Source organism: Mobula birostris, chromosome 5 (assembly GCF_030028105.1).
Source record: "Mobula birostris isolate sMobBir1 chromosome 5, sMobBir1.hap1, whole genome shotgun sequence".
NCBI classification, from domain to species: Eukaryota; Metazoa; Chordata; class Chondrichthyes; order Myliobatiformes; family Myliobatidae; genus Mobula; species Mobula birostris.
Window position 1 is genome coordinate 159,454,840 of NC_092374.1, and position 144,179 is coordinate 159,599,018.

A 144,179-nucleotide genomic window follows, 5' to 3' on the forward strand; every position below is an offset into this window, starting at 1 on the left:
TGTGGATGATATGGAGATAGGTGGAGGAGCATGTATTGTTGAGGAAGCATGCGGAAGGACGTGGATTGAAAGAACGGGCAAAGAAGTGGTAGGTGGAATATAGTGTAGTGAAGTGTACAGTCATGTGCATTGGTAGAAGGAATAACAGCATGGACTATTTTCAAAAATCAAAGGTGCAAATAGACTTGGGAGTCCTTATGCACAGCCTCAGAATAGAGGAATGTCCATTTAGAACAGAAATCAGGAGGAATTTCTTTTGCCAGAGGGTAATGAATCTGTGAAATTCATTGCCACAGATGGCTGTGGAGGACAAGCCATTGGGTATATTTAAAGCGAAAGTTAATAGGTTCTTGATTAGTCAGGGTGTCAAGGATTATGAGGAGAAGACAGGGGAATGGGGTTGAGATGGATAATGTATCAGCCATGATGGGATGGTAGAGCAGACAAGACAGGCTGAATGGGCTAATTCTACTCCTATGTCTTAATTTCTTATGGTCTGCTTTAAATGGCTGTGTTTCTTTAACTTTGTATGTTATCGATTAGAAACAGAAATGAATAAGAGGGAAAAGGCGATTCTTAAATGTTAACAAATGTGACTATTATGTTACCACACATCAGAGCCTTGGACTCGTAACCTGGTGTTTGGTGGAAAACAAACAAAAATTATAGGTCCAGTGATCAGGACAAAAGAATTGGAGAAATAGAAGAATATCTTTTCACTTGCACACACCATAGCTTTCTAGAACTGTGTAGTAAAATTTAACCTTTACCCAATCTAAGTTCAGTCAATCCAAGCCCATCCCTAATCCATCTGAAATATAGATTGAATCCAAACCTAATTTAAACACCACCTGTCCACAGCCGAATCAAACCAATCCAAAACTGCCCGCTTTAAACACAACTCATAATAGCCAATCAAAACCCAATCTAACCACAGCCAATCAAACTCATAACATCATAAGACATAGGAGCAGTATTAGGCCATTTGGCCCATTGGGTTTGCTCTTCCATTCCATCATGGCTGATTTATTAGCCCTCTCAATCCTATTCTCCTGCCTTTTCCCTGTAAACTTTGATTAATCAAGAACCTACCAACCTGCTGTAAATACACTCAATGACTTAGCCTTCACTGCTGTCTGTGACAATGAATTCCACAGATTCACTACCATCTGATTAAATATCTGTTCTAAAAGGAGATATTATTCTATTCTGATGTTGTGTCCTCTGGGCCCACTATTGGAAACACCTTTTCCATGTCCTCTCTATCTAGACCTTTTAAGTTAAATACTTAGCAATTCACTGGAGTAATAATAGATTTGGTAGAGTCAAGTTAAAAGGAAAGAATAGGCTCTGAGCTCCTCTATCCTGCAAAAATCTTCAAATTCTACTTCAAAACCATAGACACGGGAAGGGAAACAATTCTTTATGGCTTCTCCAAATGTGAAGCATCTCAGGATCATTCATAGCTGCATGACCAAACTAGATTTATGACACTTGAACAACCATGTTCATTAAACTTGAATATTTGAGAGGAGTTGTACTTAAATTTTATTAAAATATATTTGGATGAATATTGATTTTGAACAAATCCTTAAACATGGATAATCTATAAATAAACCAAATATTCTTATGAGCTTTGTGATTCAGCCTTCTTGTCCCAAAGTGTAAGCATTCTGCTTCACAAACTGATTCTGAAGTTTTGTCTCAGTACATTTATTTTTGTTTGTAAAGAAAAGCATCCCACTCCTGGCCTGTAGATCTACTGATAGCATGTTAACACAATGTGGCTTCAGCATTTAGATTTACACCAAAACCCCAAAATGTCAAGCTCCTTTTTGCAAACAGAACAAACAGTACCATTTAACAGAATGGGGCAGCAGTGTGAAGAGGAAGGACCAGAAATTAAGCAAGCTGGTTTGCAATCTTAAATCCTCACATATTTGAGTGTAGTTGAGTGAAAATCTAAGTACCTGGAACAAGTCCTTGGACAGCAAGTCAGAGTCATAGAGTAATACAATACAGAAATAGCCCTACAGCCCACAGCATCTGCCCTACTAGTCCCAGTTGCTAGCATTTGGCCAATAACATTCTGTGTCCTATCCACATACCTATCCAGATGCCTCAAATATGGCAATTGTACTTGCTTCAACCACCTTCTTATCAGCTCATTCAATGTACTCTCTACTGTCTGTATAAAGTTATGCACCCTAGTTTCGAACTCTTCAACCTGTAGAAAAGATTCTGACTATCCACCTGATCCATACCCCTCATGATTTTATAAAGTTCTTTGAGGTCACCCTTTATTCTTCTGCACTCCAGGGAATAAAGATCCACCATGGTTCCATCCAAGTTAAATCTCATACAACCATGACCTGATCACAGCTAGTTCAAAACCAGCACAAACCTGATCAAAAAGCGGCCAATCCAAATCTGACCTGACACAACCACAGCTAATCAAACGCTATACAAATCTGACCCAGCCAAACAAAAGCAGTTGACGTAATCAAAAGCCCCACCCACTCTGGACATTCTGTCATCTCCTCCCTCCCATTGGGCAGAGAATACAGAAATTTGAAAACACGTATCACCAGGCTCAAAGGAAGCTTCTATCCCACTGTTATGTCTATTGAATGACCATCTTGTTTGATAAGATTGACTCTTAACCACATAACCTACCTCATCATAGCCTTGCACCTTACTGTCTACCTGTGCCACACTTTCTCTGTAACTGTAACGCTATATTCTGTATTCAGTTATAGCTTTCCCTTCTATTACATCAATGCACTGACGTGATGAAATAATTTGTATGGATGGAATGCAAAAGAGTTTTTTGACCATACCTCAGCACATATGACAATAATAAACAAATTACCAATTAAGTATTTGTGGTCACAATAGCTTCTTGGAGGCTATATAGGAACACTGAATGGAACACAGATTTTGATGTTCTAATTGAAAATCAGAGTTGAAAGTAGATTCAAAGCTGTGGATTTTCAATTACTGTATAATTTTGCTCTAGTAGTGCCCCAGAGGCTTGAAATAATACTGTGAAGTATTCCACATGGAGAATTTAATTACAGGTAATTAAATAAATCAGGATAAAAATGGACTGGCAATGAAACCAACTAATTGTCATTCAAAAAAGGCGGTTCACCAAAATCTTACAGGCAAAGACTTTCTCCATCTGCTCTTTGTGAGACTCCAGACCAACAGCAAGATGGCCTACTCTTAATTGTCTGATACGTCATGGCAAGTGAAGTTAAGCACTGCAACAAAGCTTAAAGCAATGGGGCTGCGGAGGTTCAGAGAGGCATCGTCAAAAGCGAATGTGCTGTTTGCTATTTGATAACCCAAGATCCAGCAGTGATTAAAATACATTAGTAAATTGACAGGTTTGTTACATGTACCAAGAAGCAGTGAAAAACTTTGCTTGCATCCATACAGATCAATTCACTACAACAATGCACTGAGATAGTATGAGGTAAAACAACAACAAAATAAAGTGTTACAGTATCCAAGAAAAGTGTATGCAAATGTTCTGATCTCTGTTTAAAGGAAGGATGTAGGAAGGAGTTGCAAGAACAGTTTAAAAGGATGATTACGTCACTGAGAATTGAAACCCATGAAATATTAAACATTTTTAATCTGAGAAGTTGGAGACTGAAGTGCTTGAGATTATGAAAAGACATGATAGAACTGATAAAGAGAAGATGGACTTACTTGGACTAAAAACATTCTGATGGACCTGTTTGTCCAGTTTCTAAAATGGATTAAAGTGTAAGCATTTTACCACAGTGTGCTTAAAGCACTGCCTATGTAGATTTTCATTCACTTGCAGACAAAAAAAAACAGGAATAAATATAAATGTGGGATCTGTTCTGCTCCTGTGATTCATCACCCATTGTCCCTTGACTGAGAAGTGGAAGGTCAATTTGACCCAGATGGGGAGAATCAATCGAGCAAATACTTTACTGTTGGGAGTGCTCCAGCAAGGCAGAATGTGTCATGGTGAAGAGTTCTCAGGTGGCCTACCAGTGAAGCCTTCCCCTCGGAAGAGCCTGCTGGCATTTAACAGGTCTCAAGACTTCAGGAACTTTATCTACTGATGAAACCAAGACAGCAATTTAAAAATAAACATTCAGAGTCACTCAAAATCTACCAGAATGAATTAATTATTTAGAAAATGATGATTTTTGAACTGTTAATAAAAACACCAAAGCAAAAAGAATGAATTAAATACAAAACAAAGCAAAATGTAAATTATTGCTCAAATTTTCAAATCCGGAATACCTGTTCAAATAAATCCCATACAAGGTCTGGCTAACCAAACATCGAGTGACAGGTCCTTCAACACAAGGCCTTGATCCCCAGCAAGACAGCTTGTTGTTTTTGCATTCCGCATATAGTCCAATGACAATGTAATAGAACTGCCATCATCTGGCATTCAGCCATTTTTTTACACACGCAGCAGGCTCGTGTGAGTCTGAGACACATTCACAAGTGAGTGGCTGACCTCCAATGAGCCTATACATGATTCAAACCAAAATAGCTTCTTACAAATACAGTGAGATCAAGGAAAGTATTTCACCAACCTTGGTAAAAATGCCAAACTCTTAACACAAGTAACCATGATGAATGGATCAGATGCCACTAAGTATTTTCAAGTGAGGTACATGAATCAAGCAACGTGCTGATTGGGTTAATGAAGGATAAAAGGTTTCTTTGGGCCACTACGTTTCCAATTGACCTATTCAGCTATCTAGCTCAGGGGAGGTGAAACTTTTTAAGAGTGTGTCCAAATTGGTGATGATCTTCTAAAAAACTCTCTCACATGCTATGGTAATTTTGAGCAGAAATTATCATTGATTATTGAGTTAAGCCACAATAATTATTAATTTTTTTGAGGAAAAAGATTAGTCCTGGTGCTTATGTGTATTCATTGATTTTCTGTTAATAAAAGTATAACAGAGTCAGATTGAAATAAATGATGCATTGTAGAAAATATTCAGAACTTTTTAAAATTAATCTTTAAATAACTTCATTTCTATATAGCATTGTTATTGAACCTCATTTGGGTGGCGGGGTGAAGATACATTTCTACAAAAGGAGGTGTAAAGTGTTCCTTCCCTTCACTAACCTGCTGGTTACACTTGGGCAGGGTGTAGTATCTGCTCAGCCCCCTGATCAAGGTCATGTGAAACCATGGGAGCAGGTGGTAGTTGGTCATATGAGTAGCTGGTGCATATCACAAGTCATGACTAAGCGACCACTGACATCAGGCAGACAATCTCTGAAGGGTATTGTTAATGGCTGGGCTCACTCCTCTTGTAAAGTCACTGCCCAGAAGACGGCAATGGAAAATCACTAATATGAGATGAGGAACACGAAATGTGAAGGTGTTAAACCACATACAATATTTATGTATCCAGTGTTCACTCAAAAATGACAGAAGAAAATACAGACGCAGAGTGAAGCCTACGCCAACTGGCCCAAAAGTTTACTATCCAAATGTTGATGTATATATCAACTCTGTGAGGATTTCGGATTGGGTCATCCAATGTCATTTTCTTGAAACCGTCTTGTTGGCACCAAGTCAAGTGGGAGGTTTCCTATAAAAACATCTCACTGCTCTCAGGTTGTAAAGAAAAGCACTCACAGCTTCATTTGACAATAAAGATTAACATTATAGTCCTTATTGCACTATACATGTAGCATTGCATTTGCTTTGATTGTTCAAACAAACTATGAAAACCTGTGCATATTAATACCTTGGAGTTGGACAGAGGGGTCAATGATGCACATGAATGACAGCCCAGATCTCATAGAGATCTAATGAATCTCTCAGTACACTATGAGAAACTTAGTGGACTCATGGATGGCACAGCACTTTGGTAGTTGTAGGAAAGTTTGGCATAACACCACCACTCAGAACAAATATGTAATCTCTTACCAAAAGTTAAAGAATTCTTCTTCGATCTTCCATGTAAAGACTAGGAACTGGATCCAAACTTGTCACAGGCACTGTAGTCACAACCTAGGATGTGACATTGGCAACCCAGAACTACCAAGGAACTGTACAACATATGTAATATGTATCATTGGCCCCTTTGAAAAGCAAAGTCCTAGAAGTCTGAAAGAGCAGAAAATGCTGGAAATACTCAGCAAGTTAGGCAGCATCAGCAAGAAGAGAAACATGGTTAATGTTTCAGGTTGTCGATCCTTGAAATATTTTCCAATTTCTTTCCAAAGAGGGAAGTAATGGAAAGACATTCCCTCGGTACACTCCACCAACCCTACCCATCTTTGCCTATCCCTATCACCTTCTGTAAAATTTAAATCAGATTTGTTTTCTTACTTTTCTGTTCTGCTTGGGGATTTTCAACATAAAATGTTAACTGCTCCTCTCTTCACAGATGCTACCTGACCTGCTGAGTATTTCTGGAAGTTTACAAATTGTTGGTAATATTTGAAATATGCATTTCCTTTCCTCGAACATTAGACTGGTTAACTAACCGCACACAGCAAGGATTAGTTGCCCTGAAGAAGAGTCTTGGCCCGAAACTTCGACTGTCAATTCACTTCCATAGATACTGCCTGACTAGTTGAGTCCTCCAGCATTTTGTGTGTGTTGCTGAGAGATAATTGTTGTCCTAAGACAGTCATTTGAATAAGGAAGGTGACACAGTGATGTTTTGAATCAGATATTTGGAAAAATTTAGACAGTCTGGCTATTTTTCCCGGGGTAGAAATGTCAAAGTACTAGAGGACATAATTTAAGATAAGTAGGGGCAAGTTTGAAGATGTGCAGGGTAAATGTGTGGATGTTCAGTGTGGCAGATTTTTTTCACAGAGAACAGGCTGCTGGGGGAGTGGTGGAAACAGACATAATGGTAGCTTTTAGACAGATGCCTAAATATGCAGGAAAGGAGGGGTATGGATATAGAAGAAGGTAATTAGTTAAATTTGGCAGGTTTGTTGCAGACATTGTGAACTAGAGGCTTGTTCCTGCACTGTAATGTTCAATGTTTGTGTGTACAAGTTATTTGACTGAGAAGGAATTGAAGCATAACACTGTCGCTGTTACCTGATAAATTCTACCTTTTATTGGAAAAACCATATTTGAAATGGAATTCATATCTTTGTCCTTGGTGCATTACTGGATATGTACATTAAAAAAAAGGTATAATAAGGATGGTATAATTTCAAGGGGAGCTGATTCATAATTTGGAGGCATTGTGATATTCAATATGTTAAGCACAACTAATCACGCAATAGAGGAACACTTTTAATGTAGAGTATAGAGAGAAAAAGCAGGAAAGGAGTGATGTGGCTTTATAGGTTGATTACATGGAAGTAAAGTAATGATCCTAAACACCCCAAAATCCACAATGGACTACCTCAAGAGGTGTAAACTGAAGGTTTTGCCATGGCCCTCACAGTCCCCCGACCTAAACATCATCAAAAATCTGTGGTTAAGCCTCAAAAGAGCAGTGCATGCAAGACGGCCCAAGAATCTCACAGAACTAGAAGCCTTTTGCAAAGGAGAATGAGCGAAAAGCCCCCAAACAAGAATTGAAAGACTCTTAGCTGCCTACAGAAAGCATTTACAAGCTGTGATACTTGCTAAAGGGGGAGTTACTAACTAAGTACTGACCATGCAGGGTGCCCAAACTTTTTCATGCCTCTGTATATGTCTGGATGGACATATTAGGGATAGTAAACATGGCGTTGTGCATAGTAAGTTACGTCTAAGCAATCTGATGGAGTTTTTTGAGGAAGTTACCAGGAAAGTTGATGAAGTCAAGGTAATGGATGTTGTCTGCATGCGCTTTCACAAGGCCTTTGACAATGTCCTGCATGGGAAGTTGGTCAAAAAAAAAGTCCAGTCACAAGATGAAGTAATAAATTGGATTAGACATTGGCTTTATAGATGAAGCCAGAGGATGGTAATAGATGGTTACTCTCTGTTACTAGTGGTGTGTTGCAGGGATCAGTGCAGGGTCCATTGTTGTATGGCATCTATATCAATGATCTGGATGATAATGTGATAAACTAGATCAGCAAATTTGTAAATGACACCAAGATTGGGCGTGTAGTGGATATGGAGGGAGACTATCAAAGCTTGCAGCGGGATCTGGACCAGATGGAAAAATAGGCTGAAAAATGGCAGGTGGAATTTAATGCAGACAAGTGTGAAGTGTTGCATTTTGTGAGGACCAAGTATGGTAGGTCTGGGAATACAGATCCATAATTCCTTGAAAGCAGTGTCTCAGGTAGCTAGGGTTGTAAAGAAAGCTTTTGGCACCTTGGCCTTAATATACCAATGTTTGGAGTACAGGAGTTGGGATGTTATGTTGAAATTTTGTAACATGGTTGTGATGCCTAACTTGAAGCAGTGTATACAGATTTGGTTACCTGCCTACAGTAAAGATATACAAATGTAAATAAGATTGAAAAAGCGCAAAGAAAATTTACAAAGATATTGCCAGAACTTGAGAACCTGAGTTATACGGAAAGGTTGAATAGGTTAGGACTTTATTTCCTAGAATGTAGAATGTTCAGGAGAGATTTGATAGAGTACACAAAATTATGAAGGGTATAGATAGGGTAAATGCAAGCAGGTTATTCCCACTGAGGTAGGGTGAGATTTCAATTAAAGGTCATGGATTAAGTGTGAAAGGTGAAATGTTAAAGAGGAACATGAGGGAGAACTTCTTCACTCAGAAGGTGGTGAGAGTGTAGAACGAGCTGCCAGCACAAGTGGTGGATGCGAGGTCAATTTCATCATTTAAAGAGACATGAGACCAAGTACATGGGTGAGAGGGATATGGAAGGCTATGGTCCAGGTGCACGTTGATGGCACCAGGCAGATTGACGGTGCAGCACAAAGCAGATGGGCCAAAGGACCTGTCTGTGTGCTGTAGTGTTCTATGACTCTATCTGATCAAAGGAATAACACATAGGGTAAAGGTCAATCAGAATCTTATTTAATTGAAGAAGCATTCTGACTGGGTTCTTCATGGATTGTTAATAGGACTCCAATGCACAAGAACAGAAGAGGCAACAGAAAGTAATGGACACAACTAGTTCCATCAAGGATACAGCTCTCCCCACCATTGAGAACAGATACAGGATTTGATATCTCAAGATATCTTAGGAAGGCAATATTCATCATGAAGAACCTCCGCCAGCTGGATATGTTCCCTTCTCATTGCTGCCGTCAGGCGGGAAGTGTGCGAGCCTGAGAGGCCACACTTCAAGGTCCAACAACAGTTTCTATCCCACAGCCATCAGGTTCTTGAACTGACCTGAAAATCCCTAACTCTACCTCAGCTTGCATTAATGTCATATTGTTTATATGTGCTCGTTCTGTCATGTATGTATAATTTAAGTTAAAATAAGTTTATATAATGTTATAATTTTTGTAATCTACTGTGCTGCTGATGCAAAAAGCTCGCTTTCATGTGATTTATACCCCGGATATATATGCCCATGACAATAAACTTGAAATCTGAACTTGAGCAGCTACCGGATTGCTTCGAGTCAGTGGACTGGTCAATGTTCTCAGTATTATTTATTTACTGTATTTATTTATTTTTATTTTCAGTTTGTCTTTTGCACATTGTTTGCCAGACTTAATGTGTGAATTTTCATTGCTTCTATTGTCCTCTTTTCTACTTTGAATGTCTGCAAGAAAATGAATCTCGAGGCGGTAACATATACGTACTTTGATAATAAATTAATTTTACATTTTGAACTTCTTTAAAACTTGACTTTTACCTCAGAAAGACAAGTATGTTCCTTTGTCATTCACCAGATTGTTCCAGGGCTGTATTCGACCCAGTCTACACCTCGTCTTCATGTCCTACAGGATGCCTGTAATCCCTCCTTGAGATCACACAGCTCCTTGTGTCCTGGAGGCCTTGTGAATGCAGCCATTCCATGAAGGGAGCAGTTCACAAGTGCTGACTCAGCTCCGGGAAGCGCATGCTAAAGCCCCCCACACCCTGAAAAGAAAGTGCTGCAAATACTCAGCAGGTCTGGCAGTATCTGTGCAAAGAGAAACAGTTAGCATTTTAGGACCATTCATCACAGCGGAGAAACAAAGAAGTAAGTTAGTCTGGGTAGCGGAGAAGGAGGGGAAATATGATGGGTGGAACTGAGTAAAACTGACTGATAGGATGAAGTGGTGGAACAATTGAGCTCCTTTACCTGTGCAGTATATGCTTTGTTGATGTACTTCTTCCCCTGTGCCGTCCAATTTCTAAATGGACATTGAACCCATGAACTGCACCTCACTTTTTTATTTCTGTTTTTGCACTACTATTCTTATTTTAACTATTTAATATACATACTGTATACATACTTACCGTAATTCATTTTTTTCTATATTTATCATGTATTCTACTGCTACTGCAGTGCTAACAAATTTCATGACTTATGCCAGTGTTATTAAACCTGATTCTGATGGTTTTCTGACATCTTATGTTGATCAGACACATTTAGAAGTAGTTGAAATACAGTTAAGTTATTTTAATAGATTAGCTTCTAGAAAAATAATTAAAACAAGTATTTATCAAAACACAATAAGCTCATCAATATTTTTATCGTTTTCACGCAGCTCAAATAGGAGCACTTTGCATTCACTGGCTGTGGCTGGTGTGAAACTGAGGGGTCGATGTAAAATGTATCTAGCTGCTCAGTTCAGGAACTTGCAGAAGTGCCCCAGGCATAATGTTGAGACCAAGTGTACAGTGGAAAGTTAGACAACATCCACTGCATTCCACACTTCCTGCCTTACCCAGAACAGAGGTATCGTTCAAGATTGCACTGAATTGTGCACTTGAAATAGATTGCAGTCGTTTGCAAAGCCACTGGCCAGTCACCAGTGCAAACTAATCTAAATCGGGTTATCACTTTCCTGTCTGTGGGTCTTGTTGTGTACCAATTGGTTTTTGTGTCTTGCTTACATTTGAAAAGTGCGACTTTGGCTGTAGGGCTCTTCAAGATAGCAATGCAAAAGGTGCATCATGAACTGATATGGAAACACCAATGCCAAGGAACGGAAAATGCTACAAAAAGTGTTGGATGTTGTTGAGTCTATCATTGGTGAAGCCCTCCCTAAAATTGACCACACTGATGTGGAGCAATGCCACAGCAAAACAGCATCCATCATCAAAGACTTCACCATCTAGGCCACTTCCCATTCTTGCAAATGCCATTTGGCAGGAGGTACAGAAGCCTTAGGTCCAACATAGCCGGGTTCAAGAACAGTTATCACACTACAACCATCAGGCTCCTGAACCAGCATGAATAACTTCAATCACCACTATGTTGAACTGATTTGATGACTGACATTCTCAATTTCAAAAACTCCTAACAACTCATGTTCTCAGTATTATTTATTTTATTTACACATTTGTCATCTTTTGAGCACTAGTTATTTGGCAGTCTTTGTTTCTGTAGAATTTTCCATAAATTCTATTATATTGTTTTTCTATAAATGCCTGCAAGAAAACGAATGTCAACGTTGTATATGGCGTGGTAGCATAGTGGTTAGCACAATGCTATACAGGTGTCCCCCGCTTTTCAAATGTTCACTTTACGATACTCATTGTTATGAAAGACCTACATTAGTACCCTGTTTTCACTTTCAGAAGGTGGTTTCACTGTTACGAAGAAAGGCAAGGCACGATAAAAAATCAGCGCGCGAAAAAATCAGCGCGTGATAAAAGTCAGCGTGTGCCCAGAGCAGCCGCTCTCCCCTGGATTCAGAACGGCATTGCTTAAACACGTGCCTGTGAGCAGCCGTTAGCAAGATGAGTTCTAAGGTATCGGAAAAGCCTAAAAGAGCTTGTAAGGGTGTTATACTTAGCGTAAAACTAGACATAATTAAGCGTTTCGATCGTGGTGAACGAAGCAAGGACAAAGTGAGTTTGGCTTATGGAAGCTGACGAAGACGATGTTGAAGAGGTTTTGGCATCCCATGACCAAGATCTGATAGATGAAGAGCTGATGCAATGGGAAGAGGAAAGGATAACAATCGAAACCGAATGCAGTAGCGAACTGAATGTGAAGCAACTGCGTTAGATTTTCGCTGCAATGATAAAGTACAACTTTAATTTTGAAAGGGTGCGTAGGTTTAGGGGATATTTGCAGGATGGTTTGAGTCCTTACAAACAACTGTATGATAGAAAAATGCACAAGGCTCAGCAGTCAAGCAAGCCTTCCACATCAGCCCCAGCAGACGACGAACCTCGATCTTCGACATCGAGGCGGGCAGTCATAGGAGAAGATGAGCTGCCTGCCCTGATCGATGATAAGATGACACCCCGTGTCCCACCACCCCAACCCCCGGGCCCCGGACAGATACTGTACCGATTCGCGGAGAATGCAACAATAGCTGGGAGGCACACAGCACATCTTTAAGAGAAAAGCCGAAATAGACAAGCTAATAAATTACCTGTCGGCGGCACCTAATTAACTAGCATGTTTATTTCGGCTTTTTTCTTAAAGATGTGCTGTGTGCCTCCCGGCTACCGCTGCGTTCTTTGCGGCAATGTATCAGGTCAGCGGCCTGGAGGGTGGGGGCCACTGCACCACCCAACCTGCGACGACCCAGTCTAACACACCATCATCAGTGTGCTCGGCAAGCTGTCTTCCCGATTCCGGTAAGTGATACTACACTGTACATACATTGTTTCTACTTTATATAGGCTGTGTATTTTTATGTGTTATTTGGTAGATTTGGCAGCCTCATAGCTTAAAGGTTACTGGAGAACGCGTTTATGCCAACAGCGTTTGCGTGAGATTTTCTGCCGAGAGCGCTTGCGTGAGATTTTCGTTACAGAGATCTGTGCAGGCAATCGTTGCAGAGAAGTATTTCTACTTTATATAGGTTGTGTATTTAACATATCATTCCTGCTTTTACTATATGTTACTGTTATTTTAGGTTTTATGTGTTATTTGACATGATTTGGTAGGTTATTTTTGGGTCTGCGAACACTCACAAAATTTTCCCATATAAATAAATGGTAATTGATTCTTCGCTTTACGACATTTCGACTTACGAACCGTTTCATAGGAACGCTCTACCTTCGGATGGCGGGGGAAATCTGTACAGTATAGGTACCCAGGGTTCAGTTCCCAGTGCTGTCTGTAATGATTTTGTATGTTTTCCTCATGACCATGAGGGTTTCCTCCGAGTGCTCCAGTTTCTTCCAACAGTCCAATGACATGTCAGTTGGTAGGTTAATTGGTCATTGTAAACTGTCCACGATTAGGTTAGGGTTAAATCGGGGGATTGCTGGGCTGTGTGGCTTGAAGGTCTGGAAGGAAGGGTCTGGAAGGTCTGGAAGGGCCTACTCTGCACTATATCTCAATAAATATTTTTTTAAACTATATGTATTTTGATAATACATATACTTTGAATTTTGAATAGAAATGCAGCTTTTTGACTTTTTTCCAAGAAACAAACACAAAATATTCCCTATTCAGGAACAAACTAGGCAAATTGTTTCTACTTCATGCTAACAACATGTCAGCCACTCAACCTCAAAGAAGCACTTCCTATTACAATGTATCATTACCTCTCCCACTGCCTCCTCACACAACCTAACAGAAGTGACCAAACAAATGGTCCGTGAGCCAGTGGGGTTGGTCGGTACCATCTGAGGGGAGTAATGCTCATAGTGATTTTTGGCAAGGTATACATCTCTAAAGTTAGAAACTATGTGACAGCATTGCACCAGTGGTAGCTTTATTACTTCAAATAAGTAATCACTTTTTGTATATATTCCACATTAACATCAGTACAGCAGAAAATGTTATCACCCTCCCCCCAAAAAAAAGGTAAAAACCTCATTTGGAGAGATTTCTGGAGTTATATCAATGTCATGATATTTTCCATATTGTTGTATCAAATCAAAACAATCTTAGGCTTTTGTCATAGCATATAGAATTACAGTACAGTAATTCATATGTGGGGTTCCAAACGGCCATAACCTAGGCCCCATTTGGTTGTAACGTGAATATATTTAATCAAAGACTGCTTTCCATACTTTCATAACCTATTAATAATCATAATAATTTTCCAAGTCTTCCACGTCTTCCACATCTTCATCTGAACTTTCCATTCTCTCTAAGGTGGATGCCTGGTTCTCACCATCTACCAGTCTACACATGTCAGTACACCTGAGACCATTTGCAACAAACATACATCTTGGGAGTGAACATTTTTTTGAACAGTTACAGGCCAGTAGATCCAGGACGGCATCGGGTGCTGGCTGGCCTTCCATCCAGTGCACCACCAACTGTTCAGCTTCCTCTTCTCTCTCCATCTTCCATCCTCTGCCAACAGGGCTTGGCACTTGTGGGTCCTTCTCCAAACGTCTTCTCCATATACCAGCCTGGTAGCTGGCTTCCTGTGCATGTTTTGTTGAGCAGTCCTTGCATGGTGGGAGTTGATGACTTTCGATTTCACCATTTTTGGCACAGAAAAGGTGATACCTGAGCTCATTGACCTTGGTGGTCGATGCTTTTGGGGCATATCGGAGACATGTAAATGCCTCCAGTTTGTCCATCAGTTCTGGGGAGAGGTCCCATTCCTGACCCAACTCTAAGAATGTGTCCTGAGTTTCCCTGTTGCTGGTTAGAAGTTTTAGGGCACTTGTCTTCCCTTTGCCTGCAAAAGCGCTTACAGTGTCACATCCTGTATATGCTTGCAACCCGATGAGAGCCTTACAAACCTCTATGCCAACAGCGGCAGCAACCTTCCTGATGTCTACAAGCCTTGTATGGGTTCTAGAACCACACTTCGGAACAATGTAACAAAATGCTGAAGACATGATAAACACATCTGTGTCTTCTGAGCAGATCACTACAGATTGGCATCCCTCTCTTGTGGCATGGGCAGCATGGAGAAATAGGCTGCCATCTGCTTCTTGTTGACACTGAAGAGCTGACACCTCCTCACTGTCTTGAGATGTGATTCTGTAACATTTGTCATTCACAGTTCCAGACAGAATCTTCACCTGTATCTTTGCTCTGTACGCCGCCTTCCTCCATTCATGGACTATGAAGCTAAGGAGACTATTTTTGTTACTGGCTTTGGCTAGGAAGCTCTTCCACCTCCTCACCATCTGTGTGCCTGTGATACCTTGCAACTCATGACCAGTCTCTTCACCCCGTAGAGATCTTTCACTATTCTTGAAAGAGTTCTCCTTGTATGTGTCGAACACAACATCTATTCTGCTACTCTGACTGCCTTCCCTCAGAACCATACCCAGAATTGTTGTGGCAACATCTCTGAAAATAACTTGATCACCTTTCACTCTTTGGACCAAGTTCATTCCATCAACCACTGAGCAGAGTTTCCTGGGAGTTGCTCTTCTATTGCTACATTTTTCTGCAAGGTTGTGGCTAAAGTAGCTTTATTTGTCTTTCTCAGCAATCCTTCTGGTGTGGACAGAGCCCAACTCAATGGTGCAAAGGGATGAGAAAGGATATCCTCCACACGTAGACTGCGCACTTGTGCCATCACCATGATGTGTCCAAACAAAGACCTGTCTGCTTTCAAGATGATCGCCCTCCCATATGATTTCACTTCTCTCTTCTTACATGTATCACTGAACATTTTCAGCTTGTTGGTTTTCATTGGGTCATGGAATTTCTTTGCTGGTGGGTCTTTCTCTAGTCTCTCATCCTTGAGGTTTGCATAGCATTGTTCACCAATCTCACATGCCTTCATCAGGTCGGAGGCAATGTCCTTGGGGGCTGCCTTTGCCATAGAGATGCTAATGAGGTCCTGCTTCTCTGCAAATGGGTGAGGCTAATGGGTGAGCCTCATGTATGAGGCTAACCACTGCTGAAACTGCTTCCTCATCTTTCTGGATTCTTAGAGATTTTTTCACTGAGAGCCAGCCTGACGTAACTAACTTCATTCAAAATTCAGAAGCATTAAAAACAAGGCTCCAGTTCAGAAAGTCTTAAAAAAAACTCTGAAGCCAATCAATGCAATTTTAAAAGAGAACTCACCGCATTAGAAACTAAATAGTAATTGGATTTAGGTGGTAATATAATCCTGGGGTTCAGATGGCAAAATACAAATTGCTTCAATTTGCTTTCATAGAACGTGATGTAATTTGAACCTCCCAATTACTTATGATTCACTTAGCTCTGCTTATTATATCCTACCATCTATTAAGGGAGGAATTTAAGAGACCTATAACTGAGCTGTGCATAAATTGCTCAAGATGCAGAGAGCATTACAAAAATTAAAGCTTGTACACTAATTACACTGCACTTGAAATATGTATTTGAAGTATTTGATTGCATTAACAGATATCTGGTTGGCCTCAATTGAGCATAATAAGTTAAATGATAATAAGATGAACGATAATTAGCTGATTAAAAATTAAACAGTTGGGGTAACTGCTGATTAGACCTGTTAGAATTCAGAGATTAAATCGTAGGTGCTGTGGCCTAATGCAATATTTTTCCCTCCCAATAAACCTAACTGAAAGCTAAAAGTAACCACATCTTTATAATCGAATATGTATCTTGATCTAACAATCACAATTCTGAATATGCAGTTTGCATAAGTCTTTGATTTATAGAACAGAAAACTTGGATATTTTCCACAGCAGTACAAAGATTGTAAGCATCAGACAATTCAAAATCCCATTTGCATTCTAAGACCTTCTTACACATCACGTTATTCATTTCTTCTTGGCCTTAGCAAGTGCAACCGTTCCCAAGAATAGAGTGTTTTAAAGCTTATTCTTTCTCACATGAGAGGGGCTTCGCCTAACAATGAGAAAATAACTTATTTGTATTTATGGATGTAGCCCCACCCCACCCCCCCCCGGCCACCCTCAGGGTCGCTCGGCTCGCTGTCGTCTAGGGAAACAGCCTCGGCCCCAGCAAACTGGATAATTCGTTTGTGTGGACGCTGTGTGATGTACCCCACACCGCCCAAATAACAAACAATACACCAGATACGATTAAATGATTTACAGTTTATAGATATTACTGGAACTATATAATTAAGAGAGAATAAAATATAAAAGGAAAATAAAGGGCGCCACACTTATCAAAGTTCAATCTCTTCTTGCACAAAACCATTGGAGCTCAAGGACCTTCTTCTTCACCCTGCGACACCCTCGGACCACCTCGACCAGCCGCCTGGGACCAACAACGGTGGTCGACCAGACGCTCCACACGAGTCCGTCTCCGTCTCCTCGCCGAATGCCCCGCTCGGGGTCCGACCCCAGTTAGCGGACATCACGGCACATCGTCCATCCTCTGTCTCGCTCTCCCGCCTTCTGCCCCAAAACCCCGCACATACAATATCTTCAAATACACCAAAACCATAACAACTATCCCAATTGGTTAATAGCATCCTCTTATCACCCTCTAAACCAAAACAAGCTGCTAGCGCAAACTTTCTCAACGTTTAACACAACAAAGCCGCATTCCCCACATTAACATAACAAAGACACCATTTTAATTAGCCTCTGCAGTAACATAAAAGTCGAAACCCCCTTACATGGATGAAACATATTATTGAATCAGTTTGGAAAAAAAACCTAGAAAAAATTAATATGGGAAGGGGAAGAGTTTAGTTTGTTCCATAATAGTGGTTAGCACAATGCTTTATACTGCCACTGCCTGTAGGAGCTTATACGTTCTCCCCGTGACTGTGTGGGTTTCCTTGGGTGCTCCAGTTTCCTCCTACAGTCCAAAGACATAACAGTTAATAGGATAATTGGTCATTGTAACTTGTCCTATGATTAGGATAGGATTAAATTGGATGATTGCTGGGTGACACGGCTTGACAGGCCACGTTATATGTTAATAAAATTAATAAATATGTTTTTAAATGTTTCAGATAAATAGCAAATAATTTTCTTGTATTTCTTGTCTGCCAATAGCAATCAAATAAAGTTAAAATTAATTAAAGCAAATAGTAAATTGAAGTCACACACATAATTACCTTCCTATATTTGTTTATTGTTCAATCCAGGGCTACTTCCTTTACCTCGACACTTCTCACATCTTCCTTTTCCTGAGACAGCAGTGCGAGGTGTTTGCAAAGAGAAGGTGTGGAGTATCTCTTTGTAAAAGTACCAAGTCTTTAGACTGATAATTCGAACTAATGCTAGCCATAGCAATTCAATAATAGTTTATGCTGTAACAAACTGACCATACAATTTCTGGGCTACTTACAGCCCACTCAAGTACAAAACTCAGCTTTCTCTTGAAGGTTGGCTCACAAACATCCTCCAGCACATTGCCTACCTGCCCAACAACCACTCACTGCTTTTTCTACTAGAGCTTTTCCTTGTCCCTGCTCCAGGAGTAGCTTTATGATTTTCAGGAGCAGACCCTGAAACCAGGTTCTACATTTGTTGTGGCTTCTCTGGTGCTTCTCACAAGAGTTGGCTTATTCCCACCCATGGGATTCAGTTCCAACTTCTTCAAGAAAACCACAATTATCAGCGAAGATCTCCAGCATCCAGGGCATGCCATCTTCTCACAGCTACAATTCAGCAGGAAGTACAGCAGCCTAAAGTCTCCCACCAACATGCTCAGGAACAGTTATTTCCCTTCAACCATTTGCTTATTGAATCAGCCTGAATAGCTTTAATCACTACCTCAGCAGAGTAACACTCTGACTACCTTTCATTATAATAGATTTTGTTTTTGCACTGACGGTTATTTCTTGTTTAATGTTACATATGTTTCTCTTGTAAATTCTATGTCTCTAATGCCTGTGATACTGTTGCAAGTAAGTTTTTCATTGCACCTGTGCACACATATAATTGTGCATATCACAATAAACATGGCTTTTCAATAAAAATGACTTAACAGCTCTGATGAAATATTACTGTCCAGAAACATCAATTCTACTTCTTTCTCCAGAGATACCATCAGATGTACTGAGCATTTCTGACACTAAGATTTCCTACATCAGTATAGGATGGTGACCAGTATAACATTGGGCCTTTTTAAAATTATTCAGTCTTTTATATACTGTAGACCTGAATAAACAAACAGCCTCTTACTCAATATCTGATCTAGAAAATACATCTCTGGTAGTGCAACGCTCCCTCAGTACTTGTTTAAAGTGTCTAGCTCAGTCTTGGTCATGGAGGCAAATACGATGGAGACATCCAAGAGACTTTTAGATAGGCACATGAATGTACAGAGAACGGAGAGGTGTGAACCTTGTATAGGCAGAAGGCATTAGCTTCGTTAGGGGCTTAACTGCTAGTTTAATTTGTTTGGTGCAACATCATGGGCCAAAGAACCTGCTCCTGTTCTCTGTCCTATGTTCTAAGTCCGAAGATTAAAGGGATCCTAATAGAAGTGATGAGAAAGAGAGCAGGAAGGACAGTGAAGGAGGTCACACATAAAATAGTATCCCCTGTATGAAATATAAAGGCATTTTATGCAGACAAGTGAGATCATTGTGGTGACAACGAAGGAAAAGCAGAATTATACCTGTGCCTTTTGTGAGGGAACCAGTCAATGGAATGAAGAGAGTGGTCTGTTGGTTCTTGCACAGAACTACATGGAACAGAAGTGAATAATATATTTTTTAGGCAAACCTGTGGGGGTCAACGGTGGCTTGCTTCCATTCTAGTTTAGCGGGTAATAAGGATGAAGTAAGACAATAGAGTCTCCTACAGGTGGGGCAAGAATATTTGACAAGGCGGTAGACCGGCTCAGCTGGAAGGCTGAAGAAACGCTATAAGGATCAGACGAAGAATGCTTTAAGGAAGTGCAAGATCAGACCCGAGGACCTGGAGGAGGTTGCAGCTGACCGTACCACTTGGCGACAGCTGTGTAGTCACGGGGTTCATATTCTGGAGATGGAAAGAACAACCAGAAGACAGCAGAAGAGAGCCAGGAGGAATGCAGCCAGGGTTGCCACCACTACTACATATACATGTCCCACCTGCAATACAGCTTGTGGGTCCAGGATAGGACTGTATAGTCATCAAAGATCTCACCGTTGAAGGAGTGGATGTCGTCATCGGATTTCGATGGACAACCGAAGAAGAAGACCGGCTATTTTAGGAAGTGCCTTTCTTTTTGGGTTTCCGCTTGCCCTCAATGTTCTCAGTGCCATCCTAAGTGCTTCTTCTCCATTTTGAGCAGTCATGAGCCAGGAATTTGCATGATACTTTCAAAACATCTGTCAATCAAAGTCTCTATCCATTTTTAATCTCGTGACCTGACAGAGCTCGAATCAGAATGCCTGCTTTGGGAGTCCAGTATAAGCATGCAGATTATAGGACCTGCCCTTTGAAAAAGCTGAATGCAATTGCCTGTTCAGTAGTGGAGAAGCTGGCCTTACAGAGGCTGTTGCCAGTGGATTTGGAGGACCTTGCAGAGATAATACTGGTCTCTCCAGTGCTTTGATTTACCTGCAGTACTTGAATAGAAGCATACAAAAATGCCGAAGATTCCACCTATCCTGTAAACTATGGTATTGGTGGTGGTTTGGAGTCTTGTTTACCAAGCCTTCCCTTCCCCAGGTGGTAAATTAGTTAAATGGTTTATTATTATTACATGTAACGAGATACAATGAAAAGCTTACCTTGCATTCTCTTCGTACTGAATGCTTCGTGGCTTGGTAGGGCCCATGACCAGAAGAAACTGCAGGGAATTGTGGACACAGCTCAGCTCATCAGAGAAGCTAGCCTCCCCTCTGTGGACTCTGTAAAGCAGCCAGCATAATCAGGTTCCCCATCCAGCCCAGTCGTCCCTTCCCCCGTCAGGCAGAAGATACAAAAGCCTGAAAGGATGTACCACAAGGCTCAAAGACAGCTTCTATCCTGCTGTTGTAAGCTGAATGTTTCCCTGGTATGATAAGATCGATTCCTGACCTCACAATCTACCTAGTTGTGACCCTACACCTTACTGTCTACCTGCACTGCATTCTGTTTTATCATAAACTGCAAGACAGCTTTTTCAGTATTCCTTGGTCTATATGATGACAGTAAACCAATAACAAGTCAATTTACAATTCATTATAACAATGTATTGAGGTAGTTGAAGGTACCACTTTGGTAGTAGAAATAAATGTGTGGAATATTTTCTAAACGGGGAGAAAATCCAGGAATCTGAGATGCAGAAGACATGAGAGTCCTTGTGCAGAACACCCTGAAGATAAACTTGCAGGTCGAGTCGGTGGTGAAGAAGGCAAATGCCATGTTAGCATTCATTTCAAGAGGTTGAGAATACAAGAGCAAGGATGTGACGCTGAGGCTTTATAAGGCACTGGTGAGGCCTCATCTTGAGTATTTTGAACAGTTTTGGGCCCATCATCTTAGAAAAGATGTGCTGGCATTGGAGAGGATCCAAGGGAAGTTCACAAGGATAATTCCAGGAATGAAAGGGTTATCATATGAGAAACATTTGATGGCTCTGGGTTTGTGCTCGCTGGATTTCAGAAGGATGAGGGGGGATATCATTGAAACTTTTCGAATGCTTAAAGCCCTAGACAGAGTAGATGTGGAAAGGATGTTTCCCATGGTGGGAGAGTCTAGGACAAGAGGGCACAGCCTCAGGATTGAAGGGCGCCCTTTCAAAACAGAGATGCAGAGAAATTTCCTTAACCAAAGAGTGGTGAATTTGTGGAATCTGCTGCCATATACAGCTGTGGAGGCCAGGTCGTTGGGTCGTTGGCAGAGATTGGTAGGTTCTTGATTGGACATGGCATCAAAGGTTACGGGAAGAAGGCCGGAAACTAGGGTTGAGGAGGAGATAGAAAAAAAGGATCAGCCGTGATTGAATGGCGGAGCAGACTTGATGGTCCAGATGGCCAAATTCTGCTCCTATGTCTTATGATGTTATGGTCTAAAAACAATAACAAAATGCAAAATAAAGTGTTACAATTATAGTAAAAGTGCATTGCAGGTTGATGTTAAGATGCAAGGTCAGGCTCCAAGATCTGGGAAGCCACTTGTGTTTTTCCAAAGTGGTGTAGGGGGTCTTTTGTTATCGGGGGGGGGGGGAATATTGTGCTTACAGAACAGATTGGTGAAGGATCTTTGTTTTAAGGATGTAAAATACTTCTCTTGTATGCTTCTCTGAAAAATTCGACCAGAACTTGGATCCTGCCTTCAAATATACACATTTGCAATGGCCAATGTATCGGAGCTTAAAGACTGAAGTGACCTTGGTTCTGAAGTGGAGGGGCTGTACATTGAGCAGCAGAATAGCTCCACACGAGTGGGAAACTTGTTGAAGGTGAGGTTCTCCATGCAGGCAGTTAATATACTGGCAGAAAGACCGGTACATTAGTTGGATCTAACATGAACTACTCATAAGACCCATTCTTATCATTACTGTTCAGGTCAGTTTTAGGGGTTGTTTAAAGCAGATAATTCATAATGTGGATATAATATTTGTATGTTTATAATATTTACAAACTCCTTCAAAGCTTGCTTTGGTGTCGGCTTAGGCAACTTCCTGCATTTTTTTTCCTGTCTAAGTATCACTACTCTTATGATAAAGACAATCAGTGTCCTTTGTTGTGATCTGTTAGGCCCTAAAGACCTATTAGAAGTGCGGTGATATCATGTGTCACGTGTAAGAATGTGATTGGACAGAGTTTGGAGCATGCACAGAAATGACAGAATGATCTAGAAACTGTATGGTGAAAACGTGGTTGCTGTTTTCTGTTGTAAATAAAAGTTCTAGTTTTAATTCTTCCAGAATATGGTTTGTTCTTAGTAACCCATGGTACGTATAAAGAACACAACACCAGCAACACTGGTTTGGACACTGCGTAAGAGACAGTCACATTTGTACAGCCACTCAATTTCATGGCCGAGCTTCCATCTCAACTCTCCCATTCTGGCCTAATCTGAACTTACTCTAAGTCTACGCAATAGAATCACACATTAAGTTAGCTTATTCAGGGCCCTAAACAGTCCTTTCAGGTGACGCAACACTTCACCTATAAATCTGCTGGGGTCATCTATTGTGACCAGTGCTCCTGATGTAGCCTTCTCTACATTGGTGAGACCCATCATAAATTGGGGAGCTGCTTCATCGAGCACCTCCACACCATCCACCACATGTGGGACTTCCCGAAGGCCAAACATTTTAATTCTGATTCCCATTCCAACACATTGATCCATGGCCTCCTCTTGTGCCTAGATGAGGGCACCCTCAGGGTGGAGGAGCAACACCTTATATTCCGTCTGGGTACCCTCCAACTTAATGGCATGAATATTAGTTTCTCCTTCTGGTAAACAAATTCCCTTCTCCCCTTCTCTATTCCCCACTCTGACCTTTTACTTCTTCTCACCTGCCTATTACTTCCCCCTGGATCCCATCCCTTTACCCTTTCTCTCCTCTGCTATCAGATTCTTTCTTCTCCAGCCCGTGATCTTTCCCACCCACTTGGTTTCACCAATCACCTTCCAACTAGCCTCTTCCCCCACCCAACTTTATTATTCTGACATCTTCCCCCTTCTCAGTCCTGAAGAAAGGTCTCACCCAAAGTATCAACTGTTCAATCTTTTCCATAGACACTGCCTGACCTGCTGAGTTCCTCGACCATTTTGTGTGTGTTGCTTAAGTAAGCACAAAATACACTGGAAGACTTCAAATACTCTCTGCATATTTTTTTGCAATACACTCTTACATTTGTCCTCGGTTATAAAAACAAACACATCTAAGCTGCGCTGCAGGGATTCTGGACCAACTCCAGGATCTTCAAAGTCCTAGTCCTAATGACACATGATTACTGATGCATATTGCCAGTAGCTTTATCTGACTGCTTCCATGACTTGCTGTATTAGTTACAAGAATCAGACTACTACAAATCTAATTTTTTAGCTGGGCTAGGCTATCCAATAGTACCCTGCACTTGTCACCATTATTAGCATCAGTCTAAAATCAACATAAAACTAATCAGTAATTTCACTGTTAATTGTGGAATATTTCTGATGTCTTATTGAGAATATTTCCACTATGTGAGTGCTGAGTGCAGGTCGGTGGGACTAGGATAGGGTAAGAGTTCGGCACGGACCAGAAGGGCCGAGATGGCCTGTTTCCGTGCTGTAATTGTTATATGGTTATATGGGTACTATGTGACTACTTCCCTGTATGCAAGATGTATTGAAACATGTAAGGCAATGCAAATATCCAGAAAAACTTTATAAATAATATTCCATATCCAGCTAGCAATTTGGAGGAATGAAAACTACTTTCAAAAGTTTAAATTCTCTTGATTCATTGCTAGATAGAGATCCTCTAAAGATGGGTGACCTTTACAATAATGGCTTCATCAATGAGCATACATTACAAGCTTCATTTTATTGAATACACTCCTGTGCATTTTTCTTGACCATATTTTGCTTCAAAATTCACAATTCACTTTTGTGGATTTGCTAACCCAAGCATAACCCAATCCTTACAACGTTTTACTTGACCAAACAGATCATGAAACATACGACTTTGAATTCTCTCCAGTTGCTGTCTCTTGTTGCTCTCAAGAGTCTAAATTGTTTGGGTAACTGAATTTCACAGTGCAAGAGAATTAAACAATGTTGCATCAGTCTGGTGCTTCAACTTGAGAGTGTAGAGAGAATGTGAATCCACTTCACTGTGTTTTGAATCAGCCAATCAGGTCCTTTAATTTTCTTTCTTAAAGACAACCTCAGGTGTATTTTTAGAGTGTATTTAAGTGTATTGCATTGATGACATGCTTCCCTCAAATAAAATTCATGATTTCATTAGCATGTTTCTTCATCAGTAGTTGCTCCATCATTGGATTGAAGATATTAGCGGAGACTTTGTAAGTCATTGGTCAGACTGCACTTGGAGTATCATGAGCAGTTTTGGGCCCCTTATCTAAGAAACAATGTACTGGCATTGATTAGAGAGGGTCCAAAGGAGGATCACAAGAATTATCCAGGAAATAAAAGGGTTAATGTATGAGGAGTGTTTGATAGCTTGTTGACAGTATATGCTATAGTTTCGAAGAATGAATGGGGATACCATTCAAACCTATCAAATATTGATAGAGTGGACAAGGAGAGTATGTTTCCTATAGTGGAGAAGTCAAGGCCAAAGGGCATAGCCTCAGAAAAGGAAAGAGACAATTGAGTTTTTAAACAAAGGCAGAAAATGGATGAAATTCACCAGTTCATAAACTATGAATACCAGGTGATAATATAATAATTAAGAAAGCAGAAACATCTGGCTACATCAGAAGGATAGACACGTTCAATTGCACAAAAGATAACTGGTTGATGTATACAGTATGAAGTGAGGGTTACTTTGAAGCAACTGAAATAGCCAATGAGAAATAAGTGCCAGTTTTGCTGAGTGCAATAGATGGAGAAGTATACAGTTTTCTTAGAATTTTAACTACTCCAACCAAACCAGCCACTTAGGAAATGAAACCATTGGTGATTGCAGAATGCTTTAGGTGTCATAAGAGAAATCAAAAGGAAGGGGTGTAAATTTCTGTATATGTGGCTGAACTGAAAGAATTGTCTGAGCATTGTCAGTTCAGTAATGGGCTTGATGCACTGAGAGATCATTTCGTTTTTGGAATTTTACAAGAAAGTTCCTAACTGAAACATAATTCACATTTTAAACAGCAGTTGAAATTGCTGTATCAATGGAAACAGCAGAGACATAACTGAATTGCAGTCAGGAACAATGTGAGTGTGAACAAAACTGCAATGTCTATAAAGAAACATGCCTAGCTGAACAAATTGTGTTATAATTGTGACAAGAGCTCACATACTTCAAGCCAATGCGGGTTTAAAGGTGAACCTTGCAGAAAATGGATACATAAAAAGAGCAGGTTGTGCAGACAAAAATAAATGGAATGCAAAGGGGAAAAAAAGATTAAAAGTCACATTGCAGTTGCAAAAAGCGCTGTTAATCTGCATGCTGTTGATGAAAAAAACTGATAGTGATGAGAGTGACACATGACTGAGTGGCCTTGAGATTTGAAATGTGAAAACTAACAGGAGACAAGCAATATGGCTTACACTAGAATTAATTAAAATAGATTTAGACACTGGCCCAACTGTTTCAGTCATTCTATAGAATGAGTTTGAACAGCACCTCAATGATATGGAACTGAAACCCAGATATCCAACTAAGAACTTATACTGGAGAAAATATCATTTGCCACATTGGGCTTCCATAGGGTATAAAACAGGAGGACCAGCTTTGTAAGGTCATGATTGGCTGAGATCTATCCAATATTTGCATGCCACATCCCTTGAAATACTGTCAACTGAAAGCAAATTAAGAAAGGTACTGCATGATGCCACAGCAGTATTCAAGAATGGTACTGGAAGACTCAAACATATCGAGGATAAAATAGTATTAAATGAAAATGCTACATCCCAGTTATACAAAGCCCTTTCAGTTCCTTCTACCATCCACAATAAAGTAGCCAGTGAGCTAGATTACATGGAGGCTGAAGGAATTCTTTCCAAGATTGAGCGGAGCCCATGAGCAATGTCAGTGGTCCCAAGGCAGTTGGGCCAGTGTCTAAATCTGTGGTGATGCAACAAGTGTGAGTTCTTTAAACCCATCATCACTTACTGTGGTCACACCATTGACACAATTGTGCTGAAAAATGTCAAACAGAGGTGAATGCCCCAAGGCAAAAGATCATGTCACAGTTGTGGACCATTATAGGATTTGTCAACTATTATAACAGGTTCCTGCCAAACCTGACTACTGTGCACCACCTCTTGAACTAATTACTATAGATCAGGAAGAAATGGTAATGGACAAAGCAGTGTGAGGTGGCTTTTGAAAAGGCAAAGGAAGTGGTGATGTCAGACACTGTACTCACACATAAGGATCCACATTGTCCAGGGAAAGTAGTCTGTGATGCCTTGCCTTATGGTATAGGTGCAATCATGTCACATTTTATGAATGATGGAAGTGATCATAGCCTTACGTTCCCATGATGCTGCAGATAAAAATTATGCACAGAATGACAGAGAGGCCTTGAATCTGGCTTGGGGTGTAAAATGTTTCAACCAGTACTTGTATGGAATAGATTTTACCCTTGTTTCTGATCATCAACCACTTGTGTCCATTTTCAATCCACAGAAGGGCTGTCCACTAACAGCAGCAGCACAGATGCAGCAATGGGATCTATTTCTTGGAGGACACAATTACAAAATGAAGCTCAAGAGGCCAACTAATCATAACACGTTTGATGGCTCTGGGTCTGTACTTGCTGAATTTAAAAGGATGAGGGGGGAATCTCACTGAAACCTTTAGAATGTTGAAATGTCTAGACAGAGTAGATGTGGAAAGGATGTTTCCCATGGTGGGAGCGTCTAAGACAAGAGGGAACAGCCTCAGGATAGAGGGCCATCCATTCAAAACAGAGATACAGAGAAACATCTTTAGCCAGAGGGTGGTGAATTTGTGGAATTTGTTGCCACGTGCAGCTATGCATGTCAGGTCGTTGGGTGTATTTAAGGCAGAGATTGACAGGTTCTTGATTGGACTTGGCATCAGATTTACGGGGAGAAGACCGGGAACTGAGGTTGAGGAGGAGAAAAAGAAGGATTCACCATGATTAAATGGCGGAGCAGACTTGATGGGCCAAACAGCTTAAATCTGCTCCTATGTCTTATGGTCTTATGAATTGTTGTTGGATTGTCCCGTTTACCCTTGGAAAAGAAAATACCTGAAAAATGTACGAAAGAGGACACTCTTCTGGACATATTATGGCCATAAGATGTAGAAACAGAATTGGGCCATTTGCTCTTTCGAATCTGATCCGCCATTTCATCATGGCTGATCCACTTTCTCTCTGAGCTCCAATCTCCTGCCTTCTCCACATACACTTTATACTTTATTGTCGCCAAACAATTGGTACTAGAACGTACAATCATCACAGCGATATTTGATTCTGCGCTTCACACTCCCTGGATTACAAATATTAAGTATATTAAAAATAGTTAAAATTAGTAAATATTAAACAATTAAATTATAAATCATAAATAGAAAATAGAAAAATGGAAAGTAAGGTAGTGCAAAAAAACCGAGAGGCAGGTCCGGATATTTGGAGGGTACGACCCAGATCCGGGTCAGGATCCGTTCAGCAGTCTTATCACAATTGGAAAGAAGCTGTTCCCAAATCTGGCCCAAATCCTTTTATGCCCTGACTAATCAAGAATCCATCAAACTCTGCCTTAAATATTCTTAGTGACTTGGCCTATACAGCCACCCGTAGCAATGAATTCCACAGATTCAACACTCTCTGGCTAATGAAGTTGCTCCTTACCTCCATTCTAAAAGGATGTCCCTGTATCCCTGGCCAGACCCCACTTGAAGTACTGTGCTCAGTTCTGGTCACCTCACCACAGGAAGGATATGGAAACTATAGAAAGGGTGCAGAGGCAATTTACAAGGATGTTGCCTAGATTGGGGAGCATGCCTTATGAGAATAGGTTAAGTGAACTCAGCCTTTTCTCCTTGGAGTGGCAGCGGATGAGAGGTGACCTGATAGAGGTGTATAAGATGATGAGAGGCATTAATCGTATGGATAGCCAGAGGCTTTTTTCCAGGACTGAAATGGCTAACACGAGAGGGTACAGTTTTAAGGTGCTTGGAAGTAGATACAGTGGAGATGTCAGGGGTAAGTTTTTTATTTTCTATGCAGAGAGTGGTGAGTGCATGGAATGGGCTGCCAGTGACGATGGTGGAGGCAGATATGATAGGGTCTTTAAGAGACTCCTGGACAGGTACATGGAGTTTAGAAGAATAGAGGACTTTAGGTAACCTTAGGTAATTTTTAAGTAAGTACATGTTCGGCACAGCATTGTGGGCCGAAGGGCTTGTATTGTGCTATAGGTTTTCTATGTTTCAACGTTTCTATTCTGAGGCTGCGTCCTCTGGTCTTAGCCTCCCCTGCTACTGAGAACATCCTCTCCTCATCCACTCTACTCTACCGAAGCTTACAATATTCTCCCTAATGCAAATTGAAAGCTTCGCTGTTACAGCAGAGATCATTGAAAGGGAAAGCAGAGAAGACCCCACACTGTCTCAGGCCTACATGACCACCAAAAATGGCTGGAATTTGCAGCAGAAATTCCGGTTCTTTCATTTTTACTAATGCTAAGATGAATTTACCCTTGACAGAGGTTGCCTTATGTGGGGATTGAGAACAGTTGTACCATGCTGAGAGCTAAAGTGTTGGAGGAGCTACATACGGGGTCATCTAGATATGGTCAAATTAACGGCATTGGTTCAAAGCTTTGTAAGGTGGCCTGGGATCAATTAGCAGCTTGCCATGTCACTGTTAAGATGCCATCATATCCAGAAGATGCCAAGAGGTTCTTGGAGAAGAAAGAAGAAAGGAATCCAGAACTGTCAGAACCACCTCCTGCAGTCCCAGACGCAACTCTTGCGACCCCCATGGAGGAAACCCCAGAACCTAAGATTGTTTCACAGCCACAAGTCTCCCCTGCCAAGCAGAGTGATCCCCCTTGTCAGGAAAGCTGTTATCCCACAAGAGTAAGAAATCCTCCACAGTGATTAAATCTTTAAAGTTTACTGTGCTGTTGATGTCTATATAATAGTTGTATTATATAGTGTTCTGTATATATATTTGGGTAATACTGTAACTACATTATTTGATTAAGCATTCTTTGTTGTTTACATAATTCATTACAGGTTATATGTAAATGTATGTAAATGGCATACATCATTACACTATCATGTTAAATGTGCACGCCTCACTGAAGTAAAAATGAAGCACACACGCTCTTCCCTGACGAGATGTTTTTCTTTCAATTAGTTTTATGTTTTGGAGTTACAAAACATAAAGTAAGGACATCAAGGATTCCAGGAAGAAGGTAGGAGAATGGGGTCAAGAGGGATAATAAATCAGCTATGATGGAATGGCTGAGCAGACTCGATGGGCTGAATGGCCTAATTGGCCTCCTATGTTTTATCGTCTTATGGTCCTCATGCCTATCGGTTAGCAAATACAACTTGAGGCAAAACACGTGAGCCATAAAATCACAGGGATAATATGCATATCCAATCCCTTGATTCATCTAACTTAGCTCATGAAAATTTCTTCCTTCTCAAGTCTTGGTATCTTCAATTCAATTATGGAGCAACTACTCACTTAGAAACAAGCCTTTGAAATCGTTAATTTTATTTGAGAAAAACATGTCATTAATGCAATTAAGGCTGTAAAAGTATACAAGGCTGTCTTTAAGAAGGAAGAATAGAGCATTTCTTAGATGGAGCTGTCTTTGAAGCGTAAATCCTTGAGCGTCATCAGGGTTGTAGAATCATCAGAGCACATGGGAGGTCTCTTTGAATTCTTACTGGAGGCTACAAGGCAATTGCCTAGAAATTAGATTGCACCTATCTTTTTGATGTGCTGAAGTCAATTCAGATCCCACACACCACAGCATGGTACATTTGGCCAAAGACCACCACGAAACCATGTCAGGATAGAGTGTACCTGAGAAATGTGGTGCGGAGGCACAGCAGTTCACGGTGCTGCTTGCAGTGCTGGGAATTTCCATCCCGACTGCTGGTACTGACTGTGTAGAGTATACACATTCTCCCTGTGACTATGTGGCTTTCTCCATGTGCCCTGGTTACCACCCACCAAAACATCAAAATGTCGACTGTACTCTTTTCCATAGATGCTGCCTGGCCTGCTGATTTCCTCCAGCATTTTGTGTGTTGTGAAGTGTCACTCATTGTCCATAACTAGGACAAGCATCAAAGGGAGATAATGGCACAAGGAAATAAGGAGGTGGGATTGGGGCTGCTGAGGTTACTCTACTGGGAGCCAGTACAGACCCAATGGGCTGGAAGTCCTCTCTCTGTGTTGTCATAAGTAACCAAACTCTAAACCAAAACTTTGTGATGGGACGTTCAATAGGACCCCTCCACTTGTGATGTTTCATTGAACAGTATCCAAAGAGGGGTGACACCACTTAAAGGCAGACTCTGCATGGCAACCACACTTAGGTTAGTAGGGAGGTGGCAGGGGATGCAAGGGAGAGGGCAAGAGAGTTCCCACATTCACACTGTGGGACACTGAGATACATATCAGGGGAGAGGTACCGTGTGCCAGCGGGTTGTAGATATTCCCATGTCACAGAGAAGAGCCAGACGGGAGTTGGTAGAGTTTCCTGCAGGGGTGAGGTTCTCCACACAATTGACCAACGATGAAGGAAGCTTTCAGATCCACTAGATCTGTCATGGCGATCGTCACACCAGCCTGTACACCTACCGAGATCCTCCCTCGCAGGAGAAAGTATACAAAAAGCAGTAATCAGAGTTCTTTAACTGAAATGCCAGTCATAAGGAAATAAAAATGTAGCGAGATATTTCAGTAATTCAATCTTAGATTCATTATCAGTGTATTTTAATCAGTATGGTTAGGTTTGCAATGCAGGATATAAGGGAATATTATATCATCTTCCCCGCCTGATTACTGGTGTTGTTAGCAACAACTGGTAATTGGAGAGGGGGTCCTTTCTTTTCACTGGGGACTAAGTGCAAGCAGGCTCATTACAAAAATGTAAACACAAGAGATTTTGCAGATGCTAGAAATCCAAAACAACACATACACGCACACACAAGCCGCTGGAGGAACTCAGCAGGTCAGGTAGCATCTACAGAGAGAAATGGACAGTGACATTTTCAGTTGAGACCCTTCATCTGGACTGAGAGTTAGAGGGGAAATGGCCACTAATGAAAAGCTGAAAGGAAGGCGTGCAGCAAGAGCTGGATAGGTGGATTCAGGTGGGGGGGTGGGAGAGAGACTGGCAGGTGGAGGGGGTGAGAGTGGGAATTGCAACAGAAGCTCGGAGGTGATAGGTGGAAGTGAAAAAGGGCTGATAGAGAAGGAAGGAGAGCATGGGACAGAAGAAGGTGAGGAGAGAAAAACGGAGTAGTGGAGGAGTGAAAACAATGGGAGGAACAATGAGTGGTATGTTGATGGAGAGGTGGAAGCAAGGAAAGAAATAGAGTGAAGGGTGCTGGGCTGCGCATTGGAAGAAGTGGGTTAAATAGGAGGAGAGAGAAAAAGAACAGAGGAGAAGTCGGAAAAATCACTGTCACTGCTGCTGAGTTGTTAACAGGCGCAGTTCCGTAAGTTTGCATTTAGCCTCACCCTGGCAGTGGAGGAAGCTGAGAAAAGAATGTTGGCGTGAGAAGGCCGAGGAGAATTAAAATGGTGCTATATGCAGTGATGTGGAATACACTAGCAGTATGGTGGAAGTTCCAGGTGTCCGAGGGCATAAAGAGGGTGAAGCTACCATAACTAGGGAGAAGTTTCTTGGGAAGCTGAAAGGTCTGAAGGTAGATAAAATACATCGACCAGATGATGTACACCTCGGAGTTCTGAAGGAGATGGTGTAGGCATTGCTAATGATCTTTCAAGAATCAGCAGATTCTGCAATGGTTCCAGAAGACTGGAAAATTGCAAATGTCACACCACTCTTCAAGAAAGGAGAGGGGCAGAAGAAAGGAAGCTATAAGCCAGTTAGTCTGAAGTCTGTGATTGGGAAAATGTTGGAGTTAATTATTAAGGATGAAGTCTCAGGGTACTTGGAGGCACATGATAAAATAGGCCATAGTCAGCATAGTTTCCTCAAGGGAAAATCTTGCCTGACAAATCTGTCGGAATTCTTTGAAGAAGTAACAAGCAGGATAGACGAAGGAGTATCAGTTAATGTTGTGTACCTAGATTTTCCGAAGGCCTTTGACAAGGTGCCACATGTGAAGCTGCTTAACAAGCTAGGAGCCCATGGTATTACAAGAAAGATTCTAGCATGGATAAAGCAGTGGCTGAGTGGAAGGAAGCAAAGAGTGGAAATAAAGGGAACGTTTTCTGACTGGCTGCTGGCGACTAGTGGTGTTCCACAGGGGTCTGTGTAGGGACCGATTCTTTTTACGTTATATGTCAATGATTTGGATGATGGAATTGATGGCTTTGTTGCAAAGTTTATAGATGATATGAAGATAGGTGGAGGGGCAGGTAGTTTTGAGGAACTAGAGAGGCTACAGTACTTAGACAGATTAGGAGAATGGGCAAAGAAATGGCAGGTGGAATACAGCGTCTGGAAGTGAATGGGCATGCACTTTGGTAGAAGAAATGAAAGGGTTAACTATTTTCTAAATGGAGAGAAAATACAAAAAAAAACCTGAGATTTAAAGGAACTTAGGAGTCCTTGTGCAGGACTCCTTAAACATTAATTTGCATGTTGAGTCTATAATGTGGGTGGCAAATACAATGTTAACATTCATTTCAAGACCAATAGAATATAAAAGTAAGGATGTAATTTTGAAACTTTATAACGCACTGGGGAGGCCTCATTTGAAGTATTGAGCAGGTTTGGACCACTTATCTTAGAAAGGATGTGCTGAAGCTGGAGGGGATTCAAAGGTGGTTCACAAAAATTATTCCAGGATTGAATGGCTTGTCATATGAAGAGCATTTGACGGCTCTGGGCCTGAATTCACTAGAATTCAGAAGAATGAGGGGTGACCTCATTGAAACCTATCAAATAGTGAAATGCCTTGATAGCGTAGATATAGAGATGTTTCCTATGGTGGGAGAGTCTAAGACCAGAGGACACAGCCTCAGAATAGAGGGGTGTCCTTTTAGAACAGTGATGAGAAGGAATTTCTTAAGACAGAGAGTGGTGAATATTTGGAATTTTTTGCTACATGCAGCTGTGGAGGTCTGGTCTTTATGTATATTGAAGGCCGAAGTTGATAGATTCTTGACTGGTCAGGACATGAAGGGATATGGAGAAAAAGGCAGGAGACTGGAGCTGAGAGGAAAATTGGATCAGCCATGATGAAATGGCAGAGCAGGTTCAATGGACCAAATGGTCTAATTCTGCTCCTATATCTTATGGTTTTATGCTGGAGAACTCTATTTGTTCTTACATTGACAGATTTTCAGCAGGAACCCTTTATGACCTGGGAGCAGACGGTGAGATTCTAGCATTGCTGGAAAACCCTCTCCTCACAGAAATCCAGGTTGATGGAATAACTTAATTGTCAATATGATGCTAGAGATCTATCCGAAGCTGTGCTGTGCAGGGAGTTATCAGGTCTAGTGAAGATCACTGGGGTCCCTTGGAATCATCCTGTGGCAAGGAAGTCAATGTAACCTCAACCAACCAGAGAGAGAGGAGTCTAGTAAGAGGTCTTTGGGCAAAGGTCCTCCCTTAGGATGTAAGATCTCAATGACTGCAACCTTGGAAACCCTGGAAATACATTATCTGGAGATCTATTTAGGGTGCAATTGATTTCCAGCAGCAGATCATTCACTGGTGGACTTGTCTCTGCCTCATACCCTCAGGCTCCCAACAAACCGTGTGATTAGCAACACGCACCAAAGTTGCTGGTGAACGCAGCAGGCCAGGCAGCATCTCTAGGAAGAGGTACAGTCGACGTTTCGGGCCGAGACCCTTCGTCAGGACACCATGTGATTAATCATGTTTAAAACAATGCGCTCAGTAATGTCGTGCTGCAACACTGAGGAATAAGCTCAGCAGCAAATAAAAGCTGAAGATGATCCTCAATTTAAGTACAAACGTTTGAACCTTGTTGACAATGGACAGTCACTGGTCTGGCTGTCTAGTCAGTTCTCCTCGTGTCAGCGGCGTATTGAAATAAGAAGCAAGAAAAGTGGCATAACCACATTCTACTGAAACAATTGCACACTGTTACTATGCGCACATTCACCCAGTGGCCACTTTATTAGGTTCATCCCATACCCAAGTGCAATACAACTCAGTTGAGCCAAAGTAAAATAATAGATAATTTAGCTCAGTTGTTCAAAGTATAACATTTGCAGTATCTTAAATATATATATATCTTCCACTGTTATTTACATATTCTCAATACCAGTTGTATTGTTCATGGTCTTCTGCTGCTGTATCTCTTCCATTTCACTTTTCAACATGTTGTGCACTCAGAAATTCTCTACTGCGCACACTATTGTAGCCGGGCTGTGCTGCAGAGGCATCAACACTGAACGTTCGAGGCGTGTGGTCCTGGGTTTGAATCCAGCTGGCTCCTTGAACGCTTCCCATCCCTGCTGGGTTAAGCGCCGAGCTAGCAACTTTGCCTCATATAAAAAAAAACAGAAAAAATGTTAAAGAAATCACAAGGTTGCCACCCAATCTGCCGCAAGACATGGAAAGGAATCACACCACTGTTGTAACATGTCGTTACTTGAGCTACTGTCACCTTTCTGTCAGCTTAAACCAGTCTGGCCATTCTCCTTTGACCTCTCTCATTAGACTGTTTACTCACCAACCCTCCAGTGACCTATTCTCCACCCAATCATGTTGTTTTGCAAAAGAGCTTATCAATAATAAAATTATATAAGTAGCAGATACTGTTGGTATCATAGTTGCATATGCAACCATTTGGCTGTATCATCAGGCCAAACAGATGATTATGATACTATTTCCTTGACATATGAACGCAAAAAAAATGCAGATGTGTGAAATAAAGATTGGAAACGTCCAGTAGGATAGTCAGCACCTGTGGAAAGAGAAGAGTTAACTCTTCATATCAAAGAAGCTTGAAGAATTTTCTGTTTCTATTTCCTTTGTTGTTCCTTTTCGCACTTTGTGGCACATCAGGCAACATTTTTGCCATTTCCATAACATTTGACTTTTTTTTTTAATGAGACCAAGTTGCTAGCTTGATGCTCAACCCAACATGGACAGAAAGCGTGTAAGGAGTCAGCCGGATTCGAACCCATGACCATCCATCTCGACGTCCATTGCTGATACTACTACACCACCGGCCAACCTTTCATTTCCTTTAGGATATTTTAAAATGTTCTGGTAGTTTTCAGAATGTCCTTCAGCCAAGTAAGTAGTTAATGAAGAGCAGTCATTGCTGTAAAATGTCAATGAATAGAAAAGAGAATTGTCTGTCTTTTTAAAATCAATTTATTACAGATTTTTTTTAACATGTGCCCCTCTCAAAAGAACAAATCTCATTTTATGTAATGCAGATTGTAAAATGCACTATGCAACTACAAATGAAAGGAAATACAATATAACTCAGTAGAGCCAAAGTAAAATAATACAGCCACTTTTGCTCAGTTGTTTAAAGTATAACCTTTGCAGCGTCTTAAAAAAATTATATACATCTTCCACTGTTATTTACATATTTTCACTGCCAGTTGGTTTTGGCCAGGTCTTCGCAATGGAGAATGTGCTATCATTTATAAGGTTTGTTAAAGAATATTTAGAAAGCCATTTTAAGATTAGAAATAAATAAAACAAGTAATTATCTTAAACAGATTTCTTTTGAGTTACAAAATCACAGCCAGATAGAGGTTATCCTTTGGTTTCAAACATCATCATTAAATTACTTAGCCCTTTATTAACAAAATCCATACCTCCAAAATTCTTGTTTAGCTAAAAAAGTGTTTTTACCACAAATTAAGAAATGCAGCATTATAATTCAACAGTTAAAAAAACATAAACAGTCTTTTCTCCCAAATTATTAAAAAGATCAGAGGTGATCAGATTGGGAAGTCCACACAATGGGAACCACAATTATCTTTGGATGGGACTGCCACCATATGCAAACAAGAGATAATGTTGCTCTGAAGCTTTCGCACACAATACTGATCCAACATCCTGCGTTTAGCTATCATTAAACTGAATTCTCAACTGCCTGATTAGGCTTAAAACATTACTCAGGTTTATCAGGAGAAAAAGAAGTCATGTCAAATTGTTCTTTATTAAAAAACAAACAATATCTTTAATAATACAATAGAAGAATAGTTCCTATTTTTGAGTGCAGAGTGAGATGTTCTACTCAGTGCTAGCGCCAATGTCTGTACAGTATATACACACAAATATAAACACCTTTATTGCAGTAGTTGTTTTAAAGTGGAATGGAGTGCTAAAATAACTATAAACTCATTAGTCAGCCTCTTGACGTTTAATCCAATTCTACAATGCTTTGGTAATTTCCAATCCACAAGAGGTTATTTTTGGCCATATTCATACACCACTTATCACCTTGCTGTGATGTTAAAATTGGCGACTTAACTCTGAGTCAGCAAAGTCATTGCAACCCTAATTGCACTTGGAGCTGAAAAATGAAAGCTCCTGTAATTTAGGCTTTCAAACTCAAGTTGCGGTTTCCTGACCATCAGGAACTTTGGCAAACATGACCTGAAGTCTTTGCTCAAAGTAGTGCCATGTAATACCGTCACAGGACAGAAGAGGAGGAAATTAAGTGAAATCGGCTTGGCAGGGCCAGTCTAGATTAGATCTCCAAAATCCTTAAAAATAATTCATTTTCTGTTCGTAGAAAGCATTATAAAAGCACTCCAAAAATATGCTGGTTCTGCACTGTTGCCTCATTAAGCTCAAGTAATCTGGCCCCACCATAGCAACCACTTGCAGTTGTACAGTTAAATTCAACACCCATATCCTGCTGATATAAACTTCCATAAAGTGATTCAAAAACCTCAAGTATTAGCGAAGCTGAATTCCCTTTCTGCGTTCAGTAGATAATATTAACTATGTTAGTTTACATTGTGCCCTCTTTACTCAATGTTGTTGGTACATTTACTAAACACTGCCAAGACCATACAGTGCTTTGGTCAAAACATTAGAGAAAGTTTTATCCTGTGAACTTGGCAGTTGTAAATAACAGTATTAGCAACTACACTAGGAAATCTGCAGATGCTGGAAATTCAAGCAACACACACAAAAAATACTGTAGAACGCAGCAGGCCAGGCAGCATCTCTAGGAAGAGGTACAGTCGACGTTTCGGGCCAAGACCCTTCGTCAGGACTAACTGAAAGAAGAGATAGTAAGAGATTTGAAAGTGGGGGGGAGGGGGAGATCTGAAATGATAGGAGAAGACAGGAGGGGGAGGGATGGAGCTAAGAGCTGGAAAGTTGATTGGCAAAAGGGAAACAAGGCTGGAGAAGGGAGAGGATCATGGGACAGGAGGACTGGGGAGAAAAAGGGGGAGGGAAGCCCAGAGGATGGGCAAGGAATTATAGTGAGAGGGATAGAGGGAGTAAAAAGAGGGAAAAAAATAATAGTAAATAAATATTATTTACTATCCCTTCTTTCAGTTAGTCCTGATGAAGGGTCTCAGCCCGAAACGTCGACTGTACCTCTTCTTATAGATGCTGCCTGGCCTGCTGCGTTCACCAGTACTTTTTGTGTGTGTTGTTAGCAACTACACTGTAGTGCAAGTGCTTCTATGAAATGGATGAGAGCTTAGTTTAACATAAAGCAAATCGAAAATAATCGTATCAATCAATCTCTATTATAAATTTCATAAAGTTTGCTTATTCAACACAGTTCCCAAGTCCCAGTGAGTATGTACAGAATATACACAGTTCCAGTTTTCAAACCTCAAGTTAAAGTTATGCATTTCATTGAAACCTCCTTTACTCCAGACTGAAACAAAGGAGTCCTGGCAGCAAGGTTTACATAAACAGTAGCCTGGAGTGTTGACAGGACAGCAACATCTTCTTTAGATGAAGGAGGATCAATTCAGTGTGGATCCACGACCTAGATCTGGTGTCTTTTCATGTGCAGGGCTAAGTGGTCAGAACGGGAAAAGCTGCGGCTGCACACTGAGCACTGGAAAGGCTTGGCGCCAGTGTGTTTCCGGAAGTGGCGAGTCAGTTCATCAGAGCGTGCAAATCTCCAGTCACAGCCTTCCCAGGTGCACTGGTATGGTTTCTCACCTGCAGTGGAAAAGACACCAGTGTTAGTTACTTGGCAACAACATCACCAACATTCTGTCTAGCAGTCTCTTTTCATTGCACTTTATTAAAAGCATGTTCAAGGAGATGAAGGATATGAGATGCATTTTAAAATCAAGCATCTAATATTTCTCCCAGGATATCGGGGCAAAGAGGAAAAATGGATCAGTCATGATGAAATGGTGGACCAGACTCATTGGGCCAAACGAGTCCTGCTCCTATATCTTTTATCTTATATAAGAAAATAGCTACAGGGAAGATGAAAAAACTACTGGTCTTGTTGTACTTCAATCACCCAGAAAGATCCTGAGACCTTACTGTAGAATCCATTCATTTTATTAAAAATCTGGGTTTAACGCTTCCATTAATTTTTTTGGAGGATTTAATCATTAGAATCATTACTGTGTTCTGAGAAGCTCTGAATTATAATTAATTTTAACTGAAGTAGAACTTTGGAGATGGAGAGGGGTTGCCATTTCATTACCATTCATTCTTTGTTAGTGCACAACAGAAGAAATCACAGTTGCAGTGTATGCACGCTCTGTCATAGCACTGGAACCTTTCACTATGACCAGCAGACCAAACAAACTCAGGCAACATCAGTGGAGAGAGAAGAAACAAACCAGCATATCCTGTTTCTCTTACTGCTATTGCTACTTGAACTGCTGAATATTTTCAGTATTTTATCTTTTGATCCTACATGGGTAGGTATGTTAGAAACATTAAAAAAACCTACAGCACAATACAAGCCCTTCCACCCACAAACCTGGCCGAACATGTCCTTACTTTAGAAATTACCTATGGTTACCCATTGTCCTCCATTTTTCTAAGCTCCATGTACCTATCCAGGAGTCTCTTAAAAGACCCTATCGTATCCGCCTCCACCACTATTGCTGGCAGCCCATTCCACTCACTAAATAATGCCAACTATTTTTATAAATGAAGTAGACCTGAGTGATTAACAATTTCCATGATAGCTCTATCACACCATGGCCAGGCTGGTCTTTTCACAGAACAATCCCTATTGCATTTAAACTGAGTTAGCATTTTAAATAAACATGTTAGAGGCTCCAGGGCGTTCGGAATTTGGAGCAAAAATAAACTGTTGGCGGAACTCCATGCGTCAAGCAGAGTCTGGAGGGGGCGAGGGATTGCCATGTTTGGGTCAAAACTCGGCACCAGGAAAGGAGAGATCACCGGTACAAAAGGAGTGTGGGAAGGAATGAGTCTGGTTGGTAATACTTATGGCACTCTGAAGGTAAAAGGATTTTTTTTGCATATTGACAATGTAAAGAAATTGCCTGCCTTTTTAATTAAAAGTAGTTTCTCAATTCCATATTTCTTGTAAATACAAAACGATTTTTATAGATCATAACTTTTTTTGCAAACTGGCTTACTGAGGGAATTGCAAAGGTTTACTATAAGCATGAGTTGTCGAGAGGTGGGAAGGAGTGCCTTTCCTGGGGTGAGCCAGCTATTTGAATTTTTCATTCCTTTGCTGACCTGCACAATGAGAACTTTACAGAATCCACCTGTTTGGTGAGATTTTATATCTCTTAGTTAATGGAAATCAAGGAAACTGCAGATGCAGGAAACCTGAAATAATGAAATAAAATGCTGGAAATTCACTAATAAGAAAATCTGCAGATTCTGGAAATCCAAGAAACATACTCAAAATGCTGGAGAAATTCAACAGGCCAGGCAGCATCTTTGGAAAAAAAATACAATTGATGTTTTGGGTTGAAACTTCTACATACTTTTTTCCATAGATGCTGCCTGGCCTGTTGAGTTTCCTGCAGCATTTTGTGTGTGTTGCTAGAAATTCAAACTGGGTCAGGCAGCATCTGTAGAAAGTAAGCTGAGTCAAACTTTCAGGTGGAAGGACTTTTGCCAAAATGCCTTTGGATGTTAATCTTTCCCCATCACATCTAATGTAATCCTTCCATCTCAGTAAGGTATCTTTGGTTACATTCTGAAGAGTCTCTCATCTGAAACAAAGTTTTTCTTTCCTCAGGTGCTGTATAACCTTCTGAAAGTCTTTAGCAAATTTAGCCTTTCTTTCTATAATACTTAATGTCTTCACCTAATCTTCTCCAGCTTTTGGACCTCTCTGAAATATGTGGACATTCAATTCTAGGCATGATTAGTGGCAACATCTTTACTTGGTATGAACCTAACAACTGGTCTATATATCTCTAGCTCTCTTTCCTCCACCCAACTCTTTAATCACACACTCAAATTCCAGTTTGATAATGCTTCTGTAAAGAACCTTATGAGATTTTGTTCATGATGTTATGTCAGTGGAGTTATTATTACAGTTGTTAACTTCACAACCACAAGTTGGTTATAATCACATTCCATTATGACATGACTGGACCTGTGTGCAAAATATGAGCTCATCTTCTTCAGAGCTCAAACCCTGTGTGCTGACAGAAAGCCAGAAACAAGCTCCTCTGATAACTAGATGAAGTGCCACCTACTGTTGCAACTAAATGCCACCAATCCCAAGACAACAGTTATACACCAGGACTGTGATGATAAGAATAGATGTGAGAACTTGGGTGCTGGGAGAAATATGGATTTTCTAATTCATTCAAACATCAAAAGAGGGAAAGAGAAGGAGAGAGCAAGAGGAGTTGAAGAGAAAGAGGGTGTGAAAAAGGGAAGGGGACACAGGAAAGGAGGCTGAGAGAGCAGGAGAGAGAGGAGACAATATCCTCTAATTTGAATGCTTAACCTTTTCTTTTCAACAGATCCTGAGCAATTTGCTAAAATTATGTCACAAACACCAGACAACTGATGAGACTCCAATGGCTAACACAAATGGTGTGTGCAGCGATATATGATACACAGTCTTTGCACTGCTAAGCATTGCTAAGAGGTCAGATGTGCTGGGGCCTGTCCTTCCAGTAGAAGGTTGTACCCAGAATTACAATGAAAGCAACAGACAAGTACTGAGGAAGAAGTCCAGCAACTTCAGGATCAGTGGAATATGGGCCTTAACAAGTTGAGACACCAAAAGCAGTGGGGGGAAATGTGAGCAGAGTAAGTATGATTAAGGGTTGATGTGTTTAAATTCAGAATCAATCATGTTTTTTGATCACTAATATTTCTTGGTTTTTCAGCAGCAATACAGTATAAAATATAAGCATTACAATAAGAATATATAAAAACAGTGCAATAATGCATCAAAAGACATCAAAATTGTGCGGTAACATTCATGGGTTCATGAACCATTTAGAAATCTGATAGTGGAGGGAAAAAAAACTGTCCCTAAAATGTTGACTGTGGCTCTTCAGGCTTCTGTACTTTCTCCCTGATGGTAGTGATGAGAAGAGGGCATGCCCTGGATGGTGAGAATCCTTCATGGAGGATGCTGCCTTCTTTAGGCATCGCCTTTTGAAGATGTCCACAATAGTCCTGCCTCCGTACCAGATGCTGCTGTAACCAGTCAGAATGTTCTCCTTAGTACACTTGTAGAATTTTGCTAGAGTCTTTGGTGACATAACAAATCTCCTCAAACTCCTAATAAAACATAGACCCTGGCATGCCTTCTTCATAATAGTTGGGCAACATCAGTTAGACACACCAACTAACATTCTGATTACAAAATTCATCAAGTATACATCACATGGGCCTGGCTGAGTCCAACTGCAGAATACTGGTGAGGGCAGCTGTTCCACTGCAGGTGGCTATGGTTCAGCAAATATTCATTTAAGCAAATACTTTAATAAGAAGAAAATATTGCTTCCCACTTTTGTCAATCCCTTATGGAAAAGAGGAAACCAAGAATGTAATGCTCTAAATGCTTGCATTGAACCAATGATATGCAATTTCAAAACATTAACAAAAGATTCCCCAACAATTTAAACAAACTACATTTTTATTCTTTGCCTTGTTGCATAACCATTTAAAATATCAACTAGGTTAAGGTACGTGCACAAATGAGGACATGCTGTGGGGTTCTATGTTTTTTCGGGTTTCAACATACTTGTGAATACCAATGGACCGAATGTCAAGGATCTGGATTTTCTTTTCTGAAACAAAATCTGATAGTGTCCAATGCTCTCCCGGTGTTTCCTGTTTCAGCTGTAATATTGGGTACTGCCAGGCAAGCTCTTCAGAGGAAACTTGAAACTGTCATTAACCCACACAAAATGAGTCATATATGTCTATAGTGATTAGGACAGTGCACAACCATACTAATCTGCAGTAAGCAAAAAATAACCCAGGCTAGAGAACTCTGCAATAGAAACAGAAAATGATGGAAACACTAAACAGGACTTTTAAGCATGATCTATCTCAGTTGTCAGAGATTCTCTCATAAACATTCTTTCTAAGGGAACTGATTTCCTCAATCTGGTTCCTCTGGTGACACCTATTGTGGATGAATCTGGTGACAGAGAAACAAAGCTGAAAAATTAATATCCTCATTTGGATTGCTTTTTTTTCCCCCATGTCCCACTGCAAAGCACAGATGGCAGGGGTGGAGATACTCATAAATGATAGGTACCGTCTGACATGAAATAAAAACACCGTAATCTGGAAATAACTAACAGGTCAGACAGCATCAGTGAAAAGATAATCAGAGGTAATATTTCAGGTTGATGACCTGTTGTCTCAGATGCAACTTTTGAGAAGATACGTTAACTTTGTTTCTCTACAGATGCTGCCTGACCTGCTGAGTACTTCCAGCATTTTCTGTTTCAATTTCAGATTTCCAGCATCTGCTGCTTTTTTTTCTCCATTTACAGCAATATTACATAGAAACATAGAAAATAGGTGCAGTAGGCCATTCGGCCCTTCGAGCCTGCACCGCCATTTATTATGATCATGGCTGATCATCCAACTCAGAACTCCGCCCCAGCCTTCCCTCCATACCCCCTGACCCCCGTAGCCACAAAGGCCATATCTAACTCCCTCTTAAATATAGCCAATGAACTGGCCTCAACTGTTTCCTGTGGCAGAGAATTCCACAGATTCACCACTCTCTGTGTGAAGAAGTTTTTCCTAATCTCGGTCCTAAAAGGCTTCCCCTCTATCCTCAAACTGTGGCCCCTCGTTCTGGACTTCCCCAACATCGGGAACAATCTTCCTGCATCTAGCCTGTCCAATCCCTTCAGGATTTTATACGTTTCAATCAGATCCCCCCTCAATCTTCTAAATTCCAATGAGTCCAAGCCCAGTTCATCCAGTCTTTCTTCATATAAAAGTCCTGCCATCCCAGGAATCAATCTGGTGAACCTTCTTTGTACTCCCTCTATGGCAAGGATGTCTTTCCTCAGATTAGGGGACCAAAACTGCACACAATACTCCAGGTGTGGTCTCACCAAGGCCTTGTACGACTGCAGTAGTACCTCCCTGCTCCTGTACTCGAATCCTCTCGCTATAAATGCCAGCATACCATTCGCCTTTTTCACCACCTGCTGTACCTGCATGCCCACTTTCAATGACTGGTGTATAATGACACCCAGGTCTCGTTGCACCTCCCCTTTTCCTAATCGGCCACCATTCAGATAATAATCTGTTTTCCTATTTTTTACATAGCACCAACAATGTGTGGATACCTGAAAGACCAGAATGAGCAAACACTTCTATTTACAGACAAAGCCTTCCCCACCACTGAGTACATTTACATGGAGCACTGCCACAAGAAAGCAATATCCATAATCAAAGATCCCCCACCATCCAGGCTATACCCTCTTCTCGCTACTATTAGGCAGGAGGTACACCACCGAGTGTGGAACAGTCATCACCATAAAACCATCAGGCTCCTGAACCAGTGTGGATAACTTCAATCACAACTACTCTGAAATGATTCTATGACCTGTAGACTCACTTTCAAGGATCCTTTACAACTCATGGTCTCAGTGTTATTTTTTATTTGCACAGTTTGCATTCTTTTGCGCATTAGTTGTTAGTCAGTCTTTGTTTATATAAAAGTTTTTTTTTTGTATATGCTATTCTATTTCTCCTGTAAAATTCCTGCCAGAAAATGAAACTCAAGGTAGTATATGGTAACATTTACTTTGAACTTTGAATGTTGACTTTGTTAACAAGGATGCTAAAAGGGGAATCTATGACAAAGGAGATACTTCACATTGTGCCATATCTAAACGTTCTCCAGCCTCAGTATAACCTGTCCGACCCAAGTGGCAACTGCACAAACAGTTCAAGCTATCAGCTACTCGCAGTGAAAGTTAATCTAAAATACTGCACTTCATTACTGCCAGAACCTTAAGCCAAAGAATGGTTACATCACAAAGGGAATGCAAATACGGGGTGAACCTTGTGAATTGCTCAATGGTGGGATGGAATGGATGCAGTATAATAACAATGGGATCTTTATCATCAAGAGTTAGGGAAGTGTCTGCCTTGTATAAAATTTTGATACATACACATAAATAATAGCACTCATGTAATACCGTTTAAGTATCATGCTTGCTGTTTCATCGTCTGCACTTGTCTCCATCTTCTAAAGATAATTGCAAAGAATTTACAGTTTATTGGCACAACTGGGGTGTGCTGGTATTTCTATGAACAGCAGTAGGACACTTATTGCAAATCTCAGCCATCATTTACAATGAGTTTCACATCATGTAAGTCAGTGTTAATAAATCTGATTCTAATAAGATCAGGATCTAATTGTTACCTGACGCTGGAGAGCAATGAGAGATAGAGAGGACAGAGGAACTGAATGCATATTTTGCACCAGTCTTCACAGTGGAAGAGATCTGCAGTATACCAGACATTCAAGAGTGTCAGGGAAGTGAAGTATGTGCAGTAAAAATTACGACTGAGAAGGTGCTCAGGAAGCTTAATGGTCTGAGGGTGGATAAATCTCCTGGACCTGTTGGAATTCACCCTCAGCTTCTGAAGGAACTAGCTGGAGAGATTGCAGAGGCATTAACAATGATCTTTCAAAAATTGATAGATTCTGGCATTGTACGGAATGACTGGAAAATTGCAAATGTTATTCCTCTATTTAAGAAGAGTGGAAGGCAGTAGAAAGGAAACTATAGACCTGTTAGCCTGACATCAGTGGTTGGCAAGTTGTTGGAATCAATTGTTAGGGATGAGATTATGGAGTACCTGGAGGCACATGACAAGATAGGCCAAAGCCAGCATGGTTTCCTGAAAGGAAAATCCTGCCTGACTAATCTACTGCAATTTTTTGAGGAAATTACAAGCAGGGCAGACAAATGAGATGCAGTAATGTGGTGTACTTGGATCTTCAGAAAGCCTTTGACAAGGTGCCGCACATGCGGCTCTTTAGCAAGGCAAGAGCCCATGGAATTACAGGGGAGTTACTAGCATGGGTGGAGCATTGGCTGATCGGCAAAAAAACAGAGAGTGGGAATAAAGGGATCCTATTCTGGCTGGCTGCCAGTTACCAGTGGAGTTCCACAGGGGTCAGTGTTGGGACCGCTGCTTTTTATGATGTATGTCAATGACTTGAACTATGGGATTAATGGATTTGTTGCTAACTTTGCCGATGAGTGGAGTGGACAGTGTTGAGAAAACAGAGAGCCTGCAGGGAGACTTAGATAGTTTAGGGGAATGGGCAGAGAAGTGGCAAATGAAATACAATGTTGGAAAGTGTATGGTCATGCACTTTGGTGGAAGAAATAAATGGGCAGACTATTATTTAGATGAGGAGAGAATTCAAAATGCAGAGGTACAAAGGGACTTGGGAGTCCTTTTGCAGGATACCCTGAAGTTTAACCTGCAGGCTGAATCAGTGGTGAAGAAGGTGAATGCAATATTGGCATTCATTTCTAGAGGTATAGAATATAAGAGCAGGGATGTGATGTTGAAGCTCTATAAGACACTTGTGAGACCACACTTGGAGTATTGCGTGCAGTTTTGGGCTTTTTATTTTAGAAAAGATATACTGACATTGGAGAGGGTTCAGGGAAGATTCACGAGAATGATTCCAGGAATGAAAGGGTTACCGTATGAGGAACATCTGGCAGCTCTTTGGCTGCATTCCCCGCAGTTCAGGAGAATGAGGGAGGATCTCATAGAAGCGTTCTGAATGTTAAAAGTCTTGAACAGATTAGATATGGCAAAGTTATTTCCCATGGTAGGGAAGTCTAGGACAAGAGGGCATGACTTCAGGATTGAAGGATGTCCATTTAGAACAGAGATGCAGAGAAATTACTTTAGCAGAGAAATTACTTTAGTCCAATTTTGGTAAAACTGTGGAATTTGTTGCCACGAGCAGCTGTGGAGGCAAGTCATTGGGTGTATTTAAGGCAGAGATAGATAGGTTCTTGATTAGCCAGGGCATCAAAGGGTATGGGGAGAAGGCAGGGGAGCGGCGATGACTGGAAGAATTGGATCAGCCCATGATTGAACAGTGCAGCAGATTCAATGGGCCAAATGGCCTGCTTCTGCTCCTATATTTTATGGTCTTATGGTCTTAACTCTGCATACTCATCTGCCAGTGGCAATTTTTAATCCCCTAATCTACCACTGCCTTGAACATATTCAAGCACTCTGCTTTCAGGAGCCTTTGAAGAAAAGGATTGCCCCAGAGTTTCCCTCTGTCCTGTTCTCAATCTACTAGTAAAAAGTATTCAAAATTCAGTTTTGGAATTGTTTTGCCAACTTTAACATGGGCAAAAATGCCATTAGTGGTACACCTCAAAAGTAGTTCACTGGCTTTAGAGTATGTTGATGTGTTCCAAAAGCAATGTGAAAGATGCTATAAAAATGAAAGTATTTATTTTCTTGTACGTTAAACTGCCAAGCTACATTTAGCTTGTTTTGTAGACCAAATAAAATCAATCTACATTTTAAATTAAAACATTTCAGGCTGATTCCATGTCAGCTCTATCTTGAGTATTTAATTAAAGTGTTATTTCAAAGTTCAAAGTAAATTTATTATCAAAGCACATATATGTCACCATATACAACACTGAGATTAATTTTCTTACGGTCATACTCAAAAAATCCATAACAGAATAATAACCATAATACTTTTACTTTATTGTTGCCAAACAATTGATACTCAAGCGTACAAACATCACAGCGATATTTGATTCTGCACTTCACGCTCCCTGGAGTACAAATCGATAGTAAATAAAATACAAATTTAAATTATAAATCATAAATAGAAAATTGAAAGGGAAAGTAAGGTAGTGCAAAAAAAAACGAGAGGCAGGTCCGGATATTTGGAGGGTATGGCCCAGATCTGGGTCAGGATCCGTTCAGCAGTCTTATCACAGTTGGAAAGAAGCTGTTCCCAAATCTGGCCATACGAGTCTTCAAACTCCTGAGCCTTCTCCCGGAGGGAAGAGGGACGAAAAGTGTGTTGGCTGTGTGGGTCGTGCCCTTGACTATCCTGGCAGCACTGCTCCGACAGCGTGCGGTGTAAAGTGAGTCCAAGGACAGAAGATTGGTTTGTGTGATGTGCTGGGCTGTGTTCACGATCTTCTGCAGCTTCTTCTGGTCTTGGACAGGACAACTTCCATACCAGGTATTGATGCACCCTAGAAGAATGCTTTCTACGGTGCATCTATAAAAATTAGTGAGGGTTTTAGGGGACAGGCCAAATTTCTTTAGCTTTCTCAGGAAGAAAAGGCATTGGTGGGCCTTCTTGGTGATGGACTCTGCTTGTTTGGACCAAGTCAGGTCATTTATGATATTGACCCCGAGGAACTTTAAGCTTTTGACCCGTTCCACCTGCACACTACTGATGTAGATGGGGTCGTGCAGTCCGCTACTCCTTCTGAAGTCAACAACCAATTCCTTCGTCTTGCTGACGATGAAGGATAGGTTATTGTCTTCGCACCGTGCCACCAGGTTCTTAATTTCCTCTCTGTACTCAAACTCACAGAATCAATGAAAGACTACACCAACTTGGGTATTCAACCAGTGTGCAAAAGACAACAAACTGTGCAAATACGAAAAGAAAGAAATAATAACTAAATAAGCAATAAATATTGAGAACATGAGATGAAGAGCCCTTGAAAGTGAGTCCATAGGCTTTAGGAATATTTCAATAATGGGGAAAGTGAAGTTGAGTGAATTTATCCCTTTGTTTCAAGAACCTGATGGGTTGAGGGGTAATAACTGTTCCTGAACCTGGTGGTGTGAGTCCTGAGGCTCTTGTAGCTTCTTCCTGAAAGCTGTAATCAGAAGACAACATGACCTGTGAAGTAGGGGTTGCTGAGGATGGATGTGCTTTCCCGTGACAACACTTTGTGTGGATGTGTTCAATGGTGGGGAGGGTTTTGCCCATGATGGACTGGGCTGTATCCACTACTTTTTATAGGAATTCCATTCTTTAATTATTTTTAGTTAAATTCAATTTAATTCTGAAGGGCCATTGACACTTCTCTTCCCTGACTGACTATCTCCCATACATTTTTTTTTAATTTGAGATTTGCATCTTCTGTGGTTTTTAGCTTTTTAATTCAACATGTTGATGCCACTATTGGCATCACTCCATATCACATAGCATGAACTTGTTCTTTTTTGTTAAAACACAAACTTGTGCTTTATAATTGCATCCAAGTATTGGCAGACAAAGAAATATTAAATCTGAGGGCTCTCCAGTTCAAATTACACAGATGCAGTGTACCAAATTTGTATTCAACTAAGGCATGTGTTTACAGTTCACTTCAACATCTATGTATACCTTACACAGAGAACGAACAGTGCTCGGACACAAGGTTGGCACGTCAGCATTTAATGTATTCCATTCCAGCATGCTTGAATATGATATGTCAATGACAATCCAATCAGATTTATTGCAATTAATTTAAATAGGGAATGATACAATTTGGCACAAAACACCCCCATTGCAAGTTAACAAACTGAAGCCTTTTTATAGGTGACTAATCACCAACTTACAGTGGTTGCTTTAATTGTTATATTTTGACCATAATATGCAGCACATTTTCCTTCACTTCCTTCCCCCTTCTTCCATTCCCCACTCTGGCTTCCCTTTTCACCTCTTCTCTTCTCCTCACCTGCCTATCATTTCCCCTCTCCCTTCCCTTTCTCCTATGGTTAACTCTCCACGTCCATCAGACTACTTCTTCAGCCCTTTACCTTTTTTACCTTTCACCTCCCAGCTTCGCACTTCAGAATCAGATTTAATATCACCGGCATGTGTCGTGAAATTTGTTAACTTTACAGCAGCAGTACAATGACTTCATGATAAATAACTATGTAGGAAATAAACTGAGTTATATTAAGTATGTGTATATATATATCTATATGTCTACTAAATGAATTACTCAGTGTTCCTTCAGGCTTCTGCATCTCCTTACCACTGAGGTACAGTGCACAGAGTACATGTCCTGGCTGATGGAGATCCTCAATGATGTAAGGCACCACCCCTTGAAGATGTCTTGGATACTTCAGAGGCTGGTACCCATGATAGAGCTGACTAATTTTACACGTTTCTGCCACTCATTTCAATCTTTTGCAGTAGCCTCTTCTCCACCCCCCCCCCCCCCCCCAACCATACCAGAAAGTGATGCAGCCAGTCAGAATGATCTTCACAGTACATTTGTACAAGTTTGAGTGTTTTGGTTGACAAACGAAATTTCCTCAAACTCCTAATGAAATATACTGTAGCCGCTGTCTTGTCTTCCTTACAACTGCATCAATATATTGCAATCAGGTTGGGTCCTCAGAGATATTGACACCCAGGAACTTGAAATTGCTCTGTCTTTCCCCTCTGGCCTCTCCATAAGGACAGATATACATTCTCCCATCTTACTCTTTCTGAAGTCCACAATCTTACTGACATTCGGTGCAAGTTTGTTGCTGTGACACCACTCAACGCACTGATACATCTCGCTCCTGTACGCCCTCTCATCACCATCTGAAATCACCAGTAGTTGTATTGTCAGCAAATTTATAGATGTGAGCTGTGCCCAGCCACACAGCCATGGGTATAGAGAGAGTAAAGCAGTGGGCTCAGCGTACATCCCTGAGGTGCACCACTGTAACTTGTCAGCGAGGTGGAGGTGTTACTTCCAATCCACACAGATTGTAGTCTTCTGGTTAGGAAGTCAAGGATCCAGTTGCAGAGGGAGGTACAGAGGCCCAGGTTCTGTAGCTTTTCAATCAGGACTGTAGGAATGGTAGTGTTAAGTGCTGAGCTATAATCAATAAACAGCATCCTGACATAGGTATTTGCATTATCTGGGTGATCCAAGGTTGTGTGGAGAGCCATTGACATCGTGTCTGCTATGGACCTACTGTGACGATAGGCAAGTTGCAGTGGGTCCAGGTCCTTCCTGAGACAGGTGTTGATTCTAGCCTTGACCAACCTCTCGAAGCATTTCTTCACTGTAGATGTGTGAATGCTACTGGATGAGAGTCATTGAGACAGCTCACACTGCCCTTCTTGTGCACTGGGATAACTGTTGCCCTTTGAAGCAGGTGCGAACTCTCGATGATAGCAGTGAGAGATTGAAAATGTCTTTGAATACCCCTACCAGTTGGTTGGCATAGGTTTTCAGAGCCTTACCAGGCGCTCCATCAAGGCCTGTCGCCCTGCGAGGTTTGACCCTCCTGAAAGACAGCCTGACATCGGCCTCCAAGACTGAGATCACAGGCCATCAGACGCTGCAGGGATCCTCATAGCTGTAGATTTATTCTCCCTTTCAAAGCGAGCATAAAAGATGTTGAGCTCATCTGGGAGAAGAGCATTGCTGCCATTCATGCTTCACTTTGTAGAAAGTAATGTCCTGCAAACCCTGTCAGAGTTGACATTCTTCTGATGTCACTTATAACCTCTCACTTCATTTCCCCTTCCCCACCCACTGACCTTTTCTCTCTCCTAGCTGCACTGATCACCTTCTAACTGATACTCCTTCTTATTTTGGCTTCTTCCCCCTTCCTTTCCAATCCTAATGAAGGCTCTTGGCCCAAAACATCGACCACTTATTCCTTTCCATAGATTCTGCCTGATCTACTACGTTCCTCCAGCATTCTGAATCCGTTGCTCTGGATTTCCAGCATCTGCAGGATCTCTAGTGTTTATGATTTGCAGTACATTTTGTTCAATTAAAATACTTCCATACAAATTATAATAATTTAGACCAAGTTTCAAAATACCACATCAATATGTTTAAGGAATGGTCTCAAGTAATGTCTAAACCTATTTAAAGATGACATACACATACAATGCTGGAGGAACTCAGCAGGTCAGGCAGCACCTATTGAAAAGAATAAACAGTCGACCTTTTCGGCTGACACACTTCTTCAGAACTGGAAAGGAAGGGGGAAGAAGGAAGAATAAAAAGGTGGGGAGGGGGCCGGAAGGAGGATAGCTAGAAAGTAATAGGTGAAGCCAGGTGGGTAGGAAAAGAAAAGGGCTGGAGAGAAAGTAATCTGATAGAAGAGGAGAGTGGATCATAGGAGAAGGGGAAGGAGGAAAAAACCCAGGGGGAGGTGATAGGCCGATGAGAAGAGGCAAGAAGCCAAAGTGTGGAATAGAAGGAGAGGGGAGGGAAAGCGAATTTTTTTTAAACCAGAAGGAGAAATCAGTACTCATCCCATCATGGAGGCTACCCAGATGGAGTATAAAGGTGTTGCCCCTCCACCCTGAAGATGGCCTCATTGTGGTACAAGAGGAGGCCATGGATGACATGTTGGAATGAGAATCGGAATTAAAATGCTTAGCCACTGAGAAATTCCACTTCTGGTGGACAGAACTATTTGAAGGTGATTATTCACCACCCACACACCCCCACACACAAAACAAATAAAAGCGGTCTACATTTAATTATTCTCCCAATCACATCTGGAGTAAAACGTGAGCTGAGTGAAGCAGTGTGATCTGTGGGACATTCCTGTCATTTCCACTGACCGTGCTGCAATAGTAATTCCTGTTGATAAGCAGTAATTCTATCTTTTACAAAGCTATTAGTCATTAACTGTTTCCCAGGAGAGGAGAATTACTGTATTATTCTGCACATAATGGTAAAAATTGAATCACCATTTGACAGACTTTAGTGCCTGGAACTTTGTTACTTAGCACAAGAAGCAATGTCTAACTCACCAGTTACTGCATGTCATTGCAAACAGACAACAGTCTCTAACTGTTATACTTACATGACATGTTCACAACAGGCTAATTCCTGGAAGTAGAATTAAGAATAATTCAATATCTAGCATGCAAATCACCACAAGGTCTTCCTAAGCTGCTGAAAATTACTGCAAGAACAATCTGTTGAATGTAGAAGTCCTGTTCACTGATTTATTGGAAAGACTGATGGCAGGGGAGCTGTGTGGCTTCAGTTGTAGCATGGAATAGGCCTTATACCGTGGGCTCACCTGTTGCAGCCACTTAGGAGAGGAAGCATCAGAGAGATTGTGGCATGGCATCCATGCTGGATTGCGAGCAGGCCACTCCAGTGTTCACTAGGTAGAAGACGAGGTGGATTATGTGTGTGCGTGTATGCATTTGTTCATCTGGAGACTGCTCAGGGCTCGTCCATGCTGAGAATTATCCATGCTCCATGAATCTGCAAGACAAGTCTCTCAGGAACTTGGTCTATATTCCATTTTTTTTGTGTGGCTGTATGTTTACAACTGGTATATGCAATATATGCCTTGTGCTGGGTATGACTGTTGGAACTGTGTTTTGCACCTTGTGCCCAGAGGAACGCTGTTTCATTTGGCTATATTCATGGGTATTCATACATGGCTGAATGACAATTAAACGAACTTGAAATTAGTGGGCACAAAGTCCAATTTTTTCAGAACATGCAATTTAATCAACATGATCACAGACTAAATGCTAGTTATTTCAACATAATTGTAGTAACTTAAAATATGTTGATCTAGACTTTTACATCAGCAGGAGTTGGCCAGGAGTCCAGGAGTCTTGAGATGCTGTCCTACAAAATCTTCTACCTAAATGCCTTTTTCTTGGCCTATTCCGATGTTGCTTGGCTTCTTCAGTTACCAGGCATCCAATAAAGTCTATACTGCCACAGTCTGCTGAGTTCCAACACTAAATTATTGATTTATTTATTTAGAGATACAGCATGGAACAGGCCCCTCCAGCCGAACGAGCCTCACTGCTCAGCAACCCACTTATTTAACCCTAGCCTAATCACAGGTGTCAAAATGGCTGTTGTGATGAGTCTACTATGGTAGTGTAGTGGGTAGTGCTGGTCACTCTCACTTTTGGCTTCCACCATTGGATAGCTATTGCAAAAAAGGAGAGCTGAATGTATAAGTCTCTCCCTGCTTGTACATAGCCTCTCCAACAGCAACCCTCATGTGGTGGCTCCTCGCTGGCAACACATGGAAACTAAACACCTTTCGGACTCAGGGTGAAGTACAGAGGACAGGGAGGAGGTCTGGACCCTGCACACACATAGCACGCAGGCCCACCAGTATGTGGACACATCCTGGTGCTCATGAACCAGATCCCCAGCTGTGTGTAAATAGCCTCATTGGCTTGTGGGCAGCCTTGGGAGAGACAAAAAGCCACGGAACTAAATCCGGAGTGGAGGCCCTAAGGTGGCTGGATGTCATTGAACATCCTTCTGGCAGCTCCTGCAGATAAGCTGGTGCCAAACGCATTGTTTCATAAGCTTTCCTTTGGACTACACTGGTGATGCTGAGAGGGGGATCTTGTCGACTGAGCATCTCAGGATCTCCATACCTTCCACCCAGGCTTGTAATGGTGATCATCATCACCCATTGTCTTTCGAGACAGATGGATGCCAACCAATCACAGGACAATATACAATGACAAATTAACATTCTAACCAGTCCGACTTTGGAACGCAGGAGGAAACTGAAGCACCCAGGGAAACCCACACGCTCACAGGAAGGACGTACAAACTTCTTACGGATGACGTCACAATTGAGCTCTGAACTCTGACGCCTTGAGCTGTAATGGTATCACACTAACCACTGCGCTAGCATGGTATCCCTTTATTCTGAGAGTTTGGATCCTCGTTTCCTCCTCCTCCACACATCTACCCTGAGATTTGAACACTACAATGAGGTCATCTCTCACTCTTCAAAATTGTAAAGGCCTAGTTGTTCAATACAATAGATTTCAGTTAACTGGGACACATTGGGACCAGTACATCTTGGCCCAATTATATGGCTGCCCCAATTAGCTGAAGTTTCATGAAAATAAGTAAAAACGTGTGAAAAAGACAAGCTACTATGTAACTGAGTAGCAAATTATGTACTTAAATGAAATACAGAATAAAGTAGAACATGACTAATGCTGCTACAGTACTATAAAACTGTGTATTAGTTATCAACTGAGGAATTCATCCAGTGTACATAGGGTGTCCAGAAAGGGGTAGCACCTCTGGTGAAGGGGCTTGGTGTGTCCATTCTAGGGCAGCTCACACACCTTTGGCCCTCAATGGATACTCAGTTCGTAGCTGTGTATGTTGTTTATATGCAATACCAGCCACACCTGGAACACCACTTTGACATGTGGGCCTCGTACCCCAGTGAAAAAGAGCAAGTCCTAGCATGTGAAGTCAGCTCTGGTGGCAAATCAGGCAGAATGAGAAAAACAGTAAGAAGGCAGTTCTGCAATGCTTCATGGAGAACGAAGGGCACGACAAGGCACAGAAGTAGTAGTCATGGTTATCCAGTGTAACCAAGGAAGACTCCTGTTTATGACAACTACTTGTGCCATTGGATCCAGATTTTCAAGGTTGAGGGGGTGGAACTATCCCAGTGCAATGACACTTCCACTTTAAAACTCTCCTGCACTGGTCTCAACTCATTGATGGATATGACAGACAACCAACACTGTGATCTTTTGATTGACTGGAAACAAACAAAATTAGTGTTGACACCTAGTGCAGATAATGGATTGCCTTCACACAATGATTTCCATTATGTTTTCTAACTCCAGAAACACAGGAGTCAGGTACTTGTCTACTTTGTTTTTTTTCTTTTTTTATGAGGCACTCACATATGACATGGTGGCATAATGATGTACGCCATTCACATACTTCTTACATATAGCTCATAACAAATCATGTGAGAAAATAAAGAATGGTTAATCATACAAAAGATTTACAATATCACTTAAATATTATTGAAATATTAAATACACATCACTGCTCCCTGCTTAGCTATAAACTCAACTCAATATAGATTGCATCTCAACTCAGATATGTACCATATTGTTCTCTCGTCATATATACACAGTATACAACTACTATATAGGCATCCACAGCATAGTAAATTTTAAATCATCCTATTCAGGCCTAAATATTTAATCACTGTAAAGGATTTCTTACTCTTGGGGGATAATCTTTCTTGACAAGGGGGCAGGGGGAGTCATTCTGCTTGGCAGGTCAGACTTGCGGCTATGAAACAATCTCAGATTCTGTGATAGTTATAGGAGGTGACTCTGGGACTACACAAAGTGGTTCTGACAGCTCTGGACAGCTTTCTTCTCTAATAATTGAGTCTACTCTCCTCAATTGACCAATGTGTTGTCTCCAGGTGACATCAGACGCAACCTCTACTGCGTAAGAAAGTGGTCTAGTTTTGTCCTTAATCTTTCCAACTACCAACTTTTGATCATCTCATTCATGCCAGGACTACCTGTCCAGGATTGAAACATCGAACCGCCTTGTTTGAGGAGCCTTCAATTTGTCTCAGTTGTTTGTCCTGCACACTCCTTCTCAAATTGGGTTTGAGAAGATACAAGTGTGAGCACAAGGGGCGACCCAAGAACAGCATAACTGGTGTGTTGTTGGTTGTGGAGTGTGCTGTGTGGTGATATGCAAGGACTAAATTGGTGAGATCCTGATTCAGTGTCAGTATAGTGTGTTCTGCTGACATTGCTCACAGTGTATTCTTTAGGCTCTGGACAACCCTTTTCACCAAGCCATTTGTAGCTAGTTATTATGGTGCAGGTATAATATGTCTTATTCCATTCATTTTCAGGAATAACTGTAACTTTTTTGCCACAAACTTGGTCCATTGTCATTGACTAAGTGTCCTGGAACACCAGTCCTTAAGAGGCTTCTCAACTCATCAACAGTGTGCCAGGTTGTAGTGGAGGCTATTGGGAACACTTCTGGCCACTTTGAAGCTTCATCCACTTCTACCAAGAAAGTTGTGCCCATACGTGCTCCAGCAAAATCCATATGAATGCCCTGCCACGGCAAAGTGTGTCATTCACAGGAATGGTACTGTACTTGGCATCTTCTGGATGTCTTGGCATCCTAAACACTGCATGGTGAGCTGCCCGAGCTGCTGATATATCCCAGACCACCAGACAAAGCTTTGAGACAACGCTTTCATTTTGACCACGCATAGGTGACTGGCATGTAGGTCCTTAAACAGTTTAGCTCTCAGCTTGGTTGATACAGCAACTCTCAAACCCCACATAAGGTAACCCCAGTCAAAGGCAACTTCATCCCCAGTGCTGGTAAACATGGGGAACTGGAATTTCTGATGCACATTTCACCCATTTTGGGTTACCATGTAAACCTGAGACAATGTGTTTTTTTTTCTGGTTTCCCTTTGGATCATCTCTGCCATAATAGGGAGACTTTCAATTTGCATTAGGAAGAGCACCTGAAGGGGAGTGTCTTCTTTCACAAATATTTTAGAATTTCCTTTTCTAGGGATAAACTGATTAATTGTCCTCTTGAATTTAATCTTGTAATTGTGGATGCAAGAAGCAGAGACCAGCCCTGCATTTGTGCTGCTGCTGTTGGCGGAACACTTTTCTGTGGATTGTAAATGGACACTAGTAGCTGATGATCAGTTATGAGGGTAAACTCTCTCCTACAGGTACTGTTTGAAACATTTTACACCCTAAACGAGACTCAAGGCCTCTCTATCCATCTGTGTGTTAGTTTTCTCTGCAGTAAGGGAACATGATGCAAAGGCATTCACTTCCATCACTAATAACATGTGAAATCACAGGCAAGTTTCACTTTGCAATGTGCATCATAATGCGTGAGTATAGTGTCTGACATCACCATTTCCTTTGAAATCTTAGAAATCCACCTCAAAATGCTTTGTCCATTGCCATTTCTTCCTGATCTATAGTAATAAGTTAAAGGGGTGGAGCCTGGTAGCCAGGTTTGGCAGGAACCTGTTCTAATAATTGATAAATTTTAAAAAGGGCCACAACTGTGACATGTCCTTTAGCCTTGGGGCATCCACCACTGCTTGAGTTTTCTCAGCACACTTGTGTAAATCTTGCATGTCAATGGTGTGACCACAGTAAATGATGCTTGATTTTCAAAATTCACATTTGTCGCATTGTGCACTGAGCGCATAATCTTCTATTCATTTTAACACTGGTTTGACATTTTGGAGATGTTCCTTGTCATCTTCATTGGTAACACTGATATCAACCAGGTAACACTGAGTGCCTTGGCAGTCTTGCAGCATTCGGTCCATAGCTTTCTGCCAGAGTGCCGCTGCAGATACTACTCCAAAAATAGGCTTGTTGTAGTAATCAAGCCATTTGTGAGTGTTTTTAGTGAGAAACACTTTGGACTTTTCCTTCCATCTCGATCTGCAGGTAGGTCTTAGCTAAGTATACTTCCTAAAGTGTTTCCCTCCAGAAAGGTTTGTAAACATACCCTCTAACCTGGGCAAAGAATAATGATTGACTTTAGTACTGAGTTGATGGTGACCTTAAAATCACTACAGATCCTAACAGATCCATCCTTCTTGGCTAGTGGGACCATTGGTGTTGTCCATCGGCTCCATTCAATATTGGAAAGAATTCCTTCAGCCTCTATTTGATCTAGTTCACTGGATACTTTATCACGGATAGTACAAGGAACTGGACAAGCTTTGTAAAACTTGGGTGTGGCATTTTCATTTAACATTATATGACCCTTGATATGATTGAATTTTCCAATGTCAATCTTGAACACTGCTGGCATCATCCACTATTTTCTTAAGTTACTTTCAGTTGACTCTAACTGCGGGGATGTGGCATGCAAATGGTGGTTGGATCTCCACTCAAGTTGTAGTTGTCTCAGTCAAGCATGGCTCCACAAAGCTGGCCCTCCTGTTTTCACCATATAAAAGCCCAATGTGACTTGTTGGTTGTTGTATTTCACTGTTACAAATGTCATTCCCACGGGAGATATCTTTTCTCTAGTGTAAGTTCTTAGTTGGATTTCTGCAAGCCTCAGTTCAGTATCTTTGAAATACCATACAAGTGCATTTTGTGGAATGACTGAAACAGTCGAGCCAGTGTCCAATTCCATTTTGACTACTTTGCCAATGACTTTGGCGTAAGCCATATTGCCTTTCTCTTGATAATGCTCACATTGTAAATCTCAAGGATAGCCAGTTCTCATCATTATCAGATTTTTCATCAACAGCATGCAGAATAAAACTATTTTAATAACTGCAACTTAACTTTTTACTTTTGTCCTCTTCCCTGTGCATTCCATTTATTTTTGTTTGCCTGACATGCTCTTTGTATGTGTAGCGACACGCACAAAATGCTGGTGGAACGCAGCAGGCCAGACAGCATCCATAGGAAGAAGCACAGTCGAGGTTTTGGGCTGAGACCCTTCGTCAGGACTAACTGAAAGAAGAGGTAGTAAGAGATTTGAAAGTGGGGGGGGGGGGGGGGAGAGATCCAAAATGATAGAAGACAGGAGGGGGAGGGATAAAGCTAAGAGCTGGAAAGTTGATTGGCAAAAAAAAAAATTGTATGTGTCCTACTTTGTTGCATTTCTGTAAATTTTATCTTTAAATCTGCATTGGTCTGGTATATGTGAGCCCCTGCCACAATGGTAACACAATTTGTTTGGCCAAGCAAGTTTCTGTTTAGACACTACAATTTTATTCAATCTCACTTTCATTCCTGACTGCATCTCAGTTGTCTCTCTGGTTGCTGTTTCCATTAATACAGTGATTTCAACTGCTCTTTTAAATGTGAATGTGCTTCAGTTAGGATCTGTTTTGAATGTTTTTTTGTAAGATTCCACTAACTAAATAATCTCTCAGTTCATCATTAAGCCCATCACTGAACTGACAATGTTTGGACATTTTTTTCCAATTCAGCCACGTAAACAGAAATGAACTCCTCTTTCTTTTGATTCCACTTATGACACCTAAAGTGTTCTGCAATCAACAACAGTTTTGGTTCACAATATCAGCAAAACACATTTCAGCTGCTTTGGTTGGAGCAGTTAAACTTCTAAGCAAACAGCATGTTTTATCCTTTCATTTCACTCAGCAAAACTGGCACTTATTTTTCATCATCTACTTCATTTGCTTCAAAGTACTGTTCAATTTACATCATCCAGTTATCCGTTATGCAATTGAAAGTGTCTATCCTTCCGATGTGCCCAGCCATTTCTGCTTTTTTAAAAATTATAATTATCACCCTGCGCTCACTGTTTATGAAGCCATTTCTTGTTAATTTCATCTATTTTTCTGCCCTTTTTTAAACATGGCTGTCCCTCTCCCCTTTTGAAGAAAATTGAGCTATGCTTCAACAGGTAAGTAGTTATCTTGGGTTCATCGTAAAACTTCCTCTTCACTACATTATATTTTGTAACTCCAGAAACTGATTGAAAGAAAAACACAGGAGCTGGATACTTGTCTACTTTTTTCCCTTTTTTTTTTTAAGTGAAGCACTCACATACGATATGGTGACATGATGACATATGCCATTCACATACTTCTTTCATGTAGCCCATAATAAATTATGTAAGAAAAACAAAAAATGCTTAATCAAACAATATATTTACACTATTACTCAAATATGACTGGAATATTAAATATACTATGCTTTTGATGATTGCATCCTCCAAATCTGCATTTTCATTGTAACATTCAAGTTGATTTTCAATACCTTCACATTCTTCATAGCTCTTGTTGAAGTAGTGAAATTGTTTCATTTTCACTCCCAGCCATTTCTGGCATCTCCAAACCTGAATGCTTGAAACCACAGTGAGCAAAACAATTCTAAATGGTCTTACTACTCATTTCTCAGCAACTATCAGTGACAAATATCACAGCTTTTTGAATGCACACATGTAAATGATGCTATTGAAAAACCGTTCTAAGCATGGTGTAGTGTCTAACTGCTACATAAGTTCACGCAACTGATGCTAGTCAGAAACTGTTCGGCAACGGTTTCTTGTCCCAATTAAGCATCATACTGTCCAAAATAAACAAAGGGAAACCTGGTTATTTTCTCAATTAGTTTTGTTCTTTAAGAGATGTCCCAAATAAGCGCTGCCCTGATTAAGCACTGGCCCAATTAACTGGAATCCACTGTATTTCCTCAGCTGACAGACCTGCCTATCTGGAATACACAGCCAATTCTATCCCAACTTCCTTCAGATACAAGTAACAACTGACCTGATTTTGCTTTGTGTTGCTTATAGCCTCTAGTGGTTAACTTAGAGGGTCTGACAGCAAGCATTCAGATGCCCTTCCTCACCACAATGGCTACCAAAAGCTATGAAAGGCTTTCAAATAGTTCTGAAATGTTTTGAAATTTAAAAAATCTACTAATTAAAAGCTTTGCCAATGGATTGAAATAATTTCTAAATGGAAAACATCTACCAAAAATATACAGATGCTGGAAATCTGAAAGAAAACCAAACACCATTGGGAATGTTCAGCATGTCAGGCCATATATACAGCAAGAGAAACAGTGCAAACATTTCTAACAGAATGAAGAAGGAGAAAGTGGTAGCAATTCAGGAGGGATTTAGTGCTTCCTTACAAGTCCCATGGACTTACTATTATCCTGGTCCCACAACAAAAGTGAACTAAGTTTTATTAGCCTTTCTTTGGAATCTAGTGCATTAAAGACATTACAAAATCGGAGTAGATCGGCTTGCAGTGCAGGGAGACAGGTTTTCTGTTTGCCCCATTTCCACTAAGCTTATATCCTTAAATGCTTCCAGTGGTGTGCGCCTCAAATAGCCTCTGATAACCAAGTCCAGCCCCTGGCCTTCACGTGTTGCTTAGCTACTAAGCCTGGCAGAACCATTTCTACTGACAGGAGAAGGGGCAAAGGCAGATTACTGGCCCCTTAAAACCAATCTCTTCCTGCAGATGGGGCTCGTCAGCCATGGTTGGCAGCCCACCTAGAAGGAAAACTCTGATGTCAAACCTCTGCTGCCTTGTGGCTATACCCACTCATGGGGAAGGCTTCAGGAGTAAACCCAGAGGGGAAAATACAAAGATGGAGTCCCTAAGGCAGTCCTACATTGAGTTCAATGTTGACTGGCAACTCCTGCAATGCTGCTGGTACCAAACTGTATCAGTCTCTGCCGTTCCTTTGGGTTCATCAGATGCATGGAGAGGGGGAGCTTGCAACATGGGCAACAGCTTGCTCTCCATATCGTACTACACAGACTTGTGTATCTAAGCAGCAGGAACACAATGTCCATAATCAAATCTGACCGACGGAGGCCTCAGACTCAGACTCATATCCTTAAGGGAATAGCTTCACCAGATATCCAGAGAACTTTAGCCAGCCAAGGGGAAAGATAACTACAAATGCAACACACCAATCATCCATTATGTAATCAGACCATCTCAGCAGAATGCCCAAAGCCACACAGGAATTACCTCACCACACACTTCTGATGAAAAATCATCAGCTTGAAATTGGCCCTGAAACACAGACTGCCAAGATCAGAAGATGGTGAATCTGTGGAATTTGTTGCAATGAAGACAAAGTTGTTGGGTGCATTTAAAGCAGAGGTTGATAGGTTCCTGATTGGTAGGTGAGCCAAGGGCTGTGGGAGCAGGGCGATTGGGCTTTACAAAGCGTTAGACGTGACTGAATGGTGGAGCTGACTCAACAGCCTAATTCTGCATCTATATCTTACAGTCTTATGGAAGTAAACCTATAAAGGACAGAGGAGCAGTGAGCAAGATATTGGCAAGATAGATGCTCAAGGTCTCTGTGTCCTAAGATGGCTGAAGGGGAAGGAAATCATTCTTAACTCTGAACAACTGCTTAAATTGAGGATGAAATTCCACCTGCACACTACAAACAGCTACAAATTGTTTCACGTGAAATTAAGCTGACTTTGTTCCTGACAATTCAAATCCTACCCCCAGGTTTGTGGGTCAGCTCTATTATTCAGACCATAATAATTTACAGACTTTTACATAACAATTCCTGTCCAAGTCAACCTGATAATTGCGCAGATAAGACTAGACACAACTTTAAAAGACACAGCTGTTACCTTGACAAATCCTTGTCAAGAAAATGCCTAAAAACTGACACAGAAGTCAGTGGCACGCACTGTCTAGACTGCTTCTAACTGTGTTCACATGACAATGAATAACCGGATCACAGAAGAATTAAAAACATGCCATGCATTTCCAGTGATAGCAAGCTTCACCTAAGTTGCAGTGCTAGTGAGACACAAACATATACCCTGAAAAAAGATTTTGCAATACTTACTTTAATTACTGAGATTGCTTATGCTTAGGCACAAAGCTAAAAATCTGTACTTATTCCCAAATCCTCATGTCTACACTCTTAATTTTGGTTTTGCAATTTTTTCTCAGGAGAACTTAAAAGGTATGGGTGTTCCAAACAATCAGCATTAACTGTTTATCCATGTTACAGAGAGTGGTGAGTTCAGTGTAATGTGGAAGCAGATTTGCAGATTCAACGAATGGAGTAGAAGACGCAGATTGCAAGTGAGCATATTAACTACACATTTATAAACAGTGAAACATTAAACCGGGCATCTAGCTAAACAAGTGCACATCTAAGCTGCCATAAGCTACACAAAACAACAATACTAAGCATTCAGTAACCCTTTTAATTCAATGGGTAAATATTGGGGGGGGGAGGGGGGCTGTCTATGTCTGCAACATTCTTTTCCAATAGTCTTTCAGAGCCAGTTGCCACTTCAGCCTGAATTGGGCCCTTGGAGACAAAGGAAAGAGATCAAGTCTCTTGCATGTGCTATTCTTATAGCAATGAGGTGCCTGAAACTAGAGTCATGGTGCTCAAGGCATAAGAGATCCAAGCAGATTTTTCTATGTAGTGTTGAAGGGTGCTGGACTGACAAAGATGCTATCTTCTGGGAAGGAAGCTTAACCTTGCTTGTCACAGATCAAATGAATGCCTTTAAAACTCCAACAGGACTACGCAACTCTCTTAAAGTTGCACAACGGCATATTACACATACTGCATTCTTTTTTATCTAGGTTAAAAAGGGAATGGAAAACAGAGGGCTCAGGGTAGGGGAAGTCTATCTATTGCAACAGTGAAGAATGACAATAAAAATGATGTATGGCATAACATGCTTATGACGAATGCTACACAACTGAAATCCAATTGTTCTAAAGAGAACTATGACAATGACCATATCCATTTCACTTCGTGCCAATCCAAAGATTCAGCTGGACATTTCCTGGCTTCTTGCTATCCTGTTGTAAATTCTACACTAAGATCATACAGAGGATGTTCCATTTTCTGAAAGATGCCCACTGTTGGATACACCAAGTTGGCATGGCAATGGGAAAGGGTGGTGGGATTTCTACCTTCATCTTGAACCTTGCCACGAAACTTCCAATCTCTAGTCTATTTTGAGGCCCATGCTACACCCCCAACCCCTGCTCCAAACTGTAATCCCACCCCCCCCAAATCAGCAGTCCAAGCTGATGCCAGTACCAAAAGGCTCCCCCAACCCAAACCCACCACCAGGGTCCAGTTTTCCAACCTTACCCTCCCCTCTCAAGTACTGGATGCTGAGGTACAGGTTCCCCGCAGCCAAAATATTGGGGTCCAACTCCTTGGGTCACAGATAGAACAGAAGAATTCACCCGGGGACCAAAAACTACCAGAGGCATTGAAATCTTGCAGGAGCACATTCTAGTGTGCACTACTGAGGTGGCATTTATGACACCTAACAGCCTACAAGTACAGGCACAATTCAGCATTTTGGTGAAAATATCACAGGTAGTCCTGATGAATTTGCTGAGCTTTCTACTGAAGAGGAGTCAGGCTGAACAAGCAAGTTCAAAAACAAGCACAACAGGTGGGTTATCTATTTTTGTTCAGGACCTCGACAAGACTTCACAAAAATAGCAAACTAAAACAAACTCCAAGTCTGTTCTGTACCAGCAAGTACATTCTGTACATGTTGAAAGTTACATAAGAATCAAATTCTTCTGAGATTTGCTCACATTTCAAATTATCTCATCGATGGCTATATATGCATGTATAGGTTAATCATTAACTCCTCAGGCAACATATCATTCTTTGATCTAGCAGTCAATAATTGAATTTGTACAAACCCTAAGTGTATGTTTTTGGGACTGAACCAAAAGCCCAGGTTATGTCACTGATAACTATCCAAATTACCTGAAATTACATGTCCATATGGCCCAAACTAAATGTCTTTTACTATATCTCAAAAGTTCAAGGCAACATTGTACGTGTTTAAATAAGCAGACAGCTGCCTAAACTTCCCAATTACTTATGCAACATATCACATTGATCCATTCACTTAAATTCACCAAATTTAAATTTGAACCTTTACTTTCCAATATGGGATGTTCAATAAAATAAATGACCAATATAATTAATCAAATTACAAAATTCCACCTGTAAATTCGTGCTTCAAAAGAAACTTGGAAATTATATTTAAGCAGCCCAAATGAAACTTAACATTCACATTCCAAACAAATAATGATAACAGTTAAAAGAGCTGGTTTGGAGTCGAGCAGTTGTGCAGTGGTACCAACTTGGCTAATTTTCTGTTCTGACCCTACTCGATGACATAAGAACGTAAGAGAGACAGGAGTAGGCAACTTAGCCCCTCAAGCATGGACTTGACTTACATTCACAGCCAGTCTGGCTCAAACATCATCCCTGATTTTTCAAAATTCCTGGGGTGCTCCAGATTAAGAGCTCTTGAATTGCCACTATCCAATTCTCACAAGAATAAATTCTCAACATCTGCTTTTAGAAGAATTTTTATTCTGTATTTGTTTCACATTTGTCCAACTTTTCCTCAATTCCTTCACTGGAACACACATAGCATTGAGGACATCTTTAAGAGGTGGTGCCTCAAGAAGGTAGTATCTCTTATTAAAGACACTCACTATGAAACCATAAGACATAGGAGTAGGATTAGGCTATTCAGCCCATCGAACTTCTCCACCATTCCATCATGGCTGATTCATTATTCCTCTCAACCCCATTCGCCTGCATTCTCCCAGTAACCTTTGATGCCCTGACTAACCAAGAAACTATCAACCTCTGCTTTAAACATACTTAGTGACATGACCTCCACAGCCATCGGGGCATGACCTCCACCAGTTCATTAACCTCTGACTAAAGAAATTCCCACTCATCTCTTTACTGAGATTATGCCCTCTCATCCGAGACTTGTCCGCTAGAGGGTACATCCTCTCCACATCCATTCTATCTAGGTCCTTCAAAATCCAGAGTGCTTAAAGAAGTAGCCCAAGAAATAGTGGATGCATTAGTGATAATTTTTCAGAACTCTTTAGATTCTGGATTAGTTCCTGAGGATTGGAGGGTGGCTAATGTAACCTTGCTTTTTAAAAAAGGAGGAAGAGAGAAAACGGGGAATTATAGACCGGTTAGCCTGACATCGGTGGTGGGGAAAATGCTAGAGTCAGTTATCAAAGATGTGATAACAGTACATTTGGAAAGCACTGAAATCATCGGACAATGTCAGCATGGATTTGTGAAAGGAAAATCATGTCTGACGAATCTCATAGAATTTTTTGAAGATGTAACTAGTAGAGTGGATAGGGGAGAACCAGTGGTTGTGGGATATTTGGATTTTTAAAAGGCTTTAGACAAGGTCCCACACAGGAGATTAGTGTGCAAACTTAAAGCATAAGGTATTGGGGGTATGGTATTGATGTGGATAGAGAATTGGTTGGCAGACAGGAAGCAAAGAGTGGGAATAAACGGGACCTTTACAGAATGGCAGGCAGTGACTAGTGGGGTACCGCAAGGCTCAGTGCTGGGACCCCAGTTGTTTACAATATATATTAATGACTTCGACATGGGAATTAAATGCAGCATCTCCAAGTTTGCAGATGACACGAAGCTGGGCGGCAGTGTTAGCTGTGAGGAGGATGCTAAGAGGATGCAGGGTGACTTGGTTAGGTTAGGTGAGTGGGCAAATTCATGGCAGATGCAATTTAATGTGGCTAAATGTGAGGTTATCCACTTTGGTGGCAAGAACAGGAAAATAGATTATCTGAATGGTGGCCGATTAGGAAAAGGGGAGGTGCAACGAGACCTGGGTGTCATTATACACCAGTCATTGAAAGTGGGCATGCAGGTACAGCAGGCGGTGAAAAAGGCAAATGGTATGCTGGCATTCATAGCAAGAGGATTCAAGTACAGGAGCAGGGAGGTACTACTGCAGTTGTATAAGGCCTTGGTGAAACCACACCTGGAGTATTGTGTGCAGTTTTGGTCCCCTAATCTGAGGAAAGACATTCTTGCCATAGAGGGAGTACAAAGAAGGTTCACCAGATCAGTCTTTACCATCCCCTCCGACCTACAACTGTCAGAGGCAGAACGCTCTGTCCTCAGTAAGGGCCTCACCTTTGTCCCCCTTCGCCCACACCTCAGCGAGTTCCGTGTTCGCCACGATGCGGAACTCTTCTTCCGCCGTCTCCGTCTCCAGGCCTACTTCTTCGGCAAGGACTCTTCCACCCCCACCGATGACCTCTTCTCCCGTCTTCAACCCTCCTCTTCTTCATGGACACCCCGCTCTGGTCTTCTGCCTGCTCTGGATCTCTTTATCGCTAACTGCCGATGGGACATCAACCATCTCGACTTCACTGCACCTTGTTCCCATTTCAACCTCACTCCTTCGGAACGCTCTGCTCTCCACTCCCTCCGCACTAATCCTAACCTTATTATTAAATCCGCCGATAAGGGGGTTGCTGTTGTAGTCTGGCATACTGACCTCTACCTTGCCGAGGCACAGCGACAATTCGCGGACACCTCCTCTTATTTACCCCTTGATCGTGACCCCACTGAGGAGCACCAGGCCCACACCATCACCGACTTTATCTGCTCAGGAGATCTCCCATCCACTGCTACCAACCTTATAGTCCCCACACCCCGCACTTCCTGTTTCTACCTCCTACCCAAGATCCACAAACCTGCCTGTCCTGGCAGACCTATTGTCTCAGCTTGCTCCTGCTCCACTGAACTCATTTCTGCATACCTCGACTTGGTTTTATCCCCGCTTGTTCAATCCCTTCCTACCCATGTTCGTGACACTTCTCACGCTCTTAAACTTTGATGATTTTAAGTTCCCTGGCCCCCACCGCTTTATTTTCACCATGGATGTCCAATCCCTATATACTTCCATCCCCCATCAGGAAGGTCTCAAAGCTCTCCGCTTCTTTTTGGATTCCAGACCTAATCAGTTCCCCTCTACCACCTCTCTGCTCTGTCGAGCGGAATTAGTCCTTACTCTTAATAATTTCTCCTTTGGCTCCTCCCTCTTCCTCCAAACTAAAGGTGTAGCTATGGGCACCCGTATGGGTCCTAGCTATGCCTGTCTTTTTGTTGGCTTTGTGGAACAACCTATGTTCCGTGCCGATTCTGGTATCTATCCCCCACTTTTCCTTCGCTACATTGACGACTGCATTGGCGCTGCTTCCTGCACGCATGCTGAGCTCGTTGACTTTATTAACTTTGCCTCCAACTTTCACCCTGCCCTCAAGTTTACCTGGTCCATTTCCGACACCTCCCTCCCCTTTCTAGATCTTTCTGTCTCTGTCTCTGGAGACAGCTTATCCACTGATGTCTACTATAAGCCTACTGACTCTCACAGCTATCTGGACTATTCCTCTTCTCACCCTGTCTCTTGCAAAAATGCCATCCCCTTCTCGCAATTCCTCCGTCTCCGCCGCATCTGCTCTCAGGATGAGGCTTTTCATTCCAGGACGAGGGAGATGTCCTCGTTTTTTAAAGAAAGGGGCTTCCCTTCCTCCACTATCAACTCTGCTCTCAAACGCATCTCCCCCATTTCACGTACATCTGCTCTCACTCCATCCTCCCGCCACCCCACTAGGAATAGGGTCCCCCTGGTCCTCACCTACCACCCCACCAGCCTCCGGGTCCAACATATTATTCTCCATAACTTCCGCCACCTCTAATGGGATCCCACCACTAAGCACATCTTTCCCTACCCCCCCCCCCCCCGCTTTCCACAGGAATTGCTCCCTACGCGACTCCCTTGTCCATTCATCCTCCCCATCCCTCCCCACTGATCTCCCTCCTGGCACTTATCCTTGTAAGCGGAACAAGTGCTACACATGCCCTTACACTTCCTCCCTCACCATCATTCAGGGCCCCAGACAGTCCTTCCAGGTGAGGCAACACTTCACCTGTGAGTCGGCTGGGGTGATATACTGCGTCCGGTGCTCCCGATGTGGCCTTCTATATATTGGCGAGACCCGACGCAGACTGGGAGACCGCTTTGCTGAACACCTACGCTCTGTCCACCAGAGAAAACAGGATTTCCCAGTGGCCACACATTTTAATTCCACATCCCATTCCGACATGTCTATCCACGGCCTCCTCTACTGTCAAGATGAAGTCACACTCAGATTGGAGGAACAACACCTTATTTTCCGTCTGGGTAGCCTCCAACCTGATGGCATGAACATCGACTTCTCTAACTTCCGCTAATGCCCCACCCCCCCCTCGTACCCCATCCGTTATTTATTTTTATACACACATTTTTTCTCTCACTCTCCTTTTTCTCCCTCTGTCCCTCCGACTATACCTCTTGCCCATCCTCCGGGTTCCCGCTGCCCCTTGTCTTTCTCCCTGGACCTCCTGTCCCATGGTCCTCTCATATCCCCTTTGCCAATCACCTGTCCAGCTCTTGGCTTCATCCCTCCCCCTCCTGTCTTCTCCTATCATTTTGGATATCCCCCTCCCCCTCTCAAATCTCTTACTAATTCTTCCTTCAGTTAGTCCTGACGAAGGGTCTCGGCCTGAAACGTCGACTGTACCTCTTCCTAGAGATGCTGCCTGGCCTGCTGCGTTCACCAGAAACCTTGATGTGTGTTGCTTGAATTTCCAGCATCTGCAGAATTCCTGTTGTTCACCAGATTGATTCCTGGGATGGCAGGACTTTCATATGATGAAAGACTGATACTCGCTGGAATTTAGAAGATTGAGGGGGGATCTTATTGAAACGTATAAAATTCAAAAGGATTGGACAGGCTAGACGCAGGAAGATTGTTCCCGATGTTGGGGAAGTCCAGAACAAGGGGTTACAGTTTAAGGATAAAGGGGAAGCCTTTTAGGACCAAGATGAGGAAAAACTTCTTCACACAGAGAGTGGTGAATCTGTGGAATTCTCTGCCACAGGAAACAGTTGAGGCCAGTTCATCGGCTATATTTAAGAGGGAGTTAGATATGGCCCTTGTGGCTAAAGGGATCGGGGGTATGGAGAGAAGGCAGGTACAAGGTTCTGAGTTGGATGATCAGCCATGATCATACTGAATGGCAGTGCAGGCTTGAAGGGCCGAATGGCCTACTCCTGCATCTATTTTTCTATTCAATAGGTTTCAACTAAATCCTCCCCCCCCCTTCTAAACTCCAGTGAGTACAGGCCCAGAGTCATCAAACATTCTTCATACATTAACCCTTTAATTTACTGAATAATTCTCATGAACCTCCTCTGGACCTTCGACAATGCTAGCATAACTTTTCTTACATAAGGAGCCCAAAATTGCTCACAAAACTCCAACCAACAGTCTAATCAATGCCTTTAAAAGCCTCCGCATTACACCCTTGCTCTTATATTCTAGTCCTCTGAAAATGAAAACTAACATTACATTTGCCTTCCTTACCACTGACTCAACCTGCAAGTTAACCTTTAGGGAATCCTGCACAAGGACTACCAAGTCCCTGCGTACCTCAGGTTTATTAATTTTCTCTGTTTAGAAAATAGCCTGTGCCTTTACTCCTTCTACCAAAGTGCAAGACCATACACTTCCCTACACCACATTCCATCTGCCACTTGTTTGCCCGTTCTCCAATCTGTCCAAGTCTCTCTGCAGACTCCCTGATTCCTCAGCCTTACTTCCACCTATCTTTGTATCATCTGCAAACTTGGCCACAAAGCTATCAATTCTGTCATCCAAATTATTGAAACATAACATAAAAAGTGGTCCGAACACTGACTGCTGTGAAACACCACTAGTCACCAGCAGCCAACCAGAAAAGGCCCCCTTTAGTCCCGTTCTTTGTATTCTGCCAGTCAGCCAATCTTCTACCCACTCTAGTATCTCTCCTGTATTACCATGGGCTCTCATCTTGTAAAGCAGCATCATAGAAACATAGAAAATAGGTGCAGGAGTAGGCCATTCGGCCCTTCGAACCTGCACCGCCATTTATTATGATCATGGCTGATCATCCAACTCAGAACCCCGCCCCAGCCTTCCCTCCATACACCCTGATCCCCGTAGCCACAAGGGCCATATCTAACTCCCTCTTAAATATAGCCGATGAACTGGCCTCAACTGTTTCCTGTGGCAGAGAATTCCACAGATTCACCACTCTCTGTGTGAAGAAGTTTTTCCTAATCTCGGTCCTAAAAGGCTTCCCCTTTATCCTCAAACTGTGACCCCTTGTTCTGGACTTCCCCAACATCGGGAAAAATCTTCCTGCATCTAGCCTGTCCAATCCCTTTAAGATCTTACGCGTTTCAATCAGATCCCCCCTCAATCTTCTAAATTCCAACGAGTACAAGCCCAGTTCATCCAGTCTTTCTTCATATGAAAGTCCTGCCATCCCAGGAATCAATCTGGTGAACCTTCTTTGTACTCCCTCTATGGCAAGGATGTCTTTCCTCAGATTAGGGGACCAAAACTGCACGCAGTACTCCAGGTGTGGTCTCACCAAGGCCTTGTACAACTGCAGTAGTACCTCCCTGCTCCTGTACTCGAATCCTCTCACTATAAATGCCAGCATACCATTCGCCTTTTTCACCACCTGCTGTACCTGCATGCCCACTTTCAATGACTGGTGGAGACACCCAGGTCTCGTTGCACCTCCCCTTTTCCTAATCGGCCACCATTCAGATAATAATCTGTTTTCCTATTTTTGCCATCAAAGTGGATAACTTCACATTTATCCACATTAAATTGCATCTGCCATGAATTTGCCCACTCACCCAACCTATCCAAGTCACTCGGCATCCTCTTAGCATCCTCCTCACAGCTAACACTGCCACCCAGCTTCGTGTCATCCACAAACTTGGAGATGCTGCATTTAATTCCCTCATCCAAGTCATTAATATATATTGTAAACAACTGGGGTCCCAGCACTGAGCCTTGCGGTACCCCACTAGTCACCGCCTGCCATTCTGAAAAGGTCCCGTTTATTCCCACTCTTTGCTTCCTGTCTGCTAACCAATTCTCCATCCACATCAATACCTTACCCCCAATACCGTGTGCTTTAAGTTTGCACACTAATCTCCTGTGTGGGACCTTGTCAAAAGCCTTTTGACAAGGTGCATATTTGGCACCTTATCAAAGGCTTTCTGAAAATCCAAGTAGACACATCCACTGGCTCTCTTTTGTCTATCCTGCCTGTTAACTCCTCACAGAATTCCAACAGATTTGTCAGATAAGATTTCACCTTAAGTATACCATGTTGACTTTGGCCAATTTTATAATGTACCTCCAAGTATCCCAAAACCTCATCCTTAATAATGGACTCTAACATCCTCACAACCACTGAAGTTAGACTAACTGGCCTATAATATCCTTTCTTCTGCCTCCCTCCCTTCTTAAAAAGTGGAGTAAATTTGCAATTTTCAAGTCCTCCAGAACTATTCAAGGATCTAGTGATTCTTGAAAACTCATTACTAATGCCTGCATAATCACTTCAGCTATCTCCTTCAGAAGCCTGGGGTGTAGTCCATCTGGTCCACATGACTTATCCACCTTCAGACCTTTCAGCTTCCCAAGCACCTTCTCCTTAATAATAGCAACTACACTCACTTCTGCCCCCTGACATTCTCAAGTTACTGGCCTACTGCTGGTGTCTTCCACAGTGAAGCCTGACACAAAATACTTATTAGGTTCATCTGCTATTTCTTTGTCCCACATTACTACCTCTCCAGCATCATTTTCCAGTGACCATATCCACCCTCGCCTCTCTATTACTTTTTCTGAAAAAAACATTTGGTATCCACTTTTATATTATTGGCTAGCTTGCCTTCATAATTCAACCTTTTTCTCCTTATGGTTTTAGTTGCCTTCTGTTGGTTTTTAAAAGCTTCCCAATCCTCTAACGTCCCACTAATTTTTGCCCTTTCTTTTCCATTTATGTCCATCTGGGATGCGCCCTCTTCTCGTTACTACTATCAAGAGGTGGTACGGGAGCCTGAAGACCCACACTCAATGATTCAGGAACAACTTCTCCTCTGTCAACAGATTTCTGAACAGTCCATGAATGCATAAACAGTACCCTTTTATCCCTTTTTAGTCCACTATTTATTATTTTGCAATTTATAGTGATTTTCAGTCTGTGCACTGTACTACTGTTGCAAAACACACTTCACATCATATAATTCTGTGATGATAAACTTGGATCTGATTTCCCAATTCAAATACAGGTTGATCATTAAAACATCTATGTAGGCCCCACATCAGCTGCACACACAGCCAAGAAATATGTCAGCAGCAGCAGTGTGCAAGATCACCATTAAAGTGTTTTGTTAAGTAAAAAATATCTAATCCATATTTCACAAATCAATTTAAAAGTCATTTATATCCATTAGCCTGCACATCATCTTTTAATGTCAGACCACACATCACTGAACCAACGTAAACTCATGGGTAAAATAAATTGAACATTATTGGTGGCATTGTGGTGCAGCTGGTGGAATTGCTTCCTTATAGCTCCAGTGACCAAATTTGATCCTGAACTTGGGTATTGTCCATGCGCTGTTTGCACACTTTTCCTGTGCCTGTATGGGTTTCCTTGGCTGCTCCAGTTCCCTCCCACATACCAAAGACATGCGTGTTGGTAGGTTAATTGGCCACTGTAAATTTTCCCTGAGTGTATTGCCTAATGGTGCAATGTAGCAGGAGCTGAGAGACTAAAATGGATGAACGGATAAGTTTGCTTGACAGTCATCATGGCCTTGATGGGTCGAAGTGCCTGCTAACATGCAATAGGACTCTATTAATAAGGTTTACAGCAGAGCAAGAGCCACAATGAAAAAACGCATGGCTGTGTGAAATTCAAAGTTCAAATAAATTTATTATCAAGGTACACTTATGTCACTATATACTACCCTGAGATTCATTTTGTTGTAGGTATTCACCATAGATACAAAGAAACACAAGAGAAGCAATGAAAAACTATGCACAAAGACCAGACAAACAACCAATGTGCAACTAAAAGAGAAAAATAACAAATTATAATAATAATTTGAAGAGCAGAAAGGATGTCATAAAAGTATGAAGGGACGTACGGACCAACTGGTAATAGATTCCGTAATTCTAAGTCAGGCCTGGTGGAAAAACAGAAATCTTTCATGTTGTTATATTGATGACCAAAAAGCATTTGATGCTGTCCCATATTCATGGTTAATAAAAGCTCTTAATACATATAAACTACACCCTATACTAGTGAAATTCTTCCAACATCTGATGAAGCATTGACATACTATAGTCACCCCATCTATAAATAACCAGCAAAAAACAATCACCGTTATCAAAATAAACCATGGTATTTTCCAGGTGACTTTCTAAATCCATTATGGTTTTATCTGGTTTTAAACCTGATCCCTGATTTATCGAAACAAATGAAAATAGGGTATCAAATCGGAGACAACAAATTTCAATATACCTTGACACACCTTCTACACATGAACATTTAGAAATTATATGATCTTTCATCAGCAAAGTTAAAGTGATTAATTCAAATAGTAGAAATGTTTTCTAAAGATATAAACATGAACTTTGGACTAGATAAGTGGAGAACATTAAACATTATGACTGGTGCAATAGAGCTAGTAGAATATAAAACAGAGCAGCAGGATGTAACACAACCAATGGATGAATATAAAACATAAAATTATCTGGGATTTCAAGAAGCAAAGAAATTAGATCATAGTGTGATAAAGGGGAAACTTCTGATAGAATTTGCTTCAAGGCTTAAGAAAATCTGTTCAACAGAGCTCAATAGTAAACATATAACGAAGGCAATAAGCACTTTCGTTATACCCATATTAATGTATTCTTTTGGAATCATATCTTGGTCCAACACCAATCTGTAAAGTTACAAAGAAAAATAAGAACTGAAATGACAAATCTTAGAAAACACCATGTACACTTGAATGCACTCATGTTAACACAACCTAGAACAGTAGGAGGAAGAGGAATAGCAGACATAAAACATTTACACAACAAAAAAATGTTTTCATCAATGTTTTCACTACTCCATGTGAGCAGATGCAATTCTGATGAGAAATACACACCACTAAACTTAAATGAAAGCACAACCCAGGAAAATGAAGAAATTATTACTACAAAAGAAAAAGTTAACCCATAGAAGAACATGACCATCCTTGGAAGACATCCCAATGACCAAAGCAGACTAGATATTGACAAGGTAGCATCAAACACTGGCTTAGAGTTGAAGATTCTTCCCAGAAACAGAAAGATTCCTTGTGTTAATACAGGATCAGGCGGTTAACAGAAAAAAAAAATCAAAAATACTGTACATACTAAAAGATCAGCAAATACAAGGTGATAACTGCAGAAAATGTCAAGTGAAACCAGAGACAATCCAATACATTACAGGATCCTGCAGCAGTTTAATTCAAACTGATTACTTACACAGTCACAATCAAGCGGCAAAGATCATTCACCAAAATCTTGCTTTAAAATACAAACTCTTAAAAGACACCATTCCTTACTATAAATACAAACCTGATCCAGTTTTAGAGTCAGAGTCCTACAAATTATATTATCACTGATCCATTATTACAGATAGAACAATCCATAATAACTGTCCGGATGTAATATTACAGGATAAACAAGCGAAAACAACTTATTTTATAGATATAGCCATTCCAAACACACATAACATACAGAAATCAATAAGTGAAAAACACCAGAAATATGCTGAATTAAAAGAGGAAATTGAAGGATTATGGAACATGAACTGGGTATACATTGTTCCAATAGGAATATTTACAACCAGTATCATCTCAAAGTCACTACACAATAGCATTAAACAATTAGGCCTGCAGGTACGCTGCAATATTTATGTCATTCTCTCAAAAGCCACAATACTAAACACCATTAGAACAGTCTGAAAGTTCCTAGCAATTGACAAATGAGCATGCTTGGCTATGCTTGTACCTCAGGTTTTACCAGCTTAAACTGAGGAAAAATAAAAATACTAATAAATAAGTAATGAATAATATCGAGAGCGTAAGTTGTAGAGTCCTTGAAAGTGAGTCCATAGGCTGTGGAATCAGTTCAGTGTCGAGGTAAGTAAAGCAGTCCATGCTGTTTTAGAAGCCTAATGGCTGTAGGATAATAACCGTTCTTGAACCTGGTGGTGTGAGATCTAAGGCTCTTGTACCTCCTTCCTGATGACGACCTGGTGGTAGTCCTTGACAAAGGATGCTGCTTTCTTGTGGTGGTGCTCCTTGTAAGTATGCGCAATGGTGGGGAAGGCCACTGAGGGACTTCCCTTTGATCTTTACCCCATCAAAGATTATTCCTTTGCCCACCACTCTTGTTGCAGCTGCTCCGTGAGGTCTGCACATCTCTAAGCTGAATTGAGGCCGCAGGCTGCAATCAATGGGCTCCTGGATCAGCTGCTGGCTTTATGTCTATGGACTCACTTTCATGAACTTCAGTTCTGAATATTATTTGCTTACTTTTATTGTTTGCATGATTTGTTTTTATTTCTGCACATTAGGTGTTTAAGTCTTCTTTTTAGTGGGTTCTGTTGGGTTTCTTTGTTTTGTGGCTGCCTGTGAGGAAGCAAATCTCAAGAATGTATATGGTATATATACCTTGATAATAAATGGACTTTGAATTTAACTCCTTTCTAACTTTTCCCAGATTTCATGAATAGTCAATGGCCCAATGTTAATTCTATGTGTCTTCCTCTTGCCTCTCACCTCTCTCAATCCAGATGCTGCTATTTCTGACACCTTCTCTTTCGGTTTCAAATTTCCAGCATCTCCAAGGTTTTTTTTGGCTCTTGATTTCAAATCCTATAGTTAGATAAAATGACTTTCACCAGTCTTTTGCTCTACTAAGATTGCTGCTCCTTATTGACGTAGCCATTTGTTCCAGTTATATGTTTGTATCCATGTGTTTTCTGCAATATTGGCTCCTAAATAATCATGGGTACAGGGACAACCAGAAGGTGGTCACCTACAACTTTAGGCAATCTGATTCATAACTCTTTAGAAAATGGGTTCAGTAATAACTTGCATCAGTTATTTGCAAATCAATGTGCGACAATTCCTGTGAACTGCAGCAACTTGTTTCAACATGGTTGAGATTCTGAAGTTTGCCTGTTTGGGTTATAGAAGAGGGTACTATTGCGGACTGCAACCCAGATGATCAATTCCTGACAAGTCACTTCATGATCTCTCTCCGTCCCATCAATGCCCTTCAACCTGAGTTTTTTTTTGGTGAATTAATCACACAGCACAGACCCTTCAACCCACTTAATCCGTGTAAAACACAAAAGGCTCATTCACACATAAACTCTTTAGTCATTCACTTTCCTATGTTCTGTCATTCACCTACAGACTAGGAGAAATTTACAGTCACCAACTAGCCAACCAACCAGCACTTCTTTTGGACATGAGAGGAAAACAGAGCCCTCAGAGGAAACCCATGCGGTCACAGGGAGAATGTGCAAATTCCACTCAAACAGCGCCAAAGATTCAGTCCGAAATGGACGGCTGGAGCCGAGAGACAGAAGTTCTACTCACTATACTCGTGTGCAGTCACAGGCATCAATAAAAATCCATCTTCCCCTACAACGCCCAGTTGAAAATTGGTCTTCAGTCACCACATGGGTATTTTAACTCGGGAAATAATTTGCAATAGGGAAATTGAGGGCAGGGGTTAGTACTGATCTGCAGTTCTAATGTTTCACTCAGACAAAATCTTCAATCTGTTCACATTCGGGCCCTGCCCCCTTATTACCATCATCAGGGAGGAGGGTAGAGGAGCCTGAAGACTCGACCTCAGCACTGTAGGAGCAGCTGCTTCCCCTCTGCAACACTCTGTGAACACTACCTTGCTATTCCTTGCTTTTTTGTAGCACTTATTTTTTGTAATTTACAGATTTTTTATGTCTTTGCACTGTTCTGCTGCTACAAAATAACAAATTTCACAATAATAAACCTGATTCTGAAAGGTTTTCACACAAATACAGATCACAAATCCCCAGTCACTGGCTGGGGAAAACGCCAGCAGTACAATCCTATGCATTGAGTTTAAGAGATGAATCTACCCCGAGGTATTGAGAAATTTGACATGTTGAGACTCCTTCTCTTGGAAGTATAGGCTTGATGGATAACTGTAGCTATAACGATCGTTCAAATGGTTTCTTTGTTCTTAGAAGATATGAATTGCTGAGATTATCCCGCCTGGTATATGATGGTAAACCCTACCTGATAGAGGTCTTTACTATCATGAAGGGGTTTAATAGAGTTGTTGAAGATATGGTTGCAGTCTTACAGAGAGCACAGTTGGCAACCTGATTACAAGATAGGTAAAAATGCAGGAGAAATCTTTCTTAGAAACTGATGAAAATTAGAAACAGAAGACTTCCACTTATGTAGCGCCCTTCACAACTATTTCAGATAGATCCAGAACCTTAAAGTTGCCAGTCAAGTGTTTGGTCACAGCTGAAATGTAGCCACACAGGGCTGGGAGAATTATCAGATAATTCCTTTCAGTAATGTTGATTGAAGGTTAAATATTAACAAAGTCACAAGACTGGTTCTGAATCATTGGGTGTGGGTCTGCAGGCCTCCTGATGGCATTAACAAGAAGGGGGCATGTCCCAGACAGTGAGGGTCCTTAATGATGGAAGCTGCCCACTTCAGGCACTGCCTCTTGAGGATGTAGTTGATGGTGAGGAGGTTTGCACCCATGATGGACTGCAACCATCTGCAGCCTCTTTGAACCCTGCACTTTGGAGGCCCCATACCAGACAGTGGGGCAACCAGTTAGAATGCTCTCCACAGTAAATCTGTAGAAATTTGCTGGTGTCTTTGGTGACATCCTAAAACTCCCTAACAAGCAAGAGCCACTGCTGTTCCTTCTTTGTGATTGCACTGACAGCACCAGAGTTCAGAATCGAACTAGTGTCAAGGGAGCTACAAGGCAGTGGCTCTATTTGCTGCACCATATGATCATGGGGAAATGAGGTTTGCATGCAAGGGTGAAAGAAGAAATGCTGGTGGAATGAGATGAAACCAGTAGAGTGGGTAGAGGTAGACGAGCACCATGAAGACAATCCTGGTGGCACAGTGGTAGTGCTGCTGCCCCACTGCACCAGTGGTCCAAGCCCTGTCCTCTGCTTCCACCTGTGTGCAGTTTGAATGTTCTTCCCATGTGTCCCAAATATCTGCTGTTTGGTAGGCTAATTGGCCTCTATTAAATAATACCATAACATAAAGGAGCAGAAGTAGGCCATTCAGCCCATCGACTGCACTTTGACAGTGCAATCACAAAGAAGGAACACCAGTGGCTTTAGCTTGTTAGGAGCTTTAGGAGATTCTGTATGTCACCAAAGACACCAGCAAATTTCTACAGATTTACTGTGGAGAGAATTCTGACTGGTTGCACCGTCTGGTATGGGGGCTCCAAAGTGCAGGGTTCAAAGAGGCTGCAGATGTCCCTAGCAGAGACCGACAGAGAACTTAATGGACATGTGAGAGAGTATGTCACAGGGAAGCTAAGCGGGGGAATGCGATTGCTCTGACAACTGGCATAGACCTGTTGGGCCAGATGGCCCACTATTCTGTAAGGAAACTTGAACTGAATTGGCCAAATGATCTTCTATACCAAATAACTCACCGCTCCGTAAGGTTTACTCGACTCTGCACTGAACTGAGGCTGTGGCCTGCAACTAATGGGCTCCTGATCTGGCTGCAGTGATAAACTGGCTTTGTGGCTGTGGACTCATTTTTGTGAACTTCATTCCTGAATGTTATTTGCTTACTTTTATTGTGTGTGCAATTTGTTTTCTTTTTCTGCACATTTGGTGTTTGACAGTCTTTTATTTTTAAATGAGTTCTACTGAGTTTGTTTTGTGCTGCCTGTAAGGAGACTGATCTCAAGGTTGTATACAGTATGCACACTTTGATAATAGATGTACTTTGAACTTGTGTAATGCCCTGGTTCACATTTTTACTGTTGTGCGGTAGGTATTTCATTTAACAGATCTGTAAGAGCAGTCTGTTCTGCTTTCAGCCTGTTTGGGTTATTGTTGAAGATAAGGGGTAATGTGGAACGTGTGCCATCCAGTTAGGATGGTGGGACTGGGGGGAGGTTTTTCTAACCCAAGCACTTGAAACCTGCCAAGCTTCCCTTCTGCTTATTTTGCCATATCCCTGCTGGATTAGAAATGTTGAGTCCAGCAGGTCACTCTGATCAGCGATAATTAGAACATCTCAAATTCATCCACCACCTGTCCGAAAGTTTTCGTATGGAAAGCTTTTAAATTTTTCTTTTGGTTAAAGTCGAATGTGCCATCAAATCCCTCGACTTGAAGTTTCAAAGTACCACCTGTACTTGTAAAAAAAAATGTACTGTACAAACAGCTCAAACAAACACATTTCTCATAAATCACGTAGATGTCGTCGAGTGCTATTTTCAGCGTTTCCACCTCTTCCTCGGCATTAATATTTCAGCTTTGCTAGTTTTTAAATCCTATTTAAGTAATACATGAAGACATAGTGAAAAGAAAATATCTGCACTCTCCTGCAAGTTGAACCAGATAATCTTATTTGATTGTAAACACAATTTTTTCACTTCTTCTGTCAATACAATATTTCTGCCCAATCTATTAAAATTGTTAGCAGCATAAATGAGGTAAACCCACACAAGCAGAACTTTAAAGATTTCTTCTTTTTGTAATTGTACAGGATTTTATTAGCCAGTAACATGATTGGTATGAAATGCTGCCCCAACAATTATAAATCAGTTTAACTGGATCACTGGAAAACATTTCCACTATTATTTTTGAATTTCCTATGTTGCAATTGTAGGTACTGGTTCTACACATGCACATCATACCAAACAAATCAAAATGGTATGCTTGGACTCACCTTCTCAACTTTAAACACAATAATTATTCAATTAAAGAACTTTCTTACCGGTGTGAGTTCTCAGGTGTGCTTTTAAATGTGAACTTTTGGTGTATACTTTACAGCAACCTGAAAAAACACACACAAAATCAACGGTTACATGGGTGTTTGAAGGATAGCACAGTTTTAAAATGCTGGTGGATCATTTTGATCCTAATTCAATATGCAACACATCATCTTTTAACACGTAGTATTAATGTTCATTAACAGTGTTACACAAGCTGCATCATTCAAAACAGCTTAAAATCCTGCATAGATTCAGGAGTTGCACTTTATATCACAAATATCACATCAAAGCCAGGTACAATATCAGACATTGTACAGTGTTATGACAAACTCTAACACATAAACCAAGTGGGACTAACAGTCCATGATTAGGGAGTGTCAGATCCTACATGATGTTAGTGGGCTTTTTCTGACATCTTCCTGTATATACTGTATGTCCTTGAGGGCAGATAGGCTGGTGCTGGGAATGCGTCTGGGGTTTTGACTACCTGTAGTAGAGCCTTCCTGTCCACTGCAGTACAATTTCTGTACCATGCAGTGATGCAGCATGTTAGGATGCTCCCTACGGCACATCTGTATGGATGTACATAATCCAGCTCCCTTCAGCCTCCTCAGAAAGTAGAGGCACTGATGAGCTTTCCTGATTGGGTAGAAAGTTTAAAGTAACGTTTATTATCAGAATACATACATGTCACCACATACAATGGTGAGATTCTTTTTCCTGTGGGCACACTCAGCAAATCCATAGAATAGTAACTGTAAACAGGATCAATGGAAGAGCAAGAGCATAAAGACAAAAAACTGTGCAAATGTAAAAATAATTAAATAGCAATAAATAACAAGAGCAGGAAATAACAAGATAAAGAGGGCTTAAAGTGAGATCATTAGTTGTGGGAACGCCTTAAAGAGAATGAGTGTAGCTAGCCCCTTTTGTTCATGAGCCTGATGGTTGAGGGGTAGTAACTGGTCTTGAACCTGGTCCTTCGAGTCTTGAGGCTCATGTAGCTTCTACCTGATGGCAGTTTGGTATAGGCTCCCAAATCCTAAGAACATTTCTACAGGGGCACAATCCTGCCTTGTATGGGAACTGTACTTACCTCAATCGCGGGACTCTGCAGAGAGTGGTGCGGACAGCCCAGCACATCTGTAGAAGTGAACTTCCCACTATTCAGGCCATTTACAAAGACAGGTGTGTAAAAAGGGCCTGAAGGATCATTGGGAACCCACATCACCCCAACCACAAACTGTTCCAGCTGCTACCATTTGGGAAACGGTACCGCAGCATAAAAGCCAGGACCAACAGGCTCCTGAACAGTTTCTTCCACCAGGCCATCAAACTGCTTAATTCATGCTGACACAACTGTATTTCTATGTTATATTGACTATCTTGTTGTACATTCTATTTATTATAAATTATAAATTTCACATTGCACATTTAGACAGAGACGTAACGTAAAGATTTTTACTTCTCATGTATGTGAAAGATGTAAGTTATAAAGTCAATTCAATTCAGTAGTGAGAAAAAAAGCTTGTCCTGGGTGGTGAGGATCTTTGATAATGATTGCTGCTTTTCTATGATGATGCTTCATGTAGATGTGCTCGATGGTTGGGTGGCATTACCCCTGATGTACTGGGCTGAATCCACTACCTTTTGTAGGATTTTCTGCTCAAAGGCATTTGTGTTCCCATACCAGACCACAATGCAGCCAGTCAACACACTTTCCACTACACATCTAGAGAAGTTTGTCAAGGTTTTTGAAGACGTATCAAATTTCTGCAGACTCCCAAGGAAATAGATGTGCTGTTATGCTTTCTTTGCAATTACATTACATGATGGGTCCAGGAAGGTCCTCTAAGACCATGACACCCAGGAATTTAAAGTTACTGACCGTCTCCACCTCTGATCCTCAGATAATTACTGGCTTCCCTCTCCCTCTCAGTTTCTTGGTCTTGCTGACATTGAGTGAGAGGTTGTTGTTACGGCACCACACAACCAAATTTTCAATCTCCCTCCTGTATGTTGATTCATCACCACCCTTGATACGGCCCACAACAGTGGTGTCATCAGCAAACTTGTATATGGTGTTGGAGCTGTACTTCGCCACACAGTGATGGGTGCAATGTGAGTCGAGCAGTGGGCTAAGCAGAAAGCCCTGTGGTACACCTGTGCTGATAGAGATTGTGGAGGGGATGTTTTTGCCAATCTGAACTGACTGGGGTCTGCAGGTGAGGAACTACAGAATCCAATTGCACAATGTATTCTGGGACCATGAGATTTCCAATGGGCAGTTGGCTCTGGGTGAAGGGCAAATTTGTGGTGTTGTGCATCATTTAATGAGAGCTGAAAGACAGCAGCTCTACCAATATGGTCCTCTTTCAGTACCGTACTTACATTCACAATTCCCATAACCAGAAGGCAAGCCTGTGACCAACAAGCTGAGGGCTAACATCTTAGGTAGGCTAAATTAAGTTTTGTTTGTCTGGGAGAACTGCAGGCTAAGAAGTGCTTCAATGTGACCCAAGCACCTACAGAAGTGATGTGGCATCGTGCATGAGGTTGTGTGTCATAGAGCAAGACTGAAGCATAAAACAGTGGAGGACCTTACTCTGCAATGAAGAGCAAGCAGAGGAACAGGGAAAGAGACAGGCGCAGCAGACAGCCAGGAAAATGTGGGGGAGCAAGAAGGCCATAGAGCTGAAGACATGGGTAGCACGTAGCAGGTGGTTGGGGATAAACAATAAGCAAATTCTTGGAAAAGCTTTTGCAAGAAAGTTGATGCCTCAAACTTCCAGTCATAAAACAGGCTAAATCTGCTTCCCCTTAATTCACAGTAAAGCTGAGCTCAACTGTGGTTTTGCTGTGCTTTGGTATAATTCATTCGTGCATTTGCTGATCATGATGGACAAATATACTTTGCATGAGTCATGTCTTTGAAGTCTTTGTCTTCATTACTAATCCTAGGAGCCTCCATTTGCTAGAAAGTCACACACACACACACACACACACACACACACAAATTGTGCAACGCCTCCTATTGCCTTTTGAATCAAGTTCCTTCACATTGTGCACAAAATTGTTGTGTTACATTGGTGATTTCTTGCACACAACTTGCAAAGATTTTCAATTAGAAGTTTCCATTCAGCATTAAATTAAAAAACATGGTATTCTAAGTGAATCTTTACACAAATAACATTAGTTACCTGTTATGAAGAAGTTTGTTTATAATCAACACTTTTGGTTAATAAAGTTCCGCAGTAATTTTATTCTAGATGCAAATAGATTATGTTAGAGCTCACTGAAAAAGGGCTTTAATAATGATGTCTATCATGCTGGTGGCATCCAATATATGTGTCTAACTTTTGTTTTACTTGCTTTAGATGCAGAGAAATGGAGTACAGAAAAGTGGATCTGAGAACATTTGTTTCAAAAGTTATCAGGTCTGATAAAGAAGCATTTCGAAACTTCAGCTTAACAACATTCATCCTCAGTTATGTGCTTGCATTCATTGTTTGCACAATATTTTTTTCTCAGCACAATGGGTGTTTGACAGCCTTCATTTTTTAAAATGAGTTCTTTTGGGTTTCTTTGTATTGTGGCTGCCTGTTAGGAGATGAATCTCGAGGTTGTATAATATATACATACTTTGATAACAAATGTACTTTGAATATTGGGTTTATAAACTGAAAGTTCAATGTGAAGCTTGTACGACAAATTGAACAGCAGCACATTTTAAATTATCATCTACCAGAGGCCTGGATCAATGGTGTAGAGATCGGAAATCAAACTACACTATGACTGTTGTGGAATTTAATCATAATGATCTGGAATTTTAAATAAATAAATGTATAAAATTAATGACACAGAACTATAGGTCTGTCATAACAAGTATCAGCTTTACTAATTTCCTTCACAGATTGACTCCAGATCCACCAATAAAACCTTTAAATGCCCTCTGAAGTGGTCAAGCCAACCACAATTAAGTGATTGCCTTGTCAGCAAGCCATGAAAAGTTCAAAGCAAATGTATTATCAAAGTATATATTTGTCACCATATGAGATTCAATTTCTTACCAGGATTCACACCGAAACATACAAGAAACACAAAAAATCAATGAGCAACAACACGAAAACAAAGATGGGCAAACAACCAATGTGCATAAGACAAAATGAAATTACTAAAAAAGAAAATAATGATAATAGATAATATTGAGAGCATGAGTTGTAGAATCCTCGGAAGTGAGTCCAAAGGTTGTGGAATCAATTCAGTGCTGGGTGAGTGAAGTTGTCCATTCTGGTTCAGGAGCCTGATGGCTGAGGGGGTAATAACTGTTCCTGAACCTGGTGGTGTGAGACCCAAGCTCCTTCCTGATGGTGGCAATGAGAAGAGAGCATGGCCTGGATGCTGGGGGTATGTGATGATAAATGTTGCTTCCTTGTGGAACGAACAAATCCCTCTAAATGTAATGGTGCATGCGATTGAGTCCAATGACTAGAAGTAGGTTATCACTTCACTCTTGTACTGTGGGAAGACAACACTGTTAAAGATGCAGCTTTCAGATGAGGTGATTTCTTATGCCACCAGTTCTCTACAGAACATCAAACTTATTCCAATTCTCACCTTTCAACCAATATGACAAAACCAAATCATCTCATGATAAGTGCTCCTTTATACAAACTTTCATAGTGCTCCTTTATACAGACTCTCATAATTTCTACATCACAACTGTAATACTTCAGTGCCTTGGGATGGTCTGAAACATTTATTCTCTACAAAATCACTAATACTGTAGTCCTTAAACTGATATTTAAAGGTCTGCTTATTTAGATGATTAAGGAAAATTGTGAAAGCTAGTTTTTCTGCAGGCTGAAAGAGAATTAATTGAGTTGATTGTTTCAGGTAGAAACTTCATTACATAAATCAACTGCAATTTCAAGAACAGGTTAAACATGAATTGTTGTAATCAAGGTAATCGCTTGGCATGTGCATTGCAGTAAGATTCCTGCAGTCATCTTGATTTGGAATTGTATTGCTGCTCTAAAGTATAGTCAGCTGGTATGCAAAACAACAGAAGGGGCACAGTGGCTCAGTGTGGGTAAAGCACAACACCAGATTCAGTCTTGTGTTGAGCAGCTGACTGCAGACATGGAGTCTATGGGTACCTACCAATCCTTCGTGTTGCTGGGTTAATGAAAGAAAAAAAAAAACCATAATATTGGCAGCATGATATTTTTTAAATTGCCGTAAGGACTCACCCACATTCTTTAGATTTATTTGATATGTAATCTTGATCATTTCTCATGTAGAATATTAAATAAAAACTGTGCTTTGAAGAATCAAATTTTGATCTCAAGTGGCAGCGATCTGCTGAATCTTACCACAATGCATAGTCAAGTGATTATTTGGATTACAATGAAATCACTAAATTAGCTTGTTTTGAAACTACAACCAAACGTAAATGAATCTCCACCTGGAGTAATCAAGTGGCAAAGATATTGGAGCCAATAGCTCGAGCTCCAGAGACCCCAGCTCAATAGAATGGCATTGAATATTGGTTGCTCAGGTTGAGGCATTTGATATTGCGTTGTTCCCCAAGCTTGGCAATTAGCTTGTAGATATTTAACCACCGGTTGAGATGACGCCTTCATTGTTGGCGTTTCTCTCTGCGAGTGCTCGCATTTATATAGGCCCCAGTCCTGAAGAGGTAGCCAATCAGGACCGAGGCAAGCCAATGAGGCCTTATATAAATGCAAACACTCGCAGAAAGAGACACCAGCAACTGCGCACTGAGGATGTCACCTCGACCGATGACGAAACACCTACAAGCTGACTGCCAGGCTCGGTGAACAGCGCAACATCAAACCCAGTGTCAATGCCGATTTCTGCTCCTGCTTGTATGGATTGTTTAGATTCTCCCTCTTGGTTAGCCCTGGGTGCTTAAACATTCCAACGGCATACAGGCTAGCAGGTTCATTGGCCACTGTAAATCACCTCCAGTTCACAGCTGATCAGTACAATCTGGAAGGGGCTGACGGGAACATTGAGAGGATGAAGCAGGATTAGTGTAAACAGGTTCTTGACGGTCGGTGCAGAGATAAGGACAAAAGGGCTCGCTTCCGTGCTGTATGACCTTGACTGAAGAGGTTCGAATAGGCCCTTGGAAAATTATTTTTACCTTGCTTTATTTGAACAGCCAGACAAGCCAGACACACAGGTGAATTATATTATAACAGATTGTAATCCTAAGAGGCCTCATTATTACAAACTAATCAGGATAATTACCATCTGCAGAGATTTAGAACCAAATTCCATATTAATGAAAGGGATATCATCCCTTGCTACTTTCCCCTTCTTGTAAAAAAGAACCAAAATTAACTTTTGCCATCTAAAGTACAATCCAGTCTTCCACAACAGCTCTCTCCCATTCATCACTAAAGATCTTCTGCCTCTGTTTAATAATGTTCATGTTGTTGAGAATTCAGATGAGGCACAAGTCCCACCTGAGAGTGGGCTAGCTCAAAGTGCATTCAGCGGCTTAATCAACACAACAAAGTCTTTCCACCATCTACAAGACACAAGATGAGTGGGAAGGAATGGTCTCTACTATGTTTTCAGTGATGCTTCTATTAAAAACACATTGTCAAAATATTCATGGCAATGTTGCCAATTAGTAAAGTAACACATGCTATACCAACAACAATATCAAATACCACCCAGTATGGAGTGCAAGTTATACCACCACCAAGTTCACACTGATTTTGACATCCCTTTACACTACAGGCATTTCCAGGTTACAACAGGGTCCAGTTCCTGAGAATTTTACATAAGCCAGAAATTTATTTATTTGCTTATTGGGATGCAGCGCAGAATGGACCCTTCTGGCCCTTCGAGGCATGCCACCAACAACTCCTAATTTAACCCTAGCCAAACCATAGGACAATTTACAGTGACCAATTAAATTTCCAATCAGTATGTGTTTGGACAGTTGGAGGTAACTGGAGCACCTGGAGGAAACCCACGCATCCAAGGGGAGAATGTACAAACTACACACAGGCAGCAGCGGGAATTGACTCCAGATCACCTCAACTGTAAAGCTAACCACGATGGTATCATGCCAATCCAAAAGGTAATTCATAAGGAGTTTCTTTACAAAGAGAATAGATGGGAATTAGTTCTTGGAACCAGATGGAGCAGAGTCACAGAGTAATGCAGCATTGAAGCAGGCTTTGTCTCTTGGGTGATAGGACAATGACACCTAATGTAAACAACGACAAATTTACTATCTTAAAGTTGGGTCTCATCACAGTTGCAAGAATTATATTGCAAAACTGGAAAATACCCAGATGTCCCACTGTGAAGGAATGGACTTAGGAAATGATTAAGATTTCATCATATGAACACATGTTGGTAAGAATTAACAGTGAGGGAAAAGTGCAAGACGCGTGGGATCAATTTTGGTTGTATGTTAATTTAAACTTAAATTAGAACTTCTTTCTGTCTCCAAGTTTTATTTGTTTTCCTGTCATGGGATAGCTGTGTAAATATGCTGTACTGTATCTGCTCTGTGATATGCTGTGCTGCTTTGCAATACAAGAATAGATAATAATAAAAATTTGAATTTAAAAAAAAACAGGCCCTTCAGCCCAATTTGTCCATGCTGACTATAGTGCTCAGTAAACTAATTCCATTTGTGTTTGGCCCGAATACCTCTCTAATCCTAAATGTCTTTTACATTTTATTACTTTATCTGCTCATCCACTTTCTCTGGCAGCTTATTCCATATGCACGCCATCCTCTACATGTAGGAATTGCCCCTTGGGTTCCTTTTAAATCTTTTCTCTCTCATCTTAAACCTATACACTCTAATTGTTAGCCTTACTCCTTGGGTAAAAGACTAATTGAAATTAATGGCACATCTTTGTTTAATGATTACTGACTTGTTCCCAGGATTTGGACACAGATAGAAGGGTTGTTGTAGGTGCCTGCTTGCCTTCCAAGCTGTGCCTTGTTCAATTATTTCAGAAAATGGGTGAAAGTCAACCCAGTGCTTGGTCACGAGTCACAAAGAGGCCAAAGTGGGTTATGTGGCAGATTTCATGTGCTACCGGACTTCTGTGAATGGAGTGGGTGGGATTTTAACAACATACTTACAGTTTCATGGTTACCACAACTGATTCTAGCTTTTTATTCCAGATTATGGTAGCGTATGGTTAGCACAACACCTTACAGTACAGACAACCCAAGTTCAATTCCCGCCACTGCCTGTAAGGAGTTTGTACGTTCTCCCTGTGACCATGTGGGTTTCCTCCAGGTGCTCTGGTTCTCTCCCACAGTCCAAAGACAGACCAGGTGGTAGGTTAATTGGTCATTGTAAATTGTCCCGTGATTAAAATCAGATTAAATTGGGGGATTGTTGGACAGCGTGGTTTAAAGGGCCAGAAGGGTCTCTTCTGCCCAGATCAATCAATGAAAGTTGCTTTAATTATGCAAATTTAAACACCTCAGGGAGGGAGGGAACGTCGACTCAGACTATGAGGCCTGCGTCGCACAGATTGGAAGTCTGTGTGGGGCGCCACTCCTTGCGCAGACACTAGAGCAATGTGTGGTTAAATGCCTTGCTCAAGGACACAAACACAATGCCACAGGTGAGGCTCAAACTAGCGACCTTCAGATCACTAGACGAACACCTTAACCACTTGGCCACGTGCCCAACACACCTCAAGGCAAGATGCATTTGAGGCAAATTCTGATAAATAAAGGAAGGGGATAGAACTGACATGCTAATAGAGTGTAATGAAGTTAAACAGAAAGAAATATATGCTTAGGAAGAAACTTCCTGTAATTATGAGTTGTCCATTTTTGATACACTGAACATACCCGGAAAGTCACAGTGATGAATTCTTCTCTTCTCCAGCTCCGGATTATTCCTCCGGTTGAACTTGACTGGTGAGATGTTCTGCTGTGCAGCTTGCAAGTTAGCTGGGAGGGCATGCGTCGGAGCAGGTGACCCCAACTTGCAGGCAATGGAAGCGGCGTACGACGGAGGTGGGGTCATGGTTTGCAGCAGTTCCGGCTGCCTGTCGGGGCTCCCAGGCTCAGAGTTTGGAGGTGATGGGGGCAGGTACGAGGGCTGCTGTTGGAAGAACTGGGCTGCCATGGCATAGGTACTGGCTGAGATAGAATGGAAGTGCTTCACTACTGTCTGAGGATGCCCAGTGGCTAGGGTGTTCATGCCTGATGCTACTGAGGCACTGGCGAGGTTGCCCATACATGGCGAGTTACCTTGTGTGTGTGGATCATTGCCAGGGATGCTCACCAGGTCTGGGGAGCTCAGCAGCTGGTAAAGCTGACCTTGTTGGGGGTTCGCAGGCAAATGCATTTCGGGAGAGGGCAACTCCTGCTTAATGAAGGCACCACTGATGTCTGTAGACTGTGCGGTGTTAAACACACTGGTGAACTCGGGCAGGGACGGGGTCGTAAGTGTCCTGCTTGCCTGGGTAAAGGCGTTAACGTCTTCTGAATGGGACTGAGCCATGGATGGCCTTTGTGGTTTATAGAGACCAGTGCGTAGGTGAGTGACATCGGGCAGAATCACATTGATGTTGACGCTGTATGGCGACGGCTTTTCGTCCTGGAAGAACTCGTCCACTACTGAGGCACTGTCCCGTCGGAACTTCTTCAACTCAGGGGCGGGCAGTGGCTGGGGGGACAGGTACTTCTCCATCTCACACCGCGTCTGCATGAAATGTAAACAGCCATAATCAATAGAGGGCAAATGTAAAAGAGGGAAGATAAAAGCCACTTACAATATGAGGCAACACAGCAGTGTAGCAATCAGTGCAATTACTTTACAGAGCTAAGATTGGGGCTCAATTCCTACCACCACCTGTAAGGAGTTTGTACGTTATCTCCATGACTGGTGTGGGTTTCTTCCAGGTGCTCTGGTTTCCTCCCACATTCCAAAGACATATAGTTATTTGGTAAGCTGTGGGCATGCTATGTTGGCGCCAGAAGCATGGTGACACTCGCAGGCTGCCCAGCACAATACTCGCTGATTTGATTCAGTGCAAAACAATGTATTATACGGTATGTTCTGATATACATGTGTGTGGCGCGTGGCCAAGTGGTTAGGGCATTGGACTATTGATCTGAAGGTCGTGGGTTCGAGCCTTGACCGAGGCAGCATGTATGTCCTTGAGCAAGGCACTTGACCACACAATGCTCCAGTCTACCCAGCTGAGAATGGGTACCGGCAAAAATGCTGGTGGTTAACCTTGCAATAGACTAGCATCCTATCTTGTACTTTCAATGGCTTCACGCCACGGAAACTGGCATAAGCACCGGCCTGATGGGCCACAAGGCTTGTGACAGACTTTAATCTTTGATATACATGTGACAAATAAAACTAATCTTTCATCTTTAACATGGTCTTACTGAAAAATACCAATACAAAGCAAAAATTGTCACTTCTTATCAGTCATGGCATTGGCAAGGACAGCAACTAATGGTTCAAAATGGTGTTTTTTGAATTGTTGCGATCTTGATGGTGAAAAACTTTTGGAAAGCTCTATAGAGCTATTAAAATGATAAATGCATGTCACAAACATTTCATTCCCCAGGCAATTAATCTGATCAACCATTCTAGTTAACCTCCATTACCCCCCTCTATATATTACTTCAGTCACTGCATTGTAAACACTTTAAAACTTTTTTATAATGCTGTTTACATTGTAAATACATGCTGGTACTTATGTATTGATGCACATTTATTCCATAACCATACTTCTAATTTCATTTTTTACATAATTCTTTATAATTGTTGAATGTCGTAATATTGTTTTTTCTGTTGCACAGTAGTGCCAAACCAGTAGTGGGAAGCAATTATTCCCCATGTTAGATGTAATACCAATCCATGTGGCCTGCCTTATCCTGGATGCTGTTGAACAATATTGTTGGGCCAGCACTCAACTAGGCAAATAGAAAGTGTTCCTTCTAAAGCATGGCATTTACCTTGTATAGGAAGGGCCCAAAGTATTGTTGAAGATCCTTGTTGCTTATGTCACAATCTCTTTGATACATTACCATCAGGAAGGTGTTACAGGAGCATCAGTACCAGGACTGGGTAACAACTTCTTCCCAGTCTGCGAGACTAATGAATACCCAGCCACCACTGAGATCTTTTCAATAGGATGGAGAGCTGTTTACTGTACCATTTACTGTTTATCTGTGCTGTACTCTGCACGTGCATTTTGAATTATATTTTATTATTACTTGTGGTAATATTTTGTTTTATGTGCTGTGTGTGATACATGTATTGTGGCTGTGTCATATTCCGGAGGAACATTGTTCCGTTTGGTTGTAAATGTCTACAGTTAGATGACAATAAACTTGAACCTGAACTTGATAGACTGAAACATCCACGGCAAATCAGAACCAAGGCAGCCACCGCAGAATTCTTTGTCCCCAAGCTGCTTTTGTAACCCTTGCAGTTAATACGTCTGTTCTGCTTAAGTCTCAGTTCGGTGGATGATTGAGCAATGGCAATGGAAGATCAAAGGCCATTGGTAAAATGTTAGCTGCTGTTCACCACTACCCGGCCAATGTGCAGGGAACTAGCACATGTCGGCCTCCAGTATTTCATCCTGTGCCACAAAACCATGAAACACTTTGACTTGGACAATTCAAAACAAACTAACTCCCACCCACTAATTTGATTCCATACATACACAATCCTGGAGGAAATGAGCAGGTCAGGCAGCATCTATGGAGGGAAATGCACCATTAAGCTTTCAGGCCAAGACCCTACACAAATGCTGCTTGACCTGCTAAGTTCCTCCAGTACTGCATATGTGTTGATTCAGATTTTCGGCATCTGCAGTCTCTCTTGTGTCCCTACTGATCTGAAAGTGAATTTCTCACTCTTCTGAAAATTGTTGAATTAGTTTCTCCATCTACATTTACACACCTCTCTTTAAGCTACAAAAATCTTCTAAAAGTTTGTTGTTCTCTGTTGCTGACTCAGTACACTGCAAGCAACTTGATTTTCGTACACTGCAAGCAACTTGATTTTTGTACTAAACGGACTATTAAATCAATTCTCCCTTTATCAATCCTTTTATTAATTTTAAAAAGTACATATATACAAATGAGGATTTTCTCAGATATCTATATTGATAACAATACATATAAAAGGTAACATAAATATTATCAAGATCATACATCGTATTAATCTAATAGTATATAATAAAAAATCAGATAATCAAATCTCTTATCATTTCATAAAAAGAAAAAAGACAAAGAAACTTTTATTTTATATATAAAAAACCACTATTCTCTATAAACAAAAACAAAAAATAATTTTAAAAAAAGAAAAAGGGAAAAAAAAAAGAGGGACTGGGCAGCCCATATTGAGAGTAAAAGCAAGAAAAAAAGAAAAACTTTCTGATCAAATCCAAAGTTTCGAGAAAGTAACTGGAAGAGCAAAAAATCAAGCCATATGAAAATATTGAATAAAAGGTCGCCAGGTTTCTTCAAATTTAAAGGATGTATCAAATGTCCAACTTCTTAATTTCTCTAAACTTAGACAGAACATAATGGAGGAAAGCCAATTAAAAAAAAACAGTAGGTGGACTAGAGTCCTTCCATTTAAGCAAAATGGCTCTCCTAGCCAATAAAGTTGTAAAAGCTATCATCCGTTGAGTGGAAACAGGAACATATCCTGCTTCCGGTGGAATGATCCCAAAAATTGCTGTAAATAAATTCGGTGTAGGTCCAAATTCGAAACTTTTGATAAAGTTTTAATGACTTCTTTCCAAAAATTATCTATCTTGATACAAGACCAAAACATATGAGTTAAATCAGCCACCTTAATATTACATCTGTGGCAAATAGGATTAATATTGGGAAAAACATGGGCTAATTTATCCTTTGACATATGTGCCCAATGTACTATCTTGAACTACCTTGAAATCAATTCTCTGAAAGTAAAATAAAAACAGTGCTAAAGGACAGGCACTAAAGGTAAAAAGAAATACCTAATTCTTTTGTGCATCTCCTGGAATCAAAAGCCTGTGGTTTCACACCCTGCTCAAGGAACAAGCATAGAATGCCTGGTTAATGCTCTGTGGGAACTTCCCACACATGACTGCCACCTTTTCAACATTACCAACACCAACTATGTTCTCAATGTATTCAAAATGAGGCACACCAAAAGACACATGATAGGTCCTAAAGAAATGAAATCTTTTCCTTTCCAATCAAAAGGAGAAAAGTGATTCTCAATATCAACCCTTTTCTAATTAGGTGAACGAATGTAACAGACTTCAACAGATCTATGCCTTGCTTATTTTCAACTGCCATCCAGAAAATTACTATTGGCACAAAAATATGATCAAATTGCTTATGAGATACCTGGCCAGACTTTTCAATGATCTTGCACCCATGGTATTCCTGTGTTATGGGCTTATACAAGATGATCTACTCTGTTTAAGTTTGAGAACTTTAGTCCAAAGATTAGATGACTTACAGATGACTGTCTGTTAAACATGGATTACCAGACACTTCGAAGCACTAACCTATCAAATCCAGGGTGTTATTTAGCTTAAAATGGAAACAAATAGATCCATGTATGAAAATCCCAAAATTGCAAGCCCCAATTCTCAGGTAAGCCATCCTGGAGGTATACCAGCCAAAGACCACACGTGATGCAGAACAGAACCATCATGGTGAATGGACTTCTGATAACATGGAGCCATATTGGACAACTGTTATAAGTAGCTCTCCAGATTATTTAGAATAAGATTCAGATTGGAATGCATTTTTTTAAACTGGGCATTTTACAGAAATGAGTCCCTCATAGGAACTGTGGTATAGATTCCTCTGGTCAGAATATTACATAATCTTGGAATTCATATAGTGGCTATTCTGGATTTTTTTTTAGAAATTATGAAACACATATAAAATCATAGAGTTTTGACCATGTGATGTATATTTAGAATGAATGATTTTGGATCTGGAGTCACCCTCAATACAATAACCCCTGATATATTCAAATGACAATCCCTTCAAGCTAAAATAACACAATTCCTTCAAAGCGGGTGTAATTTGATATAATTAAATGTGTGCTGTATAAATGGACAGGATATGTCTCTTAAATGCCAACACCCTTGAACATTTCCACCCCATTAACACCTCAAGTGAATGAATTCAAGTAGGTTTGATCCTGTTTGCAAAATATAAGCACGCTTTAATGAAAACACTCTACCCTATGTGACACTATATTCAATATTAGATAACAGGATTTTATACACTACAATCTGAAGAGTGACAGTTGAGGATTAAAAGTTGTTTATGTGGCACTAGTGAAAATTATATTACTCTCTAAAATCAAGGCACATTGCAAATTTACAGAGACTGAGCATCAGCATTCACAAATAACGTTTGAAATTGTAGCATCGTTAGTTAGGAGGCTGTACTGCAGATCTCCAATACCCTCGAATGTGCACGATACAAGCCAAACTCATTCAAGCTACCTCATCATGATTTTTCAATAGTTCTTTAGAATTTATTGTTAAAACTTCGATTTTTTTTTTAACATGATAACCACTTCCTGAGGCACAATGAGAGAAAAGCTATTCCTTAGTAGTTCAAATTAAATTAATATTGCTATTCTGCTGGAGAAATTATTCTAATCTGTGGCCAGCACTCCAGCCAACATTCAACTATCTGCGGGCAACACGCTAAAGCACATTTAGCATTAATGATCACAGATAATTTCCTCTTCTAATCAATGTAGAAAGTACATAGTTCAACTTGCTTCAACAAGATTCAAAGGTTATATAAAAGGTAAGATGGGCTGTTGTGTGTGGAATAAATCCAAGCTTCATCTATCTGTTCCTCTTAGTTTACATATGAAACTTCTCAAAGATTAATTAACAGAAAAGAAATTTGGAAATATTACGTGTTAGGATTACTCACCTCCCTAACCTTTCCCCATAAAGTACAACTGAGATAAAGTGTCTAATGTCAGCTTCTGCAAACAATTCTGATTGGAGAATAAAGTTTATCTCTCCACATGCAGATACTTAAGCATGCAATGAACTAAATTTTATATGTCATTGCAGATAAAGTTAATGTTTAATGAAGCTGATACAGTTGCAGGAACAAAAACAATGAACAAATAACTTAAAAAAAGATGAATGTGCTAATGGTTTGAAAATCTATGGGTCACAAGGAAATATTTGGCTGAAGTTCACAAGTTTCAAAAGTGTATTTTATATCATAGAATCAGAGTCGCTTGCCTTATTGTCCACATTGGCTTTCTTTTTGTTTTTAAATAACTGAAAATTTGAACAGAATTATGGCTTGCTCAATGTCTTTTGCTCTCAGGTATATTGTACAACATCTGGAATGAGACCAAAAGAGCAAGCGTAAGAATATCAGAGAGAATGGGTATAAAGTTCAAGTTTAATTGTCAATCAACCATATACACAAATACAGCCAAACAAAACAGCATTCCTCTGAGGTCAATGTGCAAAACACAGTACCAACAGTCACAGCACATGCAACACATATAATTATAATAGCAGAAAATTATAGTTACAAAAAATGTTAAAAATTAATGATATAGCTCAAGTCCCCAAGTGTCATGGCCTGTAGATTGATAGTGTATGGATGTTGTCCTGAAGCCACGTTTCTGCAAGAACAGCCCACAGCAGTTCCTCATATCATGCAGTGCAGTTGTAGACAAAGGCCATCCAACTTGTCTCCCATCAAGCGAACACTGGAGAGCAGTGCTGAGAGGAGTTGACAGCCTCCAATCCAGTGAAGAAAACATTTATGCACAGCTAGATCTGGTGTCTCCATCCTCGGCAGCTGCAGCAGGCGACCCCAAGGCATGAATGAGGGCCAGGTCTTTGGCACAACCAAGGCTATGCAGCTTCTCTCCCTTCAGTCTCACCAATGAACCACAGAATCGGACTCACAGTATACCAATATCCAACTGGGTCTTGCGATCACAACAAAAATGTCTCACACCATCTGTTGGATCACACACGACCATTGATGCCTTTTTCACTGGTGGCTGAAGAAGGCTGCAAAATGGTGCACAATAAGTCCAGCTCGTCTGCTGTCGAGCAACTTGCTAGTGGGGTGGTGTTCTTAATATCCAGCAGTGTCTTGCAATCATGAAAAAGACATAAAGGATGAACAATTGCACCTTTGGTTGGACCCAGAGAGAACGCTACATCCAAGCTCGCAATCATCTTACCAGAAGTAGTTGAGATTTGGGAACACTATGTTTACAACAATTTCTCCAATTTTGACAAATTCAAAATCAAAAATACTGCAGACATTTGAAACCTGAAATAACAATCTGAACTGCCAGAAATACTCAACAGGTCAGGAAGCCCCTGAGTAGAGAGAAACAGAGTTAATGTTTTAGGTCAATAGCCCTTCATCAGTGCTTGACTAAATTCAAAGTTGTTGAAGTATTTTACAGATGATATTAGGAAATCAGAAACATATGTCAATGCAAGGAGCATTCGTAATAAGGTGGATGAATTGAAAGTGCAGATTGTTATTAATGATTATGATATAGTTGGAATCACAGAGACATGGCTCCAGGGTGACCAGGGATGGGAGCTCAACGTTCAGGGATATTCAATATTCAGGAGGGATATTGAATTCAGGATGTATTTGTGTATATGGTTGAATGACATGAAGGAAGGGGAGGTGGGGTGGCGTTGCTGGTCAAAGAAGAGATTAACACAATAGAAAGGAAGGACATAAGCCGGGAAGATGTGGAATCGATATGGGTAGAGCTGCGTAACACTAAGGGGCAGAAGACGCTGGTGGGAGTTGTGTACAGGCCACCTAACAGTAGTAGTGAGGTCGGAGATGGTATTAAACAGGAAATTAGAAATGTGTGCAATAAGGAACAGCAGTTATAATGGGTGACTTCAATCTACATGTAGATTGGGTGAACCAAATTGGTAAAGGTGCTGAGGAAGAGGATTTCTTGGAATGTATGCGGGATGGTTTTTTGAACCAACATGTCGAGGAACCGACTAGAGAGCAGGCTATTCTGGACTGGGTTTTGAGCAATGAGGAAGGGTTAATTAGCAATCTTGTCGTGAGAGGCCCCTTGGGTAAGAGTGACCATAATATGGTGGAATTCTTCATTAAGATGGAGAGTGACATAGTTAATTCAGAAACAAAGGTTCTGAACTTAAAGGGGGGTAACTTTGAAGGTATGAGACGTGAATTAGCTAAGATAGACTGGCAAATGACACTTAAAGGATTGACGGTGGATATGCAATGGCAAGCATTTAAAGGTTGCATGGATGAACTACAACAATTGTTCATCCCAGTTTGGCAAAAGAATAAATCAAGGAAGGTAGTGCACCCGTGGCTGACAAGAGAAATTAGGGATAGTATCAATTCCAAAGAAGCAGCATACAAATTAGCCAGAGAAAGTGGCTCACCTGAGGACTGGGAGAAATTCAGAGTTCAGCAGAGGAGGACAAAGGGCTTAATTAGGAAGGGGAAAAAAGATTATGAGAGAAAACTGGCAGGCAACATAAAAACGGACTGTAAAAGCTTTTATAGATATGTAAAAAGGAAAAGACTGGTAAAAACAAATGTAGGTCCCCTGCAGACAGAAACAGATGAATTGATTATGGGGAGCAAGGACATGGCAGACCAATTGAATAATTACTTTGGTTCGGTCTTCACTAAGGAGGACATAAATAATCTTCCAGAAATAGTAGGGGACAGAGGGTCCAGTGAGATGGAGGAACTGAGCGAAATACATGTTAGTAGGGAAGTGGTGTTAGGTAAATTGAAGGGATTGAAGGCAGATAAATCCCCAGGGCCAGATGGTCTGCATCCCAGGGTGCTTAAGGAAGTAGCCCAAGAAATAGTGGATGCATTAGTGATAATTTTTCAAAACTCGTTAGATTCTCGACTAGTTCCTGAGGATTGGAGGGTGGCTAATGTAACCCCACTTTTTAAAAAAGGAGGGAGAGAGAAACCGGGGAATTATAGACCGGTTAGCCTAACGTCGGTGGTGGGGAAACTGCTGGAGTCAGTTATCAAGGATGTGATAACAGCACATTTGGAAAGCGGTGAAATGATCGGACAAAGTCAGCATGGATTTGTGAAAGGAAAATCATGTCTGACGAATCTCATAGAATTTTTTGAGGATGTAACTAGTAGAGTGGATAGGGGAGAACCAGTGGATGTGGTATATTTGGACTTTCAGAAGGCTTTTGACAAGGTCCCACATAGGAGATTAGTGTGCAAACTTAAAGCACACGGTATTGGGGGTAAGGTATTGGTGTGGGTGGAGAGTTGGTTAGCAGACAGGCAGCAAAGAGTGGGAATAAACGGGATCTTTTCAGAATGGCAGGTGGTGACTAGTGGGATACCGCAAGGCTCAGTGCTGGGACCCCAGTTGTTTACAATATATATTAATGACTTGGATGAGGGGATTAAATGCAGCATCTCCAAGTTTGCGGATGACACGAAGCTGGGTGGCAGTGTTAGCTGTGAGGAGGATGCTAAGAGGATGCAGGGTGACTTGGATAGGTTGGGTGAGTGGGCAAATTCATGGCAGATGCAATTTAATGTGGATAAATGTGAAGTTATCCACTTTGGTGGCAAAAATAGGAAAACAGATTATTATCTGAATGGTGGCCGATTAGGAAAAGGGGAGGTGCAACGAGACCTGGGTGTCATTATACACCAGTCATTGAAAGTGGGCATGCAGATACAGCAGGCGGTGAAAAAGGCGAATGGTATGCTGGCATTTATAGCGAGAGGATTCGAGTACAGGAGCAGGGAGGTACTACTGCAGTTGTACAAGGCCTTGGTGAAACCACACCTGGAGTACTGCGTGCAGTTTTGGTCCCCTAATCTGAGGAAAGACATCCTTGCCATAGAGGGAGTACAAAGAAGGTTCACCAGATTGATTCCTGGGATGGCAGGACTTTCATATGAAGAAAGACTGGATGAACTGGGCTTGTACTCGTTGGAATTTCGAAGATTGAGGGGGGATCTGATTGAAACGTATAAGATCCTAAAGGGATTGGACAGGCTAGATGCAGGAAGATTGTTCCCGATGTTGGGGAAGTCCAGAACGAGGGGTCACAGTTTGAGGATAGAGGGGAAGCCTTTTAGGACCGAGATTAGGAAAAACTTCTTCACACAGAGAGTGGTGAATCTGTGGAATTCTCTGCCACAGGAAACAGTTGAGGCCAGTCCATTGGCTATATTTAAGAGGGAGTTAGATATGGCCCTTGTGGCTACGGGGGTCAGGGGGTATGGAGGGAAGGCTGGGGCGGTGTTCTGAGTTGGATGATCAGCCATGATCATAATAAATGGCGGTGCAGGCTCAAAGGGCCGAATGGCCTACTCCTGCACCTATTTTCTATGTTTCTATAATTATACCCTGTTTAAATTAAATTAACCACCATTCTTACACTCACAAGATTTTCTCTTGGCTTTCTTACTGTCTCTTTGCATAATTACAGAACAAATTTTTAAGATTGTCAGGTAAGCAAATATATGATAGCTTTTGCTCCTTGTGAGAGTTGATAAGATAGTTTGATCATTTTTCTTAATTTAGCAAGTTTTTTTCCATAACTTTTTATTTTTTTTTGAAAGACCAGGAGGACAAGTGGATGAATATAGGACCCTTGCGGAGGATGTCGTCAAATGGTGCAAGCTGAATCATCTCAGCTCAACATCAGTAAGGCAAAAGAGATGGTAATGGACATTTGGAAGACCAAGACTGCGCTGCTCCCTGTTATTATTGATGGTGAGGATGTGGATGTGGCGAGGACCTACAAGTACCTGGGGGTACACCTGGATGACAGACTTAAATGGAGCACCAACACATATACGGAGGCTGTGTATAAGGGCCAGATTTGCCTCTCCTTCCCGAGGAGACTGACGTCCTTTGGAGTATGCAGGCCTCTCCTTCATATGTTCTACCAGTCTGTTGTTGCCAGTATGATCTCCTATGCAGTAGTGTGCTGGGGCAATGGTATCGACACAGGTGATGCCAACAGGCTCAATAAACTGATTAGGAAAGCTGGCTGTTATAGGAGTCAAACTGGACACACTGGAGACTGTGGTTGGACAAAGGACCCACCGGAAAATCCTGAACAATATTTCTCACCCTCTGCATGCCACCTTGGCTGAACGGAAGAGCACTTTCAGTAATAGATTAAGACAACTGCACTGCTGTAAGGAGCGCTAAATGAGGTCATTCTTATCCTTGGTCATGAGGCTCTATAATGAGTCAACCTATAGTCAGGGAAGTGATGAACCCCTCCTGTTAGACTGTTATTTACTTCTGTTTACTAGAGCTCTGTTTAAGCTCTGTTTGGCTCGGCTTACCACACCCTGCTATCGCAGAAACCCTGAACAATACTGCCATCACGACTTATCTGGATGAAGTGAACATGCACCCATTACCGTATAAGATTATAGTAATTCTTGCACTACCATCTTATAAGTGTGAACTTGTAAATCTTGTAAACTTTGACTTCTAAATCTTGTACATCTTATTTTTAAGGTAACTTACTTTTTTTATTTCTTACTTCTCTTCTAATATTTGTATATCTGTGCACTTGTAATGCTACTGTGACACTGTAATTTCTTTTGGGATCAATAAAGTATCTATCTATCGACCTAACTTCAAAGTCTGCATTACGTTCAGCAACTATCAAGAGTTCTGATTTACCCAAATCTCTTTCATCCAAGAATAAATAGCACAAAGAAGCATAAAACTTATGCATAACAGCAAAAGAATCTACTATTTACCTACTAATTGTCAAGGAGAAGTCAATGACTAACTTTATACAGAAGTTAATTTTGAAAATTGAGTTTCAGATCAGAACAGAGGATTTACTAATACAGAATTGTGTGTCATATGTGAGAAAAGTTTCTATACAAATGTTGCTGCAGTGTCATTGTGAAACACTGTCTGTAAAAGGCAAGGCAAGCTATTCATGACAACACACACAAAATGCTGAAGGAACTCAGTAGGTCAGGCAGTATCTATGGAAAAGAGTAAACAGGCCGAAACCCTTCATGAGTCCTGATGAAGGACCTCAGGTTGAAACATCGACTGTTTACTCTTTTCCATAGATGCTGCCTGGCCTGCGGAATTATCTCAGCATTTTGTGTGTTCCTTTGGAATTCCAGCATCTGCAGGTTTTCTCGTGTTTGGGAAGCTATTCATGAGGCACTTGCTCATTGCACACTAGGGTGTTGGCCTAATTGAAAGTTGGATAGATCTCTGGCCTTGAAAATAAATAAAGCTAATAGTTTTATGAACTGCTTTATAATCACTTGGATTTACTTATATTCATTTGAACCCGCCTTAATGTCATAGTTATTAAACCTCATTAATATTACTAGCTCAGGATTGATGCAGATATTTCATTAGAATTGGAGATTTACAGACAATTATTTGTTAAATTAGTTCTCTCTGTATGGCTGTGTTAATTTGTGGAACTCCCCCTATTCACTCATTAGCGGGACATATGTAACAGGTGTGATCAACGTACTGATGTAGCGGGAGCTCCAACATGATAATGCACACACACCATTTATTTCTAACACTGCGCAAACACAAGCTGTGCACTTAACAGGTACATTTGCCCGAACGAATGTTTCTGTTATTCAACAGCTACTGCGCTTGTCAAAAATAAGATGTGGTAGTGAAAATTATTCAGCGTACAGTCTTCCTCAGAAAACATCTAAGCATCAGTAAGCTTGCTTATTTAAGACTGAATGCTACACCATACACACAAAACAGCAAGGATAGCAGGAGGAGGAGGAGCTTAGGAGGATTAATGGCACCTAACGGCATTAATTCCTTTGCTTGCATCTTTGAAAACAGCTCTATTTCCATCTTTAATATCTCTATTTTCCCCTTTCAGGGTTGTTTTTTTTTTTTTAAAGACCCTGACCTGGAGTTATACACTATGACCCTCCCTCGGGGTTTCACGACTGGCCATTATTCAGCACGCCAAGGGCTCAGCCTGAGAGCTCAGTTCACATTCGAAGGGCTGAGATCTCGTGGCTCTCGAGACAGGCAGATCGAAGGTCGGTGTCCGGGCAGATCGGTGTGATGTGGCAGATGGAAGATCTAAGGCTGCGTGCCCAGAGACCCAAGATCTTTGGGCACAGAGCTTGGAAAAAGCGACGCAACAGACTTTTAACATAGTAAACCTGCGAGTTGTTTGTTATGTCTCCCCTCTCGCTGTGAAACGGAAACACCTCTTCCTCCCTTATTAGGGAGAGAGAGAGACCCTGTGATATGTCGAATACGGAGTGAACAAGTAGCCTTTGGAGTACTGCAAGTCTGTGTCTTTTTTTTTTGCCAGTGGGGGCGAGTGGGGATGGTTGCTCGCTTCTGCTTATGTGCAGGAGGGAGGGGAGCTGGAGGAGGAATTCGGGGTTCTAAAATTTAACTGTCATTCATTCTTTGGGGCACTCCTCTGTTTTTGTGGATGGGTACAAAAAAAAAGCATTTCAGGATGTATATTGTACACATTTTTCTGACATTAAATGTACCCTTGAAACCTTTGAAAACACATGGATGAATTTATATATTAAAAAAATATTGCCTCACTGCAATCCATTATCATTGAAGCAATCTGATTAGTTTCTCCCTTTTGCGAAGTCATTGCCCAGTCATTTTTCAGACAATAGCGTGAGTGACCTTTATCTGTACCTGTTCGTTGCTGGAGAATCAATCAGCCACAGTGTTTATTCCTGACATATCCTATATGGAATTCCAGCAGTAATTGAGGCAGGTGAAAGATTTGCTTAATTCATAGCAAGCACAATTAATTTTATCCCTGATAATCTATGTTAAAGTCGAGTGACTGGTGTACCATAATGTACAAACGGTCATTATACCAGTTTCATTGGTCAAGCGCTCATTCCTTCTCATATCTCAACTGCAATCTCACCTCTTTTATGACTAAGCTTTAGTTTCATTCTTTTCTTCAGCTTGTATCAGTTTTCTATGAGCATGATTTTTGAGTGGAAATTAGGCTCCAGAATTTGAGCTGCCTGGTCTCCATTCTAATTCAAATGTAGGTAACTTTATTCAAATCTCAAAACCAGGAGCTAGAATCAATGGATCGGTCCTCCGTCTCACAATGACACCAGACGTGGGAGGAACGTGGAACAAACACAGAGAAGAGTGCAGTGTAGACCCTTCCATCCACAACATTGTGCTGACCATAAACATAAGAAAGTCTGCACATGCTGGAAGTCCAAGTCAATGCACACAAAAAATGCAAGAGCAACTCAGCAGATCAGGCAGCATTCGCGGAAATGAATTGATAGTCGACGTTTCGGGCTGAGAATCCTCTTCAAGAATAGGAAGGAAAGGGGAAGATGCCAAAATAAAAAGGCGGGGTGGGGGGAAAAAGAGAGGGGAAGGAGGAATAGCTTGGAAGGTGATAGGTGAAGCTAGGTAGATGGGAAAGGTCAAGGACTGGAGAAGAAGGAATCTGATCGGAGAGGAGAGTGGACCATAAGAGAAATGGAAGTGGGGTGGGTGGGGGGGAATCCCAAGGGGACCATCAAAACTACTCCAAGATCAATCTAACACAGAGCCCTCTATTTTTCCCTCCCACAGAGCCCTCTATTTTTCTTTCAACCATGTGCTTAAGAGTCTCTTAAATGTCCCTAATTTACCTGCCTCTGTCACCATGCCAGCAGTGCATTTCAAACACTTAGCACCCTTAATATAAATGACCTACCTCTGAAATACCTTCCTATACTTTCCTCCAATCACTTTCAGATTATGCTCTCTCATATTAGCTACCTTGGGATAAAGGGCTGCTCATTCTGTCTAAGCCCCTTAATTTATACATTTGCGGAGGGGATTAAATGTCAGTGTTTTAGGCCTTTGGGTCACGGCCTGAAACGCCAACCATTTATTCCCCTCCATAGAGGCGGCCTGACTTGCTGAGTTCCTCCAGCGTTTCGTGCGTGTTGCTCATGATTCCCAGCATCTGCAGAATCTCGTGTCTGGGACATGTTCTTTAACTGGGTCTCCAGCTCTGCTGCTAAACCAGTTTAACTGACCACAGCCAGAAAAAGACTCAAATTGCTAATTATGCTAAAAGTAGTTTGAGAATTTGAAAATGTTGTTATTCAAAAAAGCTCTTACTGACTTCTGCATAAGAAAAGGTTAATTTCTCAATGGCAAACTTGTCACACCAAACCTCTAATTCACTTCTTGATTAATATCTTTCTTGACTGCCATCATTTGTCAAGCCTGCTGGAACCAGCTTTCACTCTGCGGTTCCCTCTTCCTGCTCCCTTCATCTCAGGCTAGAGGAATTATGAATCAATGAACAGCCTTTTCAACTTAATCTTTCGAGGAAACTCAAAGCTTTTGTTTACCTGCCCTGATCCTTCCTCCCACAGAGTTTTAAAGCATGGGTGTATACTTTGCTCTTTTCATATTTCCTGTTCCAAAAGACAAACAAAAGGTTGAAATGTTCATCCAATCATTTACTTGGCCAGTATTTGTTTATGTTAATGAGCTTCAGGTTGGATCCAAGGCTTGTTACAAGGAGCTGTGGTATGATTGAGAGTAGTAATGGGTTAGTGGCATTGAAGGATGAGAATTAAAGCATGCTTCAAGCCCTCAAACCCTTCCATAGCTCTCTTCTTCTTATCTCTAACTTCTGATGAACTCCCAAAGCACAACACTTTACAATACAGATGACCTGGGTTCAATTCTGGCCACTGACAAACTCCACTGGGAGTTTGTATGTTCTCCCCGTGACTGCATGGGTTTCCTCCAGGTGGTCTGGTTTCCACCCACAGTCTAAAGACATACCGATTGGTTATTGGTTTACTGGTCATTGTAAATTGTCCCATGATTAGGCTAGCATTAATTTGGCGATTGCTGGGCAATGTGGCTTGAAGGACCAATTTGGTGCTATATCTCAATAAGTAAATTAATAAATAAATTATTAAGTAAAGGTTCTTGTAAATTATTGTTAGCTCCAAGTTCTAGCACTGTTCCTGGATCTCTCCTTTACCATTTTGATTCTTTAAAAGGCCCCACTTCTCTGAAGCTTTAGACTTGCAAAAAAAAAAAGTTCTGTACTTCTTTTTCTCCAAATAATTTCCTTGCTGTTTTCTTTCAGGATGCATTTAAGTATTCTTAGAAAAGGTGGAAATGAAAGCATCAGAGCAGGATATGTGCAAAGAACACAAGATAAATTGAGAGTATTCCAGCCTGTAATTAACTTTTTAATATTTCCTTTGGAAACCATGGAATAAGGACATTTGAAAGGCAAGATGGTTTCCCACTGCAATTACTGCAATACATCAAATATTAGGAGTATCTTTAAATGTACTATTCTTTTTGAACTCCTTTTCAGAATCAGATTTTATATCACCAGCATATGTCGTGAAATTTGCTGTTTTTGCAGCAGCAGTACAATGCAATACATAATAACAAAAAAACTAACTGCAAATATCTATGTATAATAGTTAAATCAAAAATAGTGCAAAAGTAAAAATTAAAGAAGTAGTGAGGTGGTGTTGATGGGTTCAATGTCCATTCAGAAAGCAGATGGCAGAGAGAAAGAAGCTGTTCCTGAATCATTGAGTGTGTGCCTTTAAGCTTCTGTATCTCGTTCCTGAGCAATGAGAACAATGCATGTACTGGGTGATAGGGTCCTTAATGATGGACACCACCTTTTTAAAGCATCGCTCCTTGAAGATGTCCTGGACACTGCAGAGGCTAGTGCCCAGGATGGAGCTGACTAAGTTTACAACTCTCTGCAGCTTATTTCACTCTTAACACATCTCTCTTGCAAACACACACACACCCACTCCTCCACTACCATTGGTCATTCCATTTAAAAAATTATGCACTTATTACCCTTTCATTACCAATGTTTCATTCCAGAAAAAGAGGAAATGATATAAATTATGTAAACTGGAAGAAATGCTGCACAACTTACAATGAAGAACTAAAGGTTATTGAGTAACTCTGCCATATTTTAGGCCTTATGCATCTGAAAGTTGCTGCTTCCTGGAATACAATGCAATTGCAAGATTATCTAGGTCAAACCACACCACAGATTTAACGCTCAATGTGGGCCCTGATAGTGGGAAAGTGAAACCTAAAACAGTGCAATAATTCCTGGGCATTAGCATATCAGATGTCCTGTCCCGGGGCCCTGCGCATGGATGCAATCAGAAGGAAGGCATGCCAGAATCTTTACTTTCTCAGAAGGTGAAGGAGGTTCAACTTTATCAAACTTCTATATGTATTGTTGAAAGTATCCTGATTGGTTGCATCATGGTCTGGAATGGCAATCTGAATGTGCTAGAGTAAGTATTTGCCAAGAACAAACATGGCCATAGACCATGATCACCCACATCCAACACAACACATAATGATGATGATGATGAGAGTGTAAGAAGCTGCCGAAAGCACTGGAGTCAAGCCAAGACACTAAAGGCACGTCCATCCCCACCATCATGGTATCTACAGGAGGTTCTGTCTCAGGAAGGAAATATTTATCAAAGGTCACCACCGTCGGGGCTAAGCCATATTCCGGCAGCTACTATAGTGCAGGTCGTAAAAGAAGGCTGAAGTCCCACATTACCAGGTTCAAAAACAGCTATTTTCCTTCAACCATTCAGTTCTTGAACCAACCAACACAAGTTAAATTACTATCTCAGTACATCAAAACGATGACCACGTTGATTAACTTGCAATAAAATAGACTTTTTTTTGTTCTTATTATATTCTTTCTTGTGAAAATGATGTAAAATATGATGAATTTATGTTTTTCTTGTGAATACTGTTCATATAATACTGTGACTGTGATACTGCTGTAAATAAGCTTTTCACTGGATGAGTGCATATCACAGCAATCTCAGTGACATTGAAAAGAAATTGTCATTGAAAGAGGTAGCTACACCTTATTGCAACTGCATCCAATCACGTTGGAAAGGCTGAGGAAAGAGAAAAATCCTATGGCTACAGACACAAAATGCTGAGGAACGCAGCAGGTCAGGTAGCCTCTGTGGGTGGCGGAATAACAGTCGCTGTTATAGGCCAAGACCCTTTATCAGGTCTGGAAAGGAAGGGTTTGATCCAAATTAACTTCAATTGTTTATTTCCCTCCATAGAGCCATAGAAAAGTACAGCACATAAACCGGGCTTTCAGCCCATCTAGTCCTTGGTAAGCCATTTAAACTGCCTATTTCCATCGACTTGCACAGGGACCATAGTCCCCAACACCCCTCACATCCAAGTACCTATCCAAACTTTTCTTAAGTGTTGAAATGGTGTTTGCACGCATCACTTGCTCTGGCAGCTCATTCCACACTCACACAATCCTCTGAATGAAGAAGTTTCCCCTTATGTTCCCCTTAAACGTTTCACCTTTCATCCTCAACCCATATCCTCTCGTTGTAGTCTCACCCAACCTTAGTAGAAAAAGCTGGTTTGCATTTTACCCCATGTCCCACATAAATTTCTATACCTCTATCAAATCTCCTCTCCATCTTCTACATTCCAAGCAAAAAAGTCTTGACTTATTCAATTCTTCCTTATAACTCAGGTCCTCCAGACTTGGCAACATCCTTGTAAATTTTCCCTGAACTCTTTCAACCCTTATTTACATCTTTCCTGTAGGTAGGTGACCAAAACTGCACATAATACTCCAAATCAGGCATCACCAATGTTTTATACAACTTCAACCTAACACCCATCTCCTGTACTCATTATTTTGATCTATGAAGGCCAATGTGCCAAGGACTTTATGACCCTATCAACCTGTGACATCACTTCCAATGAATTTATAGACCTGTATTTCCAGATATCTTTGTTCTACTGCACTCCTCAGTGCCCTACCATTCACAGTGGAAGACCAACCCTGGTGGTGCTACCAAAGTGCAACATCTCACATTTGCCTGCATTAAATTCCATCTGCCATTTTTCAGCCCATTTTTCCAACTGGTCCAGATCTCGCTGCAAGCCATGATAGTGTTCCTCACTGTCCACTACACTGTCAATCTTGGTGTTATCCACAAATTTGCCGATCCATTTAACCACATTATCATGCAGATCATTGATATAGATGACAAACAACAATGGACCCAGCACCAATCACTCTAACTCCACTAGTCACAGACCTCCAGTCAGAGAAGCATTCATCTACTACCACTTTTTGGCTTCTCCCACAAAGCCAATGTCCAATCCAATTTACCTCACCTTGAATGTCGAGTGACTGAACCTTCTTGATCAATCTCCCATGTGGGACCCTGTCAAATGCCTTGCTAAAGTCCATGTAGAAACTTCTACTGCCTTGCCTTCATCAAGTTTCCTGGTAACTTCCTCGATAATGCCATGGCTCACCTTCCCCCTATTTACCAAACAACCATTCACTGCATTACCTTAGCCAATTTTGCACTTGTGCTATCTCTTCAATGAGATAGAAACATAGACCCAGCTGAGAAGAGGCAGATGGAATTCAACCTAGATAAGTGTGAGGTGGCTCATTTTGGTAGGTCAATTATGATGGCGGAATATAGTTTTAATGGTAAGATTCTTGGCAGTGTGGAGGATCAGAGGGATCTTGGGGTCCGAGTCCTGCTGTAACCTCTGACAGCCCTCCACACTATCCACAACACCCTCAATCTTTGTGTCATCAACCCTCCACTTCCTCATCCAGGTCACATAAAAATCACGAAGAAAAGGGGTCCTAGAACAGATCTCTTAGGCACACCACTAGTCACCGACCTCCATGCAGAATATGACCCGTCTACAATTGTCATTTTCCTTCTGTGGGCAAGCCAGTTCTAGATCCACAAAGCAAGGTTCCCTTGGAGCCCATGCCTCCTTACTTTCTCAACAAGCCTGGCATGGGGTACCTCGTCAAATGCCTTGCTGAAATCCATATACTGCTCTACCTTCATCAATGTCTTTAGTCACATCCTCAAAAAATTCAATCAGGCTTGTAAGGCACGACCTGCCTTTGACAAAACCACGCTGACTATTCCTAACCATATTATAGCTCTCCAAATGTTCATAAGTCCTGCCTCTCAGGATCTTTTCCATCAATTTACCAAACCCTAAAGTAAGACTCACTGGTCCATAATATCCTGGGCTATCTCTACTCCCTTTCTTGAATAAGGGAACAACATCTGTAACCCTCCAATCCTCTGGAACCTCTCCCATTCCCAATAATGATGCAAAGATCATTGCCAGAGGCTCAGCAATCCCCTTCCTCGCTTCCCACAGTAGCCTGGGGTATATCTCGTCCAGTCCCGGTAACTTATCCAACTTGATGCTTTCCAAAAGCTCCAGCACATCCTCTTTCTTAAGGTTTATATGCTCAAGCTTTTCAGTCCACTGTAAGTTATCCCTACAATCGCCAGATCCTTTTCCATAGTGAATACTGAAGCAAAGTATTCATTAAGTACCTCCGCTATATCCTTCGGTCCCATATACACTTTTCCACTGTCACACTTGATTGGTCACACTTGATTGATCCTGTTCTTTCACATCTTATTCTCTTGCTCTTCACATACTTGTAGAATGCCTTGGGGTTTTCCTTAAACCTGCTCAACAGGGCCTTCTCATGCCCCCTTCTGGCTCTCCTAATTTCATTCTTAAACTCCTTCCTGCTAGCATTATAATTTTCTAGATCTCTATCATTACCCAGTTTTTTGAACCTTTCGTAAACTTCTATTTTCTTCTTGACCAGATTTTCAACAGCCTTTGTACACCATGGTTCCTGTACCCTACCATCCTTTCCCTATCTCATTGGAACGTACCTATGCAGAACTCCACGCAAATATTCCCTGAACATTTGCCACATTTCTGCCATACATTTTCCTGAGAACATCTACTCCAAATTTATACTTCCAAGTTCCTGCCTGATAGCCTCATATTCCCCCTTACTCCAATTAAACATTCTCCTAACTTCTCTGCTCCTATCCCTCTCCAAAGTTATGGTAAAGGAGATAGAATTGCGATCACTATCTCCAAAAAGCTCTCCCACTGAGCGAGCTAACACATGACCAGGTTCATTTCCCAATACTAGATCGAGTACAGCCTCTCCTCTTGTAGGCTTATCTACAAATTGCGTCAGGAAACCTTCCTGAACACACCTAACAAACTCCACGCCATCTAAACCCCTTGCCTTAGGGAGATGCCAATCAATATTTGGGATATTAAAATCTCCCATCACGACAACCCTGTTATTATAGTACCATTCCAGAATCTGTCTCCCTGTCTGCTCCTCAATGTCCCTGTTATTATTGGGTGGTCTATAAAAAACACCTAGTGTTATTGACTCTTCCTGTTTCTAACTTCCACCCACTGAGACCCAGTAGACAATCCCTCCATGACTTCCTCCTTTTCTGCAGCTGTGATACTATCTCTGATCAGCAGTACAACACCTCCACCTATTTTGCCCCCCTCCCTGTCTTTTCTGAAACATTTAAAGCCTGGAACTCTAAGTAGGCATTCCTGCCCCGAGCCATCCAAGTCTCTAATGGCCACAACGTCATAGCTCCAAATACTGATCCATGCTCTAAGCTCATCCTCTTTATTCATGATACTCCCTGCATTAAAATAGACACATCTCAAACCATCAGTCTGAGCGTATCCCTTCTCTATCACCTGCCTATCCTCCCTTTCACACTGTCTACAAGCTTTCTTGATTTGTGAGTCAACCGGCCCTTCTTCTGTCTCTTCGGTTCAGTTCCCACTCCCCAGCAATTCCAGTTTAAACTATCCCCAATAGCAAAATTGATATGTGCTTCAATTTTGCCGATAATTCAGTTAGGTAGCATCCTATCAAAACCTTTCTGAAACTCCATGTAGAAGACGTCAGCTGCATTAGCCTCATTAAATCTCCATATCTTGCTAAAATTTCCATTAAAATTACTTAAATGGCATATACCCTCAGTAATTCTATGTTCACTTACCTTAATCCATCTTTCTCAAGTGACTATTAATGGCAAACAACATACACAAAATGCTGGAGGAACTCAGCAGGTCAGGCCGCAATAATGATAATGAATAGAGTCGGTGTTTCGGGCAGAGATACTTCTTAAGGACTGAGAAGGAAGGAGGAAAATGCCAGAATAAGGTGGTCAGGTGGGAGAGAGGAGGCTAACGGAAAGGTGATAGGTGAAGCCAAGTGGGAAGGAAAGGTCAAGGGCTGGAGAAGAAGGAATCTGATAGGAGAAGAGAGTGGACCATAGGAGAAAAAGAAAGAGGAGGGGACCTAGGGGGAAATAATAGGCAGGTGAGAGGAGGTAAAAGGTCAGTGGGGAAAAGAGGAAGGTGGGGGCAGGAAAATTTGTTTACCAGGAGAAATTGATATTCATGCCATCAGATTAGAGGTTACCCACCCCGAGGGTGGTCTCATTTTGGCACGAGGAGTGGAAAATGTGGGTAAGTGCTTCTAAAACCTTTCCCACTACAGCAGTTACAATTACATGCTGGAGGTTAGTAGACTTATCCACAGTCCATTCTTTTAACAATAATTTGTTCTACTCTCCAGTGTTCTTGTACCACCTTTTATCCCAAGAGCAATGGAAGATTATGGTCAGCATTGTCATAATTTCCTCCTATACTACCCTCAAAATCCTAAAAGGCATCCCATCTGGTTTGGATACTTCCATAAATCTCTTATTAACCTCATGCTATCAATTAATGCAGTGGTCCCACTAATCCATCCATAACCATTACGTTGAAATAACCCCATCCCTGATGAAGGTCTATACAAAGTACTCACATAATATCTTTCCAGGTGCCAAGTGCAACCACCCAAGAGTCCTTATTGGGCCTCACTCCTCCATATACAAACCCTTTTTTTATTTACTTGTTTTTATAACACTTTTAATTGCCAAATACATTGTGAGTTCACCTTTGCTCACTCATTTTCTTTGCTCCTTTTGTATTCAGCCTGGCTTTCACGGCCTTCTTTACAACTCAACACTTGTCATAGAGAGGAAAACAATTGAGTGCTTTAGGACTGCAGTGATATACATACTGCCTGCCAAATAATGTGAGAACAACTGGCAAAGAACCTGTAGTGGGATCGATCATTTGCCCAGAGAGAAAGGAGCTCCTTCAAATGATCGGGAGGACAAGTTGCTTTCAGAACCGATATTATGGAGATGTACAAGTTTAGATTACATTTAATGTAATGTTAGGTCTTTATAAGGCACTTATATGGAGTATTGTGAGCAGCTTTAGACCCCTTATCCAAGAAAGGATGTGCTGACATTGGAAAGGATTCAAAGGGGTTCACAAAAATGATTCCAGGATTGAAAGGCTTATCATATGAGAAATGTTTGATGGGTCTGGGCCTGTGTTCACAGGAATTCAGAAGAAGGAAGGTGAGGAGATCACCTACCAAATGTTGCAAGGTCTCGACAGAGTGGATGTGGAGAGGATGTTTCCTATGGTGTAGGGGTTCCAGAGGACACAGCTTCAGAAGAGAGGGATGTTCATTTACAAAAGAGATGAGCAGCAGCTTCTTTAGCCAGAGAGTGGTGAATCTGTGGAATTCATTGCCAAAGGCAGTTGTGGAGGCCAAGTCATTGGGTATATTTAAGACAGAGGCTGATAGGTTCTTCATTAGTCAGGGCATGAAGGGATTCAGGAAGAAAGCAGAAGACTGGGGCTGAGAGACAAACAGATCAGTCATGATGAACTTGCGGAGCAGACTTAATGGGCCAAATGGCCTAATTCTGCTCCTATATCTTATGGTCTTAATTATAGATGAGTTACAGAAATAGAGTGCTGAGGGACAATATCCATGGACAGTATGCTTTAATAATTTATAATACAACTAGTTTGCCATTTCTTGTAATATTGTAATGCTATTCTCTTTATATTGAACATATAGTTGCACATTTCTTTCTCTTGAATATAGAATTGGCTTATTTTTACCAGAATCAGGTTTATTATCACTGATGCAGGTCATGAAATATGTTGTTGTGTGGCAGCAGCACAGTGCAAGTCAAAAAATACTATAAGTTACAATTTTTAAAAATGTAGTGCAAAAAAGGAATGGTGAGATAGTATTCATGTTAAACTCAGGTCTGGATTTTGGTGCTCTGTTTTAACTAGTTTTCCTTATCCAGATATTCCTTGTTAGCCCTGTACATCAGCTACAAGATACACATTAGGTGTGGAACTTCCTCTTTGCCCACAAAGGACAGGTGAGAGAGGCTGCAATACCTTTTAAGATTCTCCAAAACCACCAACACCACACTTTCTCTGACTACAGCCACCAACTCACTGTCCAACTCAAATATCTTATGGCCAACAAGGAAGTTCCAGACACATTTTGCAACTAACCTACAGCTCAAAAGGTATAAGCCAAGTATAAACATACAGCTGAACAATTAAAAGCAAAATCAAACATAAATTATGATGAGTTTTTCCACAAAGCCTGATATAATTAGATTATACAAACCAATAGAAAACTCATGCCCTCTCCCAACCCAGGCATGTTTGTGATTCATTACCGTAGGGATGAGAGCAAATTTGATGGAGCCCAATGTCAGTGCTAGGATTTCAGTTAACTAACACCAGTTCTATAGAAATCTCACACTAGACACAAACCAAGTGCAAAAAGTCCTTAGTAGTGCAAGATATACATTAATGCTGAATTATACAATTTGATTCAAAGCAATAAATTAACAGTAATACACAACCCACATGGCACTTTTTCTTAAAACAGCAGATGCACAAGAGTTAATAATAATAATAAGTACTTTATTGATCCTGAATGGGAAATTATTTTGTTACAGCAGCAACATTTAAAAACACACTTGGCAATAATAATAATATAATAACTAAAAGTACAGAATAATACCCACAATAATTTACCAATGTGCAATAATGTAATAATTCCATAATATAATAATAGCAATAAACATAGTTAATACAGGTAAACATGGCAGATCCTTGTAAAAAATATAACTTTGCAGCTTGCAAAGCTAGCTTCACTATTTGCCCGGGAAGGTGCCCTAGCGAGTTATCTGAAACTGGTAACAGGAAAATAGCCACTTCTGGCATATCAGAAATATTAATGGCACAGTCACAACAGAAATCCAATCCATCTGTTTCTTATTCTATACATTTAAAAAAAATCGACACCTTTTAAACTTTGAAAACATAAACTGTACCATATGAGATTAATTTGTAAACCTTAGAAGCAGCACATACTTCGTTTAAAAAAATCTTAATACTGGAACTATTATAAGGATTATGATATTCAGGCTCCTATTTGATTTGTAATGATACACTTAATCCATCAGAGACCACTATATTGAGCTCATAAATTAAAAAAACGTTTAAAATAACACACATAAGCAGGCATTTATATATTGAATATCCTAAAGTACTTCAAAATTAAAGCTTTGTAGACACTAAGTTTGAAATGTGTCGACCAATTTACATACAGCGAGTTCTCAGCAAGAGCAGAGTCCTAAAGACTATAGATTATCCGCTTCCTTTTAAAGGTTATTGCCGAGAACTCACCACACCTTTTACCCTACGCAGAGGAAATAAGTATACATATTCCTAGTGAGGTCAAATAAAGTTGAGTAAATTCTAAGCAGTCAGGCAGTTGTTCGAATGTTTTCCAAAACAGATCAAAATATCTGAAATAGAAAACACCATTGAGTAATGGTCTGACACGAAGATAGAACTGGAGCTGGGTGAAGGTGATGGCTGTGAGGGAAAGAGTGGGCGGGGAGCTGGATGCTTACACAGTCACCAGGAAAGCATGCAACTAGCACCCTGCCATTGAAGAGACCAGTGCCACATTCCCTTTCCATCTGTAAAAGTCCCACATAACGCCAAATATATCTTAGCAATATTTGTTGCCACCCACCAGCGAAAATCAACTGACTAATGGAAAATGTGATCAATGGCTGGATCCCAGCAAACGCGGAATGAATTTTGACTCCGTCCACCCTTGGAACAAAAAGATGTTACAAAGTTTAGCATTGGCTAGACGTTTAAGTTTTCTGCTTATAGATCTTTCAGCTGTCGTTGGCATATTTTCGGTACAGTGGCTCAGAGAGAATTTCAAAGAGCTGAGAAGTTTTTTTCTGGTCTCAATGACTCGCTGTGTGGGCGAGGAGGGAGTCAAATGCTTAATGCTACACAGCAAGTGCATAACCAGCTGGAGCGCTCGACACCCTCGGCCAACAACCAAAAAAAGATCAGAAATTTAAAAAAATTCCCTCGCCCTTGTCCAGTACATAACCCACATCGTATCTTCTGAGAGAGAGTCAGAGAATGTGTTAATGCTTCACGCCCCAGCGAGCATGTTTACACACTCGTACTCAGGGCTAAGACTCGTTTTGCAGCAAAGGCACAAAGAAAGTTGGCCGTTCAACATTCACTCCAGAGACCTTCAGTGAAGAAAATCCGGCTGGACATACAGTGCAACACCGAGGGAGTTCCCCGTTGAAAGAGGGGCTATCTTTCAATTGGACATTAAACTCGTGGACCGTTCTCTCTTCCTCTCTCCGTTGCTTGGCAGACGCTGTCAAAATACAACCCTTCTGGACGTCTTCCATGCTATGCCAATGCTTGTCCCTTAATCAATACCCCTATAAAGAAAAACTAACACCTAGCTGCTACAGTGATATTTGTCTTGAAATTGTTTTCCCAAAATGGCTGCAAAGCTTTAGTGTCATAGATACAGGTCCTCCGGCCAATGAGCCCATCCATGCCAACCACGGTGCCCATCCAGCACGTCTCAATTTCCTGCATTCGGCTCATGTGTTTCCAAGCCCCACCCTCCATGTACCTATCCAAGTGCCTGGGCGGCGGCATTTTCTTATATGAAAATAACTTCGTTTCAAAAGTTTATTACTGCCTGTAGAGGGCTTTGAACATCAATCAAGAGCCACTGAAGGCATTATTAAAAAAAAATCATGCCCCTTTCTCAGAATTAGAATCAGGTTTATTATCACCGGCATGTGACGTGAAATTTGTTAACTTAGCAGCAGCAGTTCAATGCAATACATAATCTAGCAAAGAAATAATAATAAATAAACAAATCAATTACGTATATTGAATAGATTTAAAAAACGTGCAAAAACAGAAATACTGTATATTAAAAAAAATGAGGCAGTGTCCAAAGATTCAATGTCCATTTAGGAATCGGATGGCAGAGGGGAAGAAGCTGTTCCTGAATCGCTGAGTGTGTGCCTGCAGGCTCCTGTACCTCCTACCTGATGTTAGCAGTGGGAAAAGGACATGCCCTGGGTGCTGGAGGTCCTTAATAATGGAAGCTGCCTTTCTGAGACACCGCTCCCTGAAGATGATCTGGGTACTTTGAAGGCTAGTACCCATCGATTTAACCTACTCCAGCTTCTACCTCGGACATGCCCCGGTAACAACTGCGGAACTCGCAAGAAATTGTGCCCCTCAAAACAATTAGTGATAAAATACTAAATTGTATCAGCTTTTACCCGATCAACCAAAGCTTCCCGGACAGCGCAGAGAGTTTTTTTTAAAAATCTCACACGCTGCTCGAAGTGGCCGAGCCCGACGTAGCACCTCTGGCCACCAAGCGGGTGATCACAGGATCATCCCGGCAGATCCCAACAACTGGTCATTCCGAATCACGGCGTGTTGACACACCGTCTGCATTCAACGCCGGTACCCTTCAGATTCCAACAACATCAGTAAAAGATGAAGGAAAGGGAAATCTGCACCCACCTTCCGTTTCGTAAAAAGCGTAATTATAAATGAGGAAAACTAAACGGGGGTGGGAGTGACATAACAAAAAACGTTCTGAATCTAAACTAGTGCCAAATTATAACAACCCCAAAATGATTTGTATTCTCGAGCGAGGAAACGGAAAAGTAAACAGGAAAAGGGAACCCTCCTTCGGTGACACATTATGACAAAAGCAACAGTTACAACGCTACTGACTGCAAAGTTAAATAAAGAGTTTGTAGCTGGTCATTTGTTGCAGCTAAAGTATTTTTGTTTAAAAGCTGACTACAAAGTACTTGAAAAGGCTGGTTACAAAGCATCTATAAACCAACACACACACACACACACACACACACGCGCGCGCGCGCGCGCGCGCACACACACACACTGCAGGAATTCAGCAGGTCGGGCAACATCTATGGACGAAAATGCTTCCTGACCTGCTGAGTTCCTCCAGTATTTCGTGTGTAATGTTCCAGATTTCCAGCATCTGCAGAATCTCCGGTGTCACAAGCAGCTATAAATGCTAGCCACTAAGTATCTTTAAAAAGTACAAAGTTTCTCTGAAGACTGGCTACAAAGTATCTATAAACGCTAGCTACTAAGTATTTATAAAAGCTGGCTACAAAGTTACACGACTGTTTGTAACAATGTTTTGGGGTTATCTAAAACAGCGACTGGATCTTCGGGAAGTCTACCCTGCCCTGCCCTGCTCTGTGCTGCCCGGTGGAGCCGTACCTGGGCCAGCTCATCGGCCGCCAGTATCCCCGTCGCAGGACTCTTCATGCCCCCGAACATCGCCGTCTGCTCCTCTGAGTTTAGGCTCACCGGTTTGAGCTGCGTGAAGACGGGCTCGTCGGCGCTGCTACTGCCGCCACCCAGGCTGCCCGTCAGGACGCTGCTGGTCATTGGGCTCCGCAAAGCGGAGGAAGCTCTCGTTGAACAACTGGACACCTCTGTCCGTACAAGGAAGCAGTATCTGCCGCCGCCGCGCTCTCAGTGGTCCTGGCGAAAGCCGAGTGCCCAAAACATTCCCGCACTTTGCTTCTCGCTCTCCGTCTGCTGGGTGCCAAAGCTCGCTGTGACTAGCACCCGGTCTCTCCAATCAGGGACTTCTTCATTCCGATTGATGGTCCAAATGACCAATCAACTTGGAGCAGCTGAAGCCCGAGAGGCTGGTTCTGATAACCCACTGAGCATCAAATTTCATTATTGACAAATTGACACCGGATTCCATTCAACCTGTGTACCTGTTGCAGAAATTGCCCGCCTCCGTAGCTCTTAAAAAGTTCTTGTGATATAATTGTCATACCGTTTTGCATTGCAAAAGACTTGTATTTCCATAGAACCGCTCTCGTCCCTTAGCTGCTCAATGAGGTTAAAAACAAATTGCTGGAGGATCTCAACAGGTCAAGGCAACATTTGAAGAGGGAAATGGACAGGCAACCGTCCATTTAATATAAAATTACCAATTACTTAATGTACAGTATTTCAGCTTTTTGTCTATATTTATCACGTATTGCATTGTACTGCAGCTGCAGTTAACAAATTTCACGACGTACACCGGTGATATTAAACCTAATTCTGATCCCCGTCCACAAATGCTGCCTGATTTGCTGAGTTCTTCCAGCAGTTTGTTATCTTTTGTTCCAGATTCCAGCATCTGCAGTCTCTTGTGTCTCCAGAACAAAGTTTTTTTTTATCATGTTCATAGGGCATGGAACCTCATGTCTATGCAGACCACGATGTCAAATTAAAGTAATCCCGCATGTCTGCACATGATCTATATCCATGCCTTCCCCACCACTGCATGTTAATGTGACTATCTAAATGCCTCTTAAATATTAGACCACAGGACCTTAAGACACAGGAGCAGAATTAGGCCATTCAGCCCATCGAGTGTGCTTTGCCATTCCCTCTCAACCCCAGTTCTTCTGCCTTCTCCCTATAATCTTTGATGCCTTACTAATCAAGAGCCTATCAGCCTCTGCTTTAAATATACCCAGTGACATGGCCTCCATAGCCATCTCTGGCAATGAATTCCACAGATTCTCTGGCTAAAGAAATTCCTCCTCATCTCTGTTCTGAAGAGATATCATTTCATTCTGAGGCTGTGCCCTCTGGTGCTAGACTCCCTCACTGTAGGAAACTTCTTCAACATGTAACACTGTATCTAGCCCTTTCAAAATTTGATAGGGATCCCCCCTCATTCTTCTAAACTCCAGCAAGTACAGGTCCAGGACCAACAAAAGCTCTTTGTATGTTGACTCGTTCATTCCTGGGATCATCCTTATGAACTTCATCTGGACCCACTCCAATGCCAACACATCCTTTCTTAGATAAGGGGCCCAATTCTGTTCTTTATACTCCAAGTGCAGTCTGACCAATGAATTACAAAGCTTAGGCAGCTTAAGATTGCTATAGTATCTGCTTTTGCTCCCTCCCATGGCAGCATCTTCCAAACATCTACCACTCCCTGCATAAAACAAAAATTGCTTCACATATCTTTTAAATATTTCTCTTCTCACCTTAAGCAGTGACCTCTATATTTCTGCCCAGAGAAAAAAAGACTTTGATAGATATGAAAGTCTGCATTTGCTACACTCCCCCACTGCCCCTCTCTTTCTCTGAAAGGCCATCCTTATGAAATATTAACTCTCCGTGGCTCTCCATAGAGGCTGCCATTTCTAGAATTCTAGTCATTCTTTTGCCTCAGCAATTTGTTAGTAACGCTATAAAAACTTGGAGATTTTTTTTAGAGAAAGCCAACTTAGAGTTAGACATGTTATAATTCTGTTCAGAAAGGCCATAAAACCATATAGGGCAGAATTAGACCATTTGGCCCATCAAGTCTACCCTGTCTTACAAGCAGCTTGCCTTACCAAGAGTGACATTGAACATCATTTACCCAAAAGTATTGTACTGAGTTGCTCATGCTACTTACTAATAAAATTTTACATATTAGATCATTAAAGACATCTTACAAAGATAATTGTCCATTTTTTTTCAAATTGTAAAAGATATACAATTTGTTAATACTTCTTGTTTCAGAGAAACCCATCACAATCTCCAACAACAATTAGCAGGAAATAATCATCAGGGATGATTTTTAGTTGTTGTTATTATCAGACAGTTTCCTTTTGCACTGGTGAATGCAATGGCATTCCACAAAAGCAACTGCTTCTTATCATGTTAGGAGACAGGAAATATAGAATTTATATGTTTGACTGCTGATGTAGTTTTTAAATCCATAAAATCAATGGAATTGCTTCAAAATAAAAGAGATTATATTTATATTCTGATTCAATTCAAAAAAATTTAAATTATATCACATGATTCTTTGAAGTTCTGTGATTTAGTGGATCAAATGCAGCAGTTATTTGAGAATCACAAGATCCCAAAAATCATAATAATAATTCAAGTTATCAGCTTGCTTGCTTTTGATGCAATCACCAACATTCTCATAAATGGTCAGAACAAACTGATGAAATTTTCATTTAACCTCCCATCTGAAGAGTGTTTCAACTTCACAGGGAGGGACAACAGAATAATTCCAATGTGAGCCCGTACTGCACCATCAATGGTACTGAACAATATAACACACTATTGCTTTCTAAACAAAAACAGCCCAGTTATCCGGAGTGAAATACACAACTTTTCTTTTTGCTCAGAGGCATGCATGATGACAATTTTCGATACAAAAGAAGAATGTTACATATATTAAAACACACACACACACACTGCAGGGAGGAAGATAATAAGAATCTAAACATGGACCATTGAGTTCCCCCCCCCCACCCCCCAAAACTGCAATAGTTATTTCCTCCTAGTTTTGCACAATCAATAAATATATTTTATTCACAGTCATTATTTAAAAACAGAACATTTCAAAATTATCTTTACTGTAAATGCAGAAGGAGAAGTAGGAGTAGGAAACACATAACGTTTCTAAACTAGTTTCCGCAGTTGTACAGATATTACATCCGTACATACGTGATACGTAAAATGTTCTGACCATATTTATTCACAGTGAAATACATATTAATGCTGTAGAGTTCCAATGAGCATTTTAGAAGTGTCCTACATTAGTACTGCACAACAATAATCATGTAAGATTATGTGATTTTGTGTGTACAGGTATTTCCTGAAGTGCAGCAGATACATCTAAACACTTTTCAACTCTTTCATACAGACAACTGTAATTATTACAGTACTGGTAGTTCATGGAATAATTGTGCTAACTTGAAAATTGCAAGATTTTAATGCCTTCTAATGGCTCAATCTTTAATGTGTACTTCAAGATTAAACGGTATAGGTAAAGCCTACTGAGGAAAATTAACTTCATACTTATTACAGGAACTCAGGCTAATATCTACAGACATTTGCCTCCTGTAACCCAAGAATGTAAATGCAATAGATGATGCAAGCATACCAATCTGAGGATAAGCAGAGTACAACTCCAAATATTCATGACCACAGTAGAATAAAATATTGCAAAGTGCAGCAAGTAATTTCTTTAAAAAAATTTAGATTTATAATTTTTGACTTCATAAGTGATCAAAGCTATAATCTGAAAGTACAAATTGTTCAAGTTTAAGATTATTTGTTATAATTGTGTCTCTACATTTGAATAATGTTGTATTCACAAGGTAAATATTGTTCTTCCAGTGCACAGCAGAATTATTACTGGAATAATAATTAGGCTAATTATCCAGAAACATGAATTCATTTCCCAATACAGATACTTGTATAAAAATCTGAATAAAGTTTGAAATATATATTGGTGCCCTTGAAAATATAGGATTAGTGCCAAACCAATTTTGTCCACTAAAGTTCCTTATGAAATCAGAATCAGAATCAGGTTTAATATCATTGGCACATATCATGATTTTTTTGATTTGTGGCAGCAATATATTGCAATGCATAATAATTTTGAAAATCATGAAGTACAATGATATATATATATATATGATATATATATATATATATATATATATATATATATATATATATATATATATATATGATGCAATGAAAAGGTTAAATTAAATAAGTTCTCTTTAAAAGAGAGCAAAAAAAAATAGTGGTGAGGTAGGAAGTGTACATAGCCTCATTGTCTATTCAGATGGCAGAGGGAAGAAGCTGTTCCTGAAACATTAAGTTTGTATCTTCAGGCTCCTGCACTTCCTCCATGATGGTAGCATTGAGAAGAGGGCATGTCCTGGGTGATAGGGGTGCTTAACAATAGATATCGTCTTTTTGAGACATTGCCTTTTGAAAGCATCCTCGGTGCTCAGGAGAATAGTGCCCATGATGGAGCTGGCTGAGTTTACAACTTTCTGCAGCTTTTTCTGATCCCGTGGAGTGGCTCTTCCGTACCAAAAGGTGATGCAACCAGTTAGGATGCTCCCCAAGGTACAGCTGTAGAAATTTACAGAGTCTTTGGTGACATACCGACCTCCTCAAACTCCTAATGAAATATAGTCACCATTGTGCCTTCTTTGTAATTGCGTCAATGTGTTGGGCCCAAGATAGATCTTCAGAGATGTTGACACCCAGAAATTTGAAATTGCTCACCCTTTCTACTTCTGATCCCTTGATGAGGATTGATGTTTGTTCCCTTGACTTCCCTTTCCTGAAGTCCACAGTCAATTCCTTGGTCTTACTGACACTGTGCAAGGTTGTTCTGCGACACTGCTCAAACAGCTGATCTACCTCACTCCTGTATGCCTCCTCTTCACCATGTGAAATTCTGCTGACAGCAGTGTGTCACTGGTAAATTCATAGATGGCATTTGAGCTGTGCCTAACCACAGAGTTGTGGGTGTAGAGACAGTAGAGCAATGGGCTAAGCACGCATCATTGAAGTGTGCCACTGTTGATTGTCAGCAAGGAGACGATGTTATTTCCAATCTGAACTGACTGTGGTCTTCCAATGAGAAAGTCAAAGATGCAGTTGCTGAGGGAGGTACTGATGTTTTGGAAATTGTTGATTAGAAATGCGAGTATGATTGCATTGAATGCTAAGCTATAATCAATAGACAGCAGCTTGACGTAGATATTACTATTGTCTAGGTGATTCAAGGCTGAGTGGAGAGCCAGTGAGATCTAGTCAGCTCCATTTTGGGTAATAACCTACAAAGTACCCAGGACATCTTCAGGGAGCATTGTCTCAGAAAGGCAGTGTCCATTATTCACAGTCACCAACAGGTAGGAGGTACAGAAGCCTGAAGGCACACACTCAGCGATTCAGGAACAGCTTTTTCCCCTCTGCCATCTGATTCCTAAATGGACATTGAATCTTTGGACACTACATTACTTTTTCTAATATACAGTATTTCTGTTTTTGCATGTTTTTTTAAAATCTATTCAATATATGTAATTGATTTACCTGTTTAATTATTATTATTATTTTTTTCTCTGCCAGATTATGTATTGCATTGAACTGCTGCTGCTAAGTTAACAAATTCCACGTCACATGCTGGTGATAATAAACCTGATTCTGATTCTGATTCTCGTAATTTTGTATACCTCTTTCAAATCTCTCTTCATTCCTCTATGCTCCAGGGAATAAAGTCCTAACCTGTTCAATTTTTTTCTATAACTCAAGTACTCAAGTCCTGGCATCATCGTTGTAAATTTTCTCTGCACTCTTTCAATCTTATTGACATCCTTCTTGTAGATAGGTGATCAAATCTGAACACAATACTAATTAGGCCTCACCAACATTTTATACAACTTCAACATAACAACTCAACTCCTGTACTCTAAACTTTGATTTATGAAAACTGATGTACGAAAAGCTTTCTTTATGATCCTATAAGACCATAAGACATAGGAGCAGGATTCAGCCATTCAGCCCATCGAGTCCACTCCACCAGTTCATCATGGCTGATCCTGGATCCCATTCAACTCCATACACCTGCCCTCTCACCGTATTCCTTGATGCCCCAACCAATCAGGAATCTACCAACTTCTGCTTTCAATATACCCACGGATTCACCACACCTTAGCTAAAAAAATTCCTCCTTATTTCTTTTCGATAAGCTTGCCCCTCAGTTTTGAGGCTGTGTCCTCTATTTCTGGATACCCCCACTAGAGGGAACACCCTCTCCACATCCACCTTATCTAGTCCTTACAACATTCGGTAGGTTTCAATGAGATTCCCTTGCATTCTTCTAGATTCCAGTGAGTACAAGCCCAAAGCTGCCAAATGTTCCTAGTATGTTAACTATTTCAATTCCAGAATCATTCCCATGAACGTCCTCTGGAATCTCTCCAATGACAATACATCCTTTCTGAGATAAGGAGCCCAAAACTGTTGAGCCTGCCCAAGTGCAGCCTGACTAGTGTCTTATAAAGCTTCAGCATTACTTCCTTTTTTTATCTTCCATTCCCCTTGAAATAAATGCCAACATTGTGTTTGCCTTCCTTACCACAGACTAAACCTGTGAATTAACCTTCTGGGAATCTTGCATGAGGACTCCTAAGTCCCTCTGCAGCTCTGATGTTTGAATCTTCTCCCCATTCAGATAATAGTCTGCACTATTGTTCCTTTTACCAAAATGTATTATCATCCATTTCCCAACACTGTATTCCATCTGTCACTTTTTTGCCCAGTCTTCCAATTTTTCTAAGTCCTGCTGCAATCACATTACTTCCTCAGCACCACCTACCCCTCCACCTATCTTTTTATCATCTGCAAACTTTGCTGCAAAGCCACCAATTCTACTATCTAAATCCTATCTACCCGTGACACCACTTTCAAAGAATTATGGATCTATATTCCCATCCCACTCTGTTTTATCATACTCCTCAGTGCCCTACCACTCACCATGTAAATCCTACCTTGGTGTGTCCTCCAAAATGCAACACCTAGTGGCGGCCCACACACACGGGACTCGAACCACCATCGGGAGCCGCGGGCAGACATGCGGTAGTGCGTTTGGAACTACCCGCTCGGGGCGGACCTTCCAGGGGCAGTCTGACGTCACGTCCACCCCGCGGGTCGCAGGGGCCCATGGGAGGGGAGATTTAAGCGTGCGATTTTGAATCAGTAAAGGCATTCTGAGTTCAGCTCTCTCTGCCTCTGTGTGTTTCTTTAGTAGTGCGTTTGTGCACGACTACATTGGTGACCCCGACGTTCCAGATGGCATCTGGAGCCGGCGACTCAGCGACCAGCCATGAGTTCGAGCAACTCGCACAGCACGGTCTCTCTGAAGCTCCTGACTTTCTGGGCCACTCAGCCCCACGTTTGGTTCGAGCAGGCTGAGGCCCAATTCAATATCAGAGACATTACAGCCGACGCCACACGGTACTACTACGTGGTCAGCACGCTCGACCAGGAGACGGTAGGCCGGATCATCAACTTCCTACACCAGCCACCAACGGAGGACAGGTACACTAAGCTCCTGATCTGTTCCTTCAGACTCTCCCGCTGCGAACGGGCCGTGTGTCTCCTACACATGGACGGCCTGGGCGACCGCACGCCATCTGAGCTCATGAATGATATGCTGGCACTCATGGACGGCCATAAGCCGTGCCTTTTATTTGAACAGTTGTTCCTCGAGCAAATGCCAGAGGACATTCGCCTTCTCCTCGCGAGTGAGGATTTCTGCGACTCACGCAGGGTCACGGCTAAAGTAGATGTCCTTTGGCAGAGCAAGCAACGTGGAGCAGCCTCCACTGGCCTAGCCACGATCGCGTGCACCAAAGACCAGGCCCCACATCCGAAGCCGTCGAGACCCACAGGGCAAAAAGACGAAAGTTCAGAACAATGGTGTTTCTACTGTCCACCATGTGCTTTTCTGGGAAACGCTGGGGCCAGCCGTCGCTAATGGCTACGACGGCTGGCCACCAAGACAGCCTCCTGTACCTTTGGGATCGACACTCCAGCCGGCGCTTCCTGGTAGACACCGGGGCTGAAGTCAGTGTACTTCCCCCCTCGAACATGGGCACTCGTAACGCGGTCCCAGGCCCCAAACTCACCGCTGCAAATGGCACCAGTACTCGGACGTATGGCCCACAAACTATCTCACTGCATTTCGGGTCCAGCCATTTCACTTGGACTTTCACATAGGCAGCGGTGTCACAGCCACTACTAGGGGCAGATTTCCTACGAGCCAACTGCTTCCTGGTCTACCTAAAAGGCCGGCGTTTGGTCCACGACGAGATGTTCCAGACTTTCCAGCTCGGAGAAGCCAAGCTACCGGCCCTCCACCTGGATTCCGTGACCCTCTCAGGTAACGAATTCGCCAGGGTGTTGGCGGAATTGCCCTCCATAGTCACCCCGCAGTTCTCCACGGCTGACCCCAAGCACGGCGTGCAGCACCACATCCCCACACAAGGACCGCCGCTGCACGCCCGAGCTCGCAGGCTCCCACCCAACAAGCTCCACCTCGTCAAGGAGGAGTTCCGTAAGATGGAAGAGATGGGAATCGTACACCGCTCAGACAGCCCATGGACATCCCTGCTGCACATGGTGCCCAAGTACGCAGGAGGATGGAGGCCCTGCAGAGACTACAGAAGGCTCAACGATGCCACAACCGCTGACAGGTACCCAGTACCCCACATCCAGAACTTCATGGTGAACCTGCACGGAGTGACCATCTTCTCGAAAATCAACCTGGTCAGGGGATACCATCAGATCCCAGTGCACCCCAACGACGTGCCCAAGACAGCCCTCATCACCCCGTTCAGCTTGTTCGAATTCCTGAGGATGCCTTTCAGTCTCTAGAATGCAGCCCAAACTTTCCAAAGGCTCATGGACTCGGTGGGACGCTGCCTGTATTTCGTTCTCATTTACTTGGACAATATCCTGGTGGCCAGCAGTTCGCACCAAGAGCACGTGGCGCATTTGCGCCAGCTCTGCCAATGCCTGAGCGACCACGGACTGGCAATCAATCCGGTGAAGTGCCAGTTCGGGCTGACGGAGATCGACTTCTTGGGCCACAGAGTCAACCGACATGGCGCAGTTCCCCTACCGGACAAGGTCCAGGCCATCTGCCAGTTCCCCAAGCCCAGCACGGTCAAGGGCCTGCAGGAGTTCACAGGGATGGTCAACTTTTATCATCGGTTCGTGCCGGCGGCGGCACGCATCATGAGACCCTTGTTCAGCCTGATGGCCGGCAAGGCCAAAGAAGTAGCATGGGATGTGGAGTCCACGGAGGCACTCGAGCAGGCCAAGGAGGCGCTGGCAAAGGCGGCCCTCCTACTGCACCCGAGAGTCGATGTACCCACGGCACTCACAGTCGATGCTTCCAACACGGCAGTCGGCAGATTCCTGGAGCAGCTCGACGAGGACCAGTGGCGACCACTGGCTTTCTTCAGCCGGCACCTATGGCCACCAGAGGTGAAGTACAGCGCTTTCCACAGAGAGTTGCTAACGCTCTACTTGGCTGTCCAGCATTTCTGGTACTTCCTCGAGGGAAGGGAGTTCACCGTGTATACAGACCACAAGCCCCTCACCTTCGCACTGGCCAAGGTATCGGACCCATGGTCTGCTCAGCAGCAGAGCCATCTGTCCTTTATTTCAGAATTCACCGCGGACGTCCGCCACATCGCAGAGAAGAACAACGTCATCGCCAACACACTGTCTTGACCCTGCCAGGTTCGGCCTCCCAACGGACATCACCTCTGACAGAGGGGCGCAGTTCACGCCTGGTTTGTGGACAGCACTGGCGCAGCTCCTGGGCACCCAGCTGCATCACACCACAGTGTACCATCCCCAGTCCAATGGTTTGTTAGAGCGATTCCACCAGCATCTCAAGTCGGCCCTGATGTCACGCCTCAGGGGCCCCAGCTGGACAGATGAGCTTCCCTGGGTCCTACTGGGCATCCGCACAGCCCCCAAGGAGGACCTGGACACCTCCTCGGCGGAATTGGTCTACAGCGCCCCCCTGACGGTCCCAGGTGAGTTCGTACCAGAGGCCTGAGGTTCGGAAGAAACTCTAGCAGCGGTGCTGACGAGGCTGCGGGACAAGGTAGGGACCCTGGCACCGGTCCCGACCTCCAGGCATGGTCCCACGCCATCCTTCACCCCTAAAGGCCTCCGAGACTGTGAGTATGTTTTTATTCGCAGGGGCATGTACAGATCACCTCTACAGCGGCCGTATCAGGGACCCTTCAAGGTGATCTGGCAGAATGGAACCACGTGTGTCATGGAGGTGGGTGGCCAGAAGAGACTTTTACAGTGGACCGCCTCAAACCGGCGCACTTGGACATTCCACAACCAGTGAGGGTACCCGCACTGTGCCGGCAAGGCCGGCCACCCAGGCAAGCCACACAGACTGGGGGCTCCACTTCCTCAATGGACGTTTCTGGGGGGGGGGGGGAGGGGGGGCGCGGTGGTGTGGCAACCCGCACACACAGGACTCAAACCGCCATTGGGAGCCGTGGGCAGACACGCGGTAGCACGTTTGGAACTACCCGTTCGGGGCGGACCTTCCAGGGACAGTCTGACATCACGTCCGCCTCGTAGGTTGCAGGGGCCCATGGGAGGGGAGATTTAAGCGCGCGATTTTGAATCAGTAAAGGCATTCTGAGTTCAGCTCTCTCTTCCTCCGTGTGTTTCTTCATTAGCGCGTTTGTGCGCGACTACAACCTCACACATATCTGCATTCTATCTAATTTTTCACCCCATTTTTCCATCTTGTCCAAATCCTACTGCAAGTTTTGATAGTCTTCTTCACAGTCCACTACATGTCCAATCTTGGTATTATCCGCATATTGGCTGATCAAATTTACCACATTATCATCCGGATTGGTCATATCGACTTACCGAAACCATATGCAGTGGATAGAACATCTAAACATATTTTTCTTCCATAGTGAATCTCATTTAGAGTCAGGAGTTTGTCGTAAACAATTTTGTATCTGGTACCAACATCAAAGAGTTCTTAATCTTAATTTTCCATGTTTTATAGTATTGCCTGATGAAAGATTAATGAAACATACTGTCACAATTTTGGTCATGTGCTTAAACTACAGGGTAATTCTAAATCATGTTTCCAGATCAGTTATTTAAGCTACTAGGCATCATGAGCTATTGAATCTACATTTTTCACTAGGAAAACAACTGTTGAAAGAATGGGAACACCATATATATGATGCCTTTCATGAACGATATCATGAATTGCTTTGCAAGTGCGATGATTGCAGTCATATGGAAAGTGTTGTAGTGAACATTACACTGTACATTTCAACCAAAAGGAGTGTGTTATATAATCAGTTTGTTTTTCGATAGAGAATGGGGATTAAGAAAGCTGTTTAAAACTCAACAGTGTTCATGGGGATAAATGAACCAGGGTATCTGCCAGAGCGCAGAACAGCCCATTTAACATTTCAATGACAAGTGACGCTTCCCTGTGAAAGTAATCACCAAGACTTTGTGATTAACTGTGCAGAGTGGGTTTTGAAGTCACAGTCATAATGTACTTGCTCATTGAGCCACAGCCAAAACAATAAGAATGCTTAAGTTCCAAATTCTAGTCTGGGACTAAATTGAGGACAGTCATATTTGATTTTGACGCATCTTTTTCATAACTGAAGTGCCTTCTGTAACAGTAAGTTTGATACCTATCATTTTAGTTGTCTCTTATGCATGAAATAAAATCCTGAAAACTAAGCTTATTCCACAGTTGTATATGGATCTGCACAAAACCTCTACATGTTCAATAATTTAATTTAGTTTTAAACTCTAGGAATACTTAGCATTTCATTTCTTGCCTGATTTCACTTTTCACTTTCTCAGATTTAGACAAGTTCCATTTCATTGTCAGGTTTTCTGTTGGCTAGTTATGATCTTTGCAATTATTGCTACACATTATTTTATATGAACAAACAGTTTCACCTCTCACACTTTCGAGATTATAATGCTGTGACGCAACTAGGCACAGCAAACCAAATGAACAAACTACTCGTACAAAATTTGACTCAGCACAGACACTTCATGATGTCAGGCACTTTATGAGGGAAAGATACAAGGGGAAACCCATTAGCTTCTCATAGAAACTTTGAGAAATGTATCAACTTACTCTGTCCTTCCACAGATTCAACAGGGCAATGCCATTGAAGGTGAATGGAAACAGCTGACAAAGTGGAAATATCGCATTAAATAAAAAAAAGCCTTAAAAGTAAAGGAGGATGGTGCAAAGCAAGCATGTGTATTTCACATAGAGATCAAATGGAGTATTGTTGATAGGGTTTCAGTCTTTTACCAAAGCACAAAAGAAAACAAGCTTACATTTATATAACCCTCCAAGAGGACCACAAACTTATCGTAGGGTTTGGAGATTTCCGTGCCTCAGTGACCTGAAGAGCTATGTTGGCTGGAATCAGGGCTTTATGTTTTGGCTCTTGGTAGGGTCACCCCATGCCAAACAGGTCAAAAGATAGAGGCCAGACTAAGAGTGGTCCACCAGTCCTCCAGGCTCAGGGGTTCAGTTCAGGGCTACCAATCCTGACCGGTAAAACAAACCTGTTACGAGAATAGCAATGAAGAGTCCTTTCACATCCAAGTGTGATGGTATTCCTGAGTCTCCATCCAGGACTTGTATGGCTGACAGTAGTGAAAACCAAAAGGAAGCTACTGACACCGCCAGAGATAGATGGCATCCATTATTGCCCTAAACGCCAGCAAGTCCGTTATCAAGTCATTGAAATTGGCCCTCCTCCAAATTATTAATTTTACATTTGGAGCGGTTCATATCCTTTTTCGTGATATAATGGTCAGTTTTCCTAGTTCTTTCCCCAAATGATACTTGCTTGACCTGGCTAAACTCATTTCACTTGGACCAGCACATATTAAGTAAACATTTATGTAACATCTCTGAAAACCTTTGCAGAGTTTCACCGAGCATGTTACAGCCAACAAAAGATTGAGATGCGATTGTAATGGAGGAAATGTGGCAGTAAATTTGTATGCATCAGTCTCCCAATCTAGGGTAATGACAAAATAGTCATCAAGATTCTAGAAAACCATGGCCATTCAGTAACACCGCGTGCAGCATAGTAGCAGCTATTCTAAACTCAGTGCAACTAAATATTGGCAGCAGAGTAGAAGGTGCAGCTTCTACTGAAGGGCATATTTAGTCCAATCAGCTGGATATATCTGTCAAGGAAAAATCTGTTAGCAGTGTTGGCTTAGAGCTAGGTGTTTGTTAGGGAAAATGGAAATATATCCTGATTATAACTTCCAGCACTCCTTCATATCCATCAAAGTGAAAGTGACTGGTCTGTAGTGTTGAATTTACCTCAACTCTCTTATTTCAGCAAAGGTGTGAAAATTTCATTTTTCTAGTCCTTGGGCTCTACTGCTGAATCTACACATGTTCACTCAGTCGGCTCAGATGCATTCCATCTGGACCAGGCCTTCAGCTAATTTAAGTCCACCAGCCATCCAATGCATTCTCTTTATCAATCTTGGAGTATTTCAAAATCTCACTGACTTCTTCCATTGCTGAAACTCCAGCAGTATCTTCTTCCTTAGTAAGGTGTTCTCTTAGTGCCTCAGCTGCGGCGGTTAAATTTGCTTTTCCTTCTTTAATCAGAATCAGATTTAATATCACCAGCATATGTAGTGAAATTTGTTAATCAGTCCAACATAGACAATATCTTTGGATTCTTTGTATGGTTGCTGCCAGTTTTTTCCCATTCCCTCTCCTTGCCTCTGTAATTTCCTTTTTCACTTCCCTTGTGTGCTTTCTGTGAATAGACTGGTTCTCCCTCAAGTTAACATCTTGAATCTGATGAGTGTGTTTTTGCTCTGTTCCATCCTTCTTTATTGTGCAGGGACTTTAATTTCCCTCTTTCTTTTCCCTCATGGAACAAAAATTAGATTTCTGATGAAATAATTTTACCTTAAAGGACTCTCATTGTCTGATTATAGTTTTGCTGCCAAGTATTGATTTCAAGTCCGTTATCAAGTCATTGAAATTGGTCCTCCTCCAACTGACTAATTTTGCATTTGGAGTGGTTCATATCCTTTTTGTACCTTGCCATGTGATATAATGGTCAGTTTTCCTCGTTCTTTCCCCAAATGATACTTGCTTGACCTGGCATATATTAAGAGGAAGAATAGCTCAAGGTAGATCAAAACTGCTGGAGAAACTGATTAGGTTTAGGCAGCATCTATGGAGGGAAATGGTCAATTGATATTTCGGGTTGAGACACTTCATCTGGGCTGCCTAAACCCTCCATAGGTGCTGTCTGACCCTGTCACGACGGTGGGCACTGCTGCGAAATCTGGCCGCTCTTGCGGGCGGGCAGCTGAAAGACGGCGGCAATCATGCAAGTGAGAATGCCACATTCCACTGAATTAGGGTTCTTTGTAATGGTATTTAACTCTCTTCCTTTTGTCTCAATCTGCTAAAGTTTTCATCAAAGCACAGTGATAACAATAGTTCTTGCTTCCCATGCCCCAGGAAAGAAGATAGACTCAGTTAAAGGAGCGGTATTATTTAGTTCTCCAAGGGGCGATTGATAAATTCATGGCCTAAGGCAGAAGGAGTCAATTTTCGAAAAACCTAGCGCATTTATTTTTCAAAATAGTCCCCTCCTACATTTACACACATAGTCCAGCGGTTGTGGAGCATACGGATCCCTTCTTTGTAGAAGTGGTCCACAGCAGGGGTGATTGATAAGTTCGTGGCCTAGGGTAGAAGGGGATGAGTTATACAGCTCTCATCACATGCAAGTGCAGTTCAACTCTTTGAGTGAAAATGCAGAAAGTTTGAAGTTAATAACTCATCTCCTTCTACTTTAGGCCACAAACATCAATCACCCCGGCTGTGGACCACTTCCTGGAGGTCCAAGACGCCAACTTCTACAAAGAAGGGATCTGTATGCTCCACAACCACTGGACTAAGTGTAAATATAGGAAAAATAAGTGTGCTAGATTTTCTAAAATTGACTCCTCCTCCCTTGGGCTTCAAACTTATCAATCACCACTGGTACATTACTGCTTTTGAGTCGCAGTGATGGCATTAGATTTAGTAACTTTAAAAGATTTTAGTTAGTGGCCATATTGGCCAACTGCTTATTATTTTCCTTAATTCTGTACAGTTCTTCTTAAAACTCAGTGAACTGTTCAGTCTGTGACAGTGTTTCTCCCTCTGCACTTGGGCCATTTCTGAACATCCGTCACACCCGCTGAGTTACTTCAGCATTTTGTGTGCTGCTCTGCAGTCACTTGCATCTTTAAGGCAAATCATGGCCAACTAACCACTGAGTGTCCCAACAATATAAGAGGGGATAGACAAGGGCATCCATATTCATTGGTGAGCAAAGGGAAAAGTATTTGAACTTCTTGGAAACATTGATAGGTACACACTTAAGGGGCTTGTAGAAATGTGGATGCAAAGTTGGCTAATGACTGAGAAGAAAGTAGCAGTAAATATTTTTTTCTTGGCTGGAGCAAAGCAAACATTGCTATTCCACAGAGTCCAGGATTAGAAGCACCTCTGATTTCGATCTACATTTATTAAAGAACTTAGGGTTTGGGTGCAATTTCCAACTTTGCAGATTACATAAAACTTGGAACTGTAGTAACCAGTGAGAAAAGCAACAATAAACTCCAAGAGAATGTAGATGGCTGTCTGAATGAGTGGACACAAGGTAGATGAAATTCAGTGCTGAAGACTTAAAAGTGAGACTATTAGGAAGAACAACAGTGATCTTCCAGCTAAATGGCTCAAAAGCAAAATATAACTGATAAAAAATGTTTAAAATGCAGATAATTCAGCAACATCTGTGGAGAGAGTGAGATGGAGATAAAGTTTCAGGTCAATGCCCTTTTATCAGAACACAGGTCCCAGCGGAGTGAAAGCCAGTACTTTCGCCAAAGCTTATCCTTCAATTGGTATCATTTTCAAAACGAAAACAGATTATCCTATAATTATAACAATAGTGTTCATGGGAGCTTGATGTACAGAAATCAGCTGCCGGATTTTCCAATATGACAATACTGACTGCACTTCTAAAGTACTTAACTGGCCATAAAATATTGTTGAATGTCATGTGACTGTAGAAGGTTTAGTGATGTTATGTGTACAAAAACTGTTTATTCTTCTGGTGCTGTGAAATACAGATTATCAAAAGTATGTGAAGTTGCCTTTGGACAGAGCTTTCCACTGTCTCCTGGAATATTTCTATGAACAACTGTCAACTCTCAAAATAACAAACACAGCAAAAGAGAGCTGGAATTATTCAGAAAATGCATTGGTCATACTTGAATGAATGGTATGTTGCACTGATGTAAATACTCTGCAGTACTTTGTACACAAAAACACAACAAATGCACATGTTTGAGTTAGCTCCAATTTGATTTAAGCTCCTGTTGTCTATTTGAGTCAGTACCCACACAAGAAGATCAACCATTGACATACCAAACACTCTAATGCATTGACATGACATATCTCATTCATCCCAGAATCTCTGGGTGATGCAATCCTAATCTATTTTCTACCAAAACAACTGCAAATATCATAAAGGTGGTTTATTTGAGTGTTGAAAAGTACCAATGTTACTTCAACATCAAATTTTTTAAAAATATCCCTTTTAAAATAAAGAAATAAAATTAATAGCCATTATTAGTAGTTCAAAACGAAACAAAATCATTGTCTGCCTCACTTCCACACCTTGCAATCATCACGAAAATTAACAGGGTCTCAGATCCAGATTTAACTTAAAAGACTTGACCAGTGATAAAGCTGGATAATCTCAAGAGGAGTGGTCTCCATGCAGACACCAGCACTAAGTTGGTTTGGTGTTCTGAATCACTAAGTCTAGGAATTCTGTTCAAGTCTCACGTTTGCTAGTATTTAAATGACTAAGCACTGGCGGTTTTGTTCACTGATGAAATTAGTCACTACTATCTGGACCAGCTATGGTGGTTTGAGGCTTCTTCTGTCCATTCCCCATCTCTCTACACCTGCAACATTTCTGTTAATTGTATGACTCATGTCTAAAATCCTGTTCTAGCAAGACAAATTAGTTCTTGAGGACTGGGTGGATGAGATCCAACAGCCAGGAAGGCAGTTCTGCGACACTTCATGGCGAGAAAAGGGCATGATGAGGTAGAAAAGAAGTCGAGGAAGGAAGACCCCAGATGTGATGACTACTCGAGCTACTGGACCCAGGCCTCCAAAGTCTAGAGGGTAGAATTAGCACGTGTCACAACTTTTCCACTTTAAAAACAAGTTTCTTATGGTCATCATCTAACCACAATGGACAACCAATCAATTGTCTAAAATCCAGGCACAGGATTCTGGTCTGCATAGACTTTTCTGGTATTTATCAGCATTAGTCTTAATTCATTCACCTTTGTCCATGTAACTGCAGTAAGATGCATATTTTCACCACATCCACCAGACCGGCATTAAATCTTTTTGCTGCTTCTTATGCAGAAAGTAAATTATAAAATTACTCAAGAATTGCCCTTGAGGTAATTGCAGGACCATCTCAAGTCACAGTCTGGTGATCAGATGTTGACACTGCAAGCTCACATTCATTGAAAATACCGCACTATATTCATTTTGACACTCATGTGACATCTTAATTTAATTTTTGTCATGGGACTATTTAACATTTTATCATTGGCATAGTTTCTAACTCATTTCCTGTTTGCCTCCAGCTTGTATCTTGCCCCCTAGGTATTTTTGCCTGCCCTAATGCCAAACACGCACATGCACAAAACATCCCTAAAAACCTGCTGTCCAGCTTCCTTCCTGTTCCTGTCACTTAGACACATGAGGAAGCTCATCTCAGAGAAACAAATACATGCATAATATTCAGTGAAATTTCATTCAGACTTCTTGGCCAATATTAAATGACATCTGTTGACTTTGAAAGATTCAATCTGAAATTAATAAGGTTTAAATCTTTACAGCCCAAAGAGATTTGAATGAAAAAGAGAATCAGCCTTAGTTTTAGATCTTGGAAAAATAAAATCACAGTCTTATTTTATTTCCAGACTAAATAGCTCTGCTACTCCTAGATTATTACACAAAAGCTCTAGTTTAATTTTGGTGTGGAGGTTTTCACACTAAAACAAGCATTATTTTTGTCCATATTTTTTTTCTGTGGCCTTAAGTGAACTACCAGGTAGTTTTGATGGGTGAGTACAATCAATAGAAGCATCAAAACTAAATTTTACAACAATTTCAGCAACAATTGAAAATCCAAAATGTGCAGTTGATGCAAATCTGAAATGAAAACAGATAATGTTGAGAACAGTTATTAGTTCGAGTCAAGGACTCTTCATCAGTTCTGAAGATGTTGAACCTGAAATATTAATTCCAATTTTCTTCCCACATATGCTGAATGACCAACTGAGTGTTTCAGTATTTTCCATTTTTATTATGATTTTAATAAATCATTTTATCTCCTAATACTCAATCTAATGAGAAAACAAAATTAGCAGAAGGTAGGCAATTGCAACTGTTTCTGTTCACCAACTAGTGTGTTTGCTGATGTTATAATGTCCAAATCTAAGTTTATTATTTCTAGATATTGAACTTAATAGGAAGAAAATGGGAACTATCATTTGCAAAATTGTTATTAATTTAGTGTTAAAATGTACTGTGCTACTAATCTGAGCTGGTGCTCTAACACATTGTGCTGAGGAATAGTAATCAGTACTCGTTCATCAGCACAGCTTCAATGAGACAAAGTGCCTGCTTCCATCTTGTATGACTCTATGACTCCAATAGATTATGAATTTAAAATGGACAGTTCAACACACTGAGTTGTTGCAGGGACACATTGACTGGCAGTGTAGAAATTTCCCTTCAGTGTGCAATAAAAAAACACTGCTTGTTTTCAATTTGCTGACTATGTACATCGATACTCATGTCATTTTACTTACAAAAAGAGTTCTCCTTCACAATCCTGACTGCAATTTATCTACTGCCAAAAGGTGATGTTAGGTAGGCACACGAAGTACTGACTGCTGCCAAGAGTAAACAAGAAGCAGTCTACCCCTACGTCTTTCAAATCATTGTTGGGATCTTCAATCAGGCTGTTTAAAGAAATCTCTACCCAATTATCATCAACATATCACCTGCATCACCAGGGCTCCCAATACACTTGAGCACTGCTATTCTACCACGTGGAGTTCTACCGTTTGATCCCTAGACAGCATTTTGGGAAATCTGGTCACTTGGCTATCTTCCTTCTCCCTACGTAGAAGCAGAAGCTGAAGAGCAAGGCTCCAGAAGTAAGGACAGTGAAGGGGTGGTTGAGGGAAATGGCAGTTCCAGACCAAACTTGAATCTCTGAAGAATGTTCGACAGCTGTGGCAGGGCTTGAATGTTATCACCTCCTACAACGTGAAACCAAACCACATAGATGACAACAAGATTTCACTCCCCAATGAGCTCAAAGCCTTTTATGACCATCAAAATTTGAGGCACCTTTATGAACTCCCATCACCCCCTAAGACTCTGTGATTTCAATCTCTGAGGCTGACAAGAGAGCATCCTTCAGGAGAGTGGACCTAGGAAAAGTATTCAGCCTAGATGGAATAACTGGCTGGGCACTAGAGACCTGCACTAATCAACTGGCTGGAGTGTTCACTGATAACTTTAATTTCTTGCTTCAGCTGTCTGACGGACAGGCTTCAAATATATCAGTGTCTAAGAAGAAAGTGGTAACCTGCCTCAATGTCCATCATCCAGTAGCACTTGCATTGACTGTGATGATTTGCTTTGAGAGGTTAGTGATGAAGCATATCAACTCCTGTCTGAGAGGTAACTTGAATCTGCTCCAGTTTGCTGACCTGCACTACAGGTCCACAGCAGGTATCATTTCATTCGTTCTTCACTCAACCCTGGAACATCTGGACCGCAAAGATGCATTCATTGGGATGCTCTTTATCAGTTTCAGCTCAGGATTCATTACCATTACACCCTCAAAACAAATCAATAAGCTTCAAGACCTTGGCCTCAATATATCTTTGTGCGACTGGATCCTCAATTTCCTCACTTGCTGACCACAGTCAATTCAGATTGACAACATCTTCACAATCTCCATCAGCACAGGTGCGCCACAAGGCTGTGTGCTTAGCCCCTTGCACTACTTGCTTTATACTTATGGCTGTGAGGCTAAGAACCACTCCAATGCCATATTTAAGTTTGCTGATGACACCACTGTTGCTGGCCCAATGAAAGGTGGTGATGAATCAGCATATAGAAGGGAGATTGAAAATCTGGTTGAATGGTGCCACAACAACAACTTCTCACTCAATGTCAACAAGACCAAGGAGCTGATTATTGACTTCAGGAGGACACAACCAGACATCTATGAGCCAGTTCTCATTGGAGGATCAGAGATGGAGAGTTAGCATCTTTAAATTCCTGTGTTATAATTTCATAAGGTCTGTTCTACATCCAGCATTTAAGTGCCATTATGAAGAAAACACTGCAGTGCCTCCACTTTATTAGAAGTTTGCAGAGATTTGGCATGTCATCTAAAACTGTGAAAAACCTCTAAAGGTGTGCAGTGGAGAGTATATTAACTGCTTAAATCACAGCTGGTATGGAAGCATCAATGCCCTTGAATGAAAAAGCCTACAAACAGTAGTGGATACAGCCCAGTCCATCATGGGTAAAGCCCTTCCCACCACTGAGCATATCTACATGAAGCGCTCTCACAGGAAAGCCACATCCATCATCAATGATTCACATCAACCAGTTCATGCTCTCTTTTTGCTGCTGCCATCAGGAAGGAGACATAGAAGCCTCAGAACCCACATCACTAGGTTCAGGAACAGTTATTACCCCTCAACCATCAGATTCTTGGACCAGAGCGGATAACTCCATTCACCTTCACTCACCCCATCATTAAGCGGTTCCCTTAACCAATGGACTCACTTTCAAGTACGCTTCATCTCATGTTCTTGATATTTATTGCTCAGTTATTTACTTATTTATTTGTTTATTATTACTTTTTTTTTCTTTTTGTATTTGCAGTTTGTTTTCTTTTGCACATTGGTTGTTAGGTGTGGTATTTAATTGATTCTAATGTGTTTCTTGAATTTACTGTGAATGCCCACAAGAAATTGATTCTCAGGATTATTTATGGTGACATATATATACTTTGATAATATGTTTACTTTAAACTTAGAATTCTATGTATAGACACTCCCATGCATAGTATCACTTTATGGACATACAATCAATACATGCACAGTATATAGTCTAACTTATGTATTTATATTTTTCTATTTTTTTTATTATTATTCTGTTCTTTCAATAATTGTGTTGTTTTCATGCTGCAGCAGATCAGGAGTAACATATTCTTATACTCTTATAACCTTATACTCGTGTACTGGAAATGACATTAAAATTCCAGATTCAAGATTGTTTAAAGTTCAAATCTCACAGTGGCAAGTTACAATCATCAATTCTGTAACTCATAGCTGATTTAATTCTAAGATAAAATATGATAGAACAGATGGCATTGCTTGTAAAACTTTAATTAATTGGCTGATGCCACACTGAAGAAGAAAACTTACTATGTTTGTCTTACAGACGCTAGTAGTGCAATCACTCAAGTTGAATAAGATGTTTTCCTAAGGTGGGTCCTCGGGTGGCTGTAGAGGGCAATCCAGGATCCACGTATTCTGGTGGAGCACTGACATGGTGGAGTAGTGGCTGTGGTCAGTGGTTGGGTCCTTTAGTTGTTCACTTTCTCCTTTTGCAGATACTGCTTGTTCTCTGCAGCTCAGCGGAGGTCGCTCTCATGTAATGCAGCTCCCTCTTGAACAGATTTCCTCCAGGTGCATCTTTTGAGTGCAATGTCTTCCCAGTTTTTGGATGTAATATTGACTTCTTTAGGCTGATCTTGATGTCATCATTGAAGCGTTTCCTTTGCCCACCAGGAGCTCGCTGGCCTTCTTTTAACTGCGAGCAAAGGATCTGTTTGGGGAGATGCGAGTTAGGCACCTGAATGCCATGAGCTACCAATCAGAGTTTGCATTGCTTTATCCTGGTGGAGATGCTGCTCATGTTAGCCTCTTCCAGTATGTTGGTGTTAAGGTGCCTACCCTTCCAGCTTATCCTCAAAATCTTTCGTAAGGTTCTTTGGTGGTATTGTTCCAGGGTTTTCAGGTATCTGCTGTAATCCATGATCCCGCTTCATACAGTAATGTAGGAAGGACAACTACTCTATAGACCAAAAGTAGTGTTTGGACCTGTAGGTTGTGATCTTCAAAGACTCTTTTCCTTAATCTTTCATAGGCTCTACTAGTACTACTCAAAGACTATAGCTTTGCTAAAGTACTGAGACCTGGAAGTTTAATTGATGTCTCAGTTTTACAATCTATTTTATTCCCCTTTGTGTCCATTGATTTTAAAAGTTTGATTTTGGTTGTTGCTAACTAGTAATGTATTTTTCATGTAGTAATACGTGTATTCTAAAACTTTCTGGTGGACAGCTTTTAAACCAGTGCAAAAATGCCTAAATAACTGTGACAATGATAAAAGCTTGTTGCTATGGTAAGGCCATTTACCTCAATAAAAGAACCAAATTTGCGACCTTACTGATCCACTTCGCCGGAGAACTGAGGCAGTTACACACTGGGCTGCTAGGATGCCATTAGTATTCATGTTAAAATCTTCTGCACTGGCCTAGGGGGAAAAGAAATAAGGCAGGTTTTGTTGAAGGAGAAATGAAGACTAGCATTTTTTTAATATTGAGATTAAGGATTAGCTTTATTTGGCACATGTACAGTACATCAAAACACCACAAAATAAGTGCCTGCAGCTTAGTAGTTTGTACATCTCTGGAATGTAGGAGGAAACTGGAGTACCCAGAAGAAATCTGCATGGTCATGGGAAAAACGTACAAACTCCTTGCAGACAGTCACGGGAATTAAACCGTAATCACTTGTCCTGTAAAGCCTTACACTAGCTGCTACATTACTACACGGCCCACATGTTATATGGATTATAATAGATTAAAATGGTTTATAATGAAAGAGAATGCTGGAAGTAACCACATCACTGGAAAAAAAAATGCTCCAAGGAGGATACACTAGCAGATCTAGGAAGAATGGAACCACATAAATTGGGCTTCTGGTGGCAGACAAGTGGCTGGTTTGTATGAAGAAAAGGACACCAAAAGAGAGCATCACTTCCCTTATCCATTCATCCCCCTTCCTTCGAGCAGATCTCACTACATCTTGACATCATGTGTTTTGAATTCCTTTAGATAGATTGTAATCATAAACAGTAGTCTTTTGAGAATGCAAAAATAATTTCCAGATGGGATAGTGATTCGCAAAGAGATCTATGGCAACTGAGCTGTCAGAAGTTCAACATCAGAACAATCGCACTCTTCAATCATACTTGCAAATCTTGGTTGGGGAAATACCCCAGACCCCAAGGATTGTGAGGGGTCGGCGAACAGATAACCTTCCTGCATTCCAGCTCTTTCTGTTTTGATTTCATTCTAAGAATTCAACTTTGGAGGAATCTATATACGATCAAAAACTGAGTTGAAAGTAAAACCGTATCACTTGTGTTTCACTTTCCATTAAAAACTTAGTCAGTTTTCTGCCTTAAGTGAGATAAATATCAGGAAACAAACATTACAGGAAAGGAATGCAAGTATTAGATTAGATTAGATTCAACTTTGTCTTTGAGCCCAGTACAGATACAAAGCCAATGAAATGCAGTTAGCATCTAACCAGTAATGCAAAGAATAGTGTTATTCACAAAATAACTGCGAATAAAAAGTGCTACAGCACACAAATATAAAAGTACTGAGACAGTACAATATGGGTGCAATACTGCTTAGTATTCACATTGAGGCAGCTGCAAGAACACGGGGAAGGTTATTGAGCTGGTTTTATAATACTGTTTAATGAAGCCACTTACAGACTAAGAGAATTCCTTGATTTCTGACAGTGGTGTCCTTTCAAACTACATTGTATACATAAGGAACACATTGCTGTTGATTTAGCTCTAAGTTAAACTCAAAGCTAGGCAGAGCTCAAATGTCAAGTATAAATTCACCAGTAAGACAATTTTTGGTAGAATCACAGATGGTGACAAGTTGAGATAGATTGGCTGGTTGACTGGTGTTGCAACAATTAGTCATAGTCATATTTTACTGATCCCGGGAGAATTTGGTTTTCATTACAGTTGCACAATAATAAATAGTAATAGAACCATAAATAGTAATATGTAAATTATGCCAGTAAATTATGAAATAAGACCAGGACCAGCCTATCGGCTCGGGGTGTCTGACCCTCCAAGGGAGGAGTTGTAAAGTTTGATGGCCACAGGCAGGAATGACTTCCTATGACGCTCTGTGCTGCATCTCGGAGGAATGAGTCTCTGGCTGAATGTACTCCTGTGCCCAACCAGTACATTATGTAGTGGATGGGAGACATTGACCAAGATGGCATGCAACTTAGACAGCATCCTCTTTTCAGACACCACCGTCAGAGAGTCCAGTTCCATCCCCACATCATCACTGGCCTTACAAATGAGTTTGTTGATTCTGTTGGTGTCTGCTACCCTCAGCCTGCTGCCCCAGCACACAACAGCAAACATGATAGCACTGGCCACCACAGACTCGTAGAACATCCTCAGCATTGTCTGGCAGATGTTAAAGGACCTCAGTCTCCTCAGGAAATAGAGATGGCTCTGACCCTTCTTGTAGACAGCCTCAGTGTTCTTAGACCAGTCCAGTTTATTGTCAATTCGTATCCCCAGGTATTTGTAATCCTCCACCATGTCCACTCTGACCCCCGGATGGAAATAGGGGTCACCGGTACCTTAGCTCTCCTCAGGTCTACCACCAGCTCCTTAGTCTTTTTCACATTAAGCTGCAGATAATTCTGCTCACACCATGTGACAAAGTTTCCTACTGTAGACCTGTACTCAACCTCATCTCCCTTGCTGATGCATCCAACTATGGCAGAGTCATCTGAAAACTTCTGAAGATGACAAGACTCTGTGCAGTAGTTGAAGTCCGAGGTGTAAATGGTGAAGAGAAGTCCCCTGTGGAGCCCCAGTGCTGCTGATCACTCTGTCGGACACACAGTGTTGCAAGCACACGTACTGCGGTCTGCCAGTCAGGTAATCAAGAATCCATGATACCAGGGAAGCATCCACCTGCATCGCTGTCAGCTTCTCCCCCAGCAGAGCAGGGCAGATGGTGTTAAATGCACTGGAGAAGTCAAAAATCATGACCCTCACAGTGCTCGCTGGCTTGTCCAGGTGGGCATAGACA

The 144,179-nt window shown here is 41.4% G+C and overlaps 1 protein-coding gene across 2 annotated transcripts; it reads right to left on the bottom strand.

Annotated features, from left to right (window-relative positions):
- Positions 1–38,181: 38,181 nt before the first annotated feature.
- On the bottom strand, positions 38,182–119,043 carry klf5a (Kruppel like factor 5a). 2 transcript variants are annotated; one of them, XM_072258793.1, is made up of 4 exons: positions 118,768–119,043; positions 90,030–90,888; positions 81,158–81,217; positions 38,182–38,765 (listed from the first exon to the last, which is right to left on the bottom strand). In XM_072258793.1, exons 1-4 carry the CDS (start codon positions 118,846–118,848, stop codon positions 38,587–38,589), a joined length of 1,179 nt encoding a protein of 392 aa, XP_072114894.1. In that variant the 5' UTR covers positions 118,849–119,043; the 3' UTR covers positions 38,182–38,586. The 2 variants fall into 2 exon arrangements, with proteins under 2 accessions (XP_072114894.1, XP_072114893.1); XM_072258792.1 differs by having other exon boundaries at positions 118,678–119,043.
- Between the last annotated feature and the right edge of the window lie 25,136 nt (positions 119,044–144,179).

Excerpts from the sequence above, each read along its gene's own strand:
- klf5a (XM_072258792.1), bottom strand. The coding sequence starts at position 118,848 with ATGACCAGCAGCGTCCTGACGGGCAGCCTGGGTGGCGGCAGTAGCAGC. Across the intron at positions 90,889-118,677 it reads CGGCCGATGAGCTGGCCCAG|ACGCGGTGTGAGATGGAGAA; the intron begins GTACGGCTCCAC and ends CATTTCATGCAG. Across the intron at positions 38,766-81,157 it reads ACACCTGAGAACTCACACCG|GTGAGAAACCATACCAGTGC; the intron begins GTAAGAAAGTTC and ends TTTCCACTGCAG.